General features: G+C 43.7%; 1 protein-coding gene across 1 annotated transcript; it reads left to right on the forward strand.

Moving 5' to 3' along the window:
• The first annotated feature begins 13,668 nt into the window (after positions 1 to 13,668).
• LOC120018563 (LIM domain kinase 1-like) lies at positions 13,669 to 111,239 on the forward strand. The gene is made up of 15 exons (XM_038961777.1): positions 13,669 to 13,703; positions 69,798 to 69,936; positions 94,248 to 94,357; positions 94,985 to 95,176; positions 97,457 to 97,562; positions 97,833 to 98,029; positions 100,273 to 100,462; positions 100,946 to 101,032; positions 103,749 to 103,880; positions 104,192 to 104,251; positions 104,756 to 104,821; positions 106,112 to 106,265; positions 107,047 to 107,102; positions 108,298 to 108,455; positions 108,763 to 111,239. Exons 1-15 carry the CDS (start codon positions 13,669 to 13,671, stop codon positions 108,950 to 108,952), a joined length of 1,872 nt encoding a protein of 623 aa, XP_038817705.1. The 3' UTR covers positions 108,953 to 111,239.
• The last annotated feature ends 32,940 nt before the right edge of the window (positions 111,240 to 144,179 follow it).

Consider the following 144,179-nt stretch of genomic DNA (forward strand, 5'->3'; position numbering starts at 1 on the left):
ACAAACTTTCCGTAATAGTTCAGGAGCCCCAAAAATGACCTCAGCTCTGAGATATTTGTGGGTGCTGGTGCGTTTACGATTGCTTCCACCTTGCTGTTGGTTGGGTGCAGGCCTTGTGCATCAATCTTGTATCCGAGATACTCCACTGAGTCCTGGAGGAACTCACACTTGCTGCGTTTCATTCTCACTCCGTATTTCTCCAGTCTTGACATCACTTTGTCCAGCACTACAAGGTGCTCTCCAATGGTTGGTGCTGGCACGAGGATGTCGTCCATGAAGCACACAACGTTGTCTATACCGTCCAAGATCTGATCCATTGTGTGTTGGAATATCGCTGGAGCTGTCGAGATTCCATAGGCCAAGCGATTGAATCTGAATAGCCCCTTGTGTGTATTGATGGTCAGATACTGTTCTGACTCCGGATCCAGCTTCAGTTGCTGATAAGCGAATGCCAGGTCCAGCTTACTGAAAACCTTCCCACCAGCTAGAGTGGCAAACAGATCTTCAGCGTTTGGTAGTGGATATTCCTCTGGTAGTATGCAGCGATTTACTGTGACCTTGTAGTCACCGCACATTCTGACGGTCTTGTCTTTCTTTGGGACTACAACAATCGGAGCGGCCCAGTCGCTCCTCGCTACTTTCGTGATTATGTTATTCTTCTGTAGGCGGTCCAGTTCCTTCTCTACTGCTTCCTTAAGAGCATAGGGAACTGGACGTGGTTTGTGAAAGATAGGCTTGGTTCCTTCTTGCACTCTGACTTTCGCTGTGAAGTCTTGTATTTCGCCGTAGCCATCTTTGAAAAGTTCTTTGTGCTTCTCCAGCATGTTAGTGAGTGTAGCCTGACTCACTGGTTCGTCCTTTCTCAGACTGAAGATTTCTCCCCAGTTCAACTTGATCTTTTGTAGCCAGTTTCTGCCTAGCAAGGCTGATTTTTCTCCTTTAACAATGACAAGCGGTAGCGTCCACTCCTTCCCCTCATACCGGACTGGTACCTGGATCTGCCCTAACACAGGAATAGTGTCACCAGTGTATGAAGAAAGGCGGATGGACGCTGGATGAAGAGGCCACTCTTTCAGTTTTTCTTTGTAGAGTCTCTCTGGAACCAGAGATACAGACGCTCCAGTGTCCAGCTGCATTTTTACCGGTTTTCCCGCTACCTCCATGTTGAGATAGATTCCATCTTTTTGTTGTTGAGCTGTGTACACTGTGGACAGTTCCAATACTGTTTCAGTAGTACCTTCCTCTTCGTGTGCTGCGTCTGACACTTTGTGCGCTCTTGCTGTGCGTTTTGAGGCTTTACACACTTTCTGTACATGTCCAACCTTTCCACAATTGTGGCACTTTACATTTTGGAATCGACATTCACTGTGCTGATGATTATCTCCCCCACATCTGTAGCAACTTGGCTTAGACCTTTGAGATGTGGGCTGCTTTGTTCTTGTGTAACCTTGAGGACGGGACTGAGAAAAGTGTGACTTTTGTGAGCCTTTTTCACCACGTGCATCACTGACCTTGTGAACACCTTTCTGACGTTCTGCATATCCCGATAGCTCAATAGTATCCCTGTGGGCAAGCTCGAGTCCAAGTGCGATATCACAGGCTTTCCGAAAGATCAGGTCCTTCTCTGACAGAAGCCTTCTGTGATATGCTTCACCTGTGAGACCACATACAAACTTGTCTCGAAGAGCATCATCAAGAAATTGTGCAAACTCACATGTACTTGCCAGCCTTTTCAAAGCAAGGATGTAGTCAGCCACGGTTTCCCCTTGACTCTGGTGACGTTGGTAAAATCTGAAACGTTCTGCAATGAGAATTGGCTTAGGCTTGAAATGCCTTGAAAGAGTTTCAGTCAGTTCTGCATAGTTCAACTCCACTGCTTTTATTGGTTCAATGAGACCTTTCCATACTCAGTTGGACCCAAAACACTGAGAAATACGTCTGCTTTCTTTTCATCTTTGATTTAATTTGCAGCCAGCCAATGCTCAAAACGCTCCAAATAGGAATCAAAATCCTCTTTTGTAGCCTCAAACTCTGGTACTCTACCAATGGTTGCCATTTTCACAGGTAATTGTTCAGTTTCCTTATTCCTTGTATTCCTTAATTTTCATCTAATTCTTAACTTCAGAAGTTTCTGCAATTACTTCGTTCACTGCACTCATTTGTAATAATGTACACACCGTGTTACGTTCCTTCTTCCTTTTTTTTTTTCCTTCTTGACAATATTTCTCCACTGAGATCGCCTAATTTCAATGGGTTCAATGACAGTTTTTTTATTTAACCACCAGAGGGCAGTGTCGCTATTCTGGACTCCAATAGTCTTGCTACTTGGCAGCTCCTGAACACTGTACCTGCTAGCAGTGCTTAGCCTTTTTTTACCGGCGAAAGAAAATAAAAAATAACTGACGAATTACGTAATTATTTTGAGTTTCATTACTCACGCAACATTCTTCCCTTCAAGCAATGTCCGTTAAAGAAGTTTAATCACCTCGTCGCCACTGTAATATTTGTGTTGTGGAGAAATGACCAGGCAGGAGACGGGAGTACAGTTAGTTTTCGTTTAGTCAAAACCTCTCGTGCTCTACAGTTCCCGGGCACACTAGTGCGCATGTGCATTTCCTATTAGGTGTAGTAACGTAACACTGTCGTAATACATCACCGCTTAGTAACAGCATAGTAACTAATATAAACAGATGTAGATCCCAGATACTACAGCACCAAAAGTATAAAAAAAAATAAAAAAGTGTTGATAGGAGACAGAATGCGGTCAGACCATCAAATAATTGGCATGATACTCTTACATAATTTTCACATGGGCGAGGATATTGGACATTTTATCAAAGCCTATTGGATGATAAAAACAAGTTAACTAGGACAGAATAATTTATAACTGACTTTTTCCGACAACATAGGTACAGCAGATCCCCTTATTGTATGGGACACTTAAATGTGCCTTTTAGAGTCCATGCAATTCAATCCTCATCTTTAAAACAAAAGCAATTTAGGTCAAAAGAGTTCATATTTAACAAAGGAAATAGAAGGACTAAAAGTACAGATAGATAGCAATACAAACTGTACCATAGAGGCACAGAATAAGTTAGGGGGAAAATAAATGGAGGTACTTATTCAAGAAAGATCTAGTGTAATATATTATACAAATAAAGCGAACTGGATGGAATATGGGGAAAAATGCAAAAAAACTTATTCAACATATGAATGCTACCATAAATTATTTACTGAAACTTGTAACAAACAACATTCACCCATGATTCGCCAAATTTTATTTTGAAAGAGGAAGCAGAGTACTTTTAGCATATGTTTTCATTTCAGTCTCCTACATCTTCACTAACCAAAGTGAATTGTTAGGATTTTTTTCTATTAATAATGTAAAATGAACATCTGTATAGAAAGACTCATGTGAAGGCCAAATTACAGAGGAGAGACTTCTTGGTGCAATTAAAGCCTTTAATTCTGGGAATACTCCAGGGCTAGATGGCATACCAGTTTAGGTATACCAACCCTTTTTTGATGTACTCAGAGGACTGTTTTTAGCATATTTTAACCAGTCCTATAAAAATGTTAGATTATCAGATACTCACAAGAAGGTCTGATTTCATTATTACTAAAACAGAACCCAAATGGTAAATATAAAGATTCAGTCCGTTAAAAAAAATACACTTCAGTGTTGTGATGCAAAATGCATAGCGCATTGAATTAAAAAGGTATTGTCGGATATCATTCATCCTAATCAGACAGGTTTTTACAAGGAGGATACATTGGAGATAATATAAGACAAGTACTGAAAACAATAGAACACTATGGAAAAATCTGGGAAACCAGGACTGGTATTCATAGCTGACTTTGAAAAGGCTTTTGATAAAGTACGACTGGAATTTATATTATCAATGCCTGGAACATTTCAATTCTGTAGAATCTCTTATACAATGGGTTAAAGTTAAATATAGTATATATACTGTAGTGTAAAATAGTAAATAATGGCTACTTCTCTGAAACTATTAATCTGTCAAGAGGAGTAAACAAGGTTGTCCACTATAGGCATATGTATTTATTATGGCCATCGAAATGTTAGCTATTAAAATCAGATCCAACAATAATATCAAGGGGCTAGAAATCCAGGGCTTAAAAACAAAGGTATCATTGTACACTGAACGCTATTTATATAATGAATATGAATTTGGAGAGCAGAAATGATTAAACATTAAAGCAGACCTCTCACTAACGTCTTCAGTCATACAAAAGGTACACTAAAATCCGAACTGGTTCTCTAGCAGATTAGTAAGAATATCTCAACCTATGTTCAAGAATGGCCATTTTCCTTGTCTGTCGGCCCTGCGTTAAATTTTTACTAGGATTAAATGTCAGGAATTGTGAAAAACTGAGTTTAAATGTATTTGGCTAAGGTGTATGTAAACTTCCGACTTCAACTGTATATTGTCCTGCTAATAACATAATTAATAATACATCTGTGAGAATATCCAAGGGACTTTTATATAATTGTAATTTAATAATAATAATAATAATCGCTTTGTTTAAAAAATAACAATATTTTGATGATTTAGTTTTCAAATAACGTAAAATGCTCCCGGGTGGCGCAGTGGTCTAGGGCACTGCATCGCAGCGCTAGCTGTGCCACCAGAGATTCTGGGTTCGCGCCCAGGCTCTGTCGCAGCCGGCCGCGACCGGGATTTACGTGGGGCGACGCACAATTGGCCTAGCTTCGTCCGGGTTAGGGAGGGTCCGGGTTAGGGAGGGATATCCTTTTCCCATTGCGCACCAGCGACTCCTGTGGCGGGCCGGGCGCAGTGCGCGCTAACCAAGGTTGCCAGGTGCACGGTGTTTCCTCCGACACATTGGTGCGGCTGGCTTCCGGGTTGGATGCGCGCTGTGTTAAGAAGCAGCTTGGTTGGGTTGTGTTTCGGAGGACGCATGGCTTTCGACCTTCGTCTCTCCCGAGCCCGGACGGGAGTTGTAGCGATGAGACAAGATAGTAATTACTAACAATTGGATACCACAAAATTGGGGAGAAAAGGGGGTAAAAAAATAAATTAAAAATTAAAAAAATTACGTAAAATGAGCGAGGAAAAAGGCCATTCTTGAACATGGGGTTGTTGTTAATTATTTGATTGTTACTAATTTGTTTGTAATTTGTAATTTGTAAATAAAGCCAGTTTGTTAGGGCTGTCCCAAACTTAAAAAAATCTTTGTCGACCGAAAGTCGTCTGTTCTTTGGACACTTTGATTGCACAACATTTTTAAATTTGTAAATTTTCCATGTATAGAATGTGTTTTAATAAAATCAACTATGTGCATTGAGCTTGTCTGATACCTTAAGCTTATGGTTTGATGCCTCAAGAGGGCGCCAGAGATCTAGATAACCAGAAGAAAACATCTTAACCTGACCCAACTATTCTCCTCCCGCTACTAATGGCTTTCACAGATTCTGCCATTACTCTCCTGAAGTTGCCGGTATTAGGCTACTCGAGGAGTCGGTAACCTTTCTCATGTGGAATGCCAATTTATCTTACCATTTCTACCTATCTGCATGCCAGCTATGGTTTTCATATGCACATTTTCGTGAAACAGTTTAATTTCATTTATAATAACGGCTTCATATCTCAAAATCATTATCGTGGTTAATCAAAATTCTATCCAAATCTAAATGAAAATGATACAAACCTAAAAAGTAACTTCTATTGCCATTACCAACTATGTAAAAGTAACCTACATAAAGCGAACAAATAAAAACATTGCAGCCTGCAGGTAGAAAATATCCTGATAAAAATAAATATCCTACAAATCACATTGGCTACAGATGGTCTGTCTGCAACGAACTTGAAACATTGTGGGTGGGTTCCACCAACATGGTTTAAATTAATCTGGGGTTAGAGCTAATCTAGGTTTTGTGAATCTAGGTTTATAATTAATCAGATATGTGTTGCACCACTTAATTTTAAATCTGGATCAGTAAATCTATGATTAACGGTTTTAAAACTTCTTGTCAATAGGGGGGCGCTGTTTTCACTTTGGAAAAAATCGTGCCCAAATTAAACGGCCTCGTACTCTGTTCTAGATCATACAATATGCATATTATTATTACTATTGGATAGAAAACACTCAGAAGTTTCTAAAACTGTTTGAATTATATCTGTGAGTAAAACAGAACTCATTTGGCAGCAAACTTCCATACAGGAAGTGAAAAATCTGAAAACGAGGCTCTGTTTCAGGGCCTGCCTATTCAACTGGCTTTTATTTATCGATATGTATGCACTTCATACGCCTTCCACTAGATGTCAACAGGCAGTGGAAGGTTGAATGGGGTGTCTAGCTTGATCTGAGGCCGAATAAGAGCTTTTGGAGTGACAGGTCCGGTATTTTCTTTGTCTTCGACGGCGCGCGGGGGACCTCGACATTGTCTTCTGAAAAGCGTTCGGTATGCACGGCGAATATCTCCGGCTCTGATTTTATTTGATACATATGAGAAAAACATCATAAAGTAGGTTTTTTCAACCGAGTTTTATCAGTTTATTCAACGTTTAATGGGACTTTTGGAATTTTCCGTTCTTTGCGCCAAGAGATGATGGGAATGTTCGCGCCACAATGCTAGCCAAGGTTGCTAATTCGACAGAAGAAATGGACATTCTAAAACCAAACAACGATTTATTCTGGAAATAGGACTCCTTGTACAACATTCTGATGGAAGCTCAGCAAAAGTAAGACAACATTTATGATGTTATTTCGTATTTCTGTGTAATATGTTGATGCCTATTCTCCGCCGTGTTGGTGAGCGCTGTCTCACAATAACCCAAGCTGTATCTGGTGGTAAAGTTATTTTTAAAAATCTAACACAGCGGTTGCATTAATAAACTATGATTAGTGACATGTTACACCAATATATGAGGTATTTCGTGAGTTGAAGCGAAGTAGCTATGTAGCACTGCTGGAACTCCATCATGAAAGATTTGAAATAAAATCTGTTATTTGCCAGTAATGTTACTAGACAGAAAATTAATTCATTAGCTAACGTTAGCTACTGTAGCTATCTAGTTTATAAACCAAGCCGGCTAGCATAAAATATAATGTATTATTGTCATTACTTCCGGCGCCGACAGAGATGTCCGCCTCGCTTCGCGTTCCTAGGAAACTATGCAGTATTTTTATTTTTTTTACGTGTTGTTGTTTATTACGTGTTATTTATTACATTCAGTCTGCTGTCTGCTGTTCCCACATGCTTCAATAGGGCCACCATTGTTCCTGTTCCCCAGGTAATCTTAGGTTTTATTACATACAGTCGGGAGGAACTACTGGATATAAGAGCAACGTCAACTCACCATCATTACGACCAGGAATACGACTTTCCCGAAGCGGATCCTGTGTTTTGCCCACCACCCGGGACAATGGATCGGATCGGAGCAAGGGTAGCATTCCAGAGAGACATCAGAGACTGTAACATTCTTTGCTTCACGGAAACATGGCTCACTCGAGACACGCTATCGGAGTCGGACAAGCCAGCTGGTTTCTTCACGCATCGCGCCGACAGAAACAAACATCTTTCTAGTAAGAAGAGGGGCGGGGGGGTATGCCTTATGATTAACGAGACGTGGTGTGATCATAACAACATACAGGAACTCAAGTCCTTCTGTTCACCTGACTTAGATTTCCTCACAATCAAATGTCGACTGCATTATCTACCAAGAGAATTCTCTTCGATTATAATCACAGCCGCATATATTCCCCCCCAAGCAGACACATCGATGGCCCTGAACGAACTTCCAGGGTAAAACCCTGGATCATTGTTATTCTAACTTCCGCAAAGCATATAAGACCCTCCCCCGCCCTCCTTTCGGAAAAGCTGACCACGACTCCATTTTGTTGCTTCCAGCCTATAGACAGAAACTAAAACAGGAAGCTCCTGCTCTCAGGTCTGTTCAACGCTGGTCCGACCAATCTGATTCCACGCTTCAAGATTGCTTCACGTGGATCACGTGGATTGGGATATGTTCCGCATTGCATCAAACAACAATATTGACGAATACGCTGAATCGGTGAGCGAGTTCATTAGCAAGTGCATTGGCGATGTCGTACCCACAGCAACTATTAAAACATTCCCCAACCAGAAACCGTGGATTGATGGCAGCATTCGCGCGAAACTGAAAGCGCGAACCACTGCTTTTAACCAGGACAAGGTGACTGGAAACATGACCGAATACAAACAGTGTAGCTATTCCCTCCGCAAGACAATCAAACAAGCTAAGCGTCAGTATAGAGACAAAGTAGAGTCGCAATTCAACGGCTCAGACACAAGAGGTATGTGGCAGGGTCTACAGTCAATCACGGATTACAAAAAGGAAACCAGCCCCGTCGCGGACCAGGATGTCTTGTTCCCGGACAGACTAAACAACTTCTTTGCTCGCTTTGAGGACAATACAGTGCCACTGACACGGCCCGCTACCAAAACCTGCGGACTCTCCTTCACTGCAGCCGACGTGAGTAAAACATTTAAACGTGTTAACCCTCGCAAGGCTGCAGGCCCAGACGGCATCCCCAGCCGCGTTCTCAGAGCATGCGCAGACCAGCTGGCTGGTGTGTTTACGGACATATTCAATCAATCCTTATCCCATTCTGCTGTTCCCACATGCTTCAAGAGGGCCACCATTGTTCCTGTTCCCAAGAAAGCTAAGATAACTGAGCTAAACGACTACCGCCCCGTAGCAGTCACTTCCGTCATCATGAAGTGCTTTGAGAGACTAGTCAAGGACCATATCACCTCCATCCTACCTGACACCCTAGACCCACTCCAATTTGCTTACCGCCCCAATAGGTCCACAAACGACGCAATCGCAACCACACTGCACACTGCCCTAACCCATCTGGACAAGAGGAATACCTATGTGAGAATGCTGTTCATCCTGGGTCTCGACCCCGCCCTGTGCAACTGGGTACTGGACTTCCTGACGGGCCGCCCCCAGGTGGTGAGGCCCCCAACACTGGGGCCCCACAAGGATGCGTTCTGAGCCCTCTCCTGTACTCCCTGTTCACCCACGACTGCGTGGCATTGCACACCTCCAACTCAATCATCAAGTTTGCAGACGACACTACAGTGGTAGGCTTGATTACCAACAACGACGAGACGGCCTACAGGGAGGAGGTGAGGGCCCTCGGAGTGTGGTCAGGAAAATAACCTCACACTCAACGTCAACAAAACAAAACAAAGGAGATGATCGTGGACTTCAGGAAACAGCAGAGGGAGCACCCCCCTATCCACATCGACGGGACAGTAGTGGAGAGGGTAGAAAGTTTTAAGTTCCTCGGCGTACACATCACGGACAAATTGAATTGGTCCACCCACACAGACAGGGTGGTGAAGAAGGCGCAGCAGGAGGCTGAAGAAATTCGGCTTGTCACCAAAAGCACTCACAAACTTTTACAGATGCACAATCGAGAACATCCTGTCGGGCTGTATCACCGCCTGGTACGGCAACTGCTCCGCCCACAACCGTAAGGCTCTCCAGAGGGTAGTGAGGTCTGCACAACGCATCACCGGGGGCCAACTACCTGCCCTCCAGGACACCTACACCACTCGATGTCACAGGAAGGCCATAAAGATCATCAAGGACAACAACCATCCGAGCCACTGTGTCACGCCCTGACCTTAGCTCCTTTTTTATGTCTCTATTTTGGTTTGGTCGGGGCGTGAGTTGGGGTGGGCATTCTATGTTTTGTGTTCTATGTTTTCTATTTCTGTGTGTTTGGCCGGGTGTGGTTCTCAATCAGAGGCAGCTGTCTATCGTTGTCTCTGATTGAGAACCATACTTAGGTAGCCGTTTCCCACCTGTGTTGGTGGGTAGTTGTTTTCTATTTTGTGTTGCTGCACCTTACAGGACTGCGTTTTCGTTTCACTCTCTTTGTTATTTTGTTTAGTGTTTCTGTTCTAATAAAAATAACATGAACACTTACCACGCTGCGCTTTGGTCCGATGACTACTATTCATCCGAAGACGAATATCGTTACACACTGCCTGTTCACCCCGCTATCATCCAGAAGGCCAGGTCAGTACAGGTGCATCAAAGCAGGGACCGGGAGACTGAAAAACAGCTTCTATCTCAAGGCCATCAGACTGTTAAACAGCCACCACTAACATTGAGTGGCTGCTGCCATACATGTAAAACATGTATCACTAGCCACTTTAAACAATGCCATTTAATATAATGTTTACATACCCTACATTACGCATCTCATATGTATATACTGTATTCTATACCACCTACTGCATCTTGCCATCTTTATGTAATACATGTATCACTAGCCACTTTAACCTTTCACGAGCCTCAACCCCGGATCCGGGATCACCCCCCCCCCCCCCCCCCCCCCCACACTGATTAGCATCGCTAGCATAGCGTCACAATTAAATAGTAGCATCTAAATATCATTAAATCACAAGTCCAAGACACCAGATGAAAGATACAGATCTTGTGAATAAACCCATCATTTCTGTTTTTTAAAATGTTTTACAGGGAAGACACAATATGTAAATCTATTAGCTAACCACGTTAGCAAAATACACCATTTTTCTTTGTCCACCATTTTTTCTCTCCACCACTAGCTATCACCAATTCGGCCAAATAAAGATATTGATAGCCACTAACCAAGAAAAAACCTCATCAGATGACAGTCTGATAACATATTTATTGTATAGGATAGGTTTTGTTAGAAAAATGTGCATATTTCAGGTATAAATCATAGTTTACAATTGCACCCACCATCACAACTCGACTAGAATTACTATAGAGAGCAACGTGTATTACCAATTTACTCATCATAAAACATTTCATAAAAATAGACAAAGCATAGCAATGGAAAGACACAGATCTTGTGAATTCAGACAATATTTCAGATTTTCTAAGCGTTTTACAGCGAAAACACAATAAATCGTTATATTAGCATACCACATGTGCAAACGTTACCCCAGCATGAATTGAAGGCAAAGGGAGCGATAACGTTATCAACACCAAAATATATTAATTTTTTCACTAACCTTCTCAGAATTCTTCCGATGACACTCCTGTAACATCATATTACAACATACATATAGAGTTTGTTCGAAAATGTGCATATTTAGCCATAAAAAACCGTGGTTATACAATGAAAATAGTAGCAAAACAAGCCTGAAAATTTCGGCCGCCATCTTTCAGAGTGATCTAGTTTAATCAATAGCTAATCATATACTTGACTAAAAAATACAGGGTTGACAGGAATCGAAAGACAAATTAGTTCTTAATGCAATCGCTGAATTACATTTCTAAAATTATCCTTACTGTGCAATACAGGGTTCGCCAAGCGAAGCTATACCAAACAAAATGGCGGAATATACGTTTAACATTTTTCGACAGAACAACGATTTATCATCTTAAATATTTCTTACTATGAGCTGTTCTTCCATCAGAATCTTGGGCAATGTATCCTTTCTTGGGTCTAATCTTCTTTTGGTCGAAAGATGTCCTCTGTCCGTCGAAATGCCCACTAACGTTCGACCGGGACCCCGAAACGTGCCCGGCGCGTCAAAGAGCATCACATAGAAATGCCTCAAAATCGCACTAAACGGATATAAATTGCTATAAAACGGTTTAAATTAACTACCTTATGATGTTTTTAACACCTATAACGAGTAAAAACATGACCGGCGCTATATTACTGGCTAAACCAAGGCTTGGAAAAAGCCCAGTCCGACGTCCTTCTTGCGTTGAGTGCAGGGTCCAAAAGAACGCTACTTCCGGTATTTGGTGATTTATAGAGGCACTGATTGCGCAATCGACTCCATTCAAATTGTCACCACTTACTGACATCTAGAGGAAGGCGTGGGCAGTGTTTGTATCCTCATAGGATTTACAGGGGCTTTAAAACTGATCTGGAACCAGAGGCCAAGATTACTGAATTCTCACTCACTGGGAGGAAAAATGCTGTAGAATGAGTTCTGTTTCACTCAGAGACATAATTCAAACGGCTATAGAAACCAGAGAGTGTTTTCTATCCAATAATAACAATAATATGCATATTGTACGAGCAAGAATTGAGTACTAGGCAGTTTAATCTGTAGAGCAAATTATGCTAATGCGAAACAGCACCCCCTATAGTGGCAAGAAGTTTTTAAACAATGCCACTTAATATAATGTTTACATACCCTACATTACTCATCTCATATGTATATACTGTACTCGATACCATCTACTGCATCTTGCCTATGCCGTTCTGTACCGTCACTCATTCATATATCTTTATGTACATATTCTTTATCCCTTTACACTTGTGTGTATAAGGTAGCTGTTATGAAATTGTTAGGTTAGATTACTCGTTGGTTATTACTGCATTGTCGGAACTAGAAGCACAAGCATTTCGCTACACTCGCATTAACATCTGCTAACCATGTGTATGTGACAAATAAAATTTGATTTGATTTACTTAGCGTTATTTAGCCCTTTATTATTTGTTCGCTAGCCACCTGATCATGGCATGTCAAAGAAGTTCAAATTTCTCCGCTTATGAAAAAAAACTTGTCGGAGCTGATGGAGGAATTTAGTAATGTACTGGCAGATAAAAAGACTCAACACGACTGTCAAAAAGAAGGAAATACCTGACCCGTTTTATGCAACAGATTTAATGGATTGACACGGATTAAAGAGAAGAGGGACCAAAATCGGATGAAGGCGTGCTGGAATTTAAAAAAAGCAAAAGCCAAAAAGCATGTGGCAGAGGAGAGGCGGGGGCTATTTCAGACCGAGGGGGCCCTCCGTCCAAGGGAATTGATCCACTCTCCCAGAAGATATGCAAGATGATTCCCCAGCTGTTTGTCCCTCCATAACCCCAATGCTGACGATGGACAAGTCAACCCACCAATATTTAGTAAGCATAAATAACTGGTAAATATCAATTACTATAATGCAAGTTAAAACTAATATTAATTCTACTTCACTACAATGTTACCAATATCAGCCCCATTACAGCATATTGCAAAACATCATCATTCATACCCAAGGCTGGGAATATCGTAAGCCCCAATTAAAGTATTTTACAACATGGGCACGTAAATAGCCTACTAATAGTGAATACATTTTCTTTCTTTCCTTTAGTTGAGCTGACACCCTGTGCTGTGGAGAAACAGCAGTGCCTGGATCTTGCACCAGCAGCAAAAACACCAGACAGGCCAAGCAAACGCCCCAGAACTGACATAAACCAAGCTCATATTGATGTTTTGGAGCTGGAGAGAGAGAGAAATATACTGCAGATTGAGGTCCTGAATTTACAAAAAGAGCTACTGCAAATTCAGAAACTCCTTTAGGAAAACAAAATGCCCACTGTGTAAATATATATGTATATATTTTATTATTTATTAAAACAATGCTTTCCCAAGCAAATTGTTGTCCTCCAGTTTTGTCCCCACTCTTGTGTTCTGGTGCTTCCAGTTCCACCCTGTATGGTATTGAGAATAACAGTCTTAATAATACATTTTAATACAGATAGCTTAATTAGCAATTGTACGTGGCGATCAAAATATAATATTGTTTTTTATGTTACCAATGTTACATTATACACACCTAAGGCAGCGAAATGGTTCTCAATCAAGGTTCTCCTCACAGCATTCCCATTTACATTGGCAGCATGTTGCACCTGGCCATCTTCTCCATTCTCCTCAGGTAGGTCTTCCTCAGATAGCTCGTCTCCTTGTCTCTTGCAAAAGTTATACAGAACTGCCACTGCAATAATGATTGTCAGTGTTGTGTCCATCTTTGTGCAGAACCCCTCCTGTAGATACGGGAATATTTTTTCCCACACTCCAAAAACTCTCTATCCTCTTGTCAGGATGAGAGGTGTTGTATTTTCTCTTTTCTGGTGTCTGGGCGTTTTAAAAGGGATGTCATAAGGTACCCACGACAGGCATGTCCATTGTCACCTGGTAGGTGGCCTTCAAATGCCCCCCTTTCCAGCATTGCACACAGACTACTATTGTCAAAGATTCTGCTGTCATGGGTGGATCCTGGCCATCTAGCTACGATGTTGGTGAGCTGACCTTTGTCATCACAGACAGCCTGCACGTTGATGGAGCAGTATTTCCGATTACGGAATAGTTCTCCATTCTTGCCACCAGGGTTGGGAATAGGAATGTGTCCAGTCTATTGCCCCTAGTACACCTGGGAATCTAGCTCTCCTGTAAAATCCAGCTGCTGATTCCTCTTTAAGATTGAACCTTATGTACAGATTATTCAGACCAGCAATAGCACTGGACACGAACTACAATCCTGCAGACGGTTGACTTGTGGAGTCCAAAAAGATCCCCATCCACCATCTGGAAACATCCAGTTGCATAGAACCGTAGGGCCACAAAGAGCTGAAGTAGTGGGGGTACAGCTACGTTCCTATCACTCTCAAATGGAATCATGTAGTAACCAAATAAGTGTTAAACAAATCAAAATTCTTCAAAGTAGCAACCCTTTGCCTTGATGACAGCTTTGCACACTCTTGGCATTCTATCAACCAGCTTCTGCTGGAATGCTTTTCCAACAGCCCTGCGGGAGTTCCCATATATACTGAGCACTTGTTGGCTGCTTTTCCTTCACTCTGCGGTCCAACTCATTCCAAACCATCTCATTTGGGTTGAGGTAGGGTGATTGTGGAGGCCATGCCATCTGATGCAGCACTCCATCACTCTCCTTCTTGTTCAAATAGCCTTTACACAGCCTGGAGGTGTGTTGGGTCATTGTCCTGTTGAAAAACAAATGATAGTCCCACTAAGCGCAAACCAGATGGGATGGAGTATCGCTGCAGAATGCTGTGGTAGCCATGCTGGTTAAGTGTGCCTTGAATTCTAAATAAATCACTGACAGTGTAACCAGCAAAGCACCCCCACACCATCACACCTCCTCCATACTTCACGGTGGGAACTACACATATGGAGATCAACCGTTCACCTACTCTGCATCTCACAAAGACACAGCGGTTGGAAACAAAAATCTAAAATTTAGACTCATCAGACCATCAGATTTCCACCGGTCCATTGCTCGTGTTTCTTGGCCCAAGCAAGTCTCTTCTTATTATTGGTATCCTTTTGTAGTGATTTCTTTGTAGCAATTCTTTGTAGCAATTCGACCATGATTCACACAGTCTCCTCTGAACAGTTGATATTGAGATGTGTCTGTTACTTGAACTCTGTGAAGCATTTATTTGGGCTGCAATTTCTGAGGCTGGTAACTCGAATGAACGTATCCTCTGCAGCAGAGGTAACTCTGGGACTTCCTTTCCTGTGGCGGTGGTTTTTGTGACTGCACTTGAAGAAAGGTTGAAACGTTTTCCGTATTGACAGACCTTCGTGTCTTAAAGTAATAAAGGACTGTCATTTCTCTTTGCTTATTTGAGCTGTTCTTGCCATAATATGGACTTGGTCTTTTACCAAATAGAGCTATCTTCTGTATACTACCCCTACCTTGTCACAACACAACAGATTGGCTCAAACACATTAATAATATATATATAGGTATTTATATATAAATAATAATTATATATATTTGACTAAAACAATCTTGGTTGACCAACAGGCTAACAACCAAATAATTGACCAGTCGACTTAATGGGGTCAGCCCTAATTTATATGTATATACAGTGCATTCAGAAAGTATTCAGAACCCTTGACTTTTTCAGCATTTATTCCACAACCTTATTCTAAAATGGACTAACTTATTTCTTCCCCTCATCAGTCTACACACAATTCCTCATAATGACAAAGTGAAAAAAAGTGAAATCTTTTGCAAATGTCTTAAAAATTAAAAACATATTATTTACATAAGTATTCAGACCCTTTGCTATGAGACTCGAAATTGAGCTCCAGTGCATCCTGTTTCCATTGATCATCCTTGAGATGTTTCTACTACTTTATTTCAGTCCACCTGTGGTAAATGCAATTGATTGGACATGATTTGAAAAGGCACACACCTGTCTATATAAGGTCCCACAGTTGACAGTGCATGTCAGAGCAAAAACCTGTCTGGAACCAACCATGAGGTTGAAGGAATTGTCCGTAGAGCTCAGAGACAGGATTGTGTCGAGGCACAGATCTGGGGAAGGGTAACAAAACATTTCTGCAGCATTCTTAAACGGAATAAATTTGGAACCACCAAGACCCTTCCTAGAGCTGGCCGCCCGGCCAAATCGAGGGAGAAGGGCCTTGGTCAGAGAGGTGACCAAGAACCCGATGGCCACTCTGACAGAGCTCCAGAGTTCCTCTGTGGAGTTGGGAGAACCTTCCAGAAGGACAACCATCTCTGCAGCACTCCACCAATCAGGCCTTTATGGTAGAGTGGCCAGATGGAAGCCACTCCTCAGTAAAATGCACATGACAGCCCGCTTGGAGTTTGTCAAAAGGCACTTAAAGGACTCTCACACCATGAGAAACAAGATTCTCTGGTCTGATGAAACCAAGATTGAACTCTTTGGCCTGTATGCCAAGTGTCACGCCTGGTGGAAATTTGGCACCATCCCTACGGTGAAGCATGGTGGTGGCAGCAAAATGCTGTGGGGATGTTTTTCAGCAGCAGGGACTGAGATACTGGTCAGGATCGAGGGACAGATAAACAGAGCAAAGTACAGAGAGATCCTTGATGAAAACCTGCTCCAGAGCGTTCAGGACCTCAGACCAGGGCGAAGTCTCACCTTCCACACACAGCCAAGACAGCCCAGGAGTGGCTTCGGGACAAGTCTCTGAATGTCCTTGAGTTGCTCAGCCAGAGCCCGGAATTGAACACGATCGAACATCTCTGGAGAGACCTGTAAATTGCTGGGCAGCGACGCTTCCCGTCCAACCTGATAGAGCTTGAGAGGATCTGCAGAGAAGAATGGAGAAACTCCTCAAATACAGGTGTGCCAAGCTTGTACCGTCGTACTCAAGAAGACTCAAGGCTGTAATCGCTGACAAAGGTGCTTCAACAAAGTACTGAGTAAAGGGTCTGAATACTTAAGTAAATGTGATATTTCAGCCACCCGTCATAGACTTTTCTTTTCTCTCTGCTACCGCACGGAAAGCGGTACCGATGCACCAAGTCTGAAACCAACAGGATAGTGAACAGCTTCTACCCCTAAGCCATAAGACTGCTTGTCATCACATACGCAGCTGCTACTGTTTATTATCTATCCTGTTGACTAGTCACTTTATTCATAGTCATATGTACAATGGGGCAAAAAAGTATTTAGTCAGCCACCAATTGTGAAAGTTCTCCCACTTAAAAAGATGAGAGAGAACTGTAATTTTCATCATAGGTACACTTCAACTATGACAGACAAAATGAGAAAAAAAATCCAGAAAGTCACATAACAAAAGTTTATCTCAATACTTTGTTATATAACCTTTGTTGGCAATGACAGAGGTCAAACGTTTTCTGTAAGTCTTCACAAGGTTTTCACACACTGTTGCTGGTATTTTGGCCCATTCCTCCATGCAGATCTCCTCTAGAGCAGTGATGTTTTGGGGCTGTTGCTGGGCAACACGGACTTTCAACTCCCTCCAAAGATTTTCTATGGGGTTGAGATCTGGAGACTGGCTAGGCCACTCCAGGACCTTGAAGTGCTTCTTAAGAAGCCACTCCTTCGTTGCCCGGGCGGTGTGTTTGGGATCATTGTCATGCTGAAAGACCCAGCCACGTTTCATCTTCAATGCCCTTGCTGATGGAAGGAGGTTTTCACTCAAAATCTCACGATACATGGCCCCATTCATTCTTTCCTTTACACGGATCAGTCGTCCTGGTCCCTTTGCAGAAAAACAGCCCCAAAGCATGATGTTTCCACCCCCATGCTTCACAGTAGGTATGGTGTTCTTTGGATGCAACTCAGCATTCTTTGTCCTCCAAACACGACGAGTTGAGTTTTTACCAAAAAGTTATATTTTGGTTTCATCTGACCATATGACATTCTCCCAATCTTCTTCTGGATCATCCAAATGCTCTCTAGCAAACTTCAGACGGGCCTGGACATGTACTGGCTTAAGCAGGGGGACACGTCTGGCACTGCAGGATTTGAGTCCCTGGCGGCGTAGTGTGTTACTGATGGTAGGCTTTGTTACTTTGGTCCCAGCTCTCTGCAGGTCATTCACTAAGTCCCCCCGTGTGGTTCTGGGATTTTTGCTCACCGTTCTTGTGATCATTTTGACCCCACGGGGTGAGATCTTGCGTGGAGCCCCAGATCGAGGGAGATTATCAGTGGTCTTGTATGTCTTCCATTTCCTAATAATTGCTCCCACAGTTGATTTCTTCAAACCAAGCTGCTTACCTATTGCAGATTCAGTCTTCCCAGCCTGGTGCAGGTCTACAATTTTGTTTCTGGTGTCCTTTGACAGCTCTTTGGTCTTGGCCATAGTGGAGTTTGGAGTGTGACTGTTTGAGGTTGTGGACAGGTGTCTTTTATACGGATAACAAGTTCAAACAGGTGCCATTAATACAGGTAACAAGTGGAGGACAGAGGAGCCCCTTAAAGAAGAAGTTACAGGTCTGTGAGAGCCAAGAATCTTGCTTGTTTGTAGGTGACCAAATACTTATTTTCCACCATAATTTGCAAATAAATTCATTAAAAATCATACAATGTGATTTTCTGGATTTTTTTTTCTCATTTTGTCTGTCATAGTTGAAGTGTACCTATGATGAAAATTACAGGCCTCTCTCATCTTTTTAAGTGGGAGAACTTGCACAATTGGTGGCTGACTAAATACTTTTTTGCCCCACTGTACATATCTAACTCAATTACCTCGTTACCCCTGCACATCAACTCGGTACTGGTACCCCGTGTATAGAACCAGGTTATCTTTACTCATTGTGTATTTATTATTACTTTTATTATTATGTGTTATTACTTATCTCTTATTTCTCAATTATTCTCTCTGCATTGTTGGAATGGACCTGTAAATAAGAATAAATAAATAATAGGGTGCTATTTGTGATGAAGCCAATGACTTGATAAGGGCTGCCAAGACCTCTGGAATAAGGTTGAATTGACTCACTGAACCCTAAAAGTCAGTGACAAGTGACATTGACAAATGTAAAACAAGGAAACCGATTTATGAAGATCCAAGCACTTTGTTGCAGCTTTCTGGCTCTTGCTCGCTGTTCTCTTGCTCTCGCTCTCTCTCAATCTTTCTCACTCTCTTGCTCGCTTGCTTTCTCACTCTCTTTCTCTCTCTCAGATGAAACTTTCTTTTGCTCACATATGAAACAGAATCTTATATTTTGGTTCATCTAATTCATCCTGTACAAATTAATAGTATTTATTTTTCTGACACCATGTTCCTGTTTGCATACCACATCCACCCTTCTCCCATTCTGGATTTACTGTACCTGGGGATAACAAATGCTATTGTGATCATTCTCAACACACACACGCACACACCTAAATCCTCCCACAAGCAAAAGCAGTGTAGAATAGATGAATGTGGTTCCGCTCCAAAGCGCTACTTCTAAGAACTAAAGTAAAAGAAAAAAAGCCACATTTGCATGCCCCGAAAATATCCCACATTTCTAATACTCAGTTGAATTAAGAATAGGTACATTTCTCTCCATTTTGAAATTGGGGGGATTTTATGCGTTTGAGCTCATGAGTGTCAGTTGATGAATTTGTTTTTGCTGTCTAACTGATGCTATGGTTTTTGTTTGTATAGAAACTATTTGTGTCATTTGGGGTCAACAGTGATCTTATATTATTACAATCCTACAGTATTAGAGTACTTTTCAGACTTTTACAGAATTTTCCACTGAAACAGAGATATCAACCCTTGATCAATAATCAATTGACATCCTCTATCACCAGCAGTGATAAGAGGTCTGATGAGTGGCTGTCTGATACATCAATTTGCTCTTACTGGATTTCAGGAGCTACTCTGATCAGTTAGTTTTCAGTCACTTTTAAAGAGGGAGGTGGGAAATATCACATATCTCATGGAATAACACTGGTGCTGGTGGTGGTGGTGATGTATCATGAAGTATATGAGCCATGCAAATTGTGAAGCTAATGTACAGTTGAAGTCGGAAGTTTACATACACCTTAGTCAAATACATTCAAACTCAGTTTTTCACAATTCCTGACATTTAATCCCTGTCTTAGGTCAGTTAGGGTCACCACTTTTTTTTTTTAAGAATGTGAAATGTCAGAATAATAGTAGAGAGAATGATTTATTTCAGCTTTTATTTCATTCATCACATTCCCAGTGGGTCAAAAGTTTACATACACTCAATTAGTATTTGGTAGCATTGCCTTTAAATTGTTTAACTTGGGTCAAACGTTTCGGGTAGCCTTCCACAAGCTTCCCACAATAAGTTGGGTGAATTTTCGCCCATTCCTCCTGACAGAGCTGGTGTAACTGAGTCAGGTTTGTAGGCCTCCTTGATCAGACACGCTTTTTTAGTTCTGCCCACAAATTTTCTATGGGATTGAGGTCAGGACTTTGTGATGGCCACTCCAATACCTTGACTTTGTTGTCCTTAAGCCATTTTGCCACAACTTTGGAAGTATGCTTGGGGTCATTGTCCATTTGGAGGACCCATTTGCGACCAAGCTTTAACTTCTTGACTGATGTCTTGAGATCTAGCTTCATTACATCCACATAATTTTCCTGCCTCATGATGCCATCTATTTTGTGAAGTGCACCAGTCCCTTCTGCAGCAAAGCACTCCCACAACATGATGCTGCCACCCCCATGTTTCACGGTTGGGATGGTGTTCTTCGGCTTGCAAGCCTCCCCCTTTGTCCTCCAAACATAACGATGGTCATTATGGCAAAACAGTTCTATTTTTGTTTCATCAGACCAGAGGACATTTCTCCAAAAGGTATGATCTTTGTCCCCATGTGCAGTTGCAAACCATAGTCGGGCTTTTCTATGGCGGCTTTGGAGCAGTGGCTTCTTCCTTGCTGAGCGGCCTTTCAGGTTATGTCGATATAGGACTCATTTACTGTGGATATAGATACTTTTGTACCTGTTTCTTCCAGCATCTTCACAAGTTCCTTTGCTGTTGTTCTGGGATTGATTTGCACTTTTTGCACCAAAGTACGTTCATCTCTAGGAAACAGAACACGTCTCCTTCCTGAGCGGTATGACAGCTGCGTGGTCCCATGGTGTTTATACTTGCGTACTATTGTTTGTACAGTTGAACGTGGTACCTTCATGGCGTTTGGAAATTGCTCCCAAGGATGAACCAGACTGAGGTCTTTGCTGATTTCTTTTGATTTTCCCATGATTTCAAGCAGAGAGGCACTGAGTTTGAAGGTAGGCCTTGAAATACATCCACAGGTACACCTCCAATTGATTCAAATGATGTCCATTAGCCAATCAGAAGCTTCTAAAGTCATGACATCATTTTCTGGAATTTTCCAAGCTGTTTAAAGGCACAGTCAACTTAGTGTATGTAAACTTCTGACCCACTGGAATTGTGATACAGTGAATTATAAGTAAAATATCTGTATGTAAAGAATTGTTGGGAAAATTACTTGTGTCATGCACAAAGTAATGTCCTAACCGACTTGCCAAAACTATAGTTTGTTATCAAGAAATTTGTGGAGTGGTTGAAAAACGAGTTTTAATGACTCCAACCGAAGTGTTTGTAAACTTCCGACTTCAACTGTACGTGTCATCCTTTGATCTGTCCACTAACTGTATTACAGCTGGCAGAAGCTTGCCCGTGTGTGCAGGATGCAGACAGCGGATCTATGATGAACAGTATCTCCAGGCACTCAACACTGACTGGCACACAGTATGCTTCAGGTGAGTGCTGCTTAAACAGTGTCCTCTCACTGATCAGTCAGTCTATTCTCCTGTCAATCTTCTAACAGACAACTGATATCCATGCTACTTGTTTTATTCATAATGACCAGTTTTGGATTTGTTTTTGACAGACATGAGATCTCTGTTTTTTCAGGTGGCATTATTGCTCTACATACATCCTTCTTAACTTGCTCCATTAGTAGGTAATGTGCATGATGCTACTGCAATGGCACTTTCCAGCATTCTAGTACTAACCAAACACACACTTCTGATTCCTCCTCAGATATTTATCTAAACTTTACTGATTAACGGTGGATTACAGTTAACCACACCTGTTTGATGTCTCTCATTGGGGGCATGCTTGGAATGCTTATTGATCCAATCACAATATTGAACATGTGGTTCCCGTCACATCAAATCTCTAGCTATCGAGTGCTAGCTATCGAGTATGTTGTTATAAGTGTCTCAGTGCGTTACCTCTTTTAAACTTCCACTTTAAACTACCCATTTTTAAGACCTCGTAAGCTTTTACATTTTCCCCCCCTTTATTTAAAGTGAAACTGACAGCATTTTAGCAACATGAAATGGTATTAAAATCTGTTCATATGCACCCTCTAAATTCTTAGATATGGTCATTTTCACATTTTCATACATAGAATGTTTGGGAATTACGTATACTAAGGCATTTGTGAAAATTCTATAGCAATATAGAGTGGGAAAGCGGCCGTGCATTTGGGCAATTAATAGACAGGAAATAAAAAAATGAATTAAAACGAATAAAAACATCTCTCTATGCAGACCGGTGCACCATAGCCAATCAGCGGTACAGTAGGCCTATATGCAAACAAGCCATTTGCCCCAAGGGCCTGCCATCATTTACTTTGAACTGGACTGTGTGTTTACAGGCAGTTGCAACAGCGCGGCTTTAGATCATTAGAACGCATTCACCAAAAGCCACAAAATACACTTGAATGGATTTCTGCAAATATGTATTTAAATACCACCGGAGTCCTCTTACATTTGGAAACTTTACAGTCCTATTGATCAAACAACCATAAAAAGGTAGGCTATCTGTCCCTATATGCACATCAACAACAACAAGATGAACAACTAATGCTAGCCAGAGCAAGATGAGCTAAAATCTAACGAAGGGACATTAGATAAACCCTCTCAAACCTTTTCAGCTAGTTGGCCGTTAAAATTGCACTGATAAATTATGGAGAATAGCCTGCTCATCCTTCTGCATGCATCCAATGCATGCGTTGTCCCAACTAAGCACCCAAGCTAACTGTCTAAAGTTGGCTAGCTTACTAGCTAGCTATTTCCAGACACAAATGAGAGAACTGGCCATTTTACTCGCCCTAGCAGAGCTGGTTAGGCTGTTTACATGTTATATAGAGGGTTCGTGACTAACTATTACTTTTTTTTGCCTACTTTTACTGACACCGGTCATATTGAGCGGGTCTTGTGCATTTGTAAATTCATCAGTTATTCTGCGCTCTGGCACACTCAGACGAGTGCTCTGAAATTGGAGTAGCTAGCTAGCTAGCTAGCAAAGTGATTCACATTTCTTGCTAGCTAACCAAATGACACGTGCATTTCTAGCCACCGAAAAAATATTTTTATTATACCAGGTAAGTTAATTGAGAACATATTCTCATTTACAGCAACGACCTGGTGAATAGTTACAAGGGGATGAATGAGCCAATTGTAAGCTGGGGATGATTAGGTGGCCATGATGGTATGAAGGCCAGATTGGGAATTTATCCAGGACACCGGGGTTAACACTCTTACTCTTACAATAAGTGCCATGAAATCTTTAGTGACCACAGAGAGTCAGGACACCCGTTTAACATCTCATCCAAAAGACAGCACCCTACACAGGGCAATGTCCCCAATAACTGCCCTGGGGCTTTGGGATATTGTTTTAGACCAGATGAAAGGGTGCCTCCTACTGGCCATCCAACACCACTTCCTGTAGCATCTGGTCTCTTATCCAGGGACTGACCAGGACCAACCCTGCTTAGCTTCAGAAGCAAATCAGCAGTGGGATGCAGGGTGGTATGCTGCTGGCATATACGAGGGGGAAAAGTCACTCACCCACTCCTCCAATGACATGACGTCCTCCTAGCAGCTTGCTAGCTAGCTATCTAGCTAACGGTAGGCTCTGTGTTTTTACCTTGCTACATAAATAGATACGCTAGCATATTAGCCACGTTTTGACTTACTTGTGATCATTGCCCTTACTAGTTTGATTGTATTGACATTCCCAGCCTTAGTTACATTCCTCCGTTTTTGTCATTTTCATTGAAACTGAAACAGTGCATCCCGAATGGAGGCAGAAAACAAAGCATCCATAAATGCTGCCAACAATGCCTTCGTGTACATCATGTAGTGTTGAGTCAAATAGAACCTATTTTGTTTGGTTTTGTACCATACACTGGGAATTTTATATTTTTGACTGATATGATTGTTTGTTTCATATCGGCAAAGTAGTTAAAACGCTGTCAGTTCCACTTTAACTAGGCAAGTCATAAGCTTGTGAGAAACCACTCCCTTCTTCCTGTAACGGCTTTCGTCGTTGGAAGGAGAGGAGGACCAAAGCGCAGCGTGGTGCGTATCCATAATTTATTAGAATACTTCTCAATAATAACAAAACGTCCAGCGGCTGTGGCGCTGGACGTGGCCCCCACCCCACCATAGTTAATCCTCGCTTCCGTGGCCTCCTCTTAACGGCGACCCTCCAAATTAACCCCACTGGACTGATGGGCGCCTCTGGACGGAGGGGCAGCTCCGGACTGAGGGGCAGCTCCGGACTGAGGGGCAGCTCCGGACTGAGGGGCAGCTCCGGACTGAGGGGCAGCTCCGGACTGAGGGGCAGCTCCGGACTGAGGGGCAGCTCCGGACTGAGGGGCAGCTCCGGACTGAGGGGCAGCTCATGACTTAGGGGCAGCTCATGACTTAGGGGTAGCTCATGACTTAGGGGTAGCTCATGACTTAGGGGTAGCTCATGACTTAGGGGTAGCTCATGACTTAGGGGTAGCTCATGACTTAGGGGTAGCTCATGGCTGAAGGGCAGCTCAGGGAGCTCCTGACTGGCGGGCGGCTCAGGCAGCTCCTGACTGGCGGGCGGCTCAGGCAGCTCCTGACTGGCGGGCGGCTCAGGCGGCTCCTGACTGGCGGGCGGCTCTGGCGGTTCCTGACTGGCGGGCGGCTCTGGCGGCTCCTGACTGGCGGGCGGCTCAGGCGGCTCCTGACTGGCGGGCGGCTCAGGCGGCTCCTGACTGGCGGGCGGCTCAGGCGGCTCCTGACTGGCGGGCGGCTCAGGCGGCTCCTGACTGGCGGGCGGCTCTGGCGGCTCCTGACTGGCGGGCGGCTCTGGCGGCTCCTGACTGGCGGGTGGCTCTGGCGGCTCCTGACTGGCGGGCGGCTCTGGCGGCTCCTGACTGGCGGACGGCTCTGGCGGCTCCTGACTGACGGACGGCTCTGGCGGCTCCTGACTGACGGGCGGCTCTGGCAGCTCCTGACTGACGGACGGCTTTGAAGGCTCAGGACAGACGGGCGGCTTTGAAGGCTCAGGACAGACGGGCGGCTTTGAAGGCTCACGACAGACGGGCAGCTCAGACGGCGCTGGGCAGACGGGCAGCTCAGACGGCGTTGGGCAGACGGGCAGCTCAGACGGCGCTGGGCAGACGGGCAGCGCAGGCGGCGCTGGGCAGACGGGCAGCGCAGGCGGCGCACATTTGGAAGGCTAGTACGGGGAGCAGCAACAGGGCGTACAGGGCTCTGGAGACGCACAGGAGGCGTGGTGCGCGGTGCCGGAACTGGTGGTACCGGGCTGGAGACACGCACCACAGGGTGAGTGCGTGGAGGAGGAACAGGGCTCTGGAGACGCACAGGAGGCTTGGTGCGTGGTGCCGGAACTAGTGGTACCGGGCTGGAGATACGTACCACAGGGCGAGTGCGTGGAGGAGGAACAGGGCTCTGGAGACGCACAGGAAGCCTGGTGCGTGGTGTTGGCACTGGTGGTACTGGACTGGGGCGAGGAGGTGGCACCGGATATACCGGACCGTGAAGGCGTACTGGAGCTCTTGAGCACCGAGCCTGCCCAACCTTACCTGGTTGAATGCTCCCCGTAGCCAGGCCAGTGCGGCGAGGTGGAATAGCCCGCACTGGGCTGTGCTGGCGAACCGGGGACACCATGCGTAAGGCTGGTGCCATGTACGCCGGCCCGAGGAGACGCACTGGAGACCAGATGCGTTGAGCCGGCTTCATGGCACCTGGATCAATGCCCACTCTAGCCCGGCCGATACGTGGAGCTGGGATGTACCGCACCGGGCTATGCACACGTACAGGAGACACCGTGCGCTCTTCCGCATAACACGGTGTCTGCCCGTACTCTCGCTCTCCACGGTAAGCCCAGGAAGTTGGCGCAGGTCTCCTACCTGACTTCGCCACACTCCCCTTTAGCCTCCCCCCAAGAAATTTTTGGGGTTTCCTTGCCAGCCGTGTTCCCTCGTAACACCGGTTCCCTTTCGCAGCTGCCTCCGCTCTCCTAGCTGCCTCCACCTGTTCCCATGGAAGGCGATCCCTTCCAGACAGGATCTCCTCCCATGTGTAGCAACCCTTTCCGTCCAACACGTCTTCCCAAATCCATTCCTCCTGACATCGCTGCTGCTGCCGCTGCCGCTGCTGCCCATTACTACGCTGCTTGGTCCGAGTTTGGTGGGTGATTCTGTAACGGCTTTCGTCGTTGGAAGGAGAGGAGGACCAAAGCGCAGCGTGGTGCGTATCCATAATTTATTAGAATACTTCTCAATAATAACAAAAACAATAAACAGACGAAAAAACCAACGATGCTACAGTCCCGAACTAGTGAACACAGAAAACCAGGAACAGACGAACAGGAACAATCACCCACAAACAAACAGTGAAAACAGGCTACCTTAATATGGTTCCCAATCAGAGACAATGACAAACACCTGCCTCTGATTGAGAACCATATTAGGCCAAACAACCAACCCAACATAGAAACACAAAACATAGAATGCCCACCCAGCTCACGTCCTGACCAACTAAACAAAGACTAAACAAAGGAAATAAGGTCAGGAACGTGACACTTCCCTTCACCCCTCTCTTTCTCCCTCCCTCCTTCCATTAGTATTAGAAGAAAAGTTTGTGAGAAGCTGTTGGTTAATTGGTTCTCTCCCAACATACCATCATATCCCTGTGTTTGGTCAGCTGTTTTTGGTTGTTGTCAGTGAAAATGCTATAGTCTTACCTGGAGATGGATGTTGTGACTCATATGTTCTGGCCTATGAGTCCAGTCTCTCCATCAATGAAACAACTTTATAAAGCATTCACAAATCATTTAAAGGCTGTTTATAACATGACGTTTGTTTCTCAATCAATCAATCAAATAAATTAATTGCCTTTTTACATCAGCAGTTGTCATAAAGTGCTTCAAAGATACCCAGCCTAAAACCCCAAAGAACAAGCAATGCAGAGGCAGAAGCACAGTTGATAGGATAAACTCCTTAGATGGCAGGAACCTAGGAAGAAACCTAGAGAGGACCAGGCTCCAAGGGGTGGACAGTTCTCTTCTGGCTGTAGCGGGTAGATATTTAAGAGTACATATTTTAAGACGTTCAAAGATTCAAAGATGACCAGCAGGAGCAGATAATAACCATGGTGGCTATAGACTATAGAGGGTGCAGTCGAAATAGCAGCACATGATCGGCAGCATTTCTCAATGATTTCTGAAGTAAACACAGCAAAAAAAGAAACGTCCTCTCACTGCCAACTGTGTTTATTTTCAGCAAACTTAACATGTGTAAATATTTGTATGAACATAACAAGATTAAACAACTGAGACATAAACTGAACAAGTTCCACAGACATGTGACTAACAGAAATTTAATAATGTGTCCCTGAACAAAGGGGGGGTCAAAATCATTATCTGGTGTGGCCACCAGCTGCATTAAGTACTGCAGTGCATCTCCTCCTCATGGACTGCACCAGATTTGCCAGTTCTTGCTGTGAGATGTTACCCCACTCTTCCACCAAGCCACCTGAAAGTTCCCGGACATTTCTGGGGGGAATGGCCCTAGCCCTCACCCTCCGATCCAACAGGTCCCTGACGTGCAGGGACCCTGGTGATCTTTCTTTTGGTGTTTTTCAGAGTCAGTAGAAAGGCCTCTTTAGTGTCCTAAGTTTTCATAAATGTGACCTTAATTGCCTACCGTCTGTAAGCTGTTAGTGTCTTAACGACCGGTCCACAGGTCATTAATTAAGTGTTCATTAATTGTTTATGGTTCATTGAACAAGCATGGGAAACAGTGTTTAAACCCTTTATAATGAAGCTGCGAAGTTATTTGGATTTTTACTAATTATCTTTGAAAGACAGGATCCTGAAAAAAGGACGTTTCTCTTTTTGCTGAGTTTATATACACCCTATAAATGATTTAAATTGAGTAGAAAATCTTGGTAGGATAGTCTGGAGTGGAAATTAAAGGAAATACATCCTCCTTTAGCTTTCTTTTTTACATTCAGTATGTCTAATAAATGTGATTAGAGAGTTGCATGCATTTGCAGCGTGAGAGAGCAAGCAATCGAGAGGGAGAGAGATAATATGAGAGCGAGAGAGAGAGAGAGAAAGAGAGAGGGATGGAGAGCGAGATAGTGTGTGAGCTTCTGGAAAACCACATGAACCATTCGTTATGTACCACTCTCCCAAACCATCCTAATGCAGTCAGCAGAATGGACTGCACTGTCTTACCACAACACTGTTAGACAAACAGATCCAACTGTACGTGTCCTACTGTGAAGGCCCTATCATCAAGACACTTTTATGAGGTTAGGAGAGAATACAGATCTGAGGATGACCTACACTTCACACCATAAACAGCATTAAATGATCTATAAAATGGCAGTGAACCACCAGTAGCAACTAGCGACACATGATGTCCATACACTCTTATCTGCTCCCTTCGGTTGGCTGTCACTCAACATTCTGTCGTCTTTATAGTTCCCAGAGTAGCTCAGTTCTGAGGCTCACACACACATGGTGTGAATACACTTTTAATGGGATCTTTGTCATATTAGATATAATGGGATCAGTGATTTTAGCATGTCAATCATGGTGGGGCAAACAACCAATTTTTTTAGATGCATGCCAGCGAAGCCACTACACAACTCTAAACAATACATTAAATGCACTATAACTGTGACAAACGGTGCCCACCAACTTTTAGGGTCTACATAAAACTGTCCCGAGAGTAGAGCTTATGGCTGAATTGCTCAAATAAATGTGGTTTTTATTGACTCCTTGTTGATTTGTGTAACTGGTTAAGAACCACATTCTCCTTCAATAATAATGAATGTCAACATGAGTTTCGACTTTTAAACGATACGCAAACATTACATTGATGTTCAGTAAATTCACAATGTTTGTTCTTACATAATTAACACAGCTCTCAGTATAAGCAAGTGCAAGCAAACGAGCTGCGATAAGGTAGGCCTAGCTACCTGGCTCTTAGATGGTGACAAGCAAGGGAGTCCACACGTTGGCAGTTAAGGAATAACAAAAATATTTATTAAATAACTAACAATGTATAAAAAAAATACAAAGGAAAACTAACCTGTGAAGTGTTAAAGTAGGCATGTGAGGGGTGCAATGGAGATGCATGGATGGAGGTAAAATGTGTGTAAGTGTTGAAGGGTGCACCTAATCAAAAAACATAGTCAACCAGATCACAAAACAAAATTGTGCTTGTGGAGGGAGAGAGCCAGCACTGGGCACGAGGAACTTTTATCTCCTAGTTGATCCCAAACCCAGGTGCAACTTGTCACCTTAATGACCCAATCAGCTCCACCTGTCCCCAATCTGCAAATAAAAGCACAAACACAGAGAAGGAGACAGTGAGAGCGAGGGAAGGAGGTGTAACACACCCTCCCATAAAAATCAGGGACTAACAAGGACCCGAAAACAAAACCCACAACCACACAAATACAACTGATCAAAAACCATAACTAATAAAGGTTCACACAAAATACTATACAAACCATAAAGGTAAGAAGCCCACAGGATGCCCATGACCCCAACCCAACCAAATCGCCTGACACCATCCAACCTCAGCAACCACGGTACCTGGAAGCAACAATGTAAGAGAAAGAATTGGAGACCGAGTGACAAGAGAGCAGAAGCCAGAGCAACAGGAAGGACAAAATTAACCCTGTACAGACCACCAACCGAAAAAGAAAAATGAACGCAACAAAGGCGTCTCAAGATCGACTAAACCGGTGCGCGGAAAATCGCATCAGCCAACACATTATCTACACCTTTTACATGTCGTACATCCAAATGGAAAGCCTGCAGGAACAAACACCAGCGCATAATCCTGCGATTTGAGAAAGCATGGTGTGCAGGAAAGGGGTTGTGGTCAGTGTAAACCACAATAGGGACCACACCCGACCCCACATATACCTCAAAATGCTGCAACGCCCAGATTAAGGCAAGGGCCTCCTCCCCCACTGAATAATTCAACTGATAGCTGTTAAACGTTCGGGAGAAATCGCTAACAGGATGTTCAACACCTCCATCTGCTTGAAGCAACACGGCACCTGCCTCCACATTACTGGCATCCACATATAGGCTGAAAGGCTGTTCCAATCGTGAGGCAGCCAACACAGGGTCAGAGCTAAGAAGCAGTTTCACATTTTCAAAGGAAGACCAAATGAAATCAGCCCTCTTCTTCAACAGATCAGTCAGAGGTGCTACAACTGTGGAGAAGTTGCAACAAAACCCCTGATAAATCCTCAACCATACCTAGGAAGCGTTGCAGCTCCTTCTTGGTGGTGGACAGTGGAAACAGGTCGATAGCGGCCACTTTAGCCTGCACCAGGAGAACACGACCCTGCCCGACCACTCTGCCGAGGTAGGTATTTGTTGCCTGGGCAAACTCACATTTGGCTAAGTTCACAGTGAGACAGGCATCAGCTAAACGCTTAGAGTACGTATCCGCACCAGATGTCGCTCCCAAGTGTCACTATAAACAACCACATCATCTAGATAAACAGCACAGCCTTCAAGGCCAGAGATCACCATATTCATAAGACGCTGAAACGTAGCAGGAGCGTTGCGTAGGCCAAGACTCATGACCGTATAGGAGAAAAGACCTGAAGGAGTAATAAAAACAGATATTTCACGAGCTCTTGATGACAAAGGCACCTGCCAGTAACCCTTCAGCAAATCAAACTTGCTGACAAACCGGGCAGCATCAACCTGGTCAACACAATCTACCATCCTTGAGAGTGGGTAACAGTCAGGTTGTCACACTTAACCTTCCGGTAGTCAGTGCAAAATCTAAGAGAACCATCTGACTTGTTCACCAAGAGACATGGGGAGGCCCAACTGGAGAATGATGGAACAGCGATATCATCAACTAGCATGTACTCAATCTCTTGAGTCCAAGGGACTTAGCTTTTCCAACGTGACGTGATAAAAACGTTGTTTAATGGGAACAGCATCCCCAACATAAATATCGTGCACTGCCAAATGTGTACGAGAAGGTGTGTCAGCAAACAAAATCAGTGATCAAATCAGTTAACTCTGCTTGACAATCATCAGACAGGTGACCCAGCAAACTCTCCAAGTTTGCAAGGAACTCTAAATTCATCAAAATACCCTGTAAAATACCATCAGGGCCCGGTACCCCCTCTTCATCACACTCTGCCACTGTATGTGAAGGTGGAGTGGCTGACCTCAGATCAACAGATTCCACCAAAACAAGACTAACCACGTTAGTTTTAGCACATAGTTCTGATTTAGCCAGTTCAGAAGACAAACAAGCATAATAGGGCTTTAACAAATTGACATGGCAGAGCTGATTCGCCTTTCTGCGCTCAGGGGTAATAATCAGATAGTTCAGATTGGACAGTTGGTGAACCACAGTGTATGGGTCGCTGAATTTGGCCTGAAAAGGAGAACCGATAATGGGCAGCAGGGCCAGAACCTGGTCCCCTGGACTAAATTGTCGCGGCTCAGCTCGCCGGTCAAACAACCTTTTCATCCTCACCTGAGAGGATGCTAGTTTTTCTTAAGCCATTTCACAAGCTGCATACAACCTGTGTCAGAAACCACTAACATATGACACAAATTTGGGAGAGGCTCAACCACCTTCCAATCCTCCTTTAAGGAGTTATCCTTTAAAACTTCTTGACGCACGAATCCCTTAGTGGTCATGTTGCAAAGTGGATAGACTGCAGGATATCTCGTAGCCTGACACATCAGTTAACATGTAGGTGCTACCAGCTTTAGAATGGGTTAAGGGTCCAACACAATCAATAATCAATAATCAAATGCTCAAATGGCTGGCCTGTAACAGGAATAGGTTGTAGCGGGACTGGCCTTAACATCTGATTAGGCTTCACAGTTAGCTGACAAACATGGCATGTTTTGATGTAAGCGGAAATGTCTTTCTTTAAACGAGGCCAATAAAAATGTCGCAAAATTCGATCATAGGTTTTACTAACCCCTAAGTGACCAGAAATGTCATGAGATGTTGTCAAAACTAGATCTCGAAACTTGATCTGAACCATGATCTGAACAATAGCGTCACCCACAAAACTTTTGCTGTGAGGTGTCCATTTCCTCACCAACAACTGATCTTGAATGTAGTAACCCTGGGCAGTACTCCTTACCTCTTCAACCGGAAGTACTTGATCAAATAAACCTTTTAAGGTAGGATCAGCAAGATCACTATAGGACATAGGCAAAGGTAAATCATTTAATGGATTATCAAACTGTTCGGCTATGTGTTGTGTATGTTCTGTTTTGACCGTAGTGTCAGCACGGCTCATAGCACGAGTCACAGCGCGCACAGAGAATACCTCCGGGAATCTCTGTATATTTTTATCGATAATCCCTACATGGGATGGGGTATGAGAAACCGCCAGAGGAGATGCATCACGCCAGACACGACTACCGGCTAAATTGTTACCCAAAATCACATGAACACCGTCAACGGGCAGAAAGGGACGCACCCCAAGGTGAACCTCACTTTGCACTAGGTCAGATATAAGTTTGAATTTGTGCAAGGGTACAGACAATGTATTCAAACCTATCCCTTGAATCAGGACACTGATTTCTGTATCTGTCTCCAGAGAAAAGGCAGAACAGACTCCAAAACAAACGATTCAGAGACACCAGTGTCTCGCAGAATCTTTACTGCCACTTGCACATCACTTCCCAGTAGTGAAACATAACCCTCTGTGACAAACGGCGAATAATCAGTACTAAAAGGTTTGGACAATTCTTGAGCTTGCGCAACAGGATTAACACGAGGAACAGGCCCAGCTAACGCAACAGGTTTTAAATTTGTTCTGGCCAATCTGCTGACCTTTTTACCAAAGGACAGGACATTCGTTCTTCCAGTGGCCTTTACCTTGACAATAATTACAGATTTGACTTACATCATTCTGTCCACATGAACTACGTTCGGATCTAGATGGAAATGTGTCATTACCAGAACTAAAGGAATTTGCTGACCGAAATCCACTTGAACTGTTCCTTTGCCCCCAATCTCTCATACGGGATCCTCCAAAACTGCCTTTGTGGGTCAGTATGTACTCATCTGCCAAAACAGCAGCTTCAGATGCACTAATTTATATAAGTAGCAAGACGATCAGGGATAGATTCTTTAAATTGTTCAAGGACAACCAGGTTGCACAAATCTTCCAAACAAGTGACTGCTGACGCAGTACACCAACGATTGAATTAAGTTAACAAATGCCGTGAGAAACAGTCCCATGTTGAGTTTTCACCTTTCTTCAACGTTCTGAAATGCTGTCGATACACTTCAGGAACTGTTAGGAATTTTAACTCGTAAGCATGCAGGACAGCAGTTTTAACCTTTAAGTAATCGTCACCATCTGTAGCGCTAAGAGATGAGTTAGCCTCCTTAGCCTTACTGGTCAAAATACACTGTAGCATCAAAGTACGGTCTGCATGAGGCCAAGCCCGAGAGTCTGCTACACATTCTGTCACGATCGTCGTAACGTGGAAGAGAGGAGGACCAAGGCGCAGCGTGATAACAATACATCTTCCTTTTATTAGAAGACGAAACGAAAACGAACACTATACAAACTAGACAAAACAACAAACGACCGTGAAGCTATAAAACGAAAGTGCAGACACAAGCAACTAACGTAAAGACATAGACAATCACCCACGAACTACCTAATGAATATGGCTGCCTAAATATGGTTCCCAATCAGAGACAACGATAGACAGCTGTCTCTAATTGAGAACCAATCTAGGCAACCATAGACACCTAGACTGAACACTGCCCCATAAACATACAAAAACCCCTAGACAATACAAAACACATACATCCCCCATGTCACACCCTGACCTAACTAAAATAATAAAGAAAACAAAGATAACTAAGGCCAGGGTGTGACACATTCAAATAACATATAAAATAGATTAGGATCTTTTACAGTAAATTAAGGCAACAACCGGAGATTACCAGCAACATCAAATGGCGGAGAACGACCAAGGGAAGAGCGTCCCATTGGGGAGCTTGAGTAGCCATTCTCAAAGCACTAGACACCATTGTTACATCCAATACAGCTGGACTAGGTTCACTCAATTCTGCCTTCAAAATACCAGCTGAAAGCAAAATAGCTGACAGAATAGACTTCACTGTATCCTTGAGACATGTGTCACAAATCTCAACATTGATACTCACTCAACTTCAAAAGCGGTTCCTTGTAAACTGCATAAGCAACTCTTCAGAAGGAACATGGACAAAATCCTCAATAGACGCCATAATGCTACTATCAAATGAACAGATTAGTAGCCCAAACTTTGAACTGCCTTAATGAGCACATCGACTACAGAACATGTACATAGCTGACTTAACAGTGCAAAAACAGATGAGTATTACTTGAGTTTCCCCAAATCCTATTGTTAAACTTAACCCTAGTCTTCGGTGGCTTTGCGGCGGGTATTGATGCACTAGAGCCTGCTGGCACGAAGGAGTAACCAGCTTGCTGGTAACCAACTCCGAACCACAGATGTGCTTCCGAGACATCTGCTCTGACCGCTATCACCACACAAAAATAACAAACGATGCACAACATGCCCCCAGTGGGAACACGCCGCTATGCCTAACAGGGGGAAAGACCATAGGTCTGGGCAATGAATTAAGTCTGCCTCAAAACTTCTCACTGTCAGACATTGCAAAGACAACTCACCTCCATAATCCAATGACCCAACAGGGAAAAGAATAAAGTGTCTCTAGACAGTACAGGAAATGCAAGAGAAAGGCCAATATATGACTTAGGAATCTAGGCGCAATTAAGATTTTGGCCACTAGATGACAGCAGTGTATGTGCAAAGTTTTAGACAGATTTAATGAACCATTGCATTTCTGTTCAAAATGTTGTATCAAGACTGCCCAAAGTTTTAGACAGATTTAATGAACCATTGCATTTCTATTCAAAATGTTTTATCAAGACTGCCCTAGTTCATAACTGTGCACTCTCCTCAATCAATAGGATGGTATTCTTTCACTATAATAGCTACTGTAAATTGAACCGTGCAGTTAGATTAACAAGAATTTAAGATTTCTGCCAATATCAGATATGTCTATGTCCTGGGAAATGTTCTTGTTACTTACAACCTCATGCTAATCACGTTAGCTCAACCCACCGATCTTGTAGAGGTTAAGAACAAATTATTTTTATGTTGACGGCCTACACCGGCCAAACCCTAACCGGGACAATGCTGGGCCAATTGTGCGCCGCCCTATGGGACTCCCGATCACGGCCGGTTGTGATACAACCCAGGATCGAACCAGGGTCTGTAGTGAAGCCTCTAGCACTGTGATGCAGTGCCTTAGACCACTGCGCCACTCGGGAGGGCCAACATATTGGCAATGGTAATAGAAGTTACTTTTAGATTTGTATAATTTTTATTTAGATAGAATTTTGATTAACCACATGATATTTATTTTGAGATATGAAGACTTTATTATCAATGAAATTAAACTGTTCCATGAAAATGTGCATATGAAAATCATAACTGTATAAATGGTACGATAACTTGGCACTCCAAAATGGAAAAGGTTGCCGACCACAGGTTGCCGACAACTGACTATTACCAGCAACTTCAGGAGCATAACTGCAGAATCTGCGAAGGCCAGCAGCAGTGGGGGGAGGAAGGTCAGGAACAGGTTTTTTTCTTCTGGTTGGTCTCTGGCTCCCTCTTTAATAATTTGTGTATCTTCATTTTTAATTGCAGTGCTTAAAGCATCAGACAACCTCAGTAGCCTACATATAGTTGATTTTATTCAAACATAGGGTGTGTCTATATATATAAAAATACACATTTAAACATTTTGACCAATCGATTGTTTTAATGAGCAGACGACTCTCGGTCGACCAAGATATTTTTTTGTTGGCGACAGCCCTAGTGTGTGCGTGTGCGTTTGTAGAGTATACAGATGGGCCGGAGATGAGAGGGAGAGTCACATCTGGCTACTCCACAGTGCTGGGTTTCAGTGGGGGGTAAGGGAGGGGGTAGGGTGTGTGTGTGTGTGTTTGTGTATCTTCATAATATGTGTTGTGAAGAGGCTAGGACAGAAAAGAGGTCACATTTCTCTCACACTTGGTGAAGCACCGAATGTAATTCACACCTGAGCCCAGTGTGGGTGGAATGTAAGAAATCCTTCAGTCTCTACCGCATGTTATTTTGAGAAGACCTGGCTGTCATCGACCCTTTTGGGACATACAAGTCAGATACAAGATTTACCATTACTACAACTGTGTAACTTGTAACCTGACTTGCATTCCTCTTAACTTTCCTGTCTTCCCTTCACAGTACTATTCGTTCAATACCACCACAACAAAAAAACAGTAACTGCTTCCTTCAGATAGAATAGCTAGGGGTTTTTACCAATTCTATAGCCAATTGTGCTTAGTGTTTTGGTACTTAATATGCGTGCTGTCACACATTCTAATTCTCCCTGTCTGTCTGGAACATGGAGGTAATAGATTTCTGACCCAGATCCTTCTCCTTAGGGAGGAAGGGATTGTCATGGAAAGGAAAAAGGGGGGGGTGTTAAGACTGCTTTCCTGATTGGAGACGTCTATGGAAAGCCGCCTGCGTCCCCCTTCTCCCCTCAAGCAACACAGCAGGAAAAAGAGGTTTTCATAAGAAAATCATGAAAACACACTGTCCCGTCAGCTTGTTGAAATAGAATAGAACTGAATGCTCAGTGAGTGTTTTAATTTTAATAACATTTTAATAAAAAAACAAAAAAGGAGGAGGAAGAAAAAAGCAAAATGGGGGAAAATAGCTGGAATTGGTTATTTGGAGGCTGTTGGGATTCTCAGGGTTGGAAAACTCCACGGTCCTCACAGAGCGCCAGCAGAGTCTGTTTGTGTGCCCTGTTCACAGAGCCAGCGGCAGCTAGAACAGCAGCTTCATGGGAAAATACTGTGGCGCTCTTACGGAGTGACCCGTTCCTATTGGTCAATCCTCCAACTCTTTCAGCATGGGGACGTCCCAGCAGCCGCAAGGCTCACCATGAGAAACCAGAGACCGCAAAGCTCCCTGGGAGGAGGGCAGCTAAAGCATTCCCCAAACACTGCCAGTGAAGGAGCCTACTGCTCCAAACTATGCTTTAGCTTTATTGAGTTTTCATTTATGTTTTTAAAAACCGGTAAGGAGATTTCCCTGTTGACCCCACTCCCAGAACTCAGAGAGAGGCGTTTTATGTTACAATTGTTAATAGACTCCAGTTTACAAGATTCCTCCTGGTAGTGTACTGGGTCTGTTAGGTAGCCATCCATGGCATTGACTGAAGCTTCAGTTCTCCCTCGTGAATTGGATCTCTACTACTTGACTCTTTGGATACCCCTCAGTGGAAGGACTTTAAGCCTCGTGAATTGGATCTCTACTACTTGACTCTTTGGATACCCCTCAGTGGAAGGACTTTAAGCCTCGTGAATTGGATCTCTACTACTTGACTCTTTGGATAACCCTCAGTGGAAGGACTTTAAGGTAAATTGGCTCTTGGGTGAATTGGATTTCCTTTGTTGAATGGAGTTGAATGTAATGTAGATGGAGTGAGTTTTGTGTTTGGCATTCGACACTTGAGAAGTTGGAAATGCACACCACAGGTATACTGTAAAAAATAAATGACTCTGCAGGAACAACACCATGGTATGCAGTGGCGTGCCGTGGGCCTGGGGCCTGGGCCTTCAGTGAGGTACTACACAGTCCCACCCGAATTAATCCACCTCATTATGATGCCATGGCTCTAGACACTATACATTTAGACAGAAACGCAGTATAACCAGGCGTTGCGTCACCTTGAAATTGACAAATTGACATTTTGGGGTAAACAGTGTTTACCCAAAAACATGACACAATCAATGAGTCTTTTCAATATTTCCCTTCACCTTTTCATTGTGCAGCTCCGTTGCCCTGCGCGCTTGTTCTTTGAGCTGTAGATCCACTCCGGTGTCCCCAAAAGTTTTCAAAAGCACCATTGCTTGTTAGTGCCCAGCCGTACTTTGGGTGTCTCGTTGCTGCCTTGGTTAGACAACTCAAGTTTGCAAAGCCAGTGTGGCTCCAAACACCAAATCGATCACTTGCAAATAATAGGCATTCCCAGCAGTACAGTTTGCAGTGCTTCTCGGAGCCAAGGAGCCTGTGAGCCATTGACAGCGCTCGTAGTTGAAACTTTGAAAGTGGCGAGCGAACAAAGCCCTTTCCCGCCTGTGACAGGCTTTGTGGCGTCGGGCGACCTCTCCTTACAATGTCTAACTTTTCTTGAAAAGTTCGTCTTGATAATGGCGTTATAATTATATCCTCGACCAAATCGATATCTTCTCCTCCTTCCGCCATTGTGGGTTGAAAAAACAGCTTAGTAGTACGCGAATTAATTTGTTTATCAAATTCAGTTTCCTAGATCTCCATAGGACCTGCCTCTCAATATTTGTAATCCAATCAAAAGACGTGCACGCACTACGCCTGCTAGCTGGCTCCTGTGTAACACTGGAGCCAGCCAGAAGGCGTACAATAGCCAACTCTAAAGCTGATTGGTTGACACTAAATTTTCATTTCCATTCACTATAAGCTACAAGCGCCCGCACTGTTGATTCTGAAGGCCTGAGGGCAGATTTTAGACCCCTGGCAACACATGATGGCTGAATATGATTGGATAAAAGATCTAACATAAAGACCAGCCCTCCAAATCTCAACCTGGGGCTGGAAGCAGTGCAACCAAGAGGAAAGCTATGAAATGAAGAGTATAACTCTTACTCTGGGGAATAATTTAATACATATTTGTGGGAAAATATATTTAAAAAAAAATTATATTCTGATGATGTTTAGGCCAGCAGAGAAGGCCTTGCAGGCCCTGACGGCCCACCACTGATGGTATGGTAACTTGTCTCTTTACATGGTCAAATTATTTGGCTTTTAACCATCATACTGTATATGATTTTCATACACATGATGCTATCATCATTTACCTGTTTTTTTTATGTTTTCACTATTATTCTACATTTTAGAAAATAGTAAAAATAAACGTACAAACACACACCCACACACACACTAACACACTCCTGTACACACACACACACACACACACACACACACACACACACACACACACACAGAGACACACACACACACACACTAACACACTCCTGTACACACACACACACTAACACACTCCTGTACACACACACACTAACACACTCCTGTACACACACACACACTAACACACTCCTGTACACACACACACTAACACACTCATGTACACACTAACACACTCCTGCACACACACACACTAACACACTCATGTACACACACACACACTAACACACTCCTGTACACACACACACACACACTAACACACTCCTGTACACACACACACACACACACACACACACACACACACTAACACACTCCTGTAGACACACACACTAACACACTCCTTTACACACACACACTAACACACTCCTGCACACACACACACTAACACACTCCTGTACACACACACACTAACACACTCCTGTACACACACACACACACACTAACACACTCCTGTACACACACACACTAACACACTCCTGTACACACACTAACACACTCCTGTAGACACACACACTAACACACTCCTTTACACACACACACTAACACACTCCTGCACACACACACACTAACACACTCCTGTACACACACTAACACACTCCTGTACACACACACACACACACTAACACACTCCTGTACACACACACACTAACACACTCCTGTACACACACTAACACACTCCTGTACACACACACACTAACACACTCCTGTACACACACACACACTACCACACTCCTGTACACACACACACAATAACACACTCCTGTACACACACACACACACACACACACACACACACACACACACACACTAACACACTCCTGTACACACACTAACACACTCCTGTACACACACTAACACACTCCTGTACACACACACACACACTAACACACTCCTGTACACACACACACTAACACACTCCTGTACACACACACACTAACACACTCCTGTACACACACTAACACACTCCTGTACACACACTAACACACTCCTGTACACACACACACACACTAACACACTCCTGTACACACACTACCACACTACCACACTCCTGTACACACACTAACACACTCCTGTACACACACTAACACACTAACACACTCCTGTACACACACACACACACACACACACACACACACACACACACACACACACACTCCTGTACACACACTAACGCACTCCTGTACACACACACACTAACACACTCCTGTACACACACTAACACACTCCTGTACACACACACCTCGAGGCTGAAAGAAGCACATTTCTCAAGGATGTGCAACACAAAGCCCCCAGAGCCTTTCCACTCTGCTGTCTCATGTTGGTAAGGGATTCTTAAGGCACATTCCTCTCTCTTTCTCGCTCTGTCTCTGTTTCTCTATCTCTCTTTCTCTGCTTCTTGTTTCTCTGTCTCTCTTTCTCTCTCTTTTTCTCTTTCTGTCTTTCTCTGCTTCTTATTTCTCTGTCTCTCTCTCTATCTTTTTCTCTTTTTGTCTTTCTCTATCTATCTCTCTCTCTGTGTTTCTCTCTCTCTCTCGTCTGGCTACACCCTGATTCACATCTGCAGCAGGGACAACACAGCTAGAAGGACTGTTACAGTGTAACAGAGGACTCATCTTAAAAGACCTCTTAAGATGGCGCCAGAGGGGATGGCTGCCGTTTTATGGGCTCTTAACTAGTGATGCACCGATATGACATTTTAGGCCAATACTGATATCCAATATTTAACATTTTCTTTGCCAAAAAAAACGATACCGATAACCGATATTTAAAATTTTAGCGGCCTTTTAAGAATTCTAGTTAAATAGTTAACACACACACATGGACGCAGTGGTCTAAGGCACTGCATCTCAGTGCAAGAGGCATCACTACAGTTCCTGGTTCGAATCCAGGCTGTATCACATCCAGCTGTGAGTCCCATAGGGCGGCGCACAATTCGCCCACCGTCGTCCGGGTTTGGCCGTCATTGCAAATAAGAATTTGTTATTAATTTACTTGCCTAAAGGTTACACACACACACACACACACACACCACACTGACCAAAAAGTTATTTTGTTGGCATTTACATATGTCGCCATTACCAGTAAAACATAATCAAAACCTATTTCTTTCACATGCGCCGAATACAACAGGTGTAGACCTTACAGTGAAATGCTTACTTACAGGCCCTAACCAACAGTGCAATTTTTATAAAAAAAATAGGTATTAGGTTCACAATAGATAAGTAAAGAAATAAAAAACAATAGTATAAGACAGTGAAAAATAACAGTAGCGAGGCTATATACATTAGCGAGGCTAAAACAGTAGCGAGGCTATATACTGGCACCAGTTAGTCGGGCTAATTGAGGTAGTATGTACATGTAGGTATGGTTAAAGTGACTATACATATCTGACAAACAGAGTAGCAGTAGTGTAAAAGAGGGGTTGGCGGCGGGACACAAAGTGGTGGTGGACACAATGCAGATAGTCCAGGTAGCCATTTGATTACCTCTTCAGGAGTCTTATGGCTTGGGGGTAAAAGCTGTTGAGAAGCCTTTTGGCCCTAGACTTGGCGCTCCGGTACCGCTTGCCATGCGGTAGTAGAGAGAACAGTCTATGACTGGGGTGGCTGGGGTCTTTTACAATTTTTAGGGCCGTCCTCTGACACAGCCTGGTATAGAGGTCCTGGATGGCAGGCAGCTTAGCCCCAGTGATGTACTGGGCCATACGTACTACCTTCTGTAGTGCCTTGCGGTCGGAGGCCGAGCAGTTGCTGTACCAGGCAGTGATGCAACCAGTCAGGATGCTCTCGATGGTGCAGCTGTAGAACCTTTTGAGGATCTGATGACCCATGGCAAATCTTTTTAGTTTCCTGAGGGGGAAAAGGCTTTGTCGTGCCCTCTTCATGACTGTCTTGGTTTGTTTGGACAGTCCAGTTTGTTGGTGATGTGGACACCAAGGAACTTGAAGCTCTCAACCTGCTCCACTACAGCCCCGTCGATGAGCAAAGGCAGATTAGACACTCGTCGCCGGATCCTCTCAAGACACCCCGACCTCCTTCCAGCGAAACCTTCCGATAATGGAATTCATTGCCCTTGACAATCAAATGTTCTCTGTCGTGGGTGATGTTGGCTTTCGCGACTGCTAATCTTGTAACGTCCTGACCAGAGTTCTTATGTGTTTTGCTTGTTTAGTGTTGGTCAGGACGTGAGCTGGGTGGGAATTCTATGTTGTGTGTCTAGTTCGTCTGTTTCTATGTTCAGCCTGATATGGTTCTCAATCAGAGACAGCTGTCAATCGTTGTCCCTGATTGAGAATCATATATAGGTGGCTTGTTTTGTGTTGGGGATTGTGGGTGGTTGTTTCCTGTCTCTGTGTTTGTGTTCTGCACCAGCTAGGACTGTGACGGTATGTTCTTTTGTTATTTTGTATAGTGTTTTTGTTTTGTCCATTAAATTCATTATGTCAAATTACCACGCTGCACATTGGTCCTCTGATCCTTCTCGCCTCTCCTCGTCTGAGGAGGAGGACGAAGTAGACTGCCGTTACAGAACCACCCACCAAACCCGGATCAAGCAGCGTGAGAACGGGCAGCAGCGACAGCAGCAGCGGTACCAGGAGGAATGGTCATGGGAGCAAATATTGAACGGAGAAGGACCCTGGGCTAAGGTTGGAGAATATCGCCGCTCTCGGGAAGAGATGGAGGCAGCTAAAGCCCAGGAGCGGTGGTATGAGGAGGCAGCACGGAAGCGTGGCTGGAAGCCCGTGAAGAAACCCCAAAAATTTCTTGGGGGGGGGGCTAAAGGGTAGTGTTTGCGAAGGTAGGTAGGAAACCTGCGCCCACTTCCCATGCTTACCGTGGAGAGCGGGAGTACGGGCAGACACCGTGTTATGCGGAAGAGCGCACGGTGTCTCCTGTACGGGTGCATAGCCCGGTGCGGGTTATTCCACCTCCCCGCACTGGGCGGGCTAGATTGAGCATTGAGCCAAGTGCCATGAAGCCGGCTCTACATATCTGGCCTCCAGTACGTCTCCTTGGGCCGGTGTACATGGCACCAGCCTTACGCATGGTGTCCCCGGTTCGCCAACACAGCCCAGTGCGGGTTATTCCACCTCCCCGCACTGGACGGGCTACGGGGAGCATGCAACCAGGTAAGGTTGGGCAGGCTCAGTGCTCAAGGGAGCCAGTACGCCTGCACGGTCCGGTATATCCGGCGCCACCTTCCCGCCCCAGCCCAGTACCACCAGTGCCTACACCACGCCCCAGGCTTCCAGTGCGTCTCCAGAGCCCTGTTCCTCCTCCACGCACTCTCCCTGTGGTGCGTGTCTCCAGCTCAGTACCTCCAGTTCCGGCACCACGCACCCAGCCTCCTGTGCGTCTCCAGAGCCCTGTACGCACTGTTCCTTCTCCCCGCACTCGCCCTGAGGTGCGTGCCCTCAGCCCGGTACCACCAGTGCCGGTACCACGCACCAGGCCTATAGTGCGCATCAAGAGTCCAGTGTGCCCTGTTCCTGCTCCCCGCACTAGCCTTGAGGTGCGTGTCTCCAGTCCGGTACCATCAGTTCTGGCACCACGCACCAGGCCTACTGTGCGCCTCAGCAGGTCAGAGTCGGCCGTCTGCCCAACGCCGCCTGCACTGCTCGTCTGTCCAGCGCCGTCTGAGCTGCCTGCCTGCCCAGCGCCGTCTGAACTGCCTGCACTGCTCGTCTGCTCAACGCCGCCTGCACTGCTCGTCTGTCCAGCGCCGTCTGAGTTGCCTGCCTGCCCAGCGCCGTCTGAACTGCCTGCACTGCTCGTCTGCTCAACGCCGCCTGCACTGCTCGTCTGCCCAGCGCCGTCTGAGCTGCCTGCACTGCCTGCCTGCCCAGCACCATCTGAGCCATCCGTCTGCCCAGCGCCGTCTGAGCCATCCGTCTGCCCAGCGCCGTCTGAGCCATCCGTCTGCCCAGCGCCGTCTGAGCCATCCGTCTGCCCAGCGCCGTCTGAGCCATCCGTCTGCCCAGCGCCGTCTGAGCCATCCGTCTGCCCAGCACCGTCTGAGCCATCCGTCTGCCTAGCGCCATCTGAGCCATCTGTCTGCCCAGCGCCATCTGAGCCATCCGTCTGCCATGAGCCATTAGAGCCGCCCGTCTGTCCCGAGCCATTAGAGCCGTCCGTCAGTCAGGAGCCGCTAGAGCCGTCCGTCAGTCAGGAGCTGCCAGAGCCGCCAGCCAGTCAGGAGCTGCCAGAGCCGCCAGCCAGTCAGGAGCTGCCAGAGACGCCAGCCAGTCAGGAGCTGCCAGAGACGCCAGCCAGTCAGGAGCTGCCAGAGACGCCAGCCAGTCAGGAGCTGCCAGAGCCGCCAGCCAGTCAGGAGCTGCCAGAGCCGCCAGACAGTCAGGAGCTGCCAGAGCCGCCAGCCAGTCATGAGCTGCCAGAGCTGCCCTACAGTCATGAGCTGCCCTATAGTCATGAGCTGCCCTACAGTCATGAGCTGCCCTACAGTCATGAGCTGCCCTACAGTCATGAGCTGCCCTACAGTCATGAGCTGCCCTCCAGTCATGAGCTGCCCTCCAGTCATGAGCTGCCCTCCAGTCATGAGCTGCCCTCCAGTCATGAGCTGCCCTACAGTCATGAGCTGCCACCCAGTCCGGAGCTGCCACCCAGTCCGGAGCTGCCACCCAGTCCGGAGCTGCCACCCAGTCCGGAGCTGCCACTCAGTCCGGAGCTGCCACTCAGTCCGGAGCTGCCATTCAGTCCGGAGCTGCCATTCAGTCCGGAGCTGCCATTCGTCCTGAGCTGCCTCTCTGTCCGGAGTTGCCCCTCTGTCCTGAGCTACCTCTCTGTCCTGAGCTACCTCTCTGTCCTGAGCTACCTCTCTGTCCTGAGCTACCTCCTAAATCATGTGGGGGCCTTGGGGAGGATTCTTAGGCCAAGGTCGTGGGCGAGGGTCGCCACTCAAAGGACGCTAAGGAGGGGGACAAAGACAGTGGTGGAGTGGTGTCCTCGTCCACCGCCGGAGCCGCCACCGCGGACAGATGCCCACCCAGACCCTCCCCTTGAGTTTTAGGGGTGCGTTCGGAGTCCGCACCTCAGGGGGGGGGGTACTGTAACGTCCTGACCAGAGTTCTTATGTGTTTTGCTTGTTTAGTGTTGGTCAGGACGTGAGCTGGGTGGGAATTCTATGTTGTGTGTCTAGTTCGTCTGTTTCTATGTTCAGCCTGATATGGTTCTCAATCAGAGACAGCTGTCAATCGTTGTCCCTGATTGAGAATCATATATAGGTGGCTTGTTTTGTGTTGGGGATTGTGGGTGGTTGTTTCCTGTCTCTGTGTTTGTGTTCTGCACCAGCTAGGACTGTGACGGTATGTTATTTTGTTATTTTGTATAGTGTTTTTGTTTTGTCCATTAAATTCATTATGTCAAATTACCACGCTGCACATTGGCCCTCTGATCCTTCTCGCCTCTCCTCGTCTGAGGAGGAGGACGAAGTAGACTGCCGTTACAAATCTGCCTTGTTATAAATGCAGAAGACACATTTCAGTTGAATGCATTCAGTTGTACATCTGACGCGGTATCCCCCTTTCCCTTTAATAACTCTACCTACATGTACAAATTACCTCAACTAACTGGTGCCCCTGCACATTGACTCTGTACCGGTACTCCCTGTATATATGTCATGATCGTTGTAATGAGCGGACCAAGGCGCAGCGTGATTGAAGTTCCACATCTTTATTACGGTGATACTTTAAACAAAAAACAATAAACCAATAACAAAACGTGAAAGTAGTGGTGCACATGCACAAACACAAAACAATATCCCACAAACACAGGTGGGAAAAATGGCTACCTAAATATGATCCCCAATTAGAGGCAACGATTACCAGCTGCCTCTAATTGGGAACCATACAAAACACCAACATAGAAATATTGAGATAGAACACCCCCTAGTCACGCCCTGACCTACTACACCATAGAGAACCAAGGGCTCTCCGACTAGTGTCGGTGGTGGCTCCGGTGCGGGTCGTAGCCCCCCGCCAGACCCCGGATCCGACCATGGCGCCGGGCTGAACGCCGTGCCTGGACTGGGCACTGGCGCAGAGGAGGGCTCCGGCCCTGGAGCTGGGTTGGATGCCGTGCCTGGACTGGGCATCGGCGCAGAGGAAGGCTCCAGCCTTGGAGCTGGACTGGACACCGTGCCTGGACTGGACACCGGCGCAGAGGAAGGCTCCAGCCTTGGAGCTGGACTGTACACCGTGCCTGGACTGGGCACCGGCACAGAGGAAGACTCCGGCCTTGGAGCTGGCACCGGAAGTACCGGGCTGAGGACACGCACTGGAGGCCTGGTGCGTGGAGCTGGCACAGGTGGCACCAGACTGGTGACACACACTTTAGGGAGAGTGCGGGGAGCTGGCACAGGATGTACCGGACTGGGGAGGCGCACTAGAGGCCTGGTGCGTGGAGCTGACACAGGTGGCACCGGACTGGTGACACGCACTTCAGGAAGGGTGCGGAGAGCTGGCACAGGACTCACCAGACTGCTGACAGGCTCTTCAGGTCGGATGGCGTGCAGAACACACCTACATAACATTTCTCTCATCTCTCTGAGCTGACACAGATGGCACCGGACTGATGACCCGCTCTTCCACTCTCCGCTGCTCCGCCAACCACTCCATGTGCCCACCCCAAAAAAATCTTGGAGTTTCTGTGGCCGCGGCCCCCTGCGTCGTCGCTGTCCTTCCACTTTCCTTTATTTAACCAGGTAGACCAGTTGAGAACAAGTTCTCATTTACAACTGCTACCTGGCCAAGATAAAGCAAAGCAGTGTGACACAAACAACACAGAGTTACACATGGGATAAACAAAGTCAATAACACAATAGAAAAATCTTTATAGTGTGTGCAAATGTAGTAAGATTCGGGAGGTAAGGCAATACATAGGCCATAGTGGCAAAATAATTACAATTACAACAATTTATAACAGCTAGACTCACCTTAAAAGACTTTGACATCTCTGTGAAAGTGACACACTGTAAAAGGTGAAAATAAAAGCTTTACTCATTCAAGCTGAAATGCTTGAAAGCTAACATCACATAGCCTTACTAGCATAGCATTAGATTACAATAGCTTTATTCTCTTGTTATCAACTTTGAGCTTTGCTTGCAGCTTCTCAAGGCCATGAAGTGATTAAGGAGAGGGAGAGGAGGGGGAGAGAGAGGAGAGAAGGTTAGAGAGTGTCTTTCAGAGAGGGGGAGAGAGAGAAAACACTAGAAATGTTCCTCTGTAAGAGAATCAAACCGTGCACTGCGTGATGCTGTTGGACTATAATTCTGTTAAAGAGCCACAGTGAGTCAACACTTCTGCCTGATGCCTGCAGTCTGACAAGTGCCTAGTGACGGGGGGTGCAGTATGCCAGCAGGGGGTTTAGAGACAAGTGTTCTCTCTAGAACGAGGATTAAAGCTGTTTGCTGCATGGCCTTAGATATCAGTGTGTTATTTCCCATATTACTGATGTAGAATAATTAAGCAATAAGGCCAGAGGGGGTGTGGTATATGGTTCTTAAGCACGACGCAATGCAGAGTGCCTGGACACAGCCCTTAGCCGTGGTATATTGGCCATATATCACAAACCCCCGAGGTGCGTTATTGCTATTATAAACTGTTTACCAATGTAATTACAGCCGTAAAAATAAGTGTTTTGTCATACATGTGGTATACGGTCTGATATGCCACGACTGTCAGCCAATCAGCATTAAGATCTCAAACCACCCAGTTTATAATGGGACTCATGTGACATGATCTGTTGTAAATCAGAACTGATGGATAGCACAGCAGATTAAATTCTTAACTACATAATGATGTATGATATAATATTGTATACTGTAACTGTAATGTATGGCTCTGTGGCAACTATTTACGTCACCCAATCGCTTCATTTTAAATTTGTTAGGCTCTCTCCCTCCTGACCATGCCGCTGATGTGAAACATTTGTGTTTTAAAAGTGGGGACTTTTTGCAGGGGGATCAGTAAGGAACTGAGAAGCGTGACACATAACCTTGAAACCTGAAGGGAGCAGTGCTAGAACAGTATGCGCATCCTGATAGGACTGTTCTGTGTCCTGCCTATATCACTATCTCTCAGTGCTGCGGTAGCTACAAGGTTGTCCACAGAGGCTCTTAACAAAGAGACACCATTTCCTTTGTAAAGATCACCTGAGTTGTTAGGATTCCTATTAGGACACAGACTCCTCTTCAAGGATCATCTTAATTGGCTAAAGGAAATGTTATCTCCCTCTAAACCCTCACCTGATTCGCTGAGGGGCTTCTGTCTCTCCTCCATCCAAAATGGAATACCGGAGTCGCAGGAAAAGGTTGGTAAACTGAAAAGGGAGTGTGTTAGAAGGGTTTTAATCGATTGGAAAATGACCTTTCTGCCTGCCTATGACATCTTTGAGGAATAGGAGATGGAAATGAGTAGAATGAGTTAGGGAGATGGGGGACCCTTTATTGAGTAGTATTGGCTATCCCACTGTGGCTGAATATGAGGAGCTGGTTGTAGCTAACTGACTGAGAAGCCAGTTGTATTTGAGGGGCAGACAGAGGGATGAAGGGAGGTCAGACAGGAGGAGGGGGGATGGGAAAGGCTATGATGTCACAGGGTCACCAACACTCCCAACGGAAGCTGGGAGAGAGAGGGCAGGGACAGGAAACACGTGACTAAAAAAGAAAAAAGAGGCCCCAGAATGCAGCTGCTGCGTGAGAGAGAGAGAGAGAAAGGTATTCATGGTTGTGACAGTGCTGCTGTGTGGTGGTGTGGTTTAGTAATGGCAGGTTTCCTCTTTACGCTATAGCCTATCTAGTCAATACGCTGCTGTTAAGATGAGCCTGTTTCCTGACTGTCATAGCAAGGCCTTGTCTCTGAAGGGAGACATGTCACGAAGGGACCAGCGATACAGGAATCGCATTAAGGGCAAGAAGTAAGTCCTTTTGTTGGATGGATGTACATAAAGGCTAGGATGGGAAGTTATATGGTGCAGATTTGTGTGGTCTGTAGTGGACTCATTGGGGTACTTGGTTCCTCTTGGTTGTAGTTTCTGAACTATTTTTCTGAATTTCTACATTTTTTTATTGAAACAACTCACAGTTTAGTCATGAATACCTTTCACTCGAATAGAGTTGGATGCATTTGCTTACTGATGGAGAAGTGATAGCAGATAGCATGTTGTTAGCATCGCAGACTTGACAGAAGGGTGGTTTGGGTGGGTCTGTGAAATATGTTTGGCCCGTTACAAGTTTCACTTCCTTATTTTTAAACCTTGTTTTCATGTCTGCTTTTCTCACTTTCGTGACCAGAAATATTACAGATGGCTTATTCCAGAATGAATTTGATAAATGCTTGTTAGGCTATGTGTTTATGAACTTAGACCATGTCTCTACTGTGTGTTCCTTTATGTGACAGTATGTGTTTACAATCTCTGTTTGTTTGTCTACCCCTCACCCAGTGTGCAGAAGTGTACATTGTTGAGGCTAGTACACATGTTGACTGTATTCAGGCTGTCACAGTACTGACTCTCCCTCACTCTGCCTGTGTCTCTCTAACTCCCCATGTCTGACTTTGATCATAACTCCCTGTCCACCCTAAGCATGATTTCCCAGCCTCTCAGCTGTTTGCAGTGTGTCAGGCCCAGAGAGTACACCACAGTATGAATAAACTAGATTAGGGATGTAGAGAAGCTTTCCTGTGTTCACTGACTCCAGCTTGTGTGTGTGCGTGTGCGTGCCTTGTGTGAGTAGTCAGATACTGTAAGCATGTTATCCAGCGACAGCCAGACCATCTTAGGGGAAATTGTTCATCATTTATAAATAGTGGGTCCTATAATCACAAAGCTGTGAATGGGTGTGTTGTCTTCCATGGATTTTGGAGAATACTATGGTGAATTGTAGTTTATGAGTTATTCTTCATGCTTTCACACATTTTCACACATGTTGTGTAAACACTCTTTAGCGTTGTCACTTTCTCATCATATGATGCAAAATTAATAATACCAGCCAGATTTCTGTATTTTTAAAGTTATATATCTGGAAAACTTGATTGTTGACATGCAAAACATTTTGGGACTATATCAACAATGGAATAATGAAACAAATACCAAAAGATAGTTTTTTGGTGGAGTTTTCCTTTTATAGTAATGTTCATAACGGTGATCATTTGCAAGCTGTGTGCAGGAGCTTCCTCATTTGAATCACATCATACACTAATCCAACAGGTGCATTCCTTTTGAAGTAGACATGAATACTCAGATTAGGAGTTTAAACCTGATCAGATCATAAAATGTACACGTACAGTACAATAACCCCTTCAAAAAATGTATTAAAAAAAAAAAAAATCACCTTCATTTAACCAGGTAGGCCAGTTGAGAACTAGTTCTCATTTACAACTGCGACCTGGCCAAGATAAAGCAAAGCAGTGTGACAAAAACAACAACACAGTTACACATCAACAAACGTACAGTCAATAACACAATAGAATAATATATGTACAGTGTGTGCAAATGCAGTAGGATTAGGGAGGTAAGGCAATAAATAGGCCATAGAGGTGAAATAATTACAATTTAACATTGACACTGGAGTGATAGATGTGCAGATGATGATGTGCAAGTAGAGATACTGGGGTGCAAAAGAGCAACAAAAAAATATATATATGGGGATGAGGTAGTTGGGTGGGCTATTTACAGATGGGCTGTGTTCAGGTACAGTGATCGGTAAGCTGCTCTGACAGCTGATGCTTAAAGTTAGTGAGGGAGATATAAGTCTCCAGCTTCAGGGATTTTGCAATTCGTTCCAGTCATTGGCTGCAGAGAACTGGAAGGAAAGGAGGCCAAATGAGGTGTTGGCTTTGGGGATGACCAGTGAAATATACCTGCTGGAGCGCCTGCTATGGGTGGGTGTTGCTATGGTGACCAGTGAGCTGAGATAAGGTGGGGCTTTACCGAGCAAAGACTTATAGATGACCTGGAGCCAGTGGGTTTGGCGACGAATATGTAGCGAGGGCCAGCCAACGAGAGCATACAGGTCACAGTGATGGGTAGTATATGGGGCTTTGGTGACAAAACAGATGGCACTGTGATAGACTACATCCAATTGGCTGAGTAGAGTATTGGAGGCTATTTTGTAAATGACATCGCCGAAGTCAAGGATCAGTAGGATAGTCAGTTTTACGAGGTTGTGTTAAGCAGCATGAGTGAAGGAGGCTTTGTTGCGAAATAGAGACTGCCAGAGGTCCGGACAACAGGCCCTCCGATATGACACACTGAACTCTATCTGAGAAGTAGTTGGTGAACCAGGCGAGGCAGTCATTTGAGAAACCAAGGCTATTGAGTCTGCCGATAAGAATGTGTTGATTGACTGAGTAAAAAGGCTAGGCCGATGAAGACGACTGCACAGTACTGTCTCTTATCGATGGCGGTTATGATATCGTTTAGGACCTTGAGCGTGGCTGAGGTGCACCCATGACCAGCTCGGAAACCCGATTGCATAGTGGAGAAGGTACAGTGGGATTCGAAATGGTGTCTGATCTGTTTGTTAACTTGGCTTTCCAAGACTTTAGAAAGGCAGGGCAGGATGGATATAGGTCTGTAACAGTTTGGGTCTAGAGTGTCTCCCCCTTTTAAGAGGGGGATGACCGCAGCAGCTTTGCAATCTTTAGGGATCTCAGACGATACGAAAGAGAGGTTGAACAGGCTAGAAATAGGGGTTGCAACAATTTTGGCGGATAATTTTAGAGAGGATCCAGATTGTCTAGTCCAGCTGATTTGTAGGGGTCCAGATTTTGCAGCTCTTTCAGAACATCAGCTATCTGGATTTAGGTGAAGGAGAAGCAGGGGGGGGGCTTGGGCAATTCACTGCGGGGGGTGCAGAGCTGTTGGCCGGGGTAGGGGTAGCCAGGTGGAAAGCATGGCCAGCCGTAGAAAAATGCTTATTGAAATTCTCGATTATCATAGATTTATCGGTGGTGACAGTGTTTCCTAGCCTCAGTGCAGTGGGCAGCTGGGAGGGGGTGCTCTTATTCTCCATGGACTTTACAGTGTCCCAAAACTTAGTGGAATTAAGTGCTACAGGGTGCAAATTTCTGTTTGAAAAAGCTAGCCTTTGCTTTCCTAAATGACTGTGTATATTGGTTCCTGACTTCCCTGAAAAGTTGCATATCGTGGAGGCTATTTGATGCTAATGCAGTACACCACAGGATGTTTTTGTGCTGGTCAAGGGAAGTCAAGTCTGGAGTGAACCAAGGGCTATATCTGTTCTTAGTTCTACATTTTTTGAATGGGGCATGCTTATTTAAGATGGTGAGGAAAGCACTTTTAAAGAACAACCAGGCATCCTCTACTGACGGAATGAGATCAATATCCTTCCAGGATACCCGGGCCAGGTCGATTAGAAAGGCCTGCTCGCTGAAGTGTTTTAGGGAGCGTTTGACAGTGATGAGGGGTGGTCGTTTGATCGCAGACCCATTACGGACGCATACAATGAGGCAGTGATCGCTGAGATCCTGGTTGAAGACAGCAGAGGTGTATTTAGAGGGCAAGTTGGTCAGGATGATATCTATGAGGGTGCCCATGTTTACGGATTTAGGGTTGTACCTGGTAGGTTACTTGATAATTTGTGTGAGATTGAGGGCATCTAGCTTAGATTGTAGGATGGCCGGGGTGTTAAGCTTATCCCAGTTTAGGTCACCTGAACAGTACGAACTCTGAAGATAGATGGGGGGCAATAAATTCACATATGGTGTCCAGGGCTCAGCTGGGGGCTGAGGGGGGTCAATAACAAGCGGCAACAGTGAGAGACTTATTTCAGGAAAGGTGGATTTTTAAAAGTATGTTTGGGCACAGACCTGGATAGTATGACAGAACTATGTGGAGAGATATCGAGTAAAGGAGAAAGGGGAATGACTCTTAAAGGGGGGACACTGGGTGCTTCTCTTTTCTCCTCCCTCCTTCCTTTCTTCCTCTTCATCCTCCATCACTCTATCAACATTTTCTTTCCTCCTCAAATTTATCGTCCATCATTCCATCACTCTTTCTCTCCTCCTCTGCCGTTACTCTATTTGTCCTTGAGGAGCTTGTAGGGGTCAGAGACACCGTCTGTTTCCTTTCTCTGGCTTTGCTCACCTAAATACAGTGGGGCAAAAAAGTATTTAGTCAGCCACCAATTGTGCAAGTTCTCCCACTTAAAAAGATGAGAGAGGCCTGTAATTTTCATCATATGTACACTTCAACTATGACAGACAAAATGAGAAAAGAAATCCAGAAAATCACATTGTAGGATTTTTAATGAATTTATTTGCAAATTATGGTGGAAAATAAGTATTTGGTCAATAACAAAAGTTTATCTCAATACTTTGTTATATACCCTTTGTTGGCAATGACAGAGGTCAAACGTTTTCTGTAAGTCTTCACAAGGTTTTCACACACTGTTGCTGGTATTTTGGCCCATTCCTCCATGCAGATCTCCTCTAGAGCAGTGATGTTTTGGGGCTGTTGCTGGGCAACACGGACTTTCAACTCCCTCCAAAGATTTTCTTTGTGTACCTATGATGACAATTACAGGCCTCTCTCATCTTTTTAAGTGGGAGAACTTGCACAATTGGTGGCTGACTAAATACTTTTTTGCCGCACTGTATATTATATTAGTCCAGAGCAAATTTCAAATTAATTCTTTGGTTAGCTTTTGGCTTATCTCCTAGCTCAGGCCTAGCTTGCCACACAGTTCTTATCTAGTTGGACAATGGCTAGGTTTGGCAGTTGCAGTTGGGTATTCTTAGGGCTCTGGTAATGGCTATGGCTCAGGGCTAGCTCGCCCGAAAGCTCCTTATAAAATGATTGACTTCAGAACTCATCTGGTTTGTGGATTTAAAGATTATAGAGAAAATGTGGTGCCAGGTTTATTTCCCCCCCATTTTTAGACTGAGGTCAGTGACTGACACACTGTCTCTGTTCTGTCTCCAGAACCAAGGACACAAAGTTCAGTTTAATTAAGTATTTTTGCAGACCGACTGCAACGTTCCATTGTTAATCTGAGGCGATGACATTTGCAAAGGAAAAGGGACATGTACATGTAGGTTCAAACTCCCGAGCTTTACACTATTGGCCTCAATAAAAGCCTTTAATCAGACTTTCAGAAATTATATTTCACCTCCCTTATCTCAATGTTATATATAATTTATTCACTACTTCACTCCTACACTTTTTCATTCACTGTACCAGTTATATCAGTCCAACAGTGTCCAAAATCCAGGACTCAACATGTTTGTATGCTGAACTGAATAGATAAAAAGATGTTATTTGACTATTTAAAAACACAACTCTAGCTGCACAAGTGGATACACTGTATTTGAAATCTTTGAGGATAACACAAAATGTTGTACAACTTCTATGCATTGAGGTCCTCTGAACAGTGACTATTCACTGATGCTAGGACAGATCCACAGCCAATGTTGTTGGCCCCTGATTGTCTCCATCACTCATGTCTTGTTTTTCCCGTGGTCATGGAATATTGGAGAATGAACGGCCATTCTCTTTTTCCAGTCCAGTCCAGTGTGCCCCAGACAGACAGAATGTGCATAGATAGCCGTGCTGAAAGCCAGACAGAGACAGGGCTTAGCGAGCACAAAGGAATCTGCCTCCATCTACACTATTCACCCCCCAGCCTACAGCCACCACAAGGCTCAACAAAGCTCCTTTACCCGCCATGCCCCTGCTCAATAGACCAATAGACTGCCGGTGCTAAAACAAAAACTGTTCACCATTGACAAAAGCGTTCAGCAGCCATCTTAGAACTGAACCCAGCCAACCAGCTACTGTGTTAAAAATACACAGACTAGCTTTCCCCTGCTCTTGTTGTTCTTGAGAGCTACAGACAACAAAAACACAGAGATGGCTGAGCCTGGCACTGAGGGGGTTAATGCCGGCTCTTTACTGAGCTTGCAATTGGGAGGGGAGGGGGTTCGACCTGCGTCTGATTGGCTGTGGGATTTCCTGGGAGGATTTGAAAACACCCAATGGGGAGGGGCCACCAAGATAATGAGGTCATGCTTTTTCTTGGGAGTGACATCAAGGGCTGGGGGTCTGGGGAGACAGCAACGAAGGAATGATAAAAAAGATTGGAATGATAATAAAGGGGTGCAGAGAGGGGGGAGTTGGTTGGGATCGTGATAAATGTGTCTCATTTTGTGGGTTGCTCTCTCTCTTTCTGCACCAATAATGCACATCCTTACCTCACTACACATCCTTATACATTACATTTACATTTAAGTCATTTAGCAGACGCTCTTATCCAGAGCGACTTACAAATTGGAAAGTTCATACATATTCACCCTGGTCCCCCCGTGGGAATTGAACCCACAACCCTGGCGTTGCAAGCGCCATGCTCTACCAACTGAGCCACACGGGACCACGTGACCACGTTATACTACTTAGTAGTAGGGAATTCCTTACATCCATCCTAACCATCTCACTGTAGAATCTACTCTATTCCCAGCGCGCAAATATTGTTTAAATTATGTTATTAGCAGAACTGGTTGTAATCTTGTTGTAATCTGCTGAATTCCCTTTTCCCTGTCTGGTTGGGGAAATGTAACATTTTATTTTGTTCCACTGAGGAAGATTTGTAGGAAAATGTGGCCTCCTGCCAGGAATTCCCCCCTCTATCCCTGTCTCGGTATTCCCTTCCAGTGGGATCGTCACTGGCTTGTTGACAAGATGCGAACAGGAGAGCGGTCTCCCTGGTCTCCCTGACGCTGTCGTTTCCTCATCTTGTTTTCCATTACATACTCTGACGCTCTCTCTTTCTCTCTCTGTATATCTTTCTCTATCTCTCTCTCGCTCTTTCTTTGTATATCTTTATCTCTCTCTCGCTCTTTCTTTGTATATCTTTATGTCTCTCTCGCTCTTTCTCTCGCTCTCTATTTCTTCTCTCTATGCCTTTCTCCTCTGACCTCTTCTTTATCTCTCCCTCTTTCTCTCTCCCTCTCTCTCTCTGCCTTCATATGCCCTCTCACTCTTTCTGTCTCAATCTTTCTCTTTCTCTCCTCTCTCTCTTTTTCTTTCCCCCCTCTCGTAAGACATAGGTCATATTTCCTCATAGTCACATGCTTGTTGTGGATTGCAGTCTTGCCAGCAATACCCACTCACAAGAACAACAAGCACTGTATGTAATATAGACACAAATTACATTTTAGATACTAGTCCGGCCGACTGATTAAAAACAAATTGAGAGTGAGAGAGACAGATGGGAGGCTACATGTATAGCACATGATTTCTTGCGTTTTTCGTGATGCTACATCGTAAAAAATATTTCAAACTTAAAATCTTTCAACACCTTGTTGGAGGTTCTCTCCTCTCTTCCTCTCCTCCCCTGCCCAGTACAGAGGGTCCTTCCTGTAGACATGACTCACTTCCTTCAGAGGTGTCTCTGCCCACGTCATACCATGACCTCTATCTTCCAGACAGAGAGAGAGGATGACCAGACTGACATTTTGAAGAGTCCCACCAGAAAGTCTGATTATTAAACAGACAATGCTTTTTGGGTTACGGTGACGATTCAATAGTTTGCACGGTTGACTTGTGATGTATTTTTTCATCTTTATGAATACATTTTTGTATTGAAATGTAATCTCCAGCAATACTCCGTTCAACTCAGTGATGTGAGGGGTATCAATGGAGTCAACACATTCTATGTGATCTGACTGCTGCAGTAACAGTAATACAAGAAACAGGAAACACAGCTTAAGGAATTGCTGTTGTTTAGTTAGAGATTATGGTACTGGTTTAGAGGGTGACCAATACATCACATTACACAGCTGAGATGGCAGGTTGGTGTTGGAGTGAGTGGTTCTGTGTGGGAAACTTTCAAGCTAGATGTGTCTGTCCCCTGGAGAGCTGGGGAAACCACAGAGATCTGTGTGTCTACTCATTCTGAAACTTTTGTGGGTGGGCTTGTGTTACTATCCTTGTGGGTACCGGAAATGTCCCCACAAAGATAGTAAAACATTGAAAATTCTCCCTCATGGGACATTTACCACGAGGACAAACAATCTTTTAAACTTAGGGGTTAGGTTTAGCATTAGGGTTACAATTAGGGTTAGAGTTAGGTTTAGGGTTATGGTTATGGATAAGGTTAGGGTTACGGGTTAGGGAAAATATGATTTTGAATGGAAGTACCCACAAGGATACACTCAAAGAGTGACCTACCGTAGTGACAGGTCAAATTGGCATCATTTTATTATTGTAAACAAACCGAATTATTATATTCATTGATCTTTTGCTTTGATACCCATTTAAAACACTGGCAGCAGTTGATCTTGGTCAGATATCTGAGTCAAGTGGTTTACATGGTAAATAGACAGGGCTGGCTCCAGGCATAATCAAATCAAATTGTATTAGTCACATGCGCTGAATACAACAGGTGTAGACCTTACAGTGAAATGCTTACTTACCGGCCCCTAACCAACAATACAGTTTCAAATAAATAATTTTGAGTAAGAATAAGACAGAAAAGTAACAAGTAATTAAAAACCAGCAGTAAAATAACAATAGTGAGACTATACACAGGGTGGTACCTGTACAGAGTCAATGTGTGGGGGCACCGGTTAGTTGACGTAATATGTACATGTAGGTAGAGTTATTAAAGTGATGATAGATGAGTGATGATAGATGATAACAACAGAGAGTAGCAGCTGTGTAAAAGCGAGGGGGGGGGGGCAATGCAAATAGTCTGGGAAGCCATTTGATTTAGTTTAGTTTAGTTTATTAATTCGACCATTTAAAAAAATATGCACACATAAAACTTAAAAACCATACATGCACATTAATAAAATCATTGAGGATAACACACAATAAAGTCTGGGACTTATTTCCATTGTGGTCCTCTTGAGACAAGATGGAACACAGTACGGCAGAGAAATAATAAAACAAGAACTGAGAAGAAGAACATCGATCTCATCATTCCAGTTACATCATAGGGGTTATTCATATGGGCACAGAGGACATCAAACATATTTTTACTTTGTTTTTATAGGCAGAGGCAACTCATTCCATTCTGAGGCTCCAGTATACAAGAAAGTACCTTTCCCAGCATTACTCCTGAACCTGTATAAGCACGCATCAGCAACACCTGATCTGGTGCTGTGATTGTGTGCATCCCTAACACGAGGAAAGTAATCACTTAAATATCTGGGCGCAGGACCATAAATACTCCTGTAAACCAAACCTAGTCTAATCTGGGACACCCTATCCTCAACAGGCAGCCAGTTTAGTTCCTGAAAACAGCTCCTGCCTATGTGAGTACGTGGACTCACGTTCAATACTACCCTGATCAACTTATTCTGGGCTATCTGGAGCTTCCCCTTCATAAGTTTAGATAAGCGCCCAAACCAGGAAGTACTAGCATAGTCAAAATGGCATTGAATGAGGGCAGTAGCTAGCACTTTCATGGAGTCCTTATCAAGCAGCTTGGACTTTCTAGCCAAAAACTTAGTCCTGGCATTAACCTTCCCTAGCACCTTATTGGCCATGCTCACACCTCCCAAGCTTCCATCAAGGATACATCCCAAGTAGCTAACAGAGGTTTTAGTAGTCAGCACCTCACCCCCTAACTCCACTCTGATTTCAGACAACCTACACAATTTAGGTCTGGATCCAAAAATAATTGCTTCAGTTTTCCCTAAGTGCAGAGATAGCTTATTATCTCCAACCATTTGCTAATGTTAGTAAGCTCTGTGCTAAGTATGCTCTCCAACATATATATAGAGAGATTATATATTCAGGAGTCTTATGGCTTGGGGGTAGATGCTGTTTAGAAGCCTCTTGGACCTAGACTTGGCGCTCCGGGACCGCTTGCCGTGTGGTAGCAGAGAGAACAGTCTTTGACTAGGGTGGCTGAAGTCTTCAACAATTTTCAGGGCCTTCCTCTGACACCGCCTGGTGTAGAGGTCCTGGATGGCAGGAAGCTTGGCCCCAGTGATATACTGGGCCGTACGCACTACCCTCTGTAGTGCTTTGCGGTCGGCGGCCAAGCAGTTGCCGTACCAGGCAGTGATGCAACCAGTCGGGATGCCTCGATGGTGCAGCTGTAGAAGTTTTTGAAAATCTGAGGACCCATGCCAAATCTTTTCAATCTCCTGAGAGGGAATAGGTTTTGTCGTGTGCATGACTGTCTTGGTGTGCTTTGACCATGTTAGTTTGTTGGTGATGTGGACACCAAGGACCTGCTCCACTACAGCCCCGTCGATGAGAATGGGGGTGTGCTAGGTCCTCTCTTTCCTGTAGTCCACAATCATCTCCTTTGTCTTGATCACGTTGAGGGAGAGGTTGTTGTCCTGGCACCGCACGGCCAGGTCTCTGACCTCCTCCCTATAGGCGGTCTCGTTGTTGTCGGTGATCAGGCCTACCACTGTTGTGTCATCGGCAAACTGATGGTGTTGGAGTCGTGCCTGGCGGTGCAGTCATGAGTGAACAGGCAGTACAGGATGGGGCTGAGCACGCACCCCTGAGGGGCCCCTGTGTTGAGGATCAGCGTGGCAGATGTGTTGTTACCTACCCTTACCACCTGGGGGCGGCCCGTAAGGAAGTCCAGGATCCAGTTGCAGAGGGAGGTGTTTAGTCCCAGGGTCCTTAGCTTACTGACCAACCTGCCCTCTAAATACCCCTCTGCTGTCTTCAACCAGGATCTCAGCATTCACTGCCTCATTGCCTGCGTCTGTAATGGGTCTGCGGTCAAACGACCACCCCTCATCACTATCAGAAATCAAACCGGATGGAGATCATAAATATATGGGAGAGGTTGAAGGGTGATGGAAGAATTAAAAACAAAACAAATAAAACTATTGTAAAATAGACTGTCCATAAAATGTATATAGTATGTATAAGCTGGAAATACAGGCCTAAGTGTTGTTGTTCAATAGTTTTCTCCAATTGGGGGAGGGGTTGGAGGGTAATAAAGGAAATATTTATATTAAAAAAATATAGTAATAATAAATAAAAGACAAATAAAAAGTGAATAAAACAATTATAAAGTAAAATACACCAGGTGCAATTTCAAAATTGTTTGCGCATCTGCAATATTTATCTTGTTATGTCAGTCACTCAATTAGCTGACAATTCGCCATGTACATTTTTAGATTGGTAGTTAGTCTAGTCAGCTGTTTAATCTTGTAGTAATCATGGCCGAACACCGATGGTGCACGCAAGGCATGTGCCCAAGGGCCCTGATCTCCAGGGGACCCCAATTGATTTTGTTAGTCATTCTCACTCAGATATGATATTAACATGGCATAACTCATGGCAAAAGGTCTAGATTTGGGAATTTAGCTTTAAAGGCCCCCACCAGAGGGCAATGCGGCCCTTATTTCAACGGAAATTCCTGTCCTATAACAGAAATTCTCGTTTAGGTTCCACCTCCAAAGAATGGCGCAGGTTGCTAATACATTTTCATGAATTGGGGGTGGGAACGTTGTGGTGATTTCCAGGTGGAGTGGAGAAATAACAATAAGTAGGGCACTGACAGCAGTCAGTGTCGATAGCGAGCATGCTAATCTTATCTAGCTAGCTAAAGTTATCTGTTGTTGCTACACTGTATTCAAAAGATTAAACAGCTGGCTAGGCTATGGCTGGTTCTGGAGCTGGATTTGTCATTAGCATTTAGGGAAAACTTTGCCACAGATGAATAGGGGAAACCAGTATCTTTGACTTTGCCATCTATTGTTATCTCAAAAGTTTTGTCACGTTCCATAAATTGCGGCCACGAGTCCGCCATAGAAATAGAAAGAATAAGATGAAGCTCTGGTAATATGGATAGCCTAACTGTACAGTGCGAAAAGAGTATGAAAATGTATGCATAAGAGCGTCTGGATAATAGCTGCACCAATCGAAACAGTGGAGCGTAGGCAAAACCATTAATCTTGGGGCAACGGGGGGGAGCGGGGGTTACAATTCAATCTTATCATATACAATTTTAACATTTATAAAATAGTCATATCTTTTTTTTATACAGACTAGCAAAACATTTTTGAGAAACTTGACAAATTATCCAATGGATTAAGGATTTGCTGGTAAAAAAGTGGAGGTGCAAAAACATTGCACCCCCTATTTTAATTTGCTCCATGGCTCAGGTATCTACCGCGAAAAGCTGTTTGACTCAGCCAAATATGATCTATTACATTGCTCAGTTCAGTCACGACTCACGAAGAGGAAGGACTTTGCAGGTGTTTCTGATATTAGCACAACATATCATAGAGGAAACATCATTGGCATGGGACATTTCTGAAGTTACCACTTTGGATTTCCCACTTCAACCCCAAATATATACTCTGACTAAAACAATGACTTATTGACTTAAATCGTTGTGCAACATCATGGGTAAGAATGGGCATTGTCTTTCAGCTCTTGTGGATGTTTAAAACTGATACAAATTCTTGCCACCAAATTCTTTTATTAAATTGCTACATTTTCTCTCCACCATGGAAAAACGTGTAAAATTGCGGAAAATGTACTTTTAAAATGTTTTGCAGAGGTGACAAATCTCACTTAGGGCCCCCAAAAGGCTAGAACCGGCCCTGTAAATAAGATACACAGCAGGCAGTTCAAAGATAATTACAGTATACAAACATCAAGCTAATTAAATAATCTCTGAATCTAATATCTCCACATAAAAGCATCACTGTGATCATAGAGTCAGGCAAAAAATTTGACGAACTATGTTGATTACACAGTGTGTTTTACATATCAATATTTTTTATATATACAGTATATCTAAAGTGAATGGATGATGTGAAAAGTGCATTTTCTTCTCACTTTCTCTATGAATCCAGTGTTTTGGTGGAACAGTTGTCTCTATGAATACAGTGTTTTGACCAGTCTTTCTGTCTCGGCCTGTCTCTATGTGAGTGGTGATTTAATATGACATGGGTTTCCCTGGGGCTGGGGGGGGGTCAAGGAGAATGAAGTGGAGTGGAATTTTATTACAAGGCACTTTGGCTGATTCCATTTGGCAATAGAGGTGTTAGAGAGGGGTCTCCAGATTTTGTGACTCCCTCCACCTCTCCTCTCCCCCTTCTTTGGATGTTTCTAGGCCCCTAGGTAGTTGCAGCTGGGTGTCTGACATCTCAGAACCTGGGATCTTTCCTAGTTGCTTGTCTGTTCGCTTGTGGAATAGTCATTTTTTTGCCTTTTTGTTTATTTCTCTTTCCATCCTTCCACTCCTCCCTCAGCTCATCCCTCCTTTCACTGCCTCTCTCTCTCCCTCTCTCCCCTCCGGCCCTGATAACAGAGCCCTAGGAACTTGTCACCCAAAGCTCATCTCATCAAGTAAAAACCCTGACTCTACCTTCCTCTTTCTCTACCTCCTTTAAGCATTGCGCCTCCTCTCTCTGTCCCGGCATATCCTTTCCTTCTCCTATCTATTTCAGCAGAGCTAAACTTCTTTTTCTCTCATCTCTCATCTCCTGCTTTACTCTATCCTTATGTGTGCTCTTTTTCTCTCATCTCTCATCTCCTGCTTTGCTCTATCCTTATGTGTGCTCTTTTTCTCTCATCTCTCATCTCCTGCTTTGCTCTATCCTTATGTGTGCTCTTTTTCTCTCATCTCTCATCTCCTGCTTTGCTCTATCCTTATGTGTGCTCTTTTTCTCTCATCTCTCATCTCCTGCTTTGCTCTATCCTTATGTGTGCTCTTTTTCTCTCATCTCTCATCTCCTGCTTTGCTCTATCCTTATGTGTGCTCTTATTCTCTCATCTCTCATCTCCTGCTTTGCTCTATCCTTATGTGTGCTCTTTTTCTCTCATCTCTCATCTCCTGCTTTACTCTATCCTTATGTGTGCTCTTATTCTCTCATCTCTCATCTCCTGCTTTGCTCTATCCTTATGTGTGCTCTTTTTCTCTCATCTCTCATCTCCTGCTTTACTCTATCCTTATGTGTGCTCTTTTTCTCTCATCTCTCATCTCCTGCTTTACTCTATCCTTATGTGTGCTCTTTTTCTCTCATCTCTCATCTCCTGCTTTACTCTATCCTTATGTGTGCTCTTTTTCTCTCATCTCTCATCTCGTGCTTTACTCTATCCTTATGTGTGCTCTTTTTCTCTCATCTCTTTTCTCTCTCGATGCTTTCAGCGAGCTCTGCATTTAGCTTACTCTGTGCTGCGTGGAAAAGAAAAAGGCATGACCATTTCATATGAATAGATATGAGGTCTGCCTTGTAGTTCATCAGTATCATATCCAGTACCCACTTTTCTCTGTAGCCATTCCTGTGGTTAACATCAGCATTTGATCTCAGAGTATTTTGGTTATGTGTATCTGACGTGCAGCCCTTAATCTCATTCTAGTCTTCACCACAGACCATTTTGCATTACTCATCTCACATTATCACATCTATATTTACCATTGTGTTTTCTCTGTGGTGGATGGTGCGCCACTGGTCCTGTTCAGGGATTCATGTTCATCCTGTAGATATATGGGGCATGACTCTGAGTAGCATGCTATAGTGTTTGTGTTATGTTGTTACTCTTGTCAGTTATTATTTTGGGTCACCAGCTTTGTCCGGCAATATAGGCTACTGTACAGTACAAGTGCAACAGTTTTGTGTGTGTATAGAAAGTAGTAGTACTGAACTCAGGGCAAGCTCTTAGTCATCCAGCGGGGTAGTTGGTACAATGGGTAAGAGAGTCTCCCTCTGAATCTTTCAAAATGTTAATCCTCTTATGTGCCCCCTGTAACGCAAACACGCACAGGCATGCATGGTACACACACACATACACAGGCATGAATGTGCACACACACACACACACACACACACACACACACACACACACACACACACACACACACACACACACACACACACACACACACACACACACACACACACAGGCATGGACATACACACACACACACACACACACACACACACACACACACACACACACACACACACACACACACACACACACACACACACACACACACACACATAGGCACAGGCACAGGCACAAATCCACCAAAGTTCGCTCCAGACAGACCCTGTCAAAGGGTATCTCACAAACACATACACTCACACTTTCACTCGCATGTAATCCTACTACTATTGCCTGCTACTGTGGGTAACATAAGACTATATTTGGAGAACTAACTGTTTAGTCATAGTCATATGGTATTCTGTTACAGTACAGTTCAGCTCCACATGCCCTTCCCTGATAAAGTGACTTCAGCTTGGATTTAGCTCGAGAGCATTGAAGCCCTGTGTGGACTGATATGCCTGCTGTGTAAAGAGCAGGCCCAGGTATGACTCTGCAGAGGGAGAGGTGTAGCTGGAAGACAAGATTGCTGACTAGATAGAGTAGTGTGTCTGTGTCCTCTGACTACCCTTGATCCAGTTCTTCTGCCTCCTATCATCACACCACATGCTCAGCATACTGCATGCAGCACGCTCAGGGTGTAGTAGTGGGAGCTCTGTTTTTAACGTTACACTGAGATGTTCACTATGTGAGCACATGCTCATATCAGAAAGAGGGAGGTTTAGTGTGTGTACATGTGTGTGTTTCTGCATGGGCGCATGCGTGTGTGTCCTGGCTTGACTTAAAGAAGTCTGATAACTGCTGAAACCCATGGGAATTGACCTGTCCTCTCCTCCAGTGCCTGCTCAATCTGTTCCACTCACTTACCCCCATCAGCCTCTATCTATGTCCTCATCCTCATTTCCCTCTCCCTAGGCGTCCCTCCCAACAGTTGCCAGGCCCCTAAACTTAATCTGTTAATATTACACCCCATACCCTTACACCACTGCCCCATTCACTTTTCCCTCCTAGGCCTCTGGTCTGGATGTTCTGTAGCCCAGCAGAGGCAGCAGATGGGGGTTGATGACCAAAAGTCCCCCTGACTCCCCCAGGTATGTTCCTATTGATCCCTGGCTGTCTGGCAGAGGAAGGACTAGGAGGGCTAATGGACGATGGTCCACTGGAATGGAGTGGAGACACTCGGTTAGTCATGGATGTCTCACACAGATGACCTTTTCAGACTATCACTTTGTCCTATACAGCATGGCCCCAGCCAGCAAATAGGTCATCCCAGTAGGCTATAGCTCAGCTCAACTTGGCTCAGCTCATTTCTATGAAAAGTGTAATGCACAGAGCCGTCTCAAACTCCTGTCCTCATTTCAAGAGCTGAGCGAAGGAGAGCTGATGTCATTTGTTTGTCTTATTTCAACATAGAGCCTGGCTGGAACAGAAATGGGGCAGCAGGTAGCTTAGTGGTTAGAGCGTTAGGCCAGTAACAGAAAGGTTGCTGGATCGAATCCCCGAGCTGACAAGGTAAAAACCTGTCACTCTGCCACTGAACAAGGCAGTTAACCCACTGTTCCCTGGTAGGCCATCATTGTAAATAAACATTTGTTCTTAACTGACTTGCCTAGTTAAATAAAGGTAAACTTTTTTTATTTTTTATTAAAGTGGTATTGTTGTGGTTTAGAATAGCCAACTAAACTACTTCCTCTGGAACTTGTTTTATCTTGATTCATGGTTGCAGAAAGGTGGAAAGCTGACTACCACCCTGAGCTAGATCAATGATGTGTCATCTATCTGGTATGTTCAGTATCGTGCGTGTCTGTGTATGTGTGTGCGCGTGTTTGTCAGTGGAGGCTGGTGGGAGGAGCTATAGGAGGACATGCTCATTGTAATGGCTTGAATGGAATCAATGGAATGGAGTCAACACGTTGTTTCCATGTGTTTTATGTGTTTGGAACCCTTCCATTCATTCCATTCCAGCCATTACAATGAGTATGTCCTCCTAGTTTCTAACATCAGCCTCCTCTGGTGTGTGTGTCTCTGTGATTATTGACTGTGTTGTTGTCTGTGATGTCATCTCCTCTCCCCTTCACTCCTCAGTCCTCAGCCTGTCTATCAGCCAATGATCTCTATCTGCCTGACATCATTACCCAATCATTCAGCTCTGTCCTCTCCTTGAGAAAGATATCTCACTATCAGCTCTCTTAATCCACTGTTACTGACAGCGATAAGTCCATTCCTTAAGATCTCCACATGCAGATAGCCCCTTATGTCTATGATATAATTAAGTAATAAGGCCCGAGGGGGTGTTGTATATGGCCTATATACAATGACTAAGGGCTGTTCTTAAGCACAACGCAACGTGGAGTACCTAGATGCAGCCCTTAGCTGTGGTATATTGACCATATACCACAAACCCCTGAGGTGCCTTATTGCTATTATAAACTGGTTACCAACGTAATTAGAGCAGTAAAAATACATGTTTTGTCATACCAATGGTATACGCATTCAGGGCTTGAACCACCCAGTTTATAAACGTGGTTATATATCTGAGATGTTTTATTCTAAATCAAATGATATTGGAACGCATAAAATCACTTTGCAGTCGTGTGGATCAAAAGCCACTGGAGTAACAACCATGTTGTTATAGTTGGATGTTGTGTTTGGATAGCATTGACATGTGTAGGTGTCATTCATCATATCCTTGTTGTTTCAAGACCTTTATTAGTCACAGTGTTGGGTTTGTCTGTGATCTCACTTTGGTCTAAGACCTAATGTATGTGGAAGTGTTGCTTTAGTCTTAGTGGTTAACGCGTCATGGATCTGAAAGTGATGAAACTTAAATGTTCTTATCTGTTGCATTACCTTCAGTAAGACACATCTCACTGGTTTAGCCCCATGATGGGCTAAAATTAGTGGGGAACTATATAAAAACGTATATATTTTTTTTAAATACAATTTATTTTTCATTTCTACTTCATCTTTTGAATAATTTTTATGATCTTCTGATTCCATCTCATCAGTTTGTGTTTCTGGGTAGAAAAATCTAGCTAGCTCAGCCAACCATTGGTTAGGCCTTCAGAAGCTTTAAAGAAGGCCTCTGCCATTCAATTGTATTAGAGCAAAAATGTGGAGTTACCCAATAGTGAGCAGTAGCCTAATTTTCCCATGCTTTTGTTGTAGTGTGTGTGACAATGGTGGCGACTGTAGTAGAGGTCGACCGATTATGATTTTTCAATGCCGATACCGATTATTGGAGGGCCAAAAAAAGCCGATACCGATGAATAGGTCTATTTTTTTTAAATGTATTTGTAATAATGACAAATACAACAATACTGAATGAACACTTATTTTACCTTAATATAATACATCACTAAAATCAATTTGGCCTCAAATAAATAATGAAACATGTTCAATTTGGTTTAAATAATGCAAAAACAAAGTGTTGGAGAAGAAAGTAAAAGTGCAGTATGTGCCATGTAAAAAAGCTAACGTTTAAGTTCCTTGCTCAGAACATGAGAACATATGAAAGCTGGTGGTTCCTTTTAACATGAGTCTTCAATATTCCCAGGTAAGAAGTTTTAGGTTGTAGTTATTATAGGAATTATAGGACTATTTCTCTCTATACCATTTGTATTTCATATATATTTGACTATTGGATGTTCTTATAGGCACTTTAGTATTGCCAGTGTAACAGTATAGCCTCCGTCTATCTCCTCGCCCCTACCTGGGCTCGAACCAGGAACACATCGACAACAGCCACCCTCGAAGCATCGTTACCCATCGCTCCACAAAAGCCGCGGCCCTTGCAGAGCAAGGGGAACAACTACTCCAAGTCTCAGAGCGAGTGACGTCACCGATTGAAACGCTATTAGCGCGCACCCCGCTAACTAGCTAGCCATTTCACATCGGTTACACCAGCCTAATCTCGGGAGTTGATAGGCTTGAAGTCATAAACAGCTCAATGCTTGAAGCATTGCGAAGAGCTTCTGGCAAAACGCACGAAAGTGCTGTTTGAATGAATGCGTACGAGCCTGCTGCTGCCTACCATCGCTCAGTCAGACTGCTCTATCAAATATCAAATCATAGACTTAATTATAACATAATAACACACAGAAATACGAGCCTTTGGTCATTAGTATGGTCGAATCCGGAAACTATCATTTAGAAAACAAAACGTTTATTCTTTCAGTGAAATACGGAACCGTTCCGTATTTTATCTAACGGGTGGCATCCATAAGTCTAAATATTCCTGTTACATTGCACAACCTTCAATGTTATGTCATAATTACGTAAAATTCTGGCAAATTAGTTCGCAACGAGCCAGGCGGCCCAAACTGTTGCATATACCCTGACTCTGCGTGCAATGAACGCAAGAGAAGTGACACAATTTCATCTGGTTAAGATTGCCTGCTAACCTGGATTTATTTTAGCTAAATATGCAGGTTTAAAAATATATACTTCTGTGTATTGATTTTAAGAAAGGCATTGCTGTTTATGGTTAGGTACAGTCGTGCAACGATTGTGCTTTTTTCACAAATGTGATTTTGTTAAATCATCCCCCGTTTGGCGAAGTTGGCTGTCTTTGTTAGGAACAAATAGTCTTCACACAGTTCGCAACGAGCCAGGCGGCCCAAACTGCTGCATATACCCTGACTCTGTTGCAAGAGAAGTGACACAATTTCCCTAGTTAAAAGAAATTCATGTTAGCAGGCAATATTAACTAAATATGCAGGTTTAAAAATATATACTTGTGTATTGATTTTAAGAAAGGCATTGATGTTTATGGTTAGGTACACGTTGGAGCAACGACAGTCCTTTTTCGCGAATGCGCACCGCATCGATTATATGCAACGCATGACACGCTAGATAAACTAGTAATATCATCAACCATGTGTAGTTAACTAGTGATTATGATTGATTGATTGTTTTTTATAAGATAAGTTTAATGCTAGCTAGCAACTTACCTTGGCTTCTTACTGCATTCGCGTAACAGGCAGGCTCCTCGTGGAGTGCAATGTAAGGCAGGTGGTTAGAGCGTTGGACTAGTTAACCGTAAGGTTGCAAGATTGAATCCCCGAGTTGACAAGGTAAAAATCTGTCGTTCTGCCCCTGAACAAGGCAGTTAACCCACCGTTCCTAGGCCGTCATTGAAAATAAGAATGTGTTCTTAACTAACTTGCCTAGTTAAATAAAGGTGTAAAAAAAATAAAAAATATCGGCCAAATCGGTGTCCAAAAATACAGATTTCCGATTGTTATGAAAACTTGAAATCGGCCCTAATTAATCGGCCATTCCGATTAATCGGTCGACCTCTAGACTGTAGGGGGTGTTATCGAGAAGGATGTGGTGGCTAATTGGTTTTCAAGACTAACTTTCAACAATCAGTTAAATGTTGTGCGGAGGGGGAGGCCAAACCCTGCACTGTCTAATCTTCAGCACCGACAAGACGTCAACCTGGGCCAGTACTGGTTTCAAAGACCTAGCCAGTTTTACGAAGTCAGCTGTGCTTAAAATTACTATCTCTCTCTCTCTCCTTGTTCAGATGCTGTGAGTGCAGTGCCTCCCTGTCCCACTGGTACTATGAGAAGGAGGGACGGCTCTTCTGCAAGAAGGATTACTGGGCCAAGTTCGGAGAGCTGTGCCATGGATGCAATGACCCCATCACCACCGGACTGATCATGGTAACATAGTCTACCGCCACAAAGAGCACAGTAACTAGATCCTCCTAACTAGAGTACTAGAGATCCCTTTCCTCTCTGTCTTCACCAGTCAATCTCTCCAATCAGCCACAGACTTGATACGACACTCCTGTTACAGTCTGTCGGATATGGTTTCTGCAACAACATCCACACAGAAACACTGGTCTCCACTTTACAGTACCTGTAATTAGACAGTATGCTTTACACATCACTGTAAGATTTACAGGGAGAGGCATTAACTATTGTTTCAGTAAAGAGAACAGTCTGAGAGGAGAGGTGTGAAAGGACATGTGGGTCAGTGGAGGATGGACATGAGATCTGCCCTTCTCTGATAAAGGGTGTTGGGTTGGTGTGGAATGGATTGAATAACTTCACTAGTCACTAGAGCAGGGGTCGGTAACAGGCGGGCTCGCAAGTGATTTTTTTGGGGCCCGCAAAGTCTTAAGGGTAAAAAGAGATCTATATATATATATAAATCACTTGTGAGCCCGCCTGTATATACAGCTCTGGAAAAAATTTAAAGACCACTGCAAAATTATCAGTTTTACTATTTATAGGTATGTGTTTGGGTAAAATTAACATTTTTGTATTATTCTATAAACTACTGACAACATTTCTCCCAAATTCCAAATAAAAATATTGTCATTTAGAGCATTTATTTGCAGAAAATGACAACTGGTCAAAATAACAAAAAAGATGCAGTGTTGTCAGACCTCGAATAATGCAATGACAATAAGTTCATATTCGTTTTTAAACAACACAATACTAATGGTTTAACTTAGGAAGAGTTCATAAATCAATATTTGGTGGAATAACCATGATTTTCAATCACAACTTTCATGTGTCTTGGCATGACTTTATGCCACTCCTGGCGCAAACATTCAAGCAGCTCGGCTTTGTTTGATGGCTTGTGACCATCCATCTTCCGCTTGATCCCATTCCAGAGGTTTTCAGTGGGGTTCAGGTCTGGAGATTGGGCTGGCCATGACAGGGTCTTGATCTGGTGGTCCTCCATCCACACCTTGATTGACTTGGCAGTGTGGCATGGAGCATTGTCTTGCTGACGACGCTGGGCCAATTGTGCGCCGCCCTATGGGACTCCCAATCACATCCGGATGTGATAAAGCCTGAATTCAAACCAGGGACTGTAATGACACCTCTTGCACTGAGATGCAGTGCCTTAGAATGCTGCGCCACTCAGGAGCCAGTTCCCCTACTCTGCGTCTCACAAAGACATGGTGGTTGGAACCAAAAATCTCAAATTTGGAATCATCAGACCAAAGGACAGATTTCCACCGGTCTAATGGCCATTGCTCGTGTTTCTTGGCCCAAGCAAGTCTCTTCTTCTTATTGGTGTCCTCAAGTAGTGGTTTCTTTGCAGCAATTCGACCATGAAGGCCTGATTCAAGCAGTCCCATCTGAACAGTTGATGTTGAGATGTGTCTGTCACTTGAACTCTGTGAAACATTTATTTGGGCTGCCATTTCTGAGGCTCGTAACTCTAATGAATTTATCCTCTGCAGCAGAGGTACCTCTGGGTCTTCCTTTCCTTCCTTTCCTGTGTCTTCCTTTCCTCATGAGAGCCAGTTTCATCATAGCGCATGGTGGTTTTTGCGACTGCACTTGAAGAAATGTTGAAAGTTCTTGACATTTTCCGCATTGACTGACCTTCATGTCTTAAAGTAATGATGGACTGTCGTTTCTCTTTGCTTATTTGAGCTGTTCTTGCCATAATATGGACTTTGGTCTTTTACCAAATAGGGCTATCTTCTGTATACCACCTCTACCTTGTCACAATACAACTGATTGGCTCAAACGCATTAAAAAGGAAAGAAATTCCACAAATTAACTTTTAACAAGGCAAACCTGTTAATTGAAATGCATTCCATGTGACTACCTCATGAAGTTATCATTCTACAATGTAGAAAATAGTGAAAATAAGAAAATCCCTGGAATGAGTAGGTGTGTCCAAACTTTTGACTGGTTATGTATAGAAACTCAGCAAAAAAAGAAACGGCCCTTTTTCAGGACCCTGTCTTTCAAAGATAATTAGTAAAAATCCAAATAACTTCACAGATCTTCATTGTAAAGGGTTTAAACCTGTGGAACGGTCGTTAAGACACTAACAGCTTACAGACGGTAGGCAATTAAGGTCACAGTTATGAAAACTTAGGACACTAAAGAGGCCTTTCTACTGACTCTGAAAAACACCAAAAGAAAGATGCCCAGGGTCCTTGCTCATCTGCGTGAACGTGCCTTAGGCATGCTGCAAGGAGGCATGAGGACTGCAGATGTGGCCAGGGCAATAAATTGCAATCTCCGTACTGTGAGACAGTGCTACAGGGAGACAGGATGGACAGCTGATCATCCTCGCAGTGGCAGACCACGTGTAACAACACCTGCACAGGATCGGTTGTAAGACTGAGGGCTTGTAGACCTGTTGTAAGGCAGGTCCTCACCAGACATCACCGGCAACAACGTTGCCTATGGGCACAAACCCACCATCGCTGGACCAGATAGGACTGGCAAAAAGTGCTCTTCACTGACGAGTCGCGGTTTCATCCCACCACGGGTGATGGTCGGATTCGCGTTTATCGTCAAAGGAATGAGCGTTACACCGAGATCTGTAATCTGGAGTGGGATCGATTTGAAGGTGGAGGGTTCGTCATGGTCTGGGGCGGTGTGTCACAGCATCATCGGACTGAGCTTGTTGTCATTGTAGGCAATCTCAACGCTGTAAGTTACAGGAAAGACATCCTCCTCCCTCATGTGGTATCCTTCCTGCAGGCTCATCCTGACATGACCCTCCAGCATGACAATGCCACCAGCCATACTGCTCGTTCTGTGCGTGTTTTCCTGCAAGACAGGAATGTCAGTGATCTGCCATGGCCAGCGAAGAGCCCGGATCTCAATCCCATTGGGCACGTCTGGGACCTGTTGGATCGGAGGGTGAGGGCTAGGGCCATTCCCCCCAGAAATGTCCGGGAACTTTCAGGTGCCTTGGTGGAAGAGTTGGGTAACATCTCACAGCAAGAACTGGCAAATCTGGTGCAGTCCATGAGGAGGAGATGCACTGCAGTACTTAATGCAGCTGGTGGCCACACCAGACTGTTACTTTTGATTTTGACCCCCCCTTTGTTCAGGGACACATTATTCCATTTCTGTTAGTCACATGTCTGTGGAACTTGTTCAGTTTATGTCTCAGTTGTTGAATCTTGTTATGTTCATACAAATATTTACACGTTAAATTTGCTGAAAATAAACGCAGATGACAATGAATGGACGTTTCTTTTTTTGCTGAGTTTATATATTTTTACTCTTAAAACTATAATTTGGGGAAGGATTTCTTTTTTTCTTTTTTCTTTTTAAAGACTAAATCATCAAGAATTCAGTTTAAAAATATTTTCATTCATGAAATCTGTTCCCAAATATTCCTACAAAAGAAAGAGAGACGTGATTGTGCTTCAATGTAATCAAGGTATGACATGTTTATGTTATTTTATGTTATTTTCAAATACAATCTATTTTTGGGCTGTCACGCCCTGACCTTAGAGATCCTTTTTATGTCTCTATTTTGGTTGGTCAGGGCGTGAGTTGGGGTAGGCATTCTATGTTTTGTTCTATGTTGTCTTTTCTATGTGTTTGGCCGGGTGTGGTTCTCAATCAGAGGCAGCTGTCTATCGTTGTCTCTGATTGAGAACCATACTTAGGTAGCCTTTTCCCACCTGTGTTGGTGGGTAGTTGTTTTCTGTGTTGTGTGAGTGCCTGACAGAACTGTTGCGTTTTGTTCCACTTTTGTTTTTTGTTTCAGTGTTCAGGCTATATTAAAACATCATGAACACGTACCACGCTGCGCTTTGGTCTACTCCTTCTTCCTCAGACGAACGACGTTACAGAACTACCCACCACCAAAGGACCAAGCAGCGTGCTGTAATGGACTCCTGGACATGGGAGGAAATCCTGGACAGCACGGGACCCTGGGCACAGACGGGAGAGTATCGCCGTCCAAAAGAGGAGCTGGAGGCAGCTAAGGCGGAGTGACGACGCTACGAGGAGTTGGCTCGAGGAGGCGTGCACGAGAGGCAGTCCCAGACATTTTTGGGGGGGGGTACACGGGGAGATTGGCGGAGTCAGGTCTTAGACCTGAGCCAACTCCTCGTGTTTGCCGTGGGGAGAGATTGACCGGGCAGGCACCGTGTTATGCGGTGACACGTAAGGTGTTCCTAGTGCACACTCATAGCCCGGTGCGCTACATCGCAGCTCCTCGCATCGGCCGGGCTAGAGTGGGCATCGAGTCAGGAGGGATGGTGCCGGCTCAGCGCATCTGGCCTCCAGTATGTCTCCTCGGCCCGGGTTATCCTGCACCAGCCCTACGCACGGTGTCCCCGGTTCGCCAGCACAGCCCAGTGCGGCCTGTTCCAGCTCCCCGCACTTGCCGGGCTACAGGGGGTATCCAGCCAGGACGAGTTGCGCTAGCTCTGCGTCGAGACCGCCAGTGCACCTCCACGGCCCAGTGTAGCCGGTGCCTTGGCCAAGGAAGAGGCCTCCTGCATGTCTGTGCCTGTGCCTGTTCTAAGCCCTAACCCTCCTGCATGTCTCCCCAGCCTGGTGAGTCCAGTGCCTTCTCCCAGAGCCAGGCCTCCTGTGTGTCTCTCCACTCCAGTGATGATCCATGGCACGAAGCCTCCAGTGATGATCCATGACACGAAGCCTCCAGTGATGATCCATAGCAAGAAGCCTCCAGTGATGATCCGTGGCAAGAAGCCTCCAGTGATGATCCGTGGCAAGAAGCCTCCAGTGATGATCCATGGCACGAAGCCTCCAGTGATGATCCATGGCACGAAGCCTCCAGTGATGATCCATGGCACGAAGCCTCCAGTGATGATCCATGGCACGAAGCCTCCAGTGATGATCCATGGCACGAAGCCTCCAGTGATGATCCATGGTAAGAAGCCTCCAGTGATGATCCATGGCACGAAGCCTCCAGTGATGATCCATGGCACGAAGCCTCCAGTGATGATCCATGGTAAGAAGCCTCCAGTGATGATCCATGGCACGAAGCCTCCAGTGATGATCCATGGCACGAAGCCTCCAGTGATGATCCATGGCACGAAGCCTCCTGTGTGTCTCTCCACTCCAGCGACGATCCCCAGTCCGGAGCCTCCAGCGTCGATCCCCAGTCCGGAGCCTCCAGCGACGATCCCCAGTCCTGAGCCTCCAGCGATGATCCCCAGTCCGGAGCTGCCAGAGTCTCCCTCCTGTCCGGTGCTGCCAGAGTCTCCCTCCTGTCCGGTGCTGCCAGAGTCTCCCTCCTGTCCGGAGCTGCCAGAGTCTCCCTCCTGTCCGGAGCTGCCAGAGTCTCCCTCCTGTCCGGAGCTGCCAGAGTCTCCCTCCTGTCCGGAGCTGCCAGAGTCTCCCTCCTGTCCGGAGCTGCCAGAGTCTCCCTCCTGTCCGGAGCTGCCAGAGTCTCCCTCCTGTCCGGAGCTGCCAGAGTCGCCCTCCTGTCTGGGGCCCGCTGCGAGGGTCACCAGTCCAGGGTCGGCGGCGAGGGTCCCCGCTCCAGAGGCGCCACATAAGTGGGCCAAGCTTAAGGTGGAGCGGGGTCCACGTCCCGCACCAGAGCCGCCACCACGGAGAGATGCCCACCCAGACCCTCCCCTATAGGTTTAGGTTTAGGTCTCAGTTGTTGAATCTTTGGGGGGGGGGGGGGGGGGGGGGCCTGACAGAACTGTTGCGTTTTGTTCCACTTTTGTTTTTTGTTTCAGTGTTCAGGCTATATTAAAACATCATGAACACGTACCACGCTGCGCTTTGGTCTACTCCTTCTTCCTCAGACGAACAACGTTACATGGGCTTACTTGTGGTCAATTTGCTGGGTACAAATGTTTATAATTATGTTTCGGCAACCGACCATCTGCTCAGGCAAAAATTGTGGCTTAATCTAGTTGCCTACCCCTGCACTAGTGGGAGTGCATTCATGTTTTGTTGATGATTGTTTCAAGCACTTTCAATGCTCAACAAAAATGATGCCACACTTTGCAATATGCTTTAACTGCATTGCTGTTCATTCACCTCCGATTTTCTTTACATAGGTATTTTTCATTGGTAATCACTAGCTTCTAGTATTCACCACAGTTTCCTAGTACATAGTCAAATATGAATTATCAATAGACAGATTAAAGCTTCCGCTTAGAGTTCTTGGAAATATATCAGTCTACATTGTGAAAAATCCACGTGTGAGTGTAGCCTGTGACAAATAATGTTAATTGTGCGGTAACCATTTGTATTCTCCCCAGCAGTAGCATGTCACACTTTGAAATGTGGTATTTTACCGTCAAGCCATTTGAAGTGGGATTTCGCCTGGTTTCTCTCTTTAGTATGTCAAAAAGGGTGAAATATTACAGTGACTTAATCCATGTTTATGAGCTGTGGTATGCTCAGTATGCCATCAGGGTTTCCAGCCCAGGTAGATAAAAATGTAAATAGGTATTTTGTATTGCAAATCAGCCGTAGGCAGGCGGCATAGAGGCGGCATGAGTTTTAAGTTTGGGGAAGCTAATTCTCACCATGAAAATGCACCTTTAGTATAAAGCATTCCATGCATCGTTACATTTTCAGAGTTATGTTAGATAGCCTACTATTCCTAATGTGATGAGCAGATTAGATAGTCATAATTTAGGCTAATAATGCAACTCAACTGTTTGCAAAAAAGAGAGCGTAGAGTAGGCTATATATAGTGCCTTCAGAAAGTATTCAGACACACAGTAATGACTAAGTTAAAACGTGTATTTTGAAATGTAGGATATATATTGTAAATTAAATACAGAAATATTGAATTTAAATAAGTATTCACACCCCTGAGTTAATACTTTGTAGAAATACCTTTGGTAGCTATTACAGCTGTGAGTCAATTCTGGGTAAGTCTCTAAGAGCTTTCCACACCTGGATTGTGCAACGTTTGTTCATTATTCTTTTCAATATTCTTCAAGCTCTGTCCAATTGGTTGTTGATCTTTGCTAGATAACCATTTCCAAGTCCTGCCATGGATTTTCAAGTAGATTTAAGTCAAAACTGTAACTTGGCCACTCAGGAACATTCACTGTATTTTTGGTAAGCAACTCCAGTTTAGATTTGACCTTGTGTTTTAGGTTATTATCCTGCTGAAAGGTGAATTAATCTCCAAGTGTCTGGTGGAAAGCAGACTGAACTAGGTTTTCCTCTAGGATTTTGCCTACTTTGCTCCATTCCGTTTCTTTTTTATCCTGGAAATCTCCCCTGTCCTTAACGATTACAAGCATACGTAAAACATGATGCAGCCCCAACATAACACTTTGTATTCAGAACAAAAAGTTGGTTGCTTTGCCACATGTTTTGCAGTATTACTTCAGTGCCTTGTTGCAAACAGGATGCATGTTTTGGAATATTTTAATATATTCTTCTTTTCACTCAATTAGGTTAATATTGCGGAGCAACTACAATGTTGTTGATCAAATCTCAGATTTCTCCTATCACAGCCATTAAACTCTGTAACTGTTTTAAGTCACCTTTGGCCTCATGATGAAATACCTAAACGTTTTTTTTTACCCATCTGCTATTAGGTGCCCTTCTTTACGAGGCATTGGAAAATCTCCCTGGTCTTTGTGGTTGAATCGGTTTGAAATTCACTGCTCAATTGAGGGACCTCACAGATCATTGTATGTGTGGGGTACAGAAATTAGGTAGTCATTAAAAAATTATGTTAAACGCTATTATTGTACACACAGTGAGTCCATGCAACTTATTATGTGACTTGTTAATTAAGCAAATGTTTACTCTTGAGCATATTTAGGCTTGCCATTTAAAAAGCCTTGAATACCTATTGCCTCAAACATTGAATTTTCTTTTTTATTCATTTGTAAAAAATCCAAAAACATAATTCAACTTTGACGTTATTGTGAGTAGGCCAGCGACAAAAAATGTCAAGGCTGTAACACAACAAAATGTGGAAAAAGTTAGGTGGTGTGAGTACTTTCTGAACGCATTGTATAGGCTATATAATTAGGCTATATCATTTTGGCAAATTAATTCAATTTACTTCAGCGGAAGCTTAGCTAGCCTTATGGACGTGCTGCCTATGGCAGACGGTATGTCGGGTTGGTTGGGATTCTAGCCTGAATTGTAACATATCATTTTTCTTAGTGTAGAGTAAAGCTATTCTGTTGTATATCGATTCCTGTTTGAACCGACTAGCCTTCTAAACTCTCACCTTAGAATATCCTTTCTTTCACAATCTACTGAGACACCTCTAATTCACAACACTTTTCTTATCTGGCTTCCTCTTCCATATAATGTCTGTCTGATTTCATCTTTGATAGCAGGGTGGTGGTGGGAGAGTACATCTTGTGCTTGTTGTTAAACTGTAAGAATGAGTTGTTTGGGCACCAAGTTCAAATAAGGGTGATATATTGAGAAATATGTTAAAGATGACAACAACATTTGAGCCTGGTTGATTTCACATTGAGCCTGCTAAGTTTCTACATTAGAATGTGCTTTCTCTCTGCAATGTGTGAAGACATGATGTCACCTCCTTTCATTCCATGACCTCTGGGTCTGAAAAAAACTTCTCACCAGAAATAGATTAGTCTAGTCTGCCTCTTTCTTCTTTTACTCTCTGTCCTTTATTGTTGTCTTTGTTCAATCTCCCAGAAGCCTTTTCACTGGCGACCTTGACCTGACCTCTGGACAGAACAATCTCACCACACTAAGATTAGGATCACTCCTACCAAAATTTGACCACCGCTTTTAACCCAACCTCTCTGAAAGACACACATACATATTCACACACATACATAGGTTTTGGAGAGGTGCGGGGGGCTGCCACACTGGGCACCCGGGGAGCTGTTGTTGTGGGGAGTTTAAGTGCCTTGCTCAAGGGCACAACGGCAGGCAATGGCATGTAGGATTTGATACCTGCAACCCTCCAGTTGCCAGCTGACTTCCAAAAAGATTTTTCCCGTCTGACCCGGGATTTGAACTGGCAACCCTCCAGTTGCTGGCTCATCTCTCTAACCTCTAGGTTACCTACACTATCTCCAATAACACAGCCACCTTACTACACTGTTATGTAGCGTTTCTATTGGCTAAGGTGCCATTGATCAACCATTGTAATACTGTCTGGCACTCTATTTTTGCTTAATGTTCTATTTTTCTTCAGGGTCAGTCATTTCCAAGAGAAGACTGTATTGAAAAGTGATGCTGTTTGCTCTTGGAACCATCTGACCCTGAAGATAACTTTTTCAAAATGTTGTTACGTTACAGCCTTATTCAAAAATGTATTTATTTATTTTTTTAAATACTCAGCAATCTACACACAATACCCCATAATTACAAAGCGAAAACAGGTTTTTATAAATTTTAGCAAATATATAAAAATATAAAAAACTGAAATATCTTATTTACATAAGTATTCAGACCCTTTGCTATGAGACTCGAATTTGAGTTCAGGTGCATCCTGTTTCCATTGATCATCCTTGAGATGTTTCTACAACTTGATTGGAGTCCAAGCGTCAAGCGTCACGTCTGGAGGAAACCTAGCACCATCCCCACGGTGAAGCATGGGGGTGGCAGCATGGGGGTGGCAGCATCAGGCTGTGGGGATGTTTTTCAGCGGCAGGGACTGGGAGACTAGTCAGGATCGAAGCAATGATGAACGGAGCAAAGTACAGAGAGATCCTTGATGAAAACCTGCTCCATAGCGCTCAGGACCTCAGACTGGTGCGAAGGTTCACCTTCGAACAGGACAACAACCCTAAACACACAGCCAAGACAACGCAGGAGTGGCTTCGGGACAAGTCTCTGAATATCCTTGAGTGGGCCCAGCCAGAGCCCGGACTTGAACCTGATCAAACATCTCTGGAGAGACCTGAAAATAGCTGTGCAGCAACGCTCCGCATCCAACCTGACAGAGCTTGAGAGGATCTGCTAAGAAGAATGTGAGAAACTCCCCAAATACAGATGTGCCAAGCTTGTAGCATCATACCCAAGAAGACGTGAGGCTGTAGTTGCTGCCAAAGGTGCTTCAACAAAGTACTGAGTAAAGGGTCTGAATATTTAAAACTTCTTCTTAATAGGGGGCGCCATTTCCACTTTGGGAAAAAATAGTGCCCAAATTAAACGGCCTCGTACTCTGTTCTAGATCATATGATATGCATATTATTATTACTATTGGATAGAAAACACTCTGAAGTTTCTAAAAATGTTTGAATTATATCTGTGAGTAAAACAGAACTCATTTGGCAGGCAAACTTCCAAACAGGAAGTGAAAATTCTGAAATGGGTCTCTGTGAAAGGCTTCGCCTATTCAATTGCCTTGTATTTATGGATATGTATGCACTTCATACGCCTTCCACTAGATGTCAACAGGCAGTAGAACGTTGAATGAGGTGTCTAGCCTGATGTGGGACCGAATGAGAGCTTTTGGAGTGACAGGTCAGCCATATTGGCAGTATTTTGCTGCGCACCTGGGTGCACCATATCGTTGTCTGCAATGCCTTAGGTAGACACGAAGAAATGCTCCGTCTGGGACGTTATTGGATACATACGAGAAAAACATCCTAAAGATGGATTCTCAACTGAGTTTGACCAGTTTATTCGACTTTTATTATCAGTTTTTGAATTTTTCGTTCCATGCGTCAAACATTCATGGACACGTGAGCTCCACTATGCTAGCCAAAGTTGCTAATTCGAAAGAAGAAATGGACATTCTAAAACAAAACAACAATTTATTGTGGAACAAGGATTCCTGGCACTGCATTCTGATGAAAGTTCATCAAAGGTAAGAGAATATTTATGATGTTATTTCGTATTTTTGTTGAATATGTTGACTCCAACATGGCGGAGAATGGCTGAGCGCTGTCTCAGATTATTGTATGCTGTGCTTTTTACTAAAGTTATTTTTTTAAATCTAACACAGCGGTTGCATTAAGAACCAGTGTATCTTTAATTATATGTCCAACATGTATTTTTCAGCAAAGTTTATGATTTTTTCTGTTAGATTACGTGACTCTCTAAAATTTCTCCGGACAATTTGGAGCATTTTGGCGCCATGTTCACAATGTAAAACCAGGATTTGTAGCTATAAATATGCACATTTTCGAACAAAACATAAATGTATTGTATAACATGATGTTATAAGACTGTCATCTGATGAAGTTGTTCAAAGGTTAGTGATTATTTTTATCTCTATTTGTGGGTTTTGTCTTTGCTGTGAAAAAATGGCTGTGTTTTTTTGGATATGGTGGTGAGCTAACATAAATATATGTTGTGTTTTCGCTGTAAAACATTTTAAAAATCGGACATGTTGGCTGGATTCACAAGATGTTTATCTTTCATTTGCTGTATTGGACTTGTGATTTCATGAAATTATATTATATGATATTCCCTGTGGCGCTAGGCTAGGCTATGCTAGTCAGCGTTTCTGATGAGGAGGATCCCGGATCCGGGAGGGGGGGTCGGTAGAGGTTGTAAGTAAATGTGATATTTCATTTTTATTTTATATTAGCAAACATTTTTACAAATCTATTTTTGCTTTGTCATTATGGGGTATTGTGTGTAGATTGATGAGGGGGGGGGGGGGGAATATTTCATAAATTTTAGAATAAGGCTGTAACGTAACAAAATGTGGAAAAAATCAAGTGGTCTGATTACTTTCCGAAAGGCACTGTATATTGTTATTGCTTATGGTGAACCCTGTTTTGAGGTAATATGTTCAGTAACTCTAGCCACTCTTAGAGAGAGTTAGTGCTTGTTGTGGTCGCTTAGTTAGGAACAAATATATATTTTTTAATATCCTGGAGCAGACCTCTTTGACGTGCACACACACACACACACACACACACACACACACACACACACACACACACACACACACACACACACACACACACACATCCGTGCAAGAGTGTGTGTCATTTACACTCAACCCACAGCCGGGCTTCTGCAGTGCAATCTTAGTAATTAACCACCCACCCAGCGGAGGCCAGTAGAGTCCAAAGGGAATCAGAGATGGCAGCTAGAGCTCGCCCTTCCCTGCCCTGCCCCCTGCTACCCATTACCCAGAGTCCTCTACAGGGCCAGATGTGTCCCTCACATTTCCCTTACAGTGCAAAGAAACTACTGACGGCCGACCACGGTTCAGTCCAACTAAAACAGTCAGGCAATCACGTTATCACAAAGATGTCAGACCAATGGTGTTATAGATGGACGGACCTACTGACCGACCGAACCGAATGGCAGACAAGGTCAACTTCCTCTGCTACTTTTCATTCCCTGTGCCCTGGACATATGGCGTGATGCAGTCCAATCCCACACGCCCTCTCTTGGCATCAGGCCAGCCAAACAGGGCAGACTGCATTTCGTCAGCCCACAAAAAGCATCCTCTGAAAGAGTGTTTTGTTTGTTGGAGCCGGGATAGAGAAAGCACTCCAAAACCGTGTGATGCAATGTGGCTGTGACTCAGTCTGCTGATTGAAATGTTACATTGATTAGGTCGTTTTGGTCGGACAAGAGAACAGAATGAATAGAGACATTTCTCACCGTGCCTCTGCTTTCGGTAAGGTTTTCCTATAAGGAGTCCAGAGCCTCAGATCAATGTAAGCAGCCATAATGCCTCATTCAACCACTGTTTGTGGTTGGATTTGTGAACCAGTGCCACTCACCCTACATACAAGATTATATGGCCGTCTTGTACATTTTCAAGAAGCTTAACACTTGAACTTACATCTGTATGTAAGCCCTATCCTCTGTCAACCATGATCAAAGAATCCTCCTCATGTAGGATGAGCTCAAGTAATTTCACAGATGAAACCATTTCCTGTGTGCCCCCCCCCCCCCTCTCCCCCGCCACCTCTCTCTTTCTATCTCTCTGTTTTCGCCATTGACTTCTGCAGCCTTGATTAGATGAGTGGTCAGAGTTAGGGGCCAGTTATTTATAACGCCTGTTCTGTTCAAGGTGATTTATGACTTGGACACAGAGCCAAGTGCAGTAATTGAATCCACTGTCCTGCTGCCTCCCTCCCCATTGCCTCCCTTTCTCCTGCCTCCCTGGCTTCTACCTCCCTTACTGCTGACTACAGAAGAACCTCAGAGATAGTGTTTTTTGGACATTAGTTAGCAGTAAAGAATTGTGCCGTTTCTCAAACCGCTTAGGTTCATTTCTTCCACTCTGGTATAGTGTTGCCGTGTCCGGCGGGAGTAGGTAGGCTATGTCCCTGCAGGTATTCAAACGGGGTCGCCATGACCCAAAGGCAAGCATGCCAACCACAGCCCCAAGAGAATGAACTCCCTTGGGTGGTTAATAATGCATTTAAAGGCCAGGGTCATTTCAGTATTGTTATGAGTGGATGGATATTGGGAAATATACATATTTTCAAGAAACTTTACAGTACATGATATGTCCCTCCCTTTCACGGACAATCCCAGTTTAGCCACTTCTTATAACAACTCCCACTGATGTGAGACCACATTGTTTAGGTGGGAGTAGTGTTGTTTTCTAAATGTCTCATAATTGTCTCTATTGTCTGATTAGCCTTTGGTGACTGTTGGGAAAGACACTCACTTTCAGACATTAAGACTGTACGATTTTCAGTTTGTCACCATGGTGATTGAGCAATAGTCAGTGAACAAAATGTCAGATTCTGAAATTAGGGTGGGAGCTGGTTTGTTTGTGTCTGATCAGATATGCCTGGGAGTGAGTGTTGGGAAGTAGACTTGAGTGACTGTAAGGGTTTCAGCATGTCACCATAGAGGTTGAGCAACATTGGAAAGGTAGCAGGAATGTGTATGATTTACAGAAAGGGGGCTTACACTTCCTTCCTGCTAAGGTTTTAGTGAGATGGAATTTATTTACCGTGACCTGCCTGCCTAGTCTTGTTTGACTGCCTACAATGACTTAGTCAACATTTTCCATCCCACACCATAGAATGGAGAGATCTTTACATATTCACACGTATCCACGCATAACAATATGAACTTCAACCTGGTCTGACACTGATGAGCGTCTTGAAAACTCCATCATTTATAACATTTTGGTACCTTTTCAGATTCAATATTCTTTGCTTTTTAGTGGGGTTTTCCAATTCTATTATACTTGTGGTGGCATGTTCACATTCCTCCCCAATAGAAACCTCTATCTAATGACTTTTTGACCACTTCTGCTTTATTTAAAAATAGAAACCACCTCCATGGAAATTATTTTATTTCCCTGCTAGTGAAATTCTCCAAACATGGTGTGTTATGTGACTGCTTCTCAGTAGGTTGTCTTTGTTAGCTTCAAGCAGCTAAATGTTAGTCCTCCACGACTGATGTCTGTCCAAAGCAACATTTTGAAGAAGGAGAACACCGTCTGGCACTCGTCTCCTCCACCACTGTCTGCCTGTCTTCCCTCCTGATTTGTAGTGTTTCATTTTTTACTCCTTTCTAGGGAGGGGCAGAGAGGTGGACAAAGTTGAGAGAAAGAGGGAGAGACACAGAGAGAAAAAGTGAGTAGGGGAAAGAGAAATAGACAGAGAGATAATAAAGTGTGTGAGGAAGCAAATGAGCAGCAGGGAAAGTCATCCAGCCTGAAATAATGTATTAAGACCGCTGTCTGTCTGTGACTCTGTGGCACCTGGACAGGATCACTGATGCTATAGATCCCTAAATAACATGTAAACACGCCACTGCCACACCCTGGCCTGGCACTCCACAATGGTCACTGTGTTCAGGCAGTAATCACGTCATCATGTTATAGTGTGATGTGGTGATGCGTTGTGTTCCTCTGCTTCACATTTTATATTTCAAGAGCAGACAGTATTAACAATTACTGTATTCTTAAAGTCACAATCTGGGATATTTACAGTGCCTTCGGAAAGTATTCAGACCCCTTGACTTTTTCCACATTTTGTTACGTTACAGCCTTATTCTAAAATTGATTTTCTTTAAATTAAATCCTCAGCAATCTACACACAATACCCCATAATGACAAAGCGAAAACAGGTTTTTAGAATATTTTGCAAATTTATAAAAACAAAAACAGAAATACCTTGTTTACATAAGTATTCAGACCCTTTGCTATGAGACTCTAAATTTAGCTCAGGTGCATCCTGTTTCCATTGATCATCTTTGAGATGTTTCTACAACTTGATTGGAGTCCACCTGTAGTAAATTCAATTGATTGGACATGATTTGGAAAGGCGCACACACCTGTCTATATAAGGTCTCACAGTTGACAGTGCATGTCAGAGCAAAAACCAAGCCATGAGGTTGAAGGAATTGTCCGTAGAGCTCAGAGACAGGATTGTGTCGAGGCACAGATCTGGGGAAGGGTACCAAAAAATGTCTGCAGCATTGAAGGTCCCCAAGAACACAGTGGCCTCAATCGCTCTTAAATGGAAGAAGTTTGGAACCGCCAAGTCTCTTCCTAGAGCTGGCCGCCTGGTCAAACTGAGCAATCGGGGGAGAAGGGTCTTGGTCAGGGAAGTCACCAAGAACCCGATGGTCACTCTGACAGAGCTCTAGAGTTCCACTGTGGAGATGGGAGAACCTTCCAGAAGGACAACCATCTCTGCAGCACTCCACCAATCAGGCCTTTATGGTAGAGTGGCCAGACAGAAGCCACTCCTCAGTAAAAGGCACATGACAGCCCGCATGGAGTTTGCCAAAAGGCACCTAAAGACTCTCAGACCATGAGATACAAGATTTTCTGGTCTGATGCCACCAAGATTGAACTCTGTGGCTTGAATGCCAAAGAAGCATGGTGGTGGCAGCATCATGCTGTGGGGGTGTTTTTCAGTGGCAGGGACTGGGAGACAAGTCAGGATCGAGGCAAAGATGAACGGAGCAAAATACAGAGAAATCCTTGATGAAAACCTGCTCCAGAGGTCTCAGGACGTCAGACTGGGACGAAGGTTCACCTTCAAACAAGACAACGACCCTAAGCACACAGCCAAGACAACGCAGTAGTGGCTTCGGGACAAGTCTCTGAATATCCTTGAGTGGGCCCAGCCAGAGCCCGAACTTGAACTCGATCAAACATCTCTGTTGAGACCTGACAATAGCTGTGCAGAAACGCCCCCCATCCAACCTGACTGAGCTTGAGAGGATATGCAGAGAGGAATTGGAGAAATTCCCCAAATACAGGTGTGCCAAGCTTGTAGCGTCATACCCAAGAAGACTCAAGGCTGTAATCGCTCCCAAAGGTCCTTCAACAAAGTACTGAGTAAAGGGTCTGATTATTAGCAAACATTTCTAAAATCTTATTTTTGCTTTATCATTATGGGGTATTGTGTGTTGATTGATGATGAAAAAAAACGATTGAATCAATTTTAGAATAAGGCTGTAACCTAACAAAATGTGGAAAAGGTCAAGGGGTATGAATACTTTCCAAAGGCATTGTACAATGGCATTTCAATTAATGATATACATGTATCTGTTCCCTTATTTTGGCAGTTACCTGTAGGTTACCCATTGATTCTTGATGAACAAAGAATGTATAACTGCCTCATGAGCATAGTACAACTGTCTTACCCTATCATAGCCCCAAATATAAGATTGTATTACCTCATTATGGTGTTGACTTTTCTTCTTAGGTGTTTGCTGTTCCAGGTGGTTTGTACAGTATATTGTGTTTAGGTTTTAAAACGCATGTTTGAACTGTAATCTTTCAACGTGTGCTTTTACAGATGTAGGACCTTCATTTTATCACCGAGGAAATATCAAATGTCTATTGTAATTTTGAGGTTTAAAAAGGCTTCGGAAGTTTGTAGTTTGAAATTTGAAATTTCAGAGTTGATTTTCCCTTATGAAAAATGAATCAACCCCAACAAAAATGTCCATTCATTATAATCCACATAATAATTCACATTTCCTGTTGCTGCGGGATTCTTTTCCAGCTGTAGCAAACTGGCTCAAATTAAGATCCTACGTTTGTAGAATCAGTCTGTCATCCTCCCCACTAGTACAGTAAGCCCTCTAAAACAACCAATGTTGGATGACATGATGGTGTCGCATGAGGGCTTTGGCTAGCCCCCTTTTTTTATTTGACATTTCAGACAGAGGATTAAATATGATTGCCTGTCAGCTAGAGGAGCTTTGCAATCAGGGGAACTAGGGAAAGGGGGATGGGGAAGAGAGAGGGAGAAATATAGGAGGGGGTATTTTCAGAAGACATCAGAGGTGGGGAGGCCAGGCAGGAAACGATGAGGTCATAGAAACAGAAAGCGAGAGCGGCTGCCGCTTGTTAGAGTTAGAGAACGAGGGAGGGGGAAGAGCAGCCTGTGATGTCGTTTCTGAGATGAGCTCAGCGGCAAAGGCGTGGGCAGCTCCTCGCTCTCTCTCATTTGGCCGCTGCTTCTGTGTTGTGACAGCGGTGTGGGCTCACCAGAATGAACTAGTCTTGCCGGGAGTAGAGTGGACTGTATAGGAAAGCAGTAGCAGGCGGGAGGCTGCCATGGTGTCAGATTTATTTTTCTGGGGATTTTGCTGTCTCAAGCTGTGGAAAAGGGACAAAAAGGTAAAATGGCTTTCCCTCTGTAGACTGTGATTGAGTGAAAGGGCTTGGCTAGCTTCAGCCGGGTGACTAGCAGAGAGGCAGTCGGGCTGTCTCAAATGGCTTGTGTTGAGTGGGCAGGCTTGATTTTGCTGCGTTTGTGCTTTAGGTCTCTCTCTATTGCATGGTTTTAGTAGAAATAGAACATCAGTATTGATATTGTATCGTTCCATAAAATTATGTTGTTAAGAGATATGTTCATGTTGAAAGGGTTGCAATGATCTCTAAGAAACTGGGTCTATGAAATACATTTTTTGTTTGTTTCATGAAATAGAAATGAGCCGGGGCAGGCACATGGTCTATATTTAGAGTAGGTTCTGCCATGAGCCCCAGCTACAGTAGGCTAGGCTTGTTAAAGCTTGATTGTAATGCTGAGATGACTGCAGCCCTGCACTGTATATATGCACAGTATAAACACACATGATCATGTACACACAAGTGTGTGCTTCTACCGGATGTCCACCTATCTATCAGATGGAACTCAACACTTCATTGACTGACCATGAGGTATCATGCTGATTCCATTAACAGCAGTTCTAAAGCAGCCATAGCTCATCATGATGGTGTTGATGCTACAGGATGGTCTTAACATGCTGTTGATGCTACTGGATGGCCTTAACATGCTGTTGATGCTACTGGATGGCCTTAACATGCTGTTGATGCTACAGGATGGCCTTAACATGCTGTTGATGCTACAGGATGGCCTTAACATGCTGTTGATGCTACAGGATGGCCTTAACATGCTGTTGATGCTACAGGATGGCCTTAACATTCTGTTGGCTAAGTGGTAGGCAGGGGTTTTCCAATGAACAGGCTTGAATTCTAGCCCTGTTTGGGGCTGCTGGGTGCTGTTTCTGCCACTTGGTCTCGTCTAATCATATTTTCCCAGTTTATTCTTTCTAAGTGAGTCGGAATCAGAAACAAAATGAAAGCCTGTGTTGACACATGAGATCTAAGTAGGAAAGAAGGCAGTGAACGGGGGAAGCCTAATGGTGATTGGAGGCACTATCTAGAACCATAATGTGATTTTTTGGCTGTCCCCATATGATAACTCTTTGAATAACCCTTTTTGGTTCCTTGTAGTGTCTTTCTACAGAGGGTTCTACCTGGAACCAAAAAGGTTTATCCTATTTGGATAGCCGAATAACACATTATGGTTCTAGATAGCACCTCCAATCACCATTAGGCTTCCCCCATTCACTGCCTTCTTTCCTACTTAGATCTCATTTGGCAACACAGGCTTTGTGTTGCCTGTGTATCCTATCCATACATATGTCCTTTTTCTACTCAAGATCCAGGCCATGCTCCACTTCTCTTCTCTCCACAGTTTTGGTTTGGAAATTGAAAAGCAAAATTTCATTCCATGATGAATTGATTTAAATGCAGGTTTCTATATTATAGATGTTCTACCCATCTGTTGTATTGAGATTTGACTGATCCTGATCCCTCAGCACCTCAGGAAATGGATTTAGAATGTGGAATCCCCCATGAAGCATTTTTGGAATTTGACCTAGAATTAACTCTCATGGAGTATCTATTACCTGCTGAATGTGCTGCTGATTTAATCAATTCCTGATGTCAACATCAGCTTGTGTAGCATGACAAGTACTCATTTTCCATCATAGTTCTTGTGTGAATGCTTGGTGGAGGTTTATTGGTTTTATGTGTACTTGGCAGTCTCAGTAGGCCTCAACAACAGAACATGTTGACGCCCTGAGCTAAACTATTGCAACAGTTCCATTGAACCTCAATAGGTCACTGGAATAGCTAGTCATCTCCAGGTTTCCCATAAAGTAGTTAGTTACACCAACCGGATCCCCTCTGTGCCAGCTCTGCATCACCTCAAGGTGCTGTGTGTTAGAATTAGGTCACTGTTACAGATTTATCCTGCCTGGGATGGGTTAGTGAAGTCATGGCGGTGTGTGTGCAATGTTTATATCAGATTAACTGACAACGTGCGTGTGTAGTGTTTATACCAGGCTAACTGACGTAAGGGGTCATACCCTATGTTGCTAGTGTTTATAGTCCCCATGACCCTCCACACATGGTCCATATCACTAAATCGGCAAGACCCTTTACAGGCCCACAATGCATCAGTATAACTGGAAGTTGTCAAGAGAATTATGTTCTCGATGTTCATAAACCAATTCAATTAAACTACTCAGTCTGCTAATCAGGATTTGTAAGATACTGATTGAAATGAAAAAATAATCAATAAGGTTTATTCACGAGAGCGCTGGTTAGTTGTACAAAACCATTCATTTTATACTAGCTCCTTACGCACATACTCTTGCACACAAACAGAATTCATACGCACATACATTTGCACACAAACAGTAGGTGTCCTACGCACATACTGTCCTGCTACCCAGCTGACAAAGATTAGTGGAGTCCGTGAGAATCACTCCCAGTCCTCCCTCAAGATAGGGAGACCCTGGGAAGTACTCTCAGTGGCCCCCCAGCCAAGGTCGGCACCGAATCTTGCTCAGACAGTCTGTGTTTTAGACACTGTAGAGACATATTGTTTTACTGACTAAAACTACACACATCATTAATTATAACTTTATGATTCTAGTCAATTTCATACAATTATATGGTTTCAGGGTGGAGTATTCTAATCATTCATTTAAACATATAAATTCCAACAACAGAAGTCCATACAGGAAACAGAAGTCAACAACCGGCTAAAGTTCCAATATCCACCACACTAATAAGCAATGTAGTGGGCAATGGGCAAGCATTCTAAATGGTATGCTAGTATGGATATTAGAATATACTGTAGCATTGGCTCCAATTCCCCTAGTTTACAAGGTTGGACTCAACCTTTTAGAATGAATCCTAAAAAAACTAAGATGCAATAGTTTTGGGAACTGAAAATGACCTAAACTCAATATGGAGAATTCCCCCTCATCTGTTGTTTACACCAGAGAACCTGAGAGTATCATAGTGACACCAGAGGGTCATAAATACCTCTGATTGGTCCAACAGGGGCCATACACATTCCATAGGCTGTCTGAAAACACACACACCACTAAACGGATTAGCCTCCCAACTTATTGGTCGTTACACTTAAAGTTTATATATTTGTTGTATACATGAGTAGTTTCAGGCAGGTTCCTGCTTTCTATTTTGAGATGAGTTACATTTCTCACCACTGTATCTTCATCACAAGTCCCCAGCTGGTGCAGTTAGTGTTCATTATAGGAGCTCACCATGGTAACAGACCAACACACTGTTTCCAGATGCTTCTCCATGGCGACCGACCCAGTTCTTCCTGGGTACTGTCCGCCCCCTCACTGTTACCAAAGGAAACTTGCTGATAATTTGGATTGTTGTCACAGAGGTCCTGTGTGCGCCACATGCCAAGCCACACTGCTCTCTTATGCACACACATACGCATGACTACAGAGGGCGGGGGAGAGACCAGCTGTGGGTAGTTACAGTATGTGCTGTAAGTTATCCCCGCTCATTTGTAAATGGAAGATTTTTAACCAATGTTTTGGGCAGGTTTCTTGGAATTTCCAGATCAGGTGGTCTCATGCCACATAGTTTCGTTCTGAGTAATTGTAAATGAACTAAGTTAGCAGTGACAGAAAGATAATAGAACATTCCACCCATAAGAGACGTACAGGGCTATTGTTAGCGTCTCTATCTTTTCTTTCTCTCTCTTTTTCTCTCTCTTTCTGCTCTGTTTTTTTTTTGTGTGTGTGCGGCAGTAGCAGCTGTCAGTTGTCAGATGTGGTTGGAGAGATGTGTTTGTGTGTAGGAAAGAAGTGTCGGGGGTCGACAAATGGCAGCAGCCACAGTGTCCGAGTGGCAGGCGTCACACTGTCTCTTCCTCTACGTCCAGATGTTCTTCCTCTCCTCCACGCGGGGGCTCACACCTGAGACTGGCCACTGCCTGCTACACACACACACACAATTCTACAGTGTTAAATCAACACTGATAGTGTTAAATGTGTCACTGGTCCAGTGTCTATACAGGCCCACACTTTGCAGTGTTAAATTAACACACCGCTTAGTGTATTTGTTCATGACAAAGACATGGTTATTGCATTCATCCATTTTCAGTTCAGTGGCCTCCACTAAGTGAGATCCTAAGTGAATATATTGTCAGAAAAAAAGTATTATTTAACTAAATACAACAAGTATTTAATAAGGCCTTATTTTGAGGGCCTAGTTTTACCCTATACAGTGGCCTGAAACTCATGGTTTTCAGGCCTGCAAGTCACATTATGATGTGACTAATTCTGTAATTCCTATTGGAATCCAACCCGAGTGGGAATATCCAACATGAATGCCGCAACCTGTATTCAGAATGACTGCCGGGTTGGGAAGATTAAGATATGAGACTACCTAAACTATCTAAACTGGAACAACCATTTCAATAAATCAAGTCAAATAAAATGTTATTTGTCACATGCGCCGAATACTTACAAGCCCTTAACCAACAATGCAGTTTTAAGAAAATACCTAAAAAACAAAGTAAGAGATAAGAATAGCAAATAATTAATAAGCAGGGCGCACCGGTGCACCGGCAATGCAAATAGTCTGGGTAGCCATTTTATTAGCTGTTAGTCTTATGGCTTGGGGGTAGAAGCTATTTAGGAGCCTCTTGGACCTACACTTGGCAATAAAGTAATAGATTGGATTAGTTTAGAAAAATGTATGTTATTTATATTTGAGTAGCATATGATCAATCAATCAATATCCATGCAAAAACATAGATATTGAAACAAGCAATTCAAAAAATCTACCTGCAATAGAGCATGCTGGGAAATATGCTAATGTTGGCCGTGCTTTTGGTTTAACACTGGTTAACACCAACACTGGGGTTCACTTACAGAGTTAATTCAACACCTGAATCACCACTAGAAATGTTACTGAAAAATCAACGCTAGGTAACGCTGGCCAATGTTCTGTGCAGACGCACACACACACAAACACATGCATATTCTACTATTTTACTTTACTCTATATCATACCTTAACACAAGGATAGCATGGTTGACATTACAGCGTATGCTTATTCATTATCAACTAGAAGACATTTTGACCCCTATCTTTCATCATTCATTGTACTTCAATTATAATTCATTGTACTTCGTTATAATTTCACCTCCTCCCCCTGAGTGCCTGTGATGTGGTGTTTACACACACTGTGATCATAACTGACATAAAGAACTCAGACACTTATCATTGTTTACAGCCCATGTTTTACCCTCCCTACTCTACTGCAAAATACAGTGACTGTGACTCACCAAGCCCCTGAGGCTGCTTCTCTTTACCAACTCATTCTGTGTTCCATCTGCTCCAGAGCTAATGGAAGCCAATTACACAGTCATTACCTTCTCTCTTCTCATTCACTATCTGAGTCCATCTGCTCTGTTAACATGAACAACCAGGATTCAAAAGGTACACAATTAGGTCAGGGAGTCAACCTATTTCTCCCATTTCTCTCTCTCCCATTTCTCTCTCTCTCTCTCTCTCTCTCTCTCTCTCTCTGGTTTCCATGGGAACGCTCCCTGGGGGGCAGGGTAGACACAGGGCTGTAGATTTTATTGATTACCAGGAATTTAGTTTTTTCTGTTTTATCTATATTGTCGACCACTGTGCCACTCTTAAAGGGAATTGCTAGTGCCACATGTACATTTTTATGAGGCTTGCAGCAGTGGAAGCCTCGAAGGGCTCAGCAGGGGGGTATTTTCCAAACTCATAAGAGCAGTATTATTTTAAAGTTTCCTTAATAGTGTCTGAAAAATCCCCCCTTGAATTGTTCTTCTTTTTTTCCCCTTCATATTTCATAGATTACTATTCTTTGTTCATCCCAGAAAACTGAAAACTCCCCCCCAGTGGAATTTGAATTGCAGATCATTGCAGTTCTTGAGTGCCTCTGATCAGAGCAGAGCGAGAGAGAGAGAGGTCTTCAACCTCTGTCTCTGAGGAGCTATGAGGTCACCAGTTTCTTGTTTAAATAAAGCCCTGCTAGACCTGTCCAACCAGCGATGTTGGTCATTTGCATTTAAGGTAATTTTACCTGGGGGGATTTTATGTATAGATTAGCATTCCATGTGTAAATCAGCCTCTAGTGGGAATCTGACATCTTTCAATCGATTACCAGTAAACCCTGTGCCAAAAGCTTTCTCAAGTGGGACCATTTTAGACCAATTTGCCTGGTTACTACGTTAAGCATCTATAAGGAGCATGTGTGAATGTGGTATCTGTTCGTTTACAAATCTGGTACTGGTCGGTAATTTAACTCTGGCTGTTACATTAATCTGGTCGTTGGTTGTGCTGTTTTTGGCCGTTATTCAATTATCAGCTCTATGCTTCTGCCAGTGATTGGATAGCGCTAGATAGAAACTAACCGGAAGCTAATAACGATGATATCAACCACAGCAATCTAGCCCTACTTGCACTGGTTAACCTGCATCTGCCCTAGTTTGTTGCTCTGTTTATTGCTGGTTTTGTGATGTGATGCATCTACTGACCTGAACAAGTAGTGAACTTGTAGTTGACTTGTAGTATATTCTCTTTGCTTTGTTTGACCTTCCGTTGTGTTTTGTAGATTTCTCTTTGCCTTGCTTTTCCGTCTTGGTCAGGTGGTCATTGCAAGAGAATAATTTGGATCGCAATTGACCAACCTGCTGAAATAAAGGTTGTGTTATTTAGCTGACTCTTAACCCTACCTAAGAATCCAACCTAACTCTCCCTCTGTGTGTGTCCTCCAGGTCGCAGGGGAACAGAAGTACCATCCAGAATGCTTCACCTGTCTGAACTGCAGAGCCTTCATTGGAGACGGAGACACCTATGCACTGGTGGAGAGGTCCAAACTATACTGGTACATTATAACGATCATAAAATGTATTTATAAAATGGTCTTCATACATAATAGTAGGGTGTAGAGATTCAGCAGACTCAAGGGAAGGGCATTATTTATCATCGAGATGAGAGGTTATAATTTGTTCATAACGTTATTACAGTAACACCATTGCTGTGCAGCCTGGCCACTGTAGCCTAAAGCAGAACTAGAAATGTGGAAATAACAGTAGTGGTGGATAGAAAAACAACTGACATGAGGTGAGGAAGTGGGTACTGTATGACACACACACACTGACACGAGGAGGGAGGAAGGGATGTTGAAATACAAAGCAGTCATTGTGCTGTCAGCTCTGAATGGAAGTGTGTGTGTGATGGGAGGCTGACTAGATCATTATTCTGCCACTTGACATTCTGGCACGATGTTAAAATATTATTTAATTCTATCAGGTGATGCACACAGAAATGTAAATTGTCACTTATGTCCAAAATAAAATGTGTAATATGCGTACATGACATTGTGTAAGAACAAATCACATTTGCATTCCTATTTCTCCGTATTAATATTGCTTTACGGATATTCGTACACTTTTCTGTTCTATCTATGCTGACCTCCCCCTGCCTCTCTCTCCCCTTTCTCCCTCAACAGTGGCCTCTGTTACTACCGGACCATCGTGACGCCGGTGTCCCTGCCAGACTCACCATGCGCCAGGATTCCCCACACGGTGACCCTGGTGTCCATCCCAGCCTCCAAAGACGGGCGGAGAGGGATCTCAGTCGCCATCAACCAGCCTGTCAGCCCCAACGGCTACGGCCCCGAACGCACTGTCAGGGTATCACAGTGAGTATAGAGAAAGGGTGGGGGTGTAGGAGTGATGGTGGGTTGAGATATGGTGGGAAAGGGAGAGAGATGGAAAAGAGTATTCCTTATCTCAGTGGGACTTCCTGGTTTAATTAACTATTGAATAGAATTGTAATAAATACACCAAGGGAGGGATGGAGTGGGGGAGGGAAGGGGGATGGAGTGGGGGAGGGAAGGGGGATGGAGTGGGGGAGGGAAGGGGGGTGGAGTGGGGGAGGGAGGGAGGGAGATGGATCGGGAGGCTAACGGAAGGATGGGAGATGACTGAATGGGAGACATGGAAGTCAGAGACTCAGCATGGAAGGCTCAGAATGGAAGTGAGGGAAAATGAGGACATTGTTATTTAAATCAAGTGTAGATTAAATACTATACCCATGTCCTTGTACAACAAAAGGGATGGAAAGGATCTAGCAGTGTGTATGTACGCTGTTCTGTCTTCTATCTTTCCAGTGGACCAGTATACCATTCTGTACATGCTAGATTTTCTAAAGTCTCACATTGTCATACTTCCTAGACTTATGATGTAATCACTCGGCTAATGGACTGGGAGAAAGATGGATATCGAGGTTAAATCTACAGTTGAAGTCGGAAGTTTACATACACTTAGGTTGGAGTCATTAAAACTTGTTTTTCAACCACTCCACACATTTCTTGTGAACAAATTATAGTTTTGACAAGTCGGTTAGGACATCTACTTTGTGCATGACACGTAATTTTTCCAACAATTGTTTACAGACAGATTATTTCACTTATAATTTAAGGTATCACAATTCCAGTGGGTCAGAAGTTTACATACACTAATTTGACTGTGCCTTTTTAAATAGCTTGGAACATTCCAGAAAATGATGTCATGGCTTTAGAAGCTTCTGATAGGCTAATTGACATCATTTGAGTCAATTGGAGGTGTACCTGTGGATGTATTTCAAGGCCTACCTTCAAACTCAGTGCCTCTTTGCTTGACATCATGGGAAAATCAAAAGAAATCAGCAAAGACCTGAGAATTTTTTTTGTAGACCTCCACAAGTCTGGTTCATCCTTGGGAGCAATTTCCAAATGCCTGAAGGTACCACGTTCATCTGTACAAACAATAGTACGCAAGTATAAACACCATGGGACCACGCAGCCATCATACCGCTCAGGAAGGAGACACGTTGTGTCTCCTCGAGATGAATGTACTTTGGTGCGAAAAGTGCAACTCAATCCCAGAACAACAGCAAAGGACCTTGTGAAGATGCTGGAGGAAACAGGTACAAAAGTATCTATATCCACAGTAAAATGAGTCTTATATCGACATAACCTGAAAGGCCGCTCAGCAAGGAAGAAGCCACTGCTCCAAAACCGCCATTAAAAAGCCAGACTATAGTTTGCAACTGCACATGGGAACAAAGATCGTACTTTTTGGAGAAATGTCCTCTGGTCTGATGGGGAAAAAAATAGAACTGTTTGGTCATAATGACCATCATTATGTTTGGAGGAAAAAGGGGGAGACTTGCAAGTTGAAGAACACCATCCCAACCGTGAAGCACGGGGGTGGCAGCATCATGTTGTGGGGGTGCTTTGCTGCAGGAGGGACTGGTGCACTTCACAAAATAGATGGCATCATGAGGAATTAAAGTTATGTGGATATATTGAAGCAACATCTCAAGACATCAGTCAGGAAGTTAAAGCTTGGTCGCAAATGGGTCTTCCAAATGGACAATGACCCCAAGCACACTTCCAAAGTTGTGACAAAATGGCTTAAGGACAACAAAGTCAAGGTATTGGAGTGGCCATCACAAAGCCCTGACCTCAATCCCATAGAAAATTTGTGGGCAGAACTGAAAAAGCGTGTGCGAGCAAGGAGGCCTACATACCTGACTCAGTTACACCAGCTCTGTCAGGAGGAATGGGTGAAAATTTACCCAACTTATTGTGGGAAGCTTGTGGAAGGCTACCCGAAACGTTTGACCCAAGTTAAACAATTTAAAGGCAATGCTACCAAATACTAATTGAGTGAATGTAAACTTCTGACCCACTGGAAATGTGATGAAAGAAAAAAAAAAAGCTGAAAAAATCATTCTCACTACTATTATTCTGACATTTCACATTCTTAAAATAAAGTGGGGATTCTAACTGACCTAAAACAGGGAATTTTTACTTGGATAAAATGTCAGGAATTGTGAAAAACTGAGTTAAATGTACTTGGCTAAGGTGTATGTAAACTTCCGACTTCAACTCTATTTACAACTGCTTATCGCTGTTCTCTCATTCCTTCTCCAGGGTGGACTCTGAGTTGATCAGTCCAGATGTGAAGAACTCCATACATGTCGGAGACCGGATCCTGGAGATCAACGGAACACCCATCAGGAATGTTCCTCTCGATGAGGTAACCTAACTGACATCTCTTTACTTGTGTTGCTGATAGACATCAATGACATTGATTTTAGATGTTAATGAAATTTGAGTCTTGATGTTACAAGATCCAAGTTTAAGTCCTTACTTTTGTTTAATCTACTGCATCAGAGCATGGAGTTGATAGACACTAAGGGGAAACATCAACACTCTACTACATGTTATGCTATATGCTATTCTACATTCTATATGTTATGCTACATGCTAATGCTACACTGATCATATTTTTCCTCCGCTCCACCAGATTGACCTGCTCATCCAGGAGACCAGTCGTCTGCTCCAGCTGACCATAGAGCACGACCCCCACGACCAGGGGGGTTTAGAGGGTGAGACAGTGGGCGGACCCCTGACCACCCCCCTGTCTGACGGTCCAAGCCCCATCCTCCCCATCACTCAGCCCCCACACCCAGATATCAACAACCTGCGCTCACGCATGATCACGTAAGGACTAATCTCTGTGACATTTACAGGCGCACAAATACAGGCTGTTGTAGTCATGGTGTTTTGTTTTATTTGAACCTCAAATACAGTATGAATAGAAAAGGAAAGAATTACGCAACAAAATACAGATTTATATGAAATCTTCAACTAAATGAGATGTATACATAAATAAAAGCATTCAACGTGTACTCAACACATTTTAGACATACAGTACCAGTCAAAAGTTTGGACACACCTACTCATTCAAGGGTTTTTCTTTATTTTTACTATTTTCTACATTGTAGAATAATAGTGAAGACACCATTCTGTATACATCTGGCCCTTCTTTGGACACTGTGTTAACTAACTTCCAAACGAGCTTCAATGCCATACAACACTCCTTCCGTGGCCTCCAACTGCTCTTAAACGCTAGTAAAACCAAATGCATGCTTTTCAACCGTTCGGTGCCTGCACCCACCCGCCCGACTAGCATCACTACTCTGGACGGTTCTGACTTAGAATATGTGGACAACTACAAATACCTAGGTGTCTGGCTAGACTGTAAACTCTCCTTCCAGACTCATATTATACATCTCCAATCCAAAATTAAATATAGAATCAGCTTCCTATTTTGCAACAAAGCCTCCTTCACTCACGCCACCAAACATACCCTCGTAAAACTGACTATCCTACATCGACTTCGGCGATGTCATTTACAAAATAGCTTCCAATACTCTACTCAGCAAACTGGATGCAGTCTATCACAGTGCCATCCGTTTTGTCACCAATGCCCCTTATACCACCCACCACTGCGACCTGTATGCTCTAGTCGGCTGGCCCTTGCTACATATTCGTCGCCAGACCCACTGGCTCCAGGTCATCTATAAGTCTATGCTAGGCAAAGCTCCGCCTTATCTCAGCTCACTGGTCACAATAACCACACCCACCCGTAGCACGCCCTCCAGCAGGTATATCTCACTGGTCATCCCCAAAGCCAGCACCTCCTTTGGTCGCCTTTCCTTCCAGTTCTCTGCTGCCAATGACTGAAACGAGTTGCAAAAATCGCTGAAGCTGGAGACTTATATTTCCCCCACTAACTTTAAACATCAGCTATCTGAGCAGCTAACCGATCGTTGCAGCTGTACATAGCCCATCTGTAAGTAGCCCACCCAATCTACCTACCTCATCCCCATATTGTTTTTATTTACTTTTCTGCTCTTTTGCACACCAGTATTTCTACTTGCACATCACCATTTGCTCATCTATCACTCCAGTGTTAATTTTCTAAATTGTAATTACTTTGCCACTATGGCCTATTTATTGCCTTACCTCCTCACGCCATTTGCACACACTGTATACAGTATAGACTTTCTTTTTTTTCTATTGTGTTATTAACTTTAACTGTACGCTTGTTTATTCCATGTGTAACTCTTTGTTGTTGTTTGTGTCGCCAGGTCGCAGTTGTAAATGAGAACTTGTTCTCAACTAACTTACCTGGTTAAATAAAGGTGAAATAAAAAATAATCATAAATAAATAAAACTATGAAATAACACATATGGAATCATGTAGTAATCAAAAAAGTGTTAAACAAATCAAAATATATTTTAGATTCTTCAAAGTAGACACCTTTGCCTTGATGACAGCTTTGCGCACTATTGGCATTCTCTCAACCAGCTTCATGAGGTAGTTACCTGGAATGCATTTCAATTAACAGGTGTGCCTTGTTCAACCTTAATTTGTGGAATTTCTTTCCTTCTTAATGCGTTTGAGCCAATCAGTTGTGTTGTGACATGGTAGGGGTTATATACAGAAGATCGCCCTATTTGGTAAAATACCAAGTCCATATTATGGTAAGAACAGCTCAAATAAGCAAACAGAAACGACAGTCCATTATTACGTTATTGAAGGTCAGTCAATCCGGAAAATTTCAAGGAACTTCAGTTCTTCAGTGAAATGGATGAGCAATTACATATGTAACTGCAGTCATGCTGTCGCTCCCATTTCCTAATTAGTCTATAACAACAATTGCTGCTAGAATGGTGCCTTATGACAGGGTTGGCAGTACCATTTAACACTGTGAAACACAATATGGATGCGCGTCAGTTATACTGTGAGACTGACTGATGATTGCTTCTCCACCTGTTCCATCTTTCTCTCTTTTTCCTTCTCTCTGCCTCTCACTCACTCCCTCGCTCTTATTTTATCTCTTTCTCCCTCTCTCTTTCTCTGTTTCTCTATCTTCCTCTCGGCCCTCTCTCTCCAGGCGAAGCTACAGTATTGATAAGTCTCCGTGCTCCAGTAACGCAGCGTCCCCTCTCTCTCAGAGGAAGGACTTTAACCGCTCCGAGTCACTGCGGGTTGTCTCCAACAGTCGAATGCACCGGATCTTCCGGCCCTCAGACCTCATCCATGGAGAGGTGCTCGGAAAAGGCTGCTTTGGACAGGCCATCAAGGTAAACACACCAACCTCTACACACTCTGGTTTTGATTTGTTGACTGATGACTTGGGTATGACGTGGCCATTGTCTGTTCAACTGTCCTCTTTGTTAAAGATGACCTTGGAAAAGCAACTCATTTTGGGGGACAGTTCCAACACCTTAAAAATCACACTTCACACTACTAAATGTGTGTCAAATATTACTGCGTAGGAGCAATATATTCTGTATTCAAAAGTTCCAGAAGATGGCAGCATTGAGATGTTTTACAGAATGTACAGTAGCCTATATGTCTGCATCTGCTGCTTGGAAGATGCATTCAAGCAGGGAGCAAATATCAGCTTTGAGAGGGGGACAACATATATCCAGAGTTTTTATACCTTAACAGTTCTTAACAAATTCCCAGACGTTGCCTGTTGGGGTGAAATTAGCTTTGAACGGAAAGTGTCCCCATGCCCTGTGGCGCAGGCTGATGACATCACGCTGTGTGTGTTTCTGCAGGTGACCCACAGAGAGACAGGGGAGGTGATGGTGATGAAGGAGTTGATTCGTTTTGATGACGAGACACAGATGACATTCCTAAAAGAGGTGGGTGACATTACTCTATTTGACCCTTGACTTCTTTTGCCTTTGTTGATGTGTCACCATCAGGGTTCAACGGGATCAATTCAGGAGATACATTCATATTCTAAATTCAATTTGCTTAAGAATGATTTCAGAAGATTTTAAATTGGTCTTATATATTAACGGTTTATGAAGGCACACCATCCATCTCTTTCTCTTACTCCAATGATTTGAACGACCACAGTCAATGACAAACTTTGTGCTTGTCCCAAAGAGCTCCCACTTCTTCTAAGAACAATACAATCCTGTGCTATGTGTCTACAGCACATGTATCATCAATAACAATGCTTTGGCTTAGTTTACTGACAGAGATCACCTACCATGTTTCCAACCCTGGCCACTATTGTTAACCCTCCTGGGCTAGGTTTACCACAGAATGCAGTTTGTCAAACTCTGAATGTCATGTTTAGATGATCGTCATACACACCCCTACAGCTTGTAAAAAGTACACCACCCTAATTAGGCTATGAGGGGTGCTTTTTAAAACCGTTGGCCTTTTTGGCCTTGGTGGCCATTTTAAATCATAGCCTTTAAAGAGTTTTCTCCTTTCCTTGACTTCACAGTAGCTTATGTAATGTGTACCTGCTTTAGGAGCTAATCAGTTCGTCTCGCTCTGGGAGGCTGTAATAACCACGTATTACTCCTCTTTCTTGTTACAATTATGTCAAGTTAATGACAGGAGAGGAGACATCTTGTATGTTTTAGACCAGGAAGAAATGGTTATAGACTAAAATCAAGGTCTGGAAGGAGGAAGTTCTATCTCACAGAGACCCTCAGGGCGGGAGACAAGGAGGTCTAGGTCTTTCACTAATTATCTAGCTACCCACCCAGTTCATTTAACTAAATACTGCCTTTACTAAACCCACACAACACAACCACTCCCCCCAGCTCCTAGATGATGGGTCTTTATGAGGAGTCAGGGCTAGGACAATAACTAACATTTAAACCAAAAATAACTTCCAAGACTTAAAACTTCTTCTGGCTGCAAGCCCGAGGCCGCCCACAATATGACAACAGCCAGCTCAAGTGCAGGGCGCGAAATTCAAAATATATATTTTTTTAAATATTTAACTTTCACACATTAACAAGTCCAATACAGCAAATGAAAGGTACACATCTTGTGAATCCAGCCAACATGTCCGATTTTTTTAAATGTTTTACAGCGAAAACAGCACGTATATTTATGTTAGCTCACCACCAAATACAAAAAAGGACAGACATTTTTCACAGCACAGGTAGCATGCACAAAGCCAACCTAACTAACCAAGAACCAACCAAACTAACCAAGAAACAACTTCATCAGATGACAGTCTTATAACATGTTATACAATAAATCTATGTTTTGTTCGAAAAATGTGCATATTTCAGGTATAAATCATAGTTTACATTGCAGCTACAATCAGAAATTGCACCGAAAGCAGCCAGAATAATTACAGACACCAACGTCAAATACCTAATTACTCATCATAAAACATTTCTGAAAAATACATAGTGTACAGCAAATGAAAGACAGGCATCTTGTGATTCCAGCCAATATTTCCGATTTATTAAGTGTTTTACAGCGAAAACACAATATAGCGTTATATTAGCTTACCACAATAGCCAGAAACACAAGCCATTTCCCAGCAGTAAAAGTTAGCGATCGTAACAAACCAGTAAAAGATATATAATTTTTGACTAACCTTGATATTCTTCATCAGATGACAGTCCTATAACATCAGGTTATACATACACTAATGTTTTGTTCGAAAATGTGCATATTTAGAGCTGAAATCAATGGTTATACATTGTGCTAACTTAGCTACTTTTTCCACAACGTCCAGATATTTTTCTGACACTTTTTCTGACACATATTCTGACCAAATAGCTATTCATAAACATAACTAAAAAATACATGTTGTATAGGAAATGATAGATCCATTAGTTCTTAATGAAATCGCAGTGTTAGAATTCTAAAAAATAACTTCATTACGACATCCAGCTTCGGTATAACTAGAGTACCCAAAAGTTGGGCGCCGACGACTACTTCACATGTACGACAGATATATGAAATAGCATCATAAAATGTTTCTTACTTTTGCTGATCTTTCATCAGAATGTTTCATCAAAAAAATTCAATAATCTGATTAAACTATATTGAAAAAACATACTTTACGATGATATGGTCACATGTATCAAATAAAATCAAAGCCGGAGATAGTAGTCGCCTATAACGACAGCTTTTCAAAAGGCAAATCCATGTCCCTCTTCGCGCCTTCCTGAAAACAGGAAATGGAGGACACGTCATTCCATGAGCTGTAATTCGAGTCCAGATCAAGTTACACAGTCCATTTCTTCTCTCACTCCTTGTCGACATCTAGTGGAAGACGTATGAAGTGCATCTAAACTAATAAATAACATGGACTTTAATAGGCAGCCCCTGGAACAGAGCCTCAATTTCAGACTTTCCACTTATTGTCAGGAAGTTTGATGCAGAATGAGTTCTGTTTCACTCACAGATATAATTCAAACGGTTTTAGAAACTAGAGAGTGTTTTCTATCCAATAGTAATAATAATATGCATATTGTACGAGCAAGAATTGAGTACGAGGCCGTTTGAAATGGGCACCTTTTATCTGGCTACTCAATACTGCCCCTGCAGCCAAAACAGGTTAAAAGGTGTACCCTCCTCCCTCTCCAGGTGAAGGTGATGCGTTGTCTGGAGCACCCGAACGTGCTGAAGTTCATCGGTGTCCTCTACAAAGATAAGAGACTCAACTTCATCGCAGAGTACATCAAAGGAGGAACCCTGAGGGAGATAATCAAGAAAATGGTAACGGTGCTGTGTGTGTGTGTGTGTGTGTGTGTGTGTGTGTGTGTGTGTGTGTGTGTGTGTCTTTCTGTGTAGGATTGTAGTACTTTGTTGCATGCACTTCTGTATGGGTGTGCCACCGCACCAGCTTGTGTGGTTGGGTGGCTGTGTGTCCCCATGAGTGCATAGTTGCGTGTTGTACATTGTGTCTCAGATTCATCAGAGGATACAGGATTAGGATTAGAGAACCTCTCTTTAGTTTTAATCACTGGTGTTTATGTTCTGTGAAACATCCAGAGTCTGATTCTATCCTTGTTTTGTCTTACTAACAGGACACCAACTACCCATGGAACCAGAGAGTGAGCTTTGCTAAAGACATCGCTGCAGGAATGGTGAGTGAATGATCCATGCCTAATAGAATGTATAGAATGCCTCTAGAATGGGTCTTTTCAGGACCAGGGCACCATGGGCTCACTGCTGCAGTCAGAGAAACTGCAGTGCAGTGGTGGTGAATAGAATAACAGACAGTGCAGTCAAACTAACCATGCTCACACTGCCCTCTAGTGGAGATCTAGAGGAAGTGTAACAGCAGTGTTGATCATGTGTAGAAGAATTTCCCTATATGAAAATTACATCTTGAATTCCTTCTGGATTAAGGCATCATGGGTAGTCATAGTGTGTTGCCTTTGATTTGGGTTTACAGTGATGAATATAGCACATGACTGTAGATTAGTGAATTTACAAAGGCTTTACTCTGAAAAGGGTTTGAGAGAAGGAGCAACAACAATGCACATTTGTTCCACTAGGCACTGGTTTGAGGTTTAGGCTTAATACCTAACTCTTGTTTTCTTTCTCTCTCTCTCTTTCCATCCCTCTCTCTTCTCTCCATCTTCCAGTCATATCTGCATTCCATGAACATAATCCACCGCGACCTGAACTCATACAACTGTCTTGTCAGAGAGGTGAGTAAATAGATGTTAGGTGTGTTCTCTCTAAAGGGTGTGTGTTTTCTTTGAGGATTAAGACTTTGCACCTGTATGTCTAGATCACATACAGGTTTGTCTCTCGTTGAGAGAGATGTGACAATGGAGATTCCTTGACGTTAGAAAACAGAGAAACCTTTGTTAGGGTAAAGTACTGGACAGTAGAGCCGCCCTTCTTAAATCAGAGGCCTTACAGGACTAGTGACATGCCATGTACTGTACACTTCTTCACCTAGACCTGTTCAAATAGAAGGTAGAAAATATATCAATTTCTATGAACTGACAAGGTAAACATCCATTTTGAAGAAAACACTGGATAAAGATATTGTGTCCTAATGTATTAGATAAACAGACCAGGATGAGGATTCCTATGTCCTGTACAGTATTTGATAAAACACTAACCCGGAGATCTGATAGTGTTATATTGAACCTGAATAAGCAGGTGACTAGTCTGGGATCTCTGGGGTATTCTGTATTGACAGGTGTTATCTCACTGACACACTGTCTTCCTGTCTGTCTGTGTTTTTACCTCTCAAAGTCAACAGTCATAGTATTCACTCTCTTTATTCCTCTATGTTGTTGAGTGTGCCCTCTCTACCTTTCTCTCTCTCTCCAACTGGCATTTGTCTTTATGTCTGTGGTAAGATGTATAGTCTTGTAGGTAGGTTTGCAGTGTGTTTGGTATTCTAAGTATTGTCATGCAGTAGATGTGACTCTGTCTGTGTGTCCTCTGTCTCCCTGCAGAATACCAGTATGGTGGTGGCAGACTTTGGGCTGGTGTTGTTAGTATTGTGTTGTACTAGATGTAACTCTGTCTGCTCTGTTTGTCCCCTCTCTGTCTCCCTGCAGAATAACAGTGTGGTGGTGGCAGACTTTGGGCTGGTGTTGTTAGTATTGTGTTGTACTAGATGTAACTCTGTCTGCTCTGTTTGTCCCCTAACTGTCTCCCTGCAGAATAACAGTGTGGTGGTGGCAGACTTTGGGCTGGTGTTGTTAGTATTGTGTTGTACTAGATGTAACTCTGTCTGCTCTGTTTGTCCCCTCTCTGTCTCCCTGCAGAATAACAGTGTGGTGGTGGCAGACTTTGGGCTGGTGTTGTTAGTATTGTGTTGTACTAGATGTAACTCTGTCTGCTCTGTTTGTCCCCTCTCTGTCTCCCTGCAGAATAACAGTGTGGTGGTGGCAGACTTTGGGCTGGTGTTGTTAGTATTGTGTTGTACTAGATGTAACTCTGTCTGCTCTGTTTGTCCCCTCTCTGTCTCCCTGCAGAATAACAGTGTGGTGGTGGCAGACTTTGGGCTGGCTCGGCTGATGGTGGAAGACAAGATCCAGGACAAGAGTCTCCTGCAGAAGAAACCTGACCGCAGGAAGAGATACACTGTAGTGGGCAACCCCTACTGGATGGCCCCGGAGATGATCCACGGTATGTTGGTGTGTGTGTAGGCGTGTGTGCGTGTGTGTGTGTATTCAGGGCAGTGGTGGAGAAAGTACCCAATTGTCATACTTGAGTAAAAGTAAAGATACCTTAATAGAAATCTACTCAAGTAAAAGTGAAAGTCACCCAGTAAATACTACTTGAGTAAACGTATTTGGTTTTAAATATACTTAAGTATCAAAAGTAAAAGTATAAATCATTTCAAATTATTTTTATTAAGCAAACCAGATGGCACCATTTTCTTGTTTTTATTTTTATTTACACATAGCCAAAGGCACACTCCAACACTCAGACATTATTTACAAACGAAGCATGTGTGTTTAGTGAGTCCGCTAGATCAGAGGCAGTAGGGATGACCAGGATTGTTCTCTTGATAAGTGTGTGAATTGGACCATTTTCCTGTCCTGCTAAGCATTCAAAATGTAACTAGTACTTTTGGGTGTCAGGGAAAATGTATGGAGTAAAAAGTACATTATTTTCTTTAGGAATGTAGTAAAGTAAAAGTTGTCAAAAATATAAATAGTAAAGTACACATAACCCCAAAACCTACTTAGGTACTACTTTAAAGTATTTTTACTCAAGTACTTTACACCACTGGTTCAGGGTCGATCTATTTTAACCATTGCTTGAATTGCATTTAAATCGAATGACAACCATATGGCTTTTAAACAGAAAGATGTGAATTCTTCAGTTGTTTCAACTCCACATACTGTAATACATTATGTCAGTACTCTGAAACCAATAGCCTCACGAGTGTCTTCTCTCACAGGGAAAAGCTATGATGAAAAGGTGGACATCTTTTCCTTCGGGATCATGCTTTGTGAGGTGAGTGCCCGTGACAGCAGAATATGAACGTAATCCCTGCTGCTGAGAAAGTAAAATAGTCGAAAGTATTCATATTCCTCATTAAATCCTTTTGAGTTATGTTAAAATAGAGAGACCAAGCAGCATGGTAACCATTAGGGTTGGTCCTAGCAGCACTGTGTTGAACTACTCTGTTGTCAGAGATGCAGTGAGTCTATCTCCACATGGATGTCATTAGGCAGGGACTCAACAGAGGCAGGATTACAGAGGGGAAATTCTCTTTAAGTGGTGGGTGACTGATAGGGACTGGGGCTACCTGTAGTCTAGCTAGCTGATCTGACGCCGTTTGGTGGTCCCTTGGGGCCCATTGGGCATACCCTCAGTCCCTCTATGATTGGTATACTCTGTTATTGTGGACTCCCTTACCCCTGGGCCTGGAGTCTCACAACAGTAAGTCAGATGTACATGTAGGATCTTCATTTCACCTATATTGTCACAGCAAAATAATCCTGCAGCAACAGGATTTGAACGGTTAGTCCATAATGTTGTTTGATTGGTGGCTAGGCCATAAGCTGGCCAAAAGCAGGCTACATGGAAAGTGAAATAATGTTAATATAACGATCTGTTAGTGTGGGTTTCCAGTGAATTTATGTCAATCACAAAGTTCTATTGCATTTCCTACAGTGCATAAAAAATCTCAGCAACAAAAGAGTGATCGAATTAAGATCTTACATCTGTAGGCCCTCCCAAGTGGCGCAGTGGTGTAAGGCACTGCATGTCATTGCTAGAGGCATCACTACAGACCCTGGTTCAATTCCAGGCTGTATCACAACTGGCCATGATTGGGAGTCCCATAAAGCGGCGCGCATGTGGTCCAGCGTCATCCCGGTTAGGGTTTGGCCGGGTTAGGCCGTCATTGTAAATAAGAATTTCTTCTTGACTTGCCTAGTTAAATAAAGGTTAAATAAATAAAAAATGTATAATAAAATGAGAATCTGGCGAGCAGTCGTGATGTCTGATATTAGTTTATGACTAATGATCCAGCTTCATAACTGGTGTTATAACTAGTCTGAGGTTGTTGCCCTAGCATATACAACAGTGTCTTTTGCCCTTTCCTTACTGTGTACCTCTCCCTCACTCCCTCGCTTTCTATCTCGCTCTCTTTTTCTTTCTTTCTCTCGCTCTACCTCTACCTCTCCCTACCTCCTACCTCCAGATCATTGGTAGGGTGAATGCAGACCCAGACTACTTGCCCAGGGCCCATGACTTTGGGCTGAATGTGACAGGCTTCTTAGAGCACTTCTGTCCTCCAGACTGTCCCCCAGCCTTCTTCCCTATGGCTGCCCTCTGCTGTGACCTGGATGCTGAGAAACGGTGAGTGTGTAGTCTGACACTGACCTGAGTCATGTATCACCATGCTGTGTGAGATTTTTTGGGGTGTAGATTACTAAAGTTTACTTTCTGTACACGGATTATGTAAACAGGAACACTTTTCCAGGTATTTGTCTATAAAGTTACTTATGAGTGTGAACTGTATTCTAACTTTGATTGTTTGATAATACTATACATGTTGAGTGTTGGTTTATTATAAGTCTCCTGTCCCATTGCTGCCATGGTAACTGACTTATGTGATCTAGGTTGACATCACTAACCTATGACTGATTGGCTCTTCTGTCTGTAGCCCCGCCTTCACCAAGTTGGAGGGGTGGCTGGAGAACCTGAAGATGCACCTGGAGATCCGCCTGCCGGTGGTGTCCGAGCTCGACACGCTACACAAAGCGTTCTGGGGAAACCACACCGCCCCCACCATGGCTTGCACCGCCATGCGGTCCGAGAACGGCCTGCCCCCACACCCCGAGACTCCGGAGTAGAAGGGATCTGTAACAGAGTGGAATGCTGCTGGTCTCAGCCCATGAGAGTGGGCAGAGAGAGGGGGTTATGGTGGTCATTGAGGAGGGTAGTAGAGCCTCTGGCAATGGAGTAGTTGCATTGCATTGTCCAGGGAGGGGTGAGGCAGGAGCTCTGTACATACCTCCTCATGCCACAGCAGTCAGTGGTCATATAGGCTAACAGTGGGCTGTTGATAGGCTGTATAGACTCAGGGGGAACCGAGGAAGGTAAAAGCCAGCCTTGCCTAAAGGCACTCACTCATTCAACTCCAACCAAGAGAGACTCACTCAGACTACCATTACCACTACCATAGCTTCAGTCTCATGATTGCTGTACCTTAACTGAATGTCAGGCTGGTAACTGCTAGCTAGCAGTATCAGTCAATCCCAGCTGTGAAATCATCCATCTTAACACTCATGTCATCTTTATCTTATTGAGATGGTGTTCAAGCATTTTCAGATCTCTTTCAGTCTCTTAAAAAAAAAAGAAGATGCTTCAGCCTCATTGGTAGGTGTCCCTCCTCCAGAGTATTTGTACAATATCATGTGTTTGAAAAGTATTCCTCTGTGTGACTTTGGTTTGATTTAATTTGATGATATCAAAACCACTTTTTGAAATGCTAAAGGAAGGGGCCTTTTATGTGGATAATACGAAACACATAAGTTGAGATACACAATCCAGATGTACAATATAATCGAGCAAAGGCTTTTGAGCATAAACAAAAAGCTTTTTAAACACTGCATGACTGTAAATAGCCCTGTCTGTGTCCAGTAAGCCTTGTCTGTTGTCTCCTCCTCTCCCCCTCTACTGGTGACATGTGTGTCCCAAATGGCATCCTATTCCCTTTATAGTGCACTGCTTAAGACCAGTTCCTAAAGTGTATTACCAAAGTAGTGCACTATACGGTGCCATTTGGGATGCATTCTGAAAGTGATGCCCCTGGTAGTGTAGAACACATGGTCCATGAATGACTGTTCCTTCTCTCACTGTGCAGCACTGACTTGACTTTGAGGTAAACTTCTTTCATACCTTTCGTACATTTTTCCATTTCATATGAGTTTATTACTCTCTTTTTCCTTCTCGTTCACGTCGAGGTGAAATCTTATGTATTCAAACTCAACCCACCCAATGTATATAGCCGGTGATAATATCATATTGTAAATGTTTTAAATATTCTAAATGTACAGACATATTTTGTATACTTATAATGTATGCTACATTGCCATATTTTTATTGGGCTACCTGTTGAAATGAAGGAGAATAAGAAAAGTCAGGCAGTGGTAGCTGATATGGAGCAGATAACTTTCGACAGGGATGATGACTTCCTGCCTCGGGTTGCCATGGTGACAGACAGTGGTAGGGGGCTTTTAGGAAGTTAATGCGAAGTAAGAGAGCATCTTAGGGTCCTAGCTCACTCCTACCGACCATCACTGTAAGTGTAAGCATTCTCACAAGATGTGTCCCATTTACTCCCGTCGTCTCCTCTCTGCATATCAAGTTATTTTGTTTACATCAGCCTTTGATCTGGTCTAGACTCCAGAGAGTGCCCTGACTATGACCTTGGATATAACTACTCTGTGGGTATCGCCTCAATTGAATGCAATCATAACAAGAGAATCAACACAGTCACAAAATTAAGGTTATGTAGTTTGGCATTATATGCCAAGCCACATTTACCGTTTATTGTTCTCAAAAGAAATTGAGGATAATTTGTTAGTTGTTACTATAGAGCTCTTTAGTCATCCATAGCAGGGTGGATGTGTTGTGGAAGTTGGAGACAGCCAGACAGTCACATCATAGTGTCTCTCTGACCACAAGCCTCTCTCAGTCCTACAGTACATGGAGACAAACTTAGTCACAATACAAGTCTCCTCTACATGGAACTCCCTATGGGAGGCCCTCTGTTTACACACAAACTGCTAGCTGTAAATAATATCTATATTGTATGTCTGTCGTTATGCATCTCATACTACACTCTCTTGAAAATAATCTCTTTCACTGTATGTGAATCTTTCTCTTGAACACATTGTCACTCTCATTCTCTCACGCGTGTTCTTTTTCCATCAAACATTTTCTCTATTCCCTCTTTTCCTATTTGAAGATGAGCTGCATGGTGTACTTGCTATTGCGATCACTTCTGCTGTAAAACCAAGCTATTCTTTTCATTTTAAAGCTAAAATTGTGATTGAAAGGAAAAAAAGGAAAGAAAGAAAGAGTCAGGAAAGAGTGTACAGACAGAGACAGGAAAGAGTGTACAGACAGAGACAGGAAAGAGTGTACAGACAGAGACAGGAAAGAGTGTACAGACAGAGACAGGAAAGAGTGTACAGACAGAGACAGGAAAGAGTGTACAGACAGAGACAGGAAAGAGTGTACAGACAGAGACAGGAAAGAGTGTACAGACAGAGACAGGAAAAAAGACAAAAGAAATTTAAAAAACACAGCATCACTTTTTATATATAATGACTGAAATCTTTTTGTATAGATTTGAGTACTTTGATTTGCACTTTCAATTTTGGGTTACTTGTGATAAAGAACTAAAATGACGGTTGATAATATGAATGCAAGTCACTGATGGAGCCTTTCAATTAAATTGTAAATGTGTCCTGGGAAATTATTCCTTCTTTGTAGCAAACCAGAGTTAGGTGTCCATTCTGATGCCTGCAGGTATTGATTATTAGATAACTCTAATGTCATAGCATGTCTGTGTCTAACTTGGTTCTCATTTCACACATATCCTCAACTTTAAAAACATGGTACATGCAACATTGAGGGGTTCAAAAGAGATACCTCACAGGCCTACCTTCTAATTGTCCAAACTATTCAGCCTTGTTAGTTAAAATTCTTCTAGTTTGCTACAGAGAGGATGAGATAACCATGGTCTGTCTGCTGCCTATAGACCGATCCTTTGTGAATTAAGTTCTGTGTCTTCTTGACTGTTTCACCTTACTGTGATGTCCAGAAAGGGTTAAACCACGGTTAGTCTGTCATCAAAAGAGAGCACTTGTACGGTGCCTTTTTCACATTATTGTGCCGACCCGAACAGTATTGAGCTGGCTAGATATCTTCCTTTCCAAAACAATTCCAGAAACATGGGTGGATGTGAAACAAGGCCAGTGTAGTGCACATCTGTTTGGCTTGTCATGGAATCGGCTCAGTTGTGTGAAAAGGGTATACTTACTGGCCTATTCAATCACCAAAATCACAGTAGTACAATAAGCCTCCAATGAGCATGCAGTCCTCTACCTACCTGTCAATGTATAAATCAGTACAGAAAATATCTCTCTTATGCACAACTTCTGCTAATGTGTTTATCAATGGGCATGTATGGGAATTCAATTGAAGTATGTATGGGACTTTGCCATGTTTGTAAATATGTATCACCGTGTATGTCAAAGCCACATTGTCAAGCATGTGTATGGATGAGAATGTGTCAGCAGCACTTCTTTGCAAAGGATCCTTACCGCTGAACAATATGCTGTGCCTTTGTTTTAAAGCTAGCCTTGCCAACGACTCGAAACGCGTTTGTTTGAACTGATTTTTTTGTGTAAAATTCAAACCTGATGATAATGAATGGATTTAACATCCTTGCTGATATTTTGTTTTATTATGAGATTTTCCTCTTGTTCTATTTCATATTTATATTTTCCATATTTCTCCATTTTTGATATCTTAGGGATTATGGTTCATTTTATTTTCCTTTTATTTAAAAAACAAAAACAACACAAGCTGTGAACTTTTCTGCACTTTAATCCTGAACGTGAACATTGAGAACCCTAGAGGACCACTGTATTTCATCACAGCTGGAATAAACGTGTTGCTCCTTTAATGAAATTGATCAGTGTGTGATTTATTGTATAATTATTTATATCCTTTACATTTGATATGACTACTATACAAAAAAGTACTACTGGAGGAGGAGGAGATTGTGTATGCAATGGAGGCACATTGCATACACAGACATCAGACATCACCTCAGTGCGATACTTTCATTTTCTCACTGAAGTTAAGTAGGCTACTGTATGACTTAATGTAATTAATACATTTTGCTTTTGCGCTCAAGAATTAACTCATTTCAAATGACCTGAATAGCTGAAAAAACATTTTTCTCTTCTACCAACAGGTTATATTTTCCTACACAGTAGAGATGGCCATGCCTCCTGGAAAGCCACTGTGTGTATGCTTTTGTTCTAGTCCTGCTCTAAGACATTTTATTCAGCTACAGTAATCGTGTTCCTGGTGAGCAGCTGTGATTGATAATTAAGTATTTAATATCCATTATTGAAAATGTTATGAAGAAGCAGTCATTATAAAATGTCAATAGACTATCCAAAATAAGACATTAATTGTGCCACACTGGCTACCCAGACTCCTTGCTCCGGCCAAACACTATGCCACGCCCTCAGACGTTCGTTTCGTATGTAGCGAACGACAGAGCATGGAATAAGTTAGTGTGAATCGAACCGTCGGGCTAGTTTTTATTGTATTTAACTAGGCAAGTCAGTTAATTAAGAACAAATTCTTATTTACAATGACGGCCTACAGTGGGTTAACTGCCTTGTTTAGGGGTAGAACGGCAGATGTTTACCTTGTCAGGTCGGGGATTTGATCCAGCATTATTTCGGTTACTGGCCTAACACTCTAACCACTAGGCTACCTACCGCCCCAATATAGCCTAACCTACATGTACACTCTCTTATTATGTAATGAATGCAAACTTGACAATGCAACCTTCCTCCCTGCGGAGGGAAGGGTACATTTCTCAGGCACACGTGACCATATCCATCCTGCTCATCCATGTGCGATTGTTTTCATTCCGATGGTGGTGCAGGCTGTGCCGCGTGACGTCACGGTAAATCTGGTTGGGCAGTACTGCTACTGAACAGTGCGCTGTTAAAATCGCTTCACACAGAAGCTGCCATTCAGTGTTTTTGCACTTTAGAATAGGCATCGGTGCAAGGAACAGCAGTGGAAGACGAAGTGTAACATTTAATATAGGGTAGGTTGGTCGCAAACCTCTCATAATCCTCATTGTCCTGCACAATAAACACACGGAATACACCACGTAAACCCCAAACGGAGCCTTTGAAGAGTGTTGGCATAGCATTCATTCATACTGCAATTGCAAAATGGAATATTCGTCTTCCAACAACCGGTTTAGGACAACAATGTTCAACCACGGTGAGTAGTCAATCTAGTCTCTAGGAATGTGAATGTGCCAATAAGTAGCCTATGCAGGTGTGATCGGAGTAGAACGTCGGGAAAACAATTCCAAATGTGTCCGTTGGTTTGCATCGTAGGGGGTTCAGCGCCCTGCAGCATCTCTGCAGCATCTCGTGCGCTCTCACTCCCGTATTGGTTTGTTTTGGGCTCGTATTTATCTAGGCTGGCGCACATATTGCTGGTCGCACGAGTATTGCTTGTTAAAGTGGTGTCCTCAATTGATTAAACTGTGTCGGCTGGAGTTTCAGGCAGACGAGAAAAGTAACCAAAATAGCTACAGTGTGCCACACTGTGCGGCCCAAATGGATATGTCTATATTGTGGACGTTAGATAATTTTGCTCTTCAGATAATTTGCTCATCTTTTTTTTAAGTGTCCTGTCAGTTTGACAATAGAGGGGAGTTTTTTTTGCCCATGTCAAACTAACGTTACACTTTTTTTGTGTGTGGGCATCCCACGAAAACCTGCTCCCTGAGTCGTTGCATATTTACTTTAAACAGAGGTCATAAACCAGACTTTTGGCTCAGACTTTTGGCCCATGCTGTCCTGTTGGGCTGAGTTTTACCCTTTTAAGGCAGGAAAGTAGGTGAAAGAGCCATACATCCAAGTGATGGGCTGTGCAGTTCACAAGAGGTGGTGGATATATCATTTGCTTGTGTAATCAGCATATTGATTACATTATTGGTTACCTCATCCATCAAATGATGTGATAAACCCAAAGGTTTTATAGGGCTAAGCCAAAACTCATGATCAAAAGTTTACTTCTGTTGTGTGTATTTATGTTGTTATGCAAATGACCCCATAGGCTATGCGCATGTATAGTTCACTCAGGATGAGGTCGGCTGACAGGGACTAGCTAGTGCTCATATACACCTGAGACTCCGTTTACTCTTTACATGAACTCTGTTTATATAATCACAACTCTGTCATAGCAATGACAAAACAACCTGCCTCCAGTCCAGTCCCATCACAGGTATGGTGCTATTTGACCATACCTATATGACCATTACACTGACTGATATTTTGGAGAATATATTTCCTCCAGTTGCATAAAAGTGCTTTATTCTCCAGCCAGACTCTGGGAAACTGGCTCATCTGTGTCTACACTGATAATCTCTGTATCAAGATGAGCATTGTTTTTACTGCTGAGTGACAGGTAGCTTGCCCTCTGACGAGGCCTTATCCTATGATGATGGCCTGAACATGATGACCTGACCTTTTTTTTCTTTTGCATACAACACAAGCCATGGCGTGAATGAACCATTCACAATTCCACGCTGATTGTGTGTACTTGTGCCCAACTAATAATTTTCATTTGAACTCTGTGCCCCAATGATGCCCCCACGGATAAACATCTGGTTAGTCCAGACTGTTGCCTTAAAAGAAAGAGGGAACAGAGAGAAAGGGGGATATACAGAGCCTGATCTACACCAGCAAAAACAGCCTGTCCTCTGAGTCCCACCCTTTAGAGCGAGAGACACACACACACACACACACAGACACACACACAAGTCTGACATCAGATCAGTGTGTTGATTTGTGAGGGAGGGCTCCATGCTGTTGGCTCATATGGATGTACTTTACAGCAGCTAGCCCAGTCAGCTGACGGTCGTGTATTCCTTTTTATATGGCATAAGTAGACTGAAACAGTAGCTTTTTCTTAGAGTCCATTGTCTCTTTTCCAAAGACAGGTTGTAGGTTTCTGTGAACTTGACGATCCTCACTAAATTCTATTACTTTCTGAGACGGAGCAAAGTTTTAATTTGATCGCCTTCTTCTAACCGTTTTTAGCTGTCGACTGTCCCTGTTTATAGTAGCTCAAATTGGAATCTAGGCCGGTGTAATTAACCCATTTGAACTGATTTAACAAATGAAAAAAGGTCTCTTTCTTAAACAAGTACAAATCTCAGACCAACCCAACCTGTGATACCCAAAACAATGGGAAGGAACCCTACTACTTTACAGTAGGAAGTTAAAGTAGAGGAAGCGGCTTTCCTCTGTAGTCCAGCTGGGAAAACATCCAGTAGTGGTAGAGACAGGAGACTGATGAGCAGAGACTTGGGTTCAAATAGTATTTCAAACCTTACAAACACTTTGAGAGTTTGATTGAGCCTGTCTGAAGTGCCATATGGGCAGGATTTGGCAATTTTGTGACTCCCATTGACCACTGCACCAAGCAAGCTCAATCAAGCGTGGCTAAAGGTATTTGTAATTAAACAAATACCATTTGAACCCAGGCCCAGTCATAGTGGCTAGCGGTGGACATTCCTCAGTGAGAGCTTGTTGGAGAGACGCAGCCATCCCAGACCACTGTGGCTTCACTAACAGCATCATGGCTAGAGAGGCACTCCATGTAGGTCATCACACAATCCACACTGAAATCAAGAAGGCCAGCCTATATATTATGAGTACAGCCATTTTACAACAAAATAGCTATATACAGTACCTGTCAAAAGTTTGGACACCTACTAATTCAAGGGTTTTTCTTAATTCTTACTATTTTCTAAATTGTTGAATAATAGTGAAGACATAAACTATGAAGTAACACATGGAATCATGTCGTAACCAATAAAGTGTTAAACAAATCAAAATATATTTTAGATTCTTCAAAGTAGCCACCCTTTTCCTTGATTACAATTTTCCTCACTCTTGGCATTTCCTCAACCAGCTCCACCTGGAATGCTTTTCCAACAGTCTTGAATGAATTCCCACATATACTGAGCACTTGTTGGCTGCTTTTCCTTCACTCTGCGGTCCAAATCATCCCAAACCATCTCAATTGGGTTGAGGTCGGGTGATTGTGGATGCCAGGTCATCTGATGCAGCACTCCATCACTCTCCTTCTTGGTCAAATAGCTCTTACACAGCCTGGAGGTGTGTTGGGTCATTGTCCTGTTGAAAAACAAATTATAGTCCCACTAAGCACAAACCAGATGGGATGGCGTATCGCTGCAGAATGCTGTGGTAGCCATGCTGGTTCAGTGTGCCTTGAATTCTAAATAAATCACAGACAGTGTTACCAGCAAAGCACCATCACAACTCCTCCATGCTTCACAGTGGGAACCGCACATGCAGAGATCCTCCGTTCACCTACTCTGCGTCTCACAAAGACACGGCGGTTGGAACCAAAAATCTCACATTTGGACTCGTCAAACCAAAGGACAGATTTCCACCGGTCTAATGTCCTTTGCTCGTGTTTCTTGGCCCAAGCAAGTATCTTATTATTGGTGTCCTTTAGTAGTGGTTTCTTTGCAGCAATTCGACCATGAAGGCCTGACTCCTCTGAACAGTTGATGTTGAGATGTGTCTGTTACTTGAACTCTGAAGCATTTATTTGGTCTGCAATTTCAGAGGCTGGTAACTTTAATGAACTTATTCTCTGCAGCAGAGGTAACTCTGGGTCTTCTTTACTTATGGCGATCCTCATGAGAGCCTGTTTCCTCATAGCTATTGATGGTTTTTGTGACTGCACTTGAAGAAACTTTCAAAGTTCTTGAAATTTTCCGGATTGACTGACCTTCATGTGTTAAAGTAATGATGGACTGTCATTTCTCTTTGCTTATTTGGGCAGTTCTTGCCATAATATGGACTTGGTCTTTTACCAAATAGGGCTATCTTCTGTATACCACCCCTACCTTGTTACAACAACTGATTGGCTCAAACGCATTAACAAGGCACACCTGTTAATTGAAATGCATTCCAGGTGATTACCTCATGAAGCTGGTTGAGAGAATGCCATGAGTGTGCAAAGCTGTCATCAAGTCAAAGGGTGGCTATAAAATATATTTTGAATTGTTTAACACTTTTTTTGGTTACAACATGATTCCATATGTGTTATTTCATAGTTTTGATGTCTTTGATTCTACAATGTAGAAAATAGTAAAATTAAAGAAAAACCCTTGAATGAGTAGGTGTGTCCAATCTTTTGACTGGTACTAATATATATAACACACAGTGCATTCGGAAAGTATTCAGACCCCTTTACTTTTTCCACATTTTGTTACGTTACAGCCTTATTCTAAAATTGATTAAATTGTGTTTTTTCCCTCATCAATTTACACACAATAATCCATAATGACAAAGCAAAATCAGGTTTAAAAAATATTTAAAAAAACTGAAATATTACATTTACATAAGTATTCAGATGCTTTACTTAGTACTTTGTTGAAGCACCTTTGGCAGCAATTACAGCCTCGAGTCTTCTTGGGTATGACACTACAAGCTTGGCTCACCTGTATTTGGGGAATTTCTCCCATTCTTCTCTGCAGATCCTCTAAAGCTCTGTCAGGTTGAATGGGGAGCGTCGCTGCACAGTTATTTTCAGGTCTCTCCAGAGATGTTAGATCGGGTTTAAGTCCAGGCTCTGGCTGGGCCACTCAAGGACATTGAGACTTGTCCCGAAGCCACTACTACATTGGCTTCACCCCAATCTGAGGTTCTGAGCACTCTGGAGCAGGTTTTCATCAAGGATCTTTCTGTACTTTGCTCGGTTCATCTTTGCCTCAATCCTGACTAGTCTCCCAGTCCCTGCTGCTGAAAAACATCACCAACACATGATGCTGCCACCACCATGCTTCACCGTAGTGAACCTGATGGTGCCAGGTTTCCTCCATATGTGACATTTGGCATTCAGGCTAAATAATTCAATATTGGTTTCATCAGACCAGAGAATCTTGTTTCTCATGGTCAGAGTCCTTTAGGTGCCTTTTGGCAAACTCCAAGCGGGCTGTCATGTGCCTTTTACTGAGGAGTGGCTTCCGTCTGGTCACTCTACCATAAAGGCCTGATTGCTGGAGTCCTGCAGATATGGTTGTCCTTCTGGAATGTTCTCCCTTCTCCACATAAGAATTCTGGAGCTCTGTCAGACTGACCATCAGGTTCTTGGTCACCTCCCTGACCAAGGCCCTTCTCCCCCGATTGCTCAGTTTGGCCGGGTGGCCAGCTCTAGGAAGAGTCTTGGTGGTTCCGAACTTCTTCCATTTAAGAATGATGGAGGCCAGTGTGTTCTTGGGGACCTTCAATGCTGCAGACATTTTTTGGTACCCTTCCCAAGATCTGTGCCTCAACACAATCCTGTCTTGGAGCTCTACAGACATTTCGTTCAACCTCATGGCTTGATTTTTGCTCTGACATGCACTGTCAACTGTGGAACCTTTATATAGACATGTGTGCGCCTTTCCAAATCATGTCCAATCAATTGAATTTACCACAGGTGGACTCCAATCAAGTTGTAGAAACATCTCAAGGATGATCAATGGAAACAGGATGCACATGACCTCAATTTCGATTCTCATAGTAATACTAATGGAAAAATGTTTATTTTATAAATACATTTGCAAAAATTTCTAAGCCTTTTTTTTTCACTTTGTCAATATGGTATTGTGTTTAGATTGAGATGTGAGATTTTTTTTAAATATCCATTTTAGAATAAGGCTGGTACATAATATAATGTGGTCTGAATAGGCTTCCCCATCTTATAATTATATTGTATTTGTCTACTGTCTTGGAAGACATTTTGTGACATGCCTTGCCAATTGCCACAGATTTTCAAGTAATGCATTTCAATCGGTGAAAAGGTAGACGGACACAACTTAAGGAAGTCACTTGGCCGGGCATTGCAGAGGGTCTTTGACCTAAAATGGGGTTTTACTGTAACTTCTTTTAAAAAGAAAGAAAACGTGCAGCCCTTTGGTCGGCTGTGGGGATAATTGAGTGAGTGTGGATTAGGAATGGCTGTGTCTGAAGTGATCATAGCATACATACATGGTGATGCTGTGAGTCTATAATCTCCTTATACCAGCTCCACATGTCCCCTCTGCTCTGGAGCGTGTGTTCTGTAGCCCCTCTGTAAGCCCAGCAGCCCGGACTCTGCCTTGCTTTTCATTGAAAAAGTATTACTGCATGGAGGGAAAACTGTACTGAATAGAAAATCTCCAGCACACTGGTGACGTTGATGCTCCATATAATCTATGTGGTATCTAGATCACCCGTGTGCTGGATGTTCCTTTCTGTCAGTGCCTTGCTTTCAGTCAGGCCACATCTCCTGAGAAGGCCTAGGTAGGACTTGTGGGTTTATGTCAAGCCACTGCCCCTTTTGACGTAGGATGCTGTGTATTGTATAACCAGTAAGCATGCACTGTGTACAAGCACGCACAGTCTCTAGTACACACTGAGGTATGTGTATATTTTTCTCTCCCTCTCTAACACACATTTGATCTATTCACACACACAATCACTCTCCTAGATCCACAAACACTCTGTCACATGCACGCAAACCCACACAAACACATACTTGCTTTCTGACACTCCCTTGTGTTCTCTCTCACACACACACACACACACACACACACACACTGCAGTTTTTTAACAGCCAGGGGGTCTTTTAATAGGCATCAACAGCTGGTTAGTCAGACATTCAGTGTCAGCGACCTTGATAGCGATGATAAAGATGCTTTCGTCTTGTCTCCCTGGGTCTGGCTATCCAAGAACAAACCAGGCTAGGAGGTAGATCGGTATTATGATAACATCTCAGTGACATAACCTGGTATTCATCTCCTGTACTTCCCAGCCAAGCCAACACCACAATCTGAACCTAACCAGATCGTGTAATACATGAGCCAGATCAAACACAGATTGAGATTAACGTCCATCTGTTCATCCCAGACCAGCGCTAACATATTTCTCACTCGCTTAAAGTCCCATTCTCACAGGTGTGAAATTAAGTGTTTAGATAATAACATATTTATAGAATTGTGTTATGCTGTAATATGTTTTGGACATCTCAGGATTTGATGGAATTTCAGATGGTGTCAATTTGTAGTGTTGTAAATAATGTATTTCCTTTTCCTGTATCCATCAACCTCCTTCAACCTGTGTGTGCAATCTGGAACCATCTCCTGCTTGCTCTGCCATCCAATCCGATCTTCCTCTGGACAGATGATGAGGTAATTAAGACATTATTTTTCTTTCTTTTACTCACACGCCTACTGTACACATTGCATCATTATTGGTGATGTTGATTGACAGCCCTGATAATGGTCTGGACCAAGGGGTCGTTAAGGTTCAATAAAAGGAAGCATTTGAAGATTTGCTTGACCTTTTGATGTACTGAATAGGCCTGCAAGTGACTGATAACAACTTGGTGGTTTGGTTAAAGGGAAGCTAACTGTAATTGCGGAAGTGAAAAGGTTATTTTTTACAGTGAAAGGTGTTGAGTTGGGTAATGATTGTTTGCCGTGAGGATTTGTGTTGGCCGCCACATACCTGACAGGGTAACAGGTGTACTGCTGTGTGGAAATGGGTGTGGTCTGCTGTTGAACCCAGTTTGACTAGTTTCATGTCCCACGCAAGGTGACAGCTGAGACGTCTTACTGAAGGAGCGACAGGTCTGTTTTTGACCCCATATGTGTGTGTGTGTTGACGGTGCCAACTTCCACTCCTACAATTCCACTGTCAGTAGCTTCCCATGAGGGCACCCAGTGAGTGATGGAGCCCTGTCACACAAACACACATCCCAGTGTTGTCTACATCCCACGGCCCTACAGAAGTTTGGGGGAAGAGGGGGAGGTTTGTCTCCAAACACAGTAGACAAATCTCTGAGGAGGGAGGAGGACAGGGAAAGAAGAGTAGCGGGTAGCTGAGGAGGGGAGTGGATCCGTATGGGTGTGTGACAGAGCTGTTCCTTCCTCTAAGCAGCATTCCTTACCCCTGGGACACAAAGCGACTAACTGCTGCAGCACCAAGAGGGAACGCCCAGAGAGGAATTTTCAGTTCTCTACGGGATCCAGTCATGAGCTACAAAGAGGGTACAGAGCCACGTGATCGAGTCATGAGCTAGAGGCTAGAGAGCCACTGGATCTACTGAGGTTTAGGTTTATGTAACAATGTAACAACCCCTCCTGGATATGAGAGAAGATCAATGAGGTCTTCAGATCCATGAATGTACTCCCTGTTCATTAAACGTCACCGATGGTTTGACCACAAAGAATAAAGTGCAAACTTCAGCTCTGCAGTGTAGCCTATCCTCTTCCACTGTGACCATCCCTGGCTTCAGCCCAGCACATGCCGGACTCTGGGATGTGGTGGGAAAGAGGGTGGCTGTGGTTTCCTCTCTCTCTAGTTGGAAAAAGACACACACACACACACTCTCTGAGTGATGATGTCATCACTGTCCCTGGACAGTGCCAGTTCTGGGCAGGGAAGCACAGCAACTGTAATCACAGATCTCTTCAATGTCAACGAGGAAACCAGGGTTTCGCACTCTCTCGCGCGCTCTCTCTGTCTCTGTGGCTTTTAGTCAACCCAGCATTCGGCCTTTATCCCTCGCCTTCACTGTGGCCATGGTGGAGGGACGAGGCTATCGTTAGACTTTATTAGCCTATTAACTAGCAGCTAGTACGTAGCTACTGCAGTGGATGGAAGCTGGGTGTTTTCCTTCCCCGTGTGTGTGTGTGTGTGTGTGTGTGTGTGTGTGTGTGTGTGTGTGTGTGTGTGTGTGTGTGTGTGTGTGTGTGTGTGTGTGTGTGTGTGTGTGTGCCTACATGCGTGCCAATGGGTATCCTCCGGACGTCAAGTGTGTGTGTGTAGCCCCACCCTGTCCATCCCTCGCATGATTGACCGTGGTAAGCCAGTGAAGCCAGTTAACACAATGACAATGGCTGTAAAAATAGATGTGTGGGGTGTCGCCACCAAGCAGGCCTGGCTAGGGATGGGTGGTACGGGTTGGTTTTGATATCATGATTTGCTTTTGATGCTTTTCAACTACTCAAAAGTACTTTGTGATCTAGATCAAGCCTCAACAACTATAGTGTAATTGATTCATGCTCATATCCAAAGTTAGAGAATAATACATTATATACAGTACAGTTGATTCACTGCAAGGATGGAATTATATCATCCAATACAGTACATTATCCTAGCTATCCCTTTATCTGAGGACCCATGCCAAGTAATGGAGCCATTCTTCATCATATCACCAAACTTTGGGTTATTAGCTAAGTGGGTGGCGTACTGTGTCACTGCAACCAGAGTTGTCATTGTGTATTAAGCTCAGTGGGGAAGTGCTTGGGCTTAATTATTCTCTCAGCTGGGGAAATGTGGTGTGTGATTGTGACATTGCGATTCGGACACCAAGTCTCTAGCTGTGGTGGTGGCATTTTGTGACAGACCACCCTCAGGCTCTGTTTGACAAGAGGGGAGGGACACAATTGAGTTAGGGAGCTGCAAGACACGCAACACCCCACTGCGACACCTAAGGCTGTCGGAAGTCAAGAGCAGAGTGAAACTAAGTTAAGAATGAGTGTCTGTGAAGAACTTAGAATCAGCTCTCCGGGAGTCAGAATGGGTGCTTAGTTGAAGTTATCTGCCTCTCTCATCTCACGAGTTAAGAATGTGTCAATGTAGAACTTACAACGATCTACTACACTATAGTACACGGGCGTCACTATTCCTTGTCTCCTGTCCCCACCTCTAGCCTCCATCTAGCAGAGTGGCTGTGGTTCTATGTTACTGAAGTTCTGTCCCTGTGTAAGTCAGGATGGGCTGTTCATTCTCATCAATTACGAGAAAGCACTACACTTATTAAGTGCAGCTCTACATCTATCTGTTTGCCCCTCCTCCCTTTTCTCTTTCCTCCCTCTCTCTCTGCCCCCCACCCCCCCATAAATCCACCCCAGGGGATGCTGGGTAATGAGGGTTGACACTAATGACCTCCTCAGGTTGTTTTGATGCTAGAGCACTTAATCCTTCCAAGGATGTTTTGTTGTCGTGGATATGTAGCTGTGTCTAGCACCTGAAAGAATATCCTCTTGATGGACAATAAACATTGTCTTTATAAATGTTCCTCATTTGTTTCCATATGAAAGTGGTACGCTATAGATTTTAAATTCCAAGTCAACACGGATGTGAAGTCAAACGAAGGCTCAATACTTTATAACTTAACTTCCTGTGATCAGTCACTACTTCCTGTCCCGATTATGGCCTGTTAGTTCAGCAGACTCAGGGCTCGGTCCCGATCCAGCTCCACAGATGTCCCATGTCAGTTGGTGGCCACCCTCTGGTCCTCCTTGAGCCTCCATTCCCCAGGCTTTCAGTCGGTCAGAGGGTGACCCGGACATTCCTCGGAACCTCCAAAGAAATGGGCCCTGCCAAGCCTCTCTCTCCCCTCTGTCCCCCAAACAGAGAGGGGCCTGGCTATAAATATACCCCAGCTTGATTCCCATGGCCCCTACTGGGGTCCCAGCAGTCACCCAGCTGGCCAGGGCGAGGGGGGGGCACCACCAGGCTTGGACCAGAGAAGCCACCATCCTGCTCCAACTACCTCAGAAAGGATGAGGCTCCTGGGGGAAGAGCGTGGTGGAGGGGGAGGGGTGGATGTTGAATGGGGTCAGATAGGATTAAAAGGTCCTGTAAATCCTCTACAGTTTAAATGTGACTAGTGGTCAACTTCTTTCCTTTTTTAAGGACGAGCCTTAAAACCTGTCTGCTGTCCATCCTAGAGATTATCCCTGTTGACATACAGTATGTTGGGTAGTTTTCTGACACCGTGATTGCATTTGGAGCTGCAGAAAAAGAGCATGCCAGGTCTGCGTGTGAATCGTCATCTATTCTGTGTTGAACTGAATTCTCTTCTCTAGAGTGTTAGAATTGTTTAGTAGTTGCTGCATTTTCGCACACAACAGATGCTAAATTCCCAGTAACTTCTAGATATGGGTAAAAGGTGGTTTTGGGGGAATCCTTTTCAATCCCAGCAACTGTAATGTAATGCTTACTGCAAACCAACAGACAGACACTGATCCCTAATCGTTTGTATGCATGCTTTGGGCTCTGGGCTCTCATTCTCTCTGACAAACTCCCTGCCTATATGCTATTGCTGAGTTCTGCTGACTTCTATCTACTGTAGACTGAATTCCCATCTAGGCTGTGTATCACAGAGAGAGCTAGATGTGAGGATTGATTGACTGGTGTGTTTGTGCTGAATTTGAGACTCTGACACAGACACCCGATCCTGTCAGTCTGCTGTATGGGGAGCTGAGTGATGGAACACTAACTACAACGCTGCACTCTGCATTCTAACATCCAGACATTCTATCATTCCAACTAAATGAAACAGAGCAGACTGACTGAGTCCCTCCCTGTCAGACTGAGGCAGTGGTATATCTGATCTGCAGTATGGTAACTACACCTGACTGTCTATGAGATCCTGTATTAGCTAATACGACTTGTGAAGCAGTTGGTGTAGAACCATTACTGACATCTTTCTCTATGGTTGTTCATGAGCCAAACAATGTTCTCACGTTTCATTTCTCCACAAAGATCACTCAACGGTGTGACAATGACCTCTGAGAATTTTTCTTTGGTCTCAGCCTCTCGGGAATAAACCATCAAAACAACAAACCCAAGTGTGGCGTCTCTGCTTCAGCCGAGGGCGTGCGAGACGAGGTGACACAGCGCTTCTGGAACCAGCGCAGCGGTCGAGGCTTAATGCTACCCAGCTGCAGCTGTGCCCCTGAACACTTCCAGATGCCCCCAAGATGCACCAGGTCAGCATGAGGAAATACCAAGCGAGCCAAGAGGAGGAGAAGAAGGGTAGATGAGAAGAGGATAATAAACGAGGGGAAGAGTGGAGGGAATGATAAATGAGAAGGCAATAGGAGAGGAGAAGAGTAGGTAGACAAGGAGACGAAGAGTAAAGGGCAGAGGAGAGACAGACAAGGGACCACGCCAACTCAACCACTGGCATCCAGTGTGCCTAGACTGGACCAAACCACTAGTTACTCAATAGTCATTCCATCCCATTCCTCTGAGACAGACCGAGAGACAAGAGGGCTGCTCCTGCATGGTGAGGATTTAGAGGCTTGGTGTAGTAACTGTAGCATGGAATGCGGTAGCTTGCTGTGACATGATGACGGATGGAATTTGTTGGTGTTTTATTAGGATCCCCATTAGCTGTTGCAAAAGCAGCAGCTACTCTTCTTGGGGTCCACATGAAACATGACATAATACAGAACATTAATAGACAATAGACAAAAATAAATAAAAGGCACACGTAGCCTACATATCAATGCATACACACAAACTATCTAGTTCAAATAGGAGAGAGGTGTGATGTGTGCCGTGAGGTGTTGCTTTATCTGTTAAAAAAACAACCAGGTTTGCTGTTTATTTGAGCAATATGAGATGGGATTGGAGTGCAATAAGGGCTCTATATAATACTGTACACTTTCTTGAATTTGTTCTGGATTTGGGGGAGAGAAAAAAGACCCCTGGTGGCATGTCTGGGGGGGTAAGTGTGTGTGTCAGACCTGTGTGTAAGTTGACTATGCAAACAATTTGGGATTTTCAATTCATTAATGTTTCTTTATAAAAAGAAGTGATGCAGTCAGTCACTCCTCAACTGTTAGCCAAGAGAGACTGGCATGCATAGTATTTATATCAGCCCTCTGATTACAATGAAGAGCAAGACGTGCCTCTCTGTTCTGGGCCAGCTACAGCCTAACTAGGTCTTTCCTTGCAGCACTCGACCACACGACTGGACAATAATCAAGATAACACAAAACTATAGCCTGCAGAACTTGCTTTTTGTAATGTGGTGTCAAAGCAGAGCATCTCTTTATTAAATGACAGGAGGGAGGTAGGGGTGTAGCACCATTTGTGTATGGGAACGTTATGATGTGATGTGGTAGAAATTGGTGGAGCTACTACACTTAGGATGCATCTCAATAGTCAGATAACATGTTGTCTTCAATGTGATGACAGGTATTGGAGGCTAGACTGATTCACAGGCCAGCCACAGAACTCCCGCGTAGTCTCAGCCCAGTGAAGTGTGTAGGGGGGGCCGCAGTGGTAGCAGTAGTAGAAGCCAGACGGTCGGTCAGTGAGGTGTGTGCGTGTGATCCGTGTTGTTCCCTATTTCCTGTGCTTTGAACGGCTGCCCTTTGAAACTTAATTTCCTTCAAGTCGCCACACTACCCTCCCTGTCCCACCCTGTCATTTAGACGCAGCCAAATTAAGCAGCAGACCCCAGCATCTCTCTGAACACACACACCCTCCGCCACACACACACACACACACACACACACACACACACACACACACACACACACACACACACACACCACTCCATCCCACTCACTCACTCAAACACACGGCTCAAAACTATCCCATTACACATGGGATAGATCTCCCACACTGTTTACATCTAGTCCATGACTCTCCAACAGTCTATCTCTTCCTGTAGGACTACTGTAGGTTTGTCTCAGTACTGTATCCCTGCCTGTACTAACTCTAGGTTTGTCTCAGTACTGTATCCCTGCCTGTACTAACTCTAGGTTTGTCTCAGTACTGTATCCCTGCCTGTACTAACTCTAGGTTTGTCTCAGTACTGTATCCCTGCCTGTACTACTGTAGGTTTGTCTCAGTACTGTATCCCTGCCTGTACTAACTCTAGGTTTGTCTCAGTACTGTATCCCTGCCTGTACTACTCTAGGTTTGTCTCAGTACTGTATCCCTGCCTGTACTAACTCTAGGTTTGTCTCAGTACTGTATCCCTGCCTGTACTACTCTAGGTTTGTCTCAGTACTGTATCCCTGCCTGTACTAACTCTAGGTTTGTCTCAGTACTGTATCCCTGCCTGTACTACTGTAGGTTTGTCTCAGTACTGTATCCCTGCCTGTACTAACTCTAGGTTTGTCTCAGTACTGTATCCCTGCCTGTACTACTCTAGGTTTGTCTCAGTACTGTATCCCTGCCTGTACTAACTCTAGGTTTGTCTCAATACTGTATCCCTGCCTGTACTAACTCTAGGTTTGTCTCAGTACTGTATCCCTGCCTGTACTAACTCTAGGTTTGTCTCAGTACTGTATCCCTGCCTGTACTACTGTAGGTTTGTCTCAGTACTGTGTCCCTGCCTGTACTACTGTAGGTTTGTCTCAGTACTGTATCCCTGCCTGTACTACTCTAGGTTTGTCTCAGTACTGTATCCCTGCCTGTACTAACTCTAGGTTTGTCTCAGTACTGTATCCCTGCCTGTACTACTGTAGGTTTGTCTCAGTACTGTATCCCTGCCTGTACTAACTCTAGGTTTGTCTCAGTACTGTATCCCTGCCTGTACTAACTCTAGGTTTGTCTCAGTACTGTATCCCTGCCTGTACTAACTCTAGGTTTGTCTCAGTACTGTATCCCTGCCTGTACTAACTCTAGGTTTGTCTCAGTACTGTATCCCTGCCTGTACTACTCTAGGTTTGTCTCAGTACTGTATCCCTGCCTGTACTAACTCTAGGTTTGTCTCAGTACTGTATCCCTGCCTGTACTAACTCTAGGTTTGTCTCAGTACTGTATCCCTGCCTGTACTACTCTAGGTTTGTCTCAGTACTGTATCCCTGCCTGTACTACTCTAGGTTTGTCTCAGTACTGTATCCCTGCCTGTACTACTCTAGGTTTGTCTCAGTACTGTATCCCTGCCTGTACTAACTCTAGGTTTGTCTCAGTACTGTATCCCTGCCTGTACTACTCTAGGTTTGTCTCAGTACTGTATCCCTGCCTGTACTACTCTAGGTTTGTCTCAGTACTGTATCCCTGCCTGTACTAACTCTAGGTTTGTCTCAGTACTGTATCCCTGCCTGTACTACTCTAGGTTTGTCTCAGTACTGTATCCCTGCCTGTACTACTGTAGGTTTGTCTCAGTACTGTATCCCTGCCTGTACTAACTCTAGGTTTGTCTCAGTACTGTATCCCTGCCTGTACTACTCTAGGTTTGTCTCAGTACTGTATCCCTGCCTGTACTACTCTAGGTTTGTCTCAGTACTGTATCCCTGCCTGTACTAACTCTAGGTTTGTCTCAGTACTGTATCCCTGCCTGTACTACTGTAGGTTTGTCTCGGTACTGTATCCCTGCCTGTACTAACTGTAGGTTTGTCTCAGTACTGTATCCCTGCCTGTACTACTCTAGGTTTGTCTCAGTACTGTATCCCTGCCTGTACTAACTCTAGGTTTGTCTCAGTACTGTATCCCTGCCTGTACTACTCTAGGTTTGTCTCAGTACTGTATCCCTGCCTGTACTACTCTAGGTTTGTCTCAGTACTGTATCCCTGCCTGTACTAACTCTAGGTTTGTCTCAGTACTGTATCCCTGCCTGTACTAACTCTAGGTTTGTCTCAGTACTGTATCCCTGCCTGTACTACTGTAGGTTTGTCTCAGTACTGTATCCCTGCCTGTACTACTCTAGGTTTGTCTCTGTGTACGAGACTGACTGTGGGTTTGTAATACTGAACCTTACATTTCCCTTCTGAAACCTATACACACACGTTCTGACATCTGAAACCAAACCACAGACACAAAGCCATCTAGCCATCATTTGTTCATATTTACAACATATGTAGTGTTCCATGCAGGGCAGGCTACTGCAGGGTTACTTTGGTAGTGGCCAGCCTAGTCCCATCTATGTCCTTCTGTCTTTTAACAGTTGGTTTTTCATAATAGTTGACATTACTGTAATTGTCTATATTACTCACTTGGACAGATGCCCTGCCACAGACAGTTTTGAGCTGTGTGTGTATAATAGTAGAGTTCTGTTGAAATAAAGACTATCAATAGGAATTTGATCTGCTCCTTCTGGCTACTGTTCTATTCATCTGTAATAACAATACTGTATGTATCATCTTTCATAGCACCATCCCTGTCTGAATCTCTGTGCTGACAAGTATGAGATGTTAGCATTATGTGAGTATGGAGGACCACATTACAGTTGTTTTACCTGTCCTGTGTCTGTCCCAATGTCTGATTTGAACATATGAATCCAAAGAGACTTTACTTTGGATTCACACACATGCTTTTCCTACTGACTGTGTGTGTGTGATGGAGCCAGGGGCGTAGTGTGATGTGTGTGTGTGTGTGTGTGTGTGTGTGTGTGTGTGTGTGTTTTGGTACTGAGGGACTGTGACGCAGAACAACAACACTCAACATGTCTTATTGAGAGATGAAAGAGGAGGAGACATGTTGCTCCTGTTACCTCCCAGGAACACAACATTCCAAACCCTGTCCTCCTCCCTCCCCTCTTCATTTCATTTCCACCTCTCAATCTTTTTGTCCTGTGTGAAATGGAAGAGATCATTTTACACACACACCTTGAGATGTCTATGGCATCTTGACCTCCCTGTTATCTGGTAGTACAACCCTGACCACATTCTATATCACTCCCAGATTCCAGCCCTCTCATGGTCTATGCCCTTACACACACACACACACACACACACACACACACACACACACGTAACAGCTCATTTATGTCCTTGGTTGCGCCATTTACTTATGCTCTGTGAGGTATACTGTAGCTTATTACAGACACAATTCTGATAACCGACGTGTGTGTGCACGCGGGTACAGCGAGGACACACCATGGATGCCCATTCCGGGATTAACATTTTTAAACAGCTACTAAAGACCATATTCAACTAATGACTTCCTCATTTCTACCAGTAAAACCTCTTCCATCTCCTTTTAGACTCTGGTCATTTAAGGGGAGCTGGGAAAACATCTGGGGAGGAGACCGACTGCTAGGTCTAGGGTTAGGCCTTTCCATGGGCAACCCTTTAATGAAGTTATCAAGAGAGCAGAGCAGCCGAGCCCTGTCTATTTATCAAAGAAAAGGTCCCGGAGTTCACTTACCTATTCTGTTCTCTGCTCTCTGTCCAATTCAATGTCCTCCCAAGTCTGTTTCAAAGGGAATGTCTTGATGTTAAGTGTTTGACGAACAGCTTGATAGAATATGATTGATCAAATTGGTTGGAATTTAAACCTGGTCTGAAGAACGCTGTAGTACTTGTTTGCCTATAGACAAGTTGGTTGTTAAGCAACAAAACCAATGCGTACGCAACTATGGGGCAAAACAGACTAGGTTGGCTTAGATTGTTGACAACATGTAAACAATATTTTGTTTACAATGTTTATTAAAAACAAAGTTGTACAGTGAGCACTTGTCTCTCAAACACATCTTTACAGTTTTTGGTTAGCTAACTAGTTAGCAAATTGTAGCCATATTAGCTTGACATCAGTCAAAACTTGACATCAGTCAAAAACACCTCAAAATAAGACTTGTATCAAGAACATGATCGAACGAGCTGAATCGAGCCACTTACAATTCACCACATGGCAGTTTCTTGTCATTGTTGCTAGCTATCTGGCCATCCAGAACCATAACATCACACAGACTTCAGTTACTGTATTTCAAGAAACTCTGGTATTTCAAGTGTTCTGGAATGCCCTCTACTGTTTCTCCATCATGGAAACAGGATTAAAGCTTTCCATGAGCAGAGAAGTAAATAGAATGCCCTAAGCATCTTACTGCAGCACAACTCTCTTCCTCTCCACAGTCAGACTTCTCTCCACCTGTTCTGTTCCACTGCTGTCACGACAACGGAAGACTGGCACCTGCCCCCTGCCGCCCGGGCCATCTACGATATCTATTTAACCATGGAATGTGACCAGTTAGTGTTGAGTAGAGAATGAAACCCAACTGGCAAGCCGTGTATGAGTTATGGACAGAGTAAGTTAGACAGTCTGTGACTGAGGAGGAGGGTCTATAGAAGTTTACTGTGCACTGATTTTGTTTTTTTGTGTGTGTGTGTGTGTTTTGTCCCATAACCACAGGGGACAATAGAGTTACTGCTTGTGGGTTAGGAATGACCGGGTTTGGTCAATTGGGCATTCTTTATAACATAGTAAGACACAGCTCAGGATGCTAATGTAAAATTACAACTATTACTTTGTCTTGTGCCATTGAATAGTTGTAGCATGAGTCGGCCTGGAGAGAGAGAGACTGGCATTGCGTAACATCACATCATAAGACAGACGGTGGATGTCAACCACACATTACACAAACAAAGCAAACCTCATACTCATACATGACCAAGATTCCTGTGTGATACCAAGAAGCAGTTAAATATTTATTCCGTCACAATAAAACGAGGGAGATTTATGCGTTAATAACAGTTTGGGAAGTTTTTCTGTTCCAAAAACATCCCTGACTGTGAATATGGCCCCAGGTTGTTTTGGGACATCTTGCTATGCCAAGTTGAACGTCTTTGACTGAATTTAACATCTTTGGCTAAGTTGAACTGATTTAACAGTTTCTTCTGTTTCACTTGGAGCTACCCACTAGCTGTTCTTCTCTGGATGTTCCCAGAATATCTTTTGGCAGTGTTAAGTTATTTTGCCTTTGATGTGAGGCACAAAGCCCTCTGCTCTGCACTTCTCCCTCCCTCTCTGCCCTCCTTGACCATGACACTTTGGCTTTAAACGGCAGCTGTATAAGTGTGACAGTGAGGCAGATTTGGAGTGAATTAGCAAGATGGATTTTCTGCTTCCGTCTGCCTGCTCTACTTGGGCCGGGACTGGCTTGGCCCATCGTGCCAGGTCTGCTTGGGACTGGGAGAGAGACTTGCTCAAACTATAATGTCTGGACTTTAAACTATTAATAGAGTTAAAGCCTGAGAATTCAGACTGAGGTCAGCAGCATTGAGATTCCTCCAGCAGCGCGAGAGAGGGAGGGAAAATCCACTCTTATATGATATGATGCATTTTTTAAATTGTTGAGTTATTTATACATGATAATGTTGTAGGAGCCATTTTACTAGTAGGCAGAGATAGCTCCATAGACAAAGACAACGGAATCCATACCGGTTTCACAATTTCTCCATCCCTCAGTAAATTATCTCTCCTGCTGCCTATGTCTATATTCCTAGTTTTTTATATGTTCCTCGGCAGTGGAAAATACTTCATCCCACTAGCCTTCTGCCGTGAAAAGTACTTCAGCCCATGTGTCCTCAAAGGACGAAAATAAATCATGCCTTTTTAATTTGAGGTGAGAGATTTTAAAGTGTGTGGGATGTGCCTTACTATACCGAGCCTGTGGAGAGACTTTACAGATGAGATGGATTTCAAAGTGAGTGAGTTGATGTCCCTCTCAGAGCGTACTAATTTTGGAGTCTTCTCACCGGGTGGCCTAGAACCAAGCAAAATGCTTCCCTTTTCGTGTGCTTAGGTATTTTGTAAGTGATCCCTAGCTTATATACATGAGGGGTTCCAAGGTTTTTTTTAAATGCAAGAAAAGGAAGCTAGGTTTGCACTAACCCCAGTACTTTGTGTCATGTAAATTATTATATCTGACGGTAGAGCTTAGCATCTCTAGGACCATGTCGATTTTCCATTGTTGATTGGTAAGAAAATATGACAGATCTGGAACTGAAAATCATGAATGTTGGCAAACTGTTTGAACATCCAACTGAATCCCTTTTAACCTGTCCAAAAACAGCTTGTTAAAACACATTTCATTTTAATAATGGAAAGAAAAACACTTGTAGACACCCTCAGACCTAACTGCTGTAACTTCCCTCTCATTACCAGACGTTTGACGGACATCTAATTTGTGCATGACACAAGTAATTTTTCCAACAATTGTTTACTGACAGATTATTTCACCTATAATTCACTGTATCACAATTCCAGTAGGTCAGAAGTTTACATACACTAAGTTAAGTTAACTGTGCCTTTTAAACAGCTTGGAAAATTCTTGAAAATGATGTCATGGCTTTAGAAGATTCTGATAGGCTAATTGACATAATTTGAGTCAATTGGAGGTGTACCTGTGGATGTATTTCAAGGCCTACCTTCAAACTCAGTGCCTCTTTGCTTGACATAATGGGAAAATCATAAGAAATCAGCCAAGACCTCAAAAAATTGTAGACCTCCACAAGTTTGGTGCATCATTGGGAGCAATTTCCAAACGCTTGAAGGTACCACGTTCATCTGTACAAACAGTAGTACGCAAGTATAAAAACCATGGGACCACGCAGCCATCATACCGCTCAGGAAGGAGACGCGTTCTGTCTCCTAGAGATGAACGTACTTTAGTGCGAAAAGTGCAAATCAATCCCAGAACAACAGCAAAGGACCTTGTGAAGATGCTGGAGGAAACCGGTACAAAAGTATCTATATCCACAGTAAAACGAGTCCTATATCGACATAACCTGAAAGGCCGCTCAGCAAGGAAGAAGCCACTGCTCCAAAATCACCATAAAGCCAGACAACGGTTTGCAACTGCACATGGGGACAAAGATTGCACTTTTTGGAGAAATATACCCTGGTCTGATGAAACAAAAATAGAACTGTTTTGCCATATTGACCATCGTTATTTTTGGAGGACAAGGGGGGAGGCTTGCAAGCCGAAGAACACCATCCCAACCGTGAAGCACGGGGGTGGCAGCATCATGTTGTGGGGGTGCTTTGCTGCAGGAGGGACTGGTGCACTTCACAAAATAGATGGCATCATGAGGAATGAAAATTATGTGGATCTATTGAAGCAACATCTCAAGACATCAGTCAGGAAGTTAAAGCTTGGTCGCAAATGGGTCTTCCAAATGGACAATGACCCCAAGCGTACTTCCAAAGTTGTGGCAAAATGGCTAAAGGACAACAAAGTCAAGGTATTGGAGTGGCCATAACAAAGCCCTGACCTCAATCCTATAGAAAATGTGTGGGCAGAACTGAAAAAGTGTGTGCGAGCAAGGAGGCCTACACACCTGACTCAGTTACACCAGCTCTGTCAGGAGGAATGGGCCAAAACATGCACCTCTGGAACGGTTGTTAAGACACTAACAGCTTACAGACGGTAGGCAATTTAAGGTCACAGTTATTAAAACTTAGGACACTAAAGAGGCCTTTCTACTGACTCTGAAAAACACCAAAAGACAGATGCCCAGGGTCCCTGCTCATCTACGTGAACGTGCCTTAGGCATGCTGCAAGGAGGCATGAGGACTGCAGATGTGGTCAGGGCAATAAATTGCAATGTCCGTACTGTGAGACGCCTAAGACAGCGCTATAGCGAGACAAGACGGACAGCTGATCGTCCTCGCAGTGGCAGACCACGTGTAACAACACCTGCACAGGATCGGTACATCCGAACGTCACACCTGCGGGACAGGTACAGGATGGCAACAAGAACTGCCCGAGTTACACCAGGAACGCACAATCCCTCCATCAGTGCTCAGACTGTCCGCAATAGGCTGAGAGAGGCTGGACTGAGGGCTTGTAGGCCTGTTGTAAGGCAGGTTCTCACCAGACATCACCGGCACTAACGTCACCTATAGGCACAAACCCACCATCGCTGGACCAGACAGGACTGGCAAAAAGTGTTCTTCACTGACGAGTCGCGGTTTTGTTTCACCAGGGGTGATGGTCGGATTCACGTTTATCGTCAAAGGAATGAGCGTTACATCGAGGCCTGTACTCTGGAGTGGGATTGATTTTGGAGGTGGAGGGTCCGTCATGGACTGGGGCAGTGTGTCACAGCATCATTGGACTGAGCTTGTTGTCATTGCAGGCAATCTCAACGCTGTGTGTTACAGGGATGACATCTTCCTCCCTCATGTGGTACCCTTCCTGCAGGCTCATCCTGATATGACCCTCCAGCATGACAATGCCACCAGCCATACTGCTCGTTCTGTGCTTGATTTCCTGCAAGACAGGAATGTCAGTGTTCTGCCATGGCCAGCGTAGAGCTTGGATCTCAATCCCATTGAGCACGCCTGGGACCTGTTGGATCGGAGGGTGTTGGCTAGGGCCATTCCCCCCCCCCAGAAATTTCCGGGATCTTGCAGGTGCCTTGGTGGAAGAGTGCGGTAACCTCTCATAGCAAGAACTGGCAAATCTGGTGCAGTCCATGTGGAGGAGATGCACTGCAGTACTTAATGCAGCTAGTGGCCACACCAGATACTGACTGTTACTTTAGATTTTGACCCCTCCCCCCTTTGTTCAGGGACACATTATCCCATCTCTGTTAGTCATATGTCTGTGGAACTTGTTCAGTTTATGTTTCAGTTGTTGAATCTTATGTTCATACAAAGATTTACACATGTTATATTTGCTGAAAATAAACGCTGTTGACAGTGAGGACGGTTCTTTTTTTGCTGAGTTTACATGCACGCATGCACACACTGAGTGCACAGGTTATTAGGTACACCCATCTAGTACCGGGTCGGAACCCCCTTTGCCTCCTGAACAGCCTGAATTATTTGGGGCGTTCTACAAGGTGTTGGAAACGTTCCACAGGAAGGTTGGTCCATGCTGGTACATTCATGCTGCGAACAGCCTGTTCCATCTCACCCCAAAGATGCTGCATTGGGAACTGTGCAGGCCACTCAAGTGAACTGGACTCGCAGTCATGTTCCAGGCAATGTTTTTCCTATCCTCAGTTGTCCACTGTTGGTGATCGCGTGCCCACTGGAGACGCTTTGTGTTTTTTGCCGATAAGCGTGGAACCCGCTTTGGGCGTCTAATGCAATAATCCATCCATGACAAGGATCGATGAGTTGTGCGTTCCCGAGATTTCGTTTTACACACCACTGTTGTACTGCGCCGTTATTTGCCTGTTTGTGGCCCGTCTGTTAGCTTGCACCATTCTTGCCATTCTCCTTCGACCGCTCATTAGCAAGCTGTTTTTGCCCACAGTACTTCCCGCTGACTGGATGTTTTTTGTTTGTCGCACCATTCTCTGTAAACCCTAGACACTGCGCCATTTCTGATATACTGGATCCGGCACTCTTGGCACCGATGATCATACCACGCTCAGTCTCCTTGGGTCACTCGTTTTGCCCATTCTAACTTTTAATCGAACAATAAGTGAATGCCTCTGACTGTCTGCCTGCTTTATATCGCAAGCCAGGGCCACGTGATTCACTGTCTGTAGGAGTGAACCTCCATTTTCGTGAACTGGGTAGTGTACCTAATAAACTTTTTAAGTACCAGTCAAAAGTTTGGACACACCTACTCATTCCATGATTTCTTTATTTTTACTACTTTCTACATTGTAGAATAATAGTGAAGACATCAAACTATGAAATAACACATGGAATCATGTAGTAACCAAAAAAGTGTTCAACAAATTAAAATATATTTTATATTTGAGATTCTTCAAAGTAGCCACCCTTTGCCTTGATTACAGCTTTGCACACTCTTGGCATTCTTTCAACCAGCTTCAGGAGATAGTCACCTGGAATGCATTTCAATTAAAATGTGTGCCTTGTTTTTTTTTACCATTATTTAACTAGGCAAGTCAGTTAAGAACAAATTCTTATTTACAATGACGGCCTAGGAACGGTGGGTTAACTGCCTTGTTCAGGGGCAGAATGACAGATTTTTACCTTGTCAGCTCGGGGATTCAATCTAGCAACCTTTCGGTTACTGGCCCAACGCTCTAACCACTAGGCTTCCTGGCTCCCTATGGGACTCCCAATCACGGCCGGATGTGATGCAGCCTGGATGTTGTTAAAAGTTCATTTGTTGGAATTTCAATCCTTCTTAATTCCGTTTGAGCCAATCAGTTGTGTTGTGACAAGGTAGGGGTGGTATACAGATTCTAGCCCTATTTGATAAAATACCAATTCCATATTATGGCAAGATCCGCTCAAATAAGCAAAGAGAAATGACAATCCATCATTACTTTAACACATGAAGGTCAGTCAATCCAGAAAATGTCAGGAACTTTGAAAGTTTCTTCAAGTGTAGTTTTAAAAACCATCAAGCGCTATGATGAAACTGGCTCTCATGAGGACCGCCACAGGAAAGGAAGACCCAGAGTTACTTCTGCTGCAGAGGATGTTCATTAGAGTTACCAGCCTCAGAAATTGCATCCCAAATAAATGCTTCAGAGTTCAAGTAACAGACACATCTCAACATCAGCTGTTCAGAGGTGACTGCATAAATCAGGCATCCATAGTTGAATTGCTGCAAAGAAACCACTACTAAAGGACACCAATAATAAGAAGAGACTTGCTTGGGCCAAGAAACACGAGCAATGGATTTTAGACCGGGGGAAATCTGTTCTTGGTCTGATGAGTCCAAATTTGAGATTATTGGTTCCAACCGTCGTGTCTTTGTAGGTGAACGGATGATCTCCGCATGTGTGGTTCCCACCGTGAAGCATGGAGGAGGTGGTGGTGGGAGTGCTTTGCTGGTGACACTGTCTGTGATTTATTTAGAATTCAAGGCACACTGAACCAGCATGGTTACCACAGCATTCTGCAGTGATACGCCATCCCATCTGGTTTGCGCATAGTGGGACTATAATTTAATTTTTCAACAGGACAATAACCCAAAACACACCTCCAGGCTGTGTAAAGGCTATTTGACCAAGAAGGAGAATAATGGACTGCTGCATCTGATGACCTGGTCTCCACAATCACCCGACCTCAACCCAATTGAGATGGTTTGGGATGATTTGGACCGCAGAGTGAAGGAAAAGCAGCCAACAAGTGCTCAGTATATGTGGGAACTCCTTCAAGACTATTGGAAAAGCATTCCAGGTGAAGCTGGTTGAGAGAATATCAAGAGTGTGCAAAGCTGTCATCAAGACAAAGGGTAGCTACTTTGAAGAATCTGAAATATAAAATATATTTTCATTTGTTTAACACTTTTTTTTGGTTACTACATGGTTCCATATGTGTTATTTCATAGTTTTGATGTCTTGACTATTATTCTACAATGTAGAAAATAGTTAAAAAAATTAAGAAAAACCCTTGAATGAGTAGGTGTGTCCAAACTTTTGACTGGTACTGTGTATACTCAATATGTTTAAGCCATTTGAACAATATAGCCTCAGTATACTATATTTATATGCTCCATATGTTTATGGTACTGCTGCTGTATGTGTGGAGATGGAAATTGAGGAGGTTGTGGTTAGAGTAGGCCTAGTATAGATGATATGTACAGGCCCAGGTCTCGGTGTTCTCTCTCTCTTTCTCTCTCTCTCCTATTTTACACACACACACACATACACACACACTCTCTTACTCTCTCCCACACTCTCCACCCCTCTCAACCTCCATCCTACACTCCTCTCTTTTGCCCAGGGTAATCAATCTTCCATCCTTGTGTGGTCTTGCCTGTAAAGGAGTGGTGGAGTTAAAACAGCCTCCATAGAAAAACAGTCCACAAGGACATACAGTATAATGTAATGGATATAAACAGTAGTTTATCTGGAGGCTTTATCTGTCACAGGATCCATGTTGCCACTTTTTTCTCTTTCATTGTCTGTGTGTCCCCTCTGTAGTCACTCCTTTTCTTGGACCCAGATAGGAAACTCTTCTTATCTACTGAAGTCTGTGTAACTTGTTTAATAGAGAGGTTTCTTAGGGGACAGGCTGAATTTAATTTATGTAATAATGAATTTAGAGAGATTCTTTGCTTTTCAATTGAGGGATCATGCAGGTGTAGAAAAAAAAGATGAAAGAGAGGGACATGGAGAAAGAACAGAACTGAGAACAAGTTAACAGAGCTATTCATGAATGTGTGTATGAAACTGACTGTCACAGACCCAGCCTACCCCTCACCCATGCTCTCCCCCTCAGACTGTGCGTGTGTGCCCTCAATGCCCGCTTCCACTCCCACGTTTGGGGTGATCCAGCACAGAGCTCACACACACACACACACACACACACACAAACCAGTGGCACCATGACCCACTTATCAGGTCACTGTGGATCTTTTCCACTCAGTCGAGCCTCCATCTCAATATAAAGGTTGCCATGACAGCCACTGACCCCTTGGCAGGCGAGTGGCTGGCCGCTAGTCAGAGCAAGGGTTTTGTGACTGCTTTGGATGTCATCAAAGGTCCTGCTTGGAACCAATGTCTATGCTTTGATACTCACTTGGAAAATCAACTGTTCCAGACCTTTTTAAAGAAAGGATGTATTTTCTAACGAAAAGTTTAATTGACATGGAAGCTGAATGAGAGTCAGTATATCAGTCTATCATTCAGCCAGTTGCAGTTTCTCTGTGCTTGATAGACACTGATCTATCTGATAAGCAGTGAGTCATTGAAGTTGAGCGCTTATACTCTGAGAAGGTTGATGTCTTAAGTTGTTTCTGACAGATCTAATCATAGGCTATTTATTTTATTCTACACGTATGTACAGTGGGGAGTATTTGATACGCTGCCGATTTTGCAGGTTTTCCTACTTACAAAGCATGTAGAGGTCTGTAATTTTTATCATAGGTACACTTCAACTGTGAGAGACGGAATCTAAAACAAAAATCCAGAAAATCACATTGTATGATTTTTAAGTAATTAATTTGCATTTTATTGCATGACATAAGTATTTGATCACCTACCAGCCAGTAAGAATTCCGGCTCTCACAGACCTGTTAGTTTTTCTTTAAGAAGCCCTCCTGTTCTCCACTCATTACCTGTATTAACTGCACCTGTTTGAACTCGTTACCTGTATAAAAGACACATGTCCACACACTCAAACAGACTCCAACCTCTCCACAATGGCCAAGACCAGAGAGCTGTGTAAGGACATCAGGGATAAAATTGTAGACCTGCACAAGGCTGGGATGGGCTACAGGACAATAGGCAAGCAGCTTGGTGAGAAGGCAACAACTGTTGGAGCAATTATTAGAAAATGGAAGAAGTTCAAGATGACGGTCAATCACCCTCGGTCTGGGGCTCCATGCAAGATCTCACCTCGTGGGGCATCAATGATCATGAGGAAGGTGAGGGATCAGCCCAGAACTACACGGCAGGACCTGGTCAATGACCTGAAGAGAGCTGGGACCACAGTCTCAAAGAAAACCATTAGTAACACACTACGCCGTCATGGATTAAAATCCTGCAGCGCACGCAAGGTCCCCCTGCTCAAGCCAGCGCATGTCCAGTTCTCCCCACTGTAGCTGGACGGGCCCTCGTTTGCCCCCCTGGGCCCTAATTATTGTGCATGTATGGCTTTTCCCCCTGGAGGTGTGTAAATGTCACCCTGTATGTGGTCCTGTTGAATGTCAGGCTTCTTGCTGGCTCCTCTCCTTCTCCTGGTGCACTGTAATACCTCTTGTATAAGTAAGTGTGTGTGTGTGTGTGTGTGTGTGTGGGTGGTAAGTGTTCAATCTCTCTCTCATGTTCTTTGCCCTTTTGCCTTCTTCCTTTCTCTCACTTTCTCTGTTTCGTCTTAATAAATGATTAATTGAAGAAAACTTTGACGAAATAGTGCATGGATTGTAAAAGCTGATTGATGAACAACAAGCACAAGTGAAATGTATTTACGTAAGACATAGCACGCACAGTCATTTCAGGGTACAGTTTGAGAGTTTGCTGAAAGATCTAATGGCCGTTATACTGACTATCAAGAGTGTTCGCACTAACCCTAAGGGTGTTTCACAGTCCTGTAGGGAAACAGTCCTAATGTTGGAAACAAGCAGCCTTATGTTGTCACCCAGAATCACATGTTTCTTTAACAAGCTATAGCACACGTTACATACAGTAGTTTTTTTTAAAGGACCAAATAGTTTAGTCTGCTTTGTGTTTTCCTTTTTGCCAAGGAAAATTGGGTATTGTAGTATCGCAATACTGGTATCGTGACAACCCTACTGTCCTGTGTGTGTGTGTGTCCGTGCGTGTGGTTGTGAGTGCGTGCAAGAGAGAGAGACGTGTGTGAGTGAGGCCATGACCAGGCAGGCCTGAGTAAATACCATCATGCCCCACTGCATGTACCCAAACAGGGCCTCTCTGGTGTACCAGACCAGTTAGCTCAACAAACAAACTGGAGGTGAGGTGACGGGGCTCTGCCCAGATCTACGACCACAGTAGTCGCCGCGGAGTTATGATGTGTTAGCAGTGTCTGGTGTCCCCGGTCCTCAAAAACACCACTTTATTACCATGTCACGTTCTTTCTACAGTTCATCCAGGCTGTATCACAACCAGCCGTGATTGGGAGTCCCATAGGCCGGCTCACAATTGACCCAGCGTCATCCAGTTTTGGCGGAGTAGGCCGTCATTGTAAATAAGAAATTGTTCTTAACTGACTTGCCTAGTTAAATAAAGGTTACAGAAAATAAAAAATTAAACTGTACTACCAGAGTTTAGAGTGGGATCAGCTGAAGCAAGAAGAACCATTGTTCAATATCTCAACCATTTTAACGATTGGTCTTCGACCCACATTTTTTTGTTTAGTTTATTAATTCGACCATTTAAAAAAAAACAAGCACACATAAAACTTGAAAAAGCCATACATGCACATTAATAAAATCATTGAGGATAACGCACAATAAAGTCTGGGACTTATTTCCATTGTGGTTCTCTTGAGACAAGATGGCTAGACAAGATCGAACACAGTATGGCAGAGAAATAATAAAACAAAAACATATATTTCAAGGAATGCCGTGTTATAGTTTAACCAGGTCTTTCAACTCCCTACCATGACATCATTGGCTATCTCTGCCTGCTCCTACATTAAGTGGAAAAACCTGTCTATAGGTAACTGTTCTGTGTTGGATTAAAGAGTTAACCTGAAAATCATTGGACATCTGCAACTGACTTTCCACACAAGGGTTGAATCCTCATGCATACCTTGACCTTTCCCACAAATCAAGCATTGATGTAAATGTGGATATGTCAGGATTATGCATTGAGATCAGGGTAGGATTTGACCCTGAAGTTATTGGGGGCTTTTATCTGTGTACTTTCCTCGGACAGACCCTCCTATAGCCCCTCTCTCTAGCTCTGTACCTAAGCATGGAGATCACAACATAATATTTGACAGTGGACCGACCCTAAGGTTATTGGTGGATGGTCGTGTGTAGTTTCCTCCTTCCTCCGGTAGCCCCGCTCTCTCCTTCCCTGTAGCCACATTCACAGTCTACTCTGCCTGGAGTTCCCAGCTTCTGATGGAATTTCCTGAAGTCTATTGTACTGGGGCAAGCTTGATCCCTCATCCCAGAGCTTTCCATCTCTTTCCTTTTCACTCGCACTCTCTCCCCTGTTTTTTCTCTCTCGCTCTCCCTCCCCTCTGTTTTTTTTTTCTCTCTCTCCCTCCCCTCTGTTTTTTCTCTCTCTCGTTTTCTCTCTCTCTCCCCCTCCCCTCTGTTTTTTCTCTCTCTCTCGTTTTCTCTCTCTCTCCCCCTCCCCTCTGTTTTTTCTCTCTCTCTCGTTTTCTCTCTCTCTCCCTCCCCTCTGTTTTTTTTCTCTCTCTCTCGTTTTTTTCTCTCTCTCCCTCCCCTCTGTTTTTTTTGTCTCGTGTTTTTTTTCCCGAATCGCTCTCTCTCCCGCTGTGTTTTTCTCGCTCCTCTGTGTTTTTCTCTCTCGCTACTGATGTGTATTTCTCTCTCGCTCCTGATGTGTAGGCAGCTTGATTTCCTGCAGCACTAGCTGGGCAATATATGTAATTTAGTTTTTGCGCTATATTCCAAATTCCTGTATTGCAGAATCTAGTTTTTTGTTTGTTTTTATGAGCATTTGTCTGCTTGTTCTCATGTTGTCTTTTTGGTCTCGTTCGCTCCTTCTGTGCTGTGCACCTTCCCATTTACACCAGAGATCTGTATATACTGTCGATGCTCATGTCTCCGCCCTAGCATTGGGAGACGTTGTCCCAAAGGTGGGAACGCAGGCGACAGGTTTAGGTTAAAAATAAGCACATAGAAACGCATTGGGCTTATTTTGGACAGATTTGCCTCTTTCCTACAAAGCCCCTCCCCCCCCCCCACTTCTTCCTCTCTGACAAACGGTTTCAACTCGCTATTTGCATTTGAGGTTTGGTCCAACAGCATCGGTCATTTGGACACCAAAACACATTGAGACATTATTTTACTGCAATAGAGGATAAGGTAACCTTTCGAACCATACCCTGCTTATGTTTCAGCTCCTCACATTTCAAGAAGAGCAGACACTACTAAAACAGATGTACCAATAAACATTGCTTCTGGAAAATGAATGCTCAGTTTGTCATGCGTGCATTATGGTACCACGTATTGCTAGTAGCATTTTAGTAAAATAAAGATCGTTACGCTAGCTGTTTAGTCTATGTTTTATAAATGTGCAATAAGCATAAAACAATTTATATAAGGAATTGGCAACTCGTTCTCATTCTGAGAAATAAGGCAGGCCACTTGATTTCAACATCGGAACAAACTGGACAGGCTGGCATGCTGTTCAAACAGTTGGAGATG

This window comes from Salvelinus namaycush, chromosome 23 (genome assembly GCF_016432855.1).
Source record: "Salvelinus namaycush isolate Seneca chromosome 23, SaNama_1.0, whole genome shotgun sequence".
NCBI lineage: Eukaryota > Metazoa > Chordata > Actinopteri > Salmoniformes > Salmonidae > Salvelinus > Salvelinus namaycush.

Excerpts from the sequence above, each read along its gene's own strand:
- LOC120018563 (XM_038961777.1), top strand. The coding sequence starts at position 13,669 with ATGTTGCACCTGGCCATCTTCTCCATTCTCCTCAG. Across the intron at positions 13,704-69,797 it reads ATCTTCTCCATTCTCCTCAG|ATGCTGTGAGTGCAGTGCCT; the intron begins GTAGGTCTTCCT and ends CTCCTTGTTCAG. Across the intron at positions 98,030-100,272 it reads CTGCGCTCACGCATGATCAC|GCGAAGCTACAGTATTGATA; the intron begins GTAAGGACTAAT and ends CTCTCTCTCCAG.